The sequence below is a fragment of the Ictidomys tridecemlineatus genome, chromosome 9, assembly GCF_052094955.1.
Source record: "Ictidomys tridecemlineatus isolate mIctTri1 chromosome 9, mIctTri1.hap1, whole genome shotgun sequence".
NCBI classification, from domain to species: Eukaryota; Metazoa; Chordata; class Mammalia; order Rodentia; family Sciuridae; genus Ictidomys; species Ictidomys tridecemlineatus.
In genome coordinates, this window is record NC_135485.1 from 29,414,531 (window position 1) to 29,558,709 (window position 144,179).

The window sequence follows — 144,179 nt, forward strand, 5'->3', positions numbered from 1 at the left end:
GTGTTTTGCAGGCTCCATTCAAGGATTTCTAAGTATAGAAGAGGAGAAAGTTGAACTTAAAGCTAGGAGGACAGAGGTTGGAGGAAATCCTCAGGAAAGTGAAAATCCTTCTAGAAACCAAAACTTGCAGCTTTACGTTTGGATGATGTTATTTTCTGCAGGCAGAAGTCTGGAAGTTTGCCATGTAGGTCTCTTCCCCCTCCTTTCCCCGCCCACCTGACTGTCGCCCCTGCATGCACCATTTGCTACACACACCGCCAACCCTGCCTCCACAGCCTCTCCTCCATCCATCCCTTTTTCCGCTACTCTGATTCCACTGTGACCACTCAACGATTCAGCGACTGTGGCAGCCTCCTGGCACGGTGCCTTGTTTCTTCTCTCCACTCTCCAACCTGCACCTGAATTCTTTCAATAGAGGGCTGAGGTCCTGGCTGCTAGCAGAGCCAGTGCCCAAGGAGACGAGTATAGGTCATAGCTGACATGGGTCAATAAGTCACAGGGAGGGGACCTGGGGTGGGTAAAGTCCGACTTGAACCAGTTGAACAGCAAGACATTTTAAAAGTCAGGGTTAGCAGTGTAGATAGGAAATCATGAACCATGCCAGGCACCAAGGACCATAGGTTCTTTTTTAACTGGGACCAATGGCGGGGGGGGGGGGGGGGGGGCGGAGATGGGATCAGAACTACCAGACAAAAGGACACCCAGGACCAGTGTCCAAGCACCAATCCCAGGGAGAAGTCTTCAAGGTGCCTTCAGCCCAGCCTCCCTGCACTCCCAGGAGAAAGCCCTGACATTGCTCTGACTGCAGCCCTTCCTCGGGCACCTCACCACCTCCTATTCCAATGCCCGCCTCCACACCACAGAGCCCCAAGAGGAAGCAGGGCAGCCAGACAGACCTGGGAGGCCATCACGCAGTAGCCTTGAGACAGTAAGCGAATTGGCGAACTTCCTTCGGCCTCAGCTTTCTCAGGGAGAGTGACACCTGTCTGGAGTTGTCACTGTGAGGAAGAAACAAGAGCATACCTGGTGCACCCCTGGTATGTAGTGGGGGCTCCCTCGAAGGGCTCTTCATCTAGCCAGTGTTGGTAAAGAACCGACTGTGAGCCAAACAGCATCCCAGCTGCCAAGGATGCCAAAGGGGGGGGGGGGACCACTCATGCAACTTCAAGTCCTCAGAGGGAGACGGCATGGATTAGTGACCACAGCATGATTGAAAAAACAGGTAGGAGAAGAGCCATTGGGATGAAATCCTCAGCAGGAGGCCAGCACCTTGTAAATGACACTTACCTCACTCTGTGTGTCTTGTATCTTAGCAGGTGGTGTGCCTGTCCTGTCCCCTCTGCCAGCTCCTAAGCCCTTGGTGGACAGAGAGCTGGCCATCTAGGCCTTTGTGAGATTCCCAGCGTCTATTAAAGTCCCCCGTTTTAATAAATAAGTGAAATTAGCTTCCTGAAAGCTGCCACAACTTAACAGAACTTGAACTTAATTTATGCCTTTTGTAAGCCAAATTCCCACTGATTTCCAAGTCATTTGTCAGAACATAATAGGTGATGTGCCGGGAAACAATAATTTGGCTTTTCAGAAATGGTATAATATCCATACCTCATAGAGTGCGACACCCCTAACTCCTGCCGAAAAAGTCCCAGACCCGAGCTGACTCACCTATTAATTAGGGATGCGAAGACAAGAAAAAGTAAGACTAGCAGCATTCCATTGGCCAAATTTTCAATTTCTAAATTTTACAATTAAAATTTCAGCTTGTGACCTAGCAATAAATAAAAGAAAAAAAGAGAGAGAGAGGCAGGGAGGGAGGGAGAGAGAGACAGAAAAAAAAACAAACAAACAGAAAAACCCCTCTGTGCTGGCACATTCATTCCTATTGAGGCTGTTTGTCTAAGGGAAGAAAAAATATCTTTTCATCTACCCTGGTAAGGTCATAGATGAGGCCCCTGTAACAAAAGATTAATAAGAGAAAAAAAAATACTAATTTGTTTTATTTATATAGTATGAGAGACATCAAAAGGAAATGAGGACCTACAGAATAAGTTAAACCCAAGGGTTTTTTTTTTTTCTAGTTTTGATGAAGAATGGAGAGTAAAATATGATACAGCAGAAATCGTATGCTCGAATGACGATACACTGGGGAACTCTGCCAGGCCTGTCTGTTCACACTCTTCTGTGGCCCGAGTCTTTGGAAACAAGAATGCTCCTTGCTCCCACAGAGGGAGGGCGCCTCTCACACGGGGATCTTGTGATCTGTTTCAGAGGAAGGTCAGAAAAGATTTTATTGTCTGCTTCAGGGAAGAAAGGTGGTAGGGGAAGAGCAGAGTGACCTTCCTCCTTCTGCTGTTTGTTCAAAGTCATTCTATTTAAAATATTCCAGTGCCATATTTTAAGGTAGCATGTCCTTAATATCAATACTAAGGACATAATATCAATAATTACATAATGGTAATTATTATTACCCATCACTTAATATTAAGTCTGACCCTGCAATTAAACTCTGCCCATCTACTCAGATAAGCAATCTTAATCATACGATGATTTCGGAAGATGACATGTAAACTCTAGGAAAATATTTTGGTTGTTTTTCAACATGAAGAGCTGTCCCCTTGCCTATATGTACTTTCTATTATAATTAATAACTGCCATTATTCTTGACATCCAGGAAGGCCGTCACAAATATGAAAGCCACAGAATGACACGAAAAACACTTTGCTATTAAACTTAAATACGCAAGCATTTCATTTAAGTCATTTTATTTTGGTATCCGTGAAATGTTTTTAAAACATTCTAGTGCCAAAAGGAGGCAAGATTAATAAATGCAAACAAATGTATAAGCAAACAGCCCAGGCCCTCCTAAGCAATTTGCCAAATACTAAACAATCTTTGGTATAGGAAAAAAGTCACCCAGTCAGAATCTGCAATGAGAGAAAGGACTTTCATCCTTGACCATTCTTGGTCAAAATTAAAACCTTGGGTCCACTGTAGTGATGGATGAAAATAAGAGTTAAGTGTTCTCCTGTTCTTTCCGTGGGTTTCACCGGAAATGGGTTTTCCATGACTCATGCTGCTTCCTTGAAAACAGGCTCATTCCCTTGATCTCTTGGGTCAGATGAAAGATCTGAGCTACTTCCCATCAAGCAGTCTGATTCCCACAGCTTTCCTATTGTGAGCCTCAGCTGGACCCAAACATTTACCAACCTACTCATTCCCAAAATAAAATTATAAGCATTCTTCAACAGGGTTCAGTCCAATTTGCTCAGGGATTATCTGAAGATTAAAAAAAAAAGGAAAAAAAATGTTATTCACACAAAAAGTTTGTTAAGTATTCCCTAAATTAGAATTGGTAGAAAACTATTTTAAATCATTTATAAGAACACCAGAAAACTTCCTCAAGACAATTTCCACTCCCCTTATGCAATGGAGCCCCCATTCTATCCCCAAGAAGACTGTGTGGGTAGAACTGAAACTTCTGCCCCTGGGACAGAAGAAACCTAGGGTTTCCCGAGCTTCTGCTACCATAGTACCTTGGTCTTTCCCTCTGAATCTATTAAATGAAAATATAAATGTTGGTGCAAGTTTCTTTAAATAACAACATTCCATGATTCTAGTAGAGACAGAAGTTGAGATTAATTCTTTCACCCAACAGATTTTTATGGAAAGTTTAATAAATGTGAGGCATCGTGTCCCCTGAGTGTGGGGTCTCCATTATGCTCTCCTCTGCCCCTGAGAACAACCTATCATATAGCTTGACACTGTTTGTTGGAATTAGAGGTTCCCTACTCTGATTTCTCCACTCACAGCCTTGTTACTTTTGCCAATGAGTAGAAGAATTTTTGACACAGCAGGAAATAAAGAGGCACTTGGTGAACGGCCAAAAAGGAGCTCTCATCTGCAAGACTGAGCAGCCCAGAGCAAGAGGCATCAAGCATCATGTCCCACAATACTTCCTTGACACGTCTTATGGCTATTCTAGATTCTATCTGGGAATTTCTGAGCCAACAGCAGACCCTGACAGCATCAAGACCCAAGCACTAAGCCCTGCCTCTCTTTTGTCCTGAACAGGAGTGCATCCTGGGTACTTGGTGACTGGTTAGACTGTAGAGCTGGCTGTGCAGGGTCCTTTGGTTGTCTCTACAAATCTGCTCTCTACTTACATCCACTCTGCCTGGTACCCCTGAGGCCAGCCTCCATGAACTGTCTGAACCAAGTCCAGTGCCAAATGGCCGCAGTTGAGTGTGGCCAGTGGAGAGTAGGACCCCAGTCCAGCAGAGCAGGAGTATTTAATTCTCTCTCCTGGGCAACCACGGGCTAGAGCATCCTCTGCCAGATCACACTCATTCAGACTGCTCTCCCCACGTTCTGTGTGTGATTGTGTGTCGCTGTCTCTCTGAGCTCCTTGCCCCTTTGGCCTTAAGGACAGTAGTAGCACCTCACTGTCACTAGAGCCAAGGTGCTGACCCCCAACTTGGCCTTCTCATATTCTGATTAACAGGATCAAACTCAATTTGGATATAATACCAGTTTCCTTTTAGGACCTTTACTGACAACAACTCAAGTATTATGAAGAGTATATAACACAGTAAGAAGGAACTCATAAATTCTAGTTTCCCTCCTGTTACGGTTTGGATCTTAAATGTCTCCCAAAGACTGTGTGTTGAAGGCTTGGTTACCAGCCTGTGATGCTACTGGGTTGGGTGGGAGGGGGGCTTTAGGAGGTGGGGCCTAGTGGAAGGAAGTTAGGTCATTGGGGGTGTGCCCTTGAAGAAGACATTAGGACCCCAGTTGTTCCTCCTCCTCCTCCTCCTCCTCTTCCTCCTCCTCCTCCTCCTCTTCCTCCTCCTCCTCCTCTTCCTCCTCCTCCTCCTCCTCCTCTTCTTCCTCCTCCTCCTCTTCTTCCTCCTCCTCCTCTTCCTCCTCCTCCTCCTCCTCCTCCTCTTCTTCTTCTTCTTCTTCTTCTTCTTCTTCTCTCTCTCTCTCTCTCTCTCTCTCTCTCTCTCTCTCTCTCTCTCTCCCCCTCTCCTTCCCTCCCTCCTTATCTCTCTCTTTCCCTCCCTCCTTCTCTCCCTTTCTCCCTCTCTCTCTGCTTCCTGGCCACCATGAGATGGATGAAGAGCTTTGCTCTGCCACATGCTCCCCACCACGATGTTATGTTCTGCCTCACCACAGACCCAAAGCAATGAAGCCAAATGACCAACTGAAACCTCCAAAACCATGAGCCAAAATAAAGCTTTCCTTTTTTAAGTTATTTTCTCCAGTATTTCATCACAGCAATGAAAAGCTGGCTAATACACTCCCTCTTCCTTGTTATATTTTTTTTCTACCACATTGGTTATAGAATGCCTTTAACATAGTAACTACTTAATAAATATTTTTACTTTATAAATATTTGTTGAATGAGGCCAGGTATGGGTGACATATGTCTGTAATCCTAGTGGATCCTGAGGCTGAGACAGGAGGATTGCAAGTTCAAGTTCAGCTTCAGCAACTCAGGGAGGCCCTAACAACTTAATGAGACCTTTTCTCAAAATTTAAAACAAATAAAAGGGCTGGGAATGTAGCTCAGTTGTAAAGTGCTCCTAGGTTAAATCCCCAGTACCCAAAATACATATGTATCTAAAATGTGTACATATATTATGTATATATTATATATTATGTATTGTATATATTATGAATTATATATATTATATATATTTGTTGAATGAATGAAAAAAGTTTCTAAGGCACTTCTGATCACAGTTTTAGATTATAAACATGGAAATCTATGTGCAGTCATCTATATTATCCAATGTTACATTTAAAGAAGTTTCTTATTTCAGTAATTGGAGGGTGGGGATTCTGCTTTGCAAATCTCCTTTTCTTTTTTCTCATGCTGAGACTGGCTTAACTCCAGGAAAAACAGTGCCAAGGGATGAGCTGACATCTCAGGGGCAGACTAAGAGATTAGTTTAATAGACTGCAAGATTAGTTTACTGATCCTTCCTAGATCTTGGAGAAAATAGTGATTTGAGTGCATATCATCTAATTCATACAGACTGACTTTGCAAGATCATCACTTTCTACGTCCTACAACCAGATCGAAACATACTTTAGGTTAAACTGCACCTCCTTAAATCTGTTCGTGTTTATAATGAACAAGCTAAACAGTCGATGAAGCCGAATCATCACTCACCATGTGTATTGATCTCGATGATGAACTGCAGAAGTTGCTTCCAGTTCTGGTATTGGGGGGAGCACTTCCTCTATCTGAGCCAAGGGCAGCCCCGGTGTGGACTCTATTATTTAAGGAGAGCTTATTAGTCTATATTTAGTCAACAGCAATGCAAAAAGAGACACATGTGATTAATGCAGAGAAGATACCTATATTAGATATACTCTAATGTAGGAAATGCAGAAAGAGAATCCTACCCAATATCTAAAGAGGATTTGGTAATTTCCACCACCCACTAAATTTCCTGCCTATAACTCTAACACCTTCAACCGTTTGTCCCAACTCTGTTTCGGTCCTTCATTCTTTCCCTCACCTTCTCACTTCTTTGGCACAAGATGTAAAGCCTAGTTAAGGAGAAGCAGTGCAGAAAAAGCTCTTAGAACACAATGTTAAGTAGCAAGAAAAACCATATTAGTTTGTCCTATCACATTGTTGAAATATGCTCCTATGGAGAATATGAATAATGTCTTCAATTTTAGGGACAATTTTAAGAAGCACAGTTACAAATTAAATGAATTCTAACCTGTCTTCATGCTTTATGACTACGGGACTCTATAAAATTCTTTATTCTTCTAATATTATCTTCAGTTGACTTCAAGTTAGGAAATGAACATCCATGTCCTACATTGTGGCATCTCTTTCATTTTCCTAGGATCTGGGGTCCTGATTCTAGTTTCTATATTCAAACTTGAGTTCTATAGAATACATGTAGGTTTTGCTTGATCGACATATCTACCTTTTATGTGTGTGAGAGAGAGACTGGGGATCAAAATAAGGGGTGCTCCACTACTGAGTTACATTCCCGGCCCTCTTTAATTTTTATTTTACTTTGATACACGGTCTCCCTAAATTGCCTAGTCTGGCCTCAAACTTGAGATCCTCCTGCTTCAGCATCCTTGTTACCTGGGATTACAGGCAGGTCCACCACACCCAGCTGACATCTCTACTTTTGATGCAAAACCCTGAACTTGGGTGGAAATGAGGTAACAATGGTTCAAGAAAAATTAGTGTAGTTGCTTCTTTGATTTCTGAGGAGAAATCAAAAGAGAATTTTCGAGCATTCAAGAGCATGATGCCTCTTGTCCACGGAGATGATTCAACACTGGCACTGGTCACCCAAACAGAAATACTGCAGAATCTTCTCCCAGAAATTTTTCTTTTAACTAGAAAATTTCTTTTAATAATAAAAACTTTATTGGGGGCATTAATTTTCTAAATAAGGAACACATTCCCATGATTCAAAATCTAAAAACTATGAAGAGATATTCAGTAAACTGTCTCCCTCATCTCTAGTCTCCTAGACAATCATTTCTATCCCACCACATAGTTCTTCTTGTCTTCCCTTCATCTGCCACAGGCAAGCAAGTTTGCTAGTATGTGTGTGCATGCATTTGTATAGTAGTATATATATATAGAATATAGAATATACCTACTATATATATATATGTGTGTATGTGTATGTATGTATATATACATACATATATATATATATATATATATATATATATATATATATGTAGGTATACATACAAACACTTAATAATATATCTTGAAAGAGCCAGATGTGATGGTGCACACCTGTAATCCCAGAGACTCTGGAGGCTGAGGCAGGAGGATGATATATATATATATATATATAATATTATATGGATGTTTTATTTCTATTTTGTTTAGGATTTTTGCATAAATTAGATTGTTCAACATTTCATTTTAGAGTCAGTCTTTTTTGAACAATACTATTAATATTAGGAAGCATCCTTTTTTCCTTTGATCTGTGCTTTGGATAAGGTTTGTCCCCAAGGATTCATGTGTCAAAAGCTTGTCCCCAGTGTGGTGATGTTAAGAGGTGGTAGAACTTTTAAGAGGTGGGGTCTAGTGGGAGGTCATTGGGACCCTCAGAAGGGATTAAATAGTTCTCAGGGGACCCTGGTTATTTCTCTCAAGAGGGTTGTTATGAAAGAGGGAGCTTGACCCCTCCCTGGCCTCTTTGACTTCCTGTGTGATGATGTGATCTATTCATCTCATACGTGCGCTTGCCACTGTGGTACCATCAGTCATGAAGTCTTCACCAGAGCCATGCAGAAGCTGGAACCATGCACTTGAAACTTCAAGAACTGTGAGTTCAATAAATGTCTTTTCTTTATAATGTACCTGGCCTCAGATATTTGTTATAGTAACAGAAAACAGGCTGATATAAACACTGCTGGAAACATCTATTTCTTTGAGTTGATAAATGCTCCTGCAAAATGATCTTCCTATTACTTTTTAAGGAGTAATTCACACATTTTCTATTTCCTTTCTTTCTTTTTCTCAATACTGGGGGATTAAACCCAGAGCATCACACATGCTAGGCAAGTGCTCTACCATTGGGCTATATCCCCAGCCCTTTTGATTTTATTTGGAAACAGGGCTCATTAAGTTCCTCAGGTTGGCCTCAAATTTGTGATCCTCCTGCATCTGCCTTCCAAGTAGCTGGGACTACAGGCATGTGCTACCACCCTCAGCTCACTCTTTCTATTCTACGACACTTGATTTGTTCAGATTTTCTATTTCTTCTGGTGTCAGATTTTATAAATTTCCCTAGAAAGTTATGGTTTTTAATGAAAAAATGAATAAAAATCAAGATAGTAACTACTTTTTAGAAGGGGTAGGAATTAATAGAACATTTCTGAGGCCATTTCCAGCAGATAGTCCATGAAAATGATAAAATCACAACTAAAGTTAGAATTTTTTCTTACAGAGCATTTAATTTTCAAAGGAAAAATGACAAAAGTTCCCTAATTAGCAAAAAGGTGAAAAAGGCTCAGTCTTCACATGGCCCAGATCTCCCATTTCCTGTTCTTGTTTCCTCACAGACCCTTTGCACATAAATCCCTTAGCATGCTTCATTTTTATTTTACTGTAAGTACCAATCAGATCTATGAGTCTAGCTCTATGAGCCCAGTCTCACCCTGAAGGTTCCTTCAAGTCTGATTTCTCTTTCTATACCTGAGCTTCAGGAAGAGTGATCCTGGTAGGCAGAATTCTAAGGGCCCCCAAATTCCTACCACCTGCCCTTCATGCTTCCTGTAATCTCCTCTCCTTGAGTGTGGACAGCACTGTGAAAAAAGAATGGGGTTTCTGCTCCTGTGATTAGGTTATATTATAAGGCAAAGATGAAGGGATTTTACAGTTAACTTCTCAAATCAATTGATTTTGAGTTAATAAAATGGGAGACCATTTTGGGTGGGCCTGACTTAAAAAAACAAAAGTCTTTAAAAGAAAGACTTAGCTCTCCCTGAGATCAAGGAAAACTCTCCTGCTGGCTTAAGGATGTAAACTGCCCTGTTCTGAGCTGCCTCCTGGGCAGGAGAACTTCTAGGTGACCCCATGACCTGAAGGCAGTCTCCAGAGGATGCCCAGGAGAAACCCAAGGCCCCCAGCATACATGAGCAAGGAAATGAATACTGCCAGTCACCTGAATGACCTTGGAAGCAGTTCCTCCAAATGAGAACGCAGCTCTGCAGATACATATTAACTTCAGCACTTAGAGACCTTGAACTAAGCCACGCCCAGGTAAGCCACGCCCAGACTTCCAACCAATAGAAATTCATATAATAAATGAGTATTGTTTTAAACTCATAAATTTACGGTTAATTGGTTACACAATAGAAGATACAGGGTCTTGGGTTCTATCCCAGATCTTTTGAATTAGAATCTCCCTTTGTAAAAGCCTGGGATCCTGAATTTTATAGACCTCCAGGTTGATTCTGATGCATGTGACAGTGTCAGAATGAACTTACTGTGCAAATAATTGCTCAGACATTCTTTAACCAAGCATTTTATAACTTCCAGAATTCGAGATTTGGCGATTGTTCTTTTAAAAGTTTATAATAGCAAAAGAGTCTACTCATAAAACTAAATAATTATCAAGGAAAATTAATAGAGCTCTTTCAGTTGGAAAGTGCTCATCGTTTGCTTATTCATTCAGTTGGCTATGTTTTATAGCACCATATAACCATAATTTATTGTAGAAAGCTATTACCTGTCAAAATGATGGTTAGTCTGGAGTAATTCTCCAGTAGTGCATTGTCTTCAGTTTCTCCTAGTATCCAAAGTTATGTAACTTACATGCTAATAGCAAACTTCTAAAAAATTGATCAAAAAGTAGGATACATGTCATTTTAAAACTTTCTTCAGAATAGCTAAAATGGATGGGATCTTTTTCTTGTACTACATTGGGGAAATAGAATTTCTTTCAAATATCATTAATTTACCAACACTAGTTAAGGCAACAGAAGTCATCAAAAATATTTTTAAATTCACAGATGTCTTTTCATGAATTTGTCAAATCTCTGAATCTCTGAACCAAACATTTTTTACATGTTTTTTTTAAAGAACCTCAGAAAAATCTAAGAAATTAAAAAGAACCTCAGTGTGAATTTTGACCTGGCTGAATTCAGCAAACAAAATGGATTTCCATCAGTAGAAACTTTGATAAAAGATAAAACTCTATGTCTTATGTTCTTGAATAAAACCTTCTCACTGTCTATGGCAATGTTCAGGTTGCCCTGCGAGGCTTCTTTTCTTCTTCTTTTTATTTTTTTCAGTATTCCTGTCATTTTTCAAAGGTACTCTATACCTATGACATCTACCATCTAACTTCAATTCAACTTTCCAAAGCTACTGATTCCCACTGCTTAACGGAAACTTACTACATGCTTTCGTCATTTTGTTCCTAATGATCTTCCTCTCAAAGAGGAGGCACATCTCCCACCCTGGGGGCACGTCTAAACCTCTCTCTCAGCCTAGCCAGTCTCTCTTGGCTGCTGAAGAAATTTGCCCATCATTTTTTAACATTCTTATCTCCAAAACTACTTGCTCAGCTATGTCTTACTTGGTTATTAAGTTGGAAAGCCCCAAATAGCTCAAAACAGAACAAGGAGGTGTAAACAGTGTTAAGTGACCATACACGCTATGTCCCCTGTGCCCACTTCCCTAGTAGTGGACTTCCCCAATAGTGGACTTAGCAGATTTTGTTGTAATTGCTCATTTGTCTCCCTCTCTGAGGACAAAAATTATGTGTACTTCATTATTTGAGTTCTCAGAACCTACCTTAGATCATGACACGCAATACGTACTCAATAAGTAGGTGTCGTGTCAAATGACTGAAAGAATGTCCTTTAACTTCTCTGTGCCTTGTTTTTCTCAATCAAAGAGCATAGGTTCAAGCAGAGCAAGGAGTCGATCCTGAGTTAGCACCCAGGAATTTGGGAGTAAGAAAAATAAGATTGTCTTCCAAGAGTTGTCTATAAAATCAATCTATGATCAGAACTCAAGCTTACAAAGTCATCTTCAAAATATTATTCCCAAGCCAAAACCTGCTCAGTATCCAAAGTGCTTTGTTAAATGAAGCAATCAGGCTACCTTAAAGTAGGGAAGAAGGTCTAGAGCTACCTGGCCTGGGGATGCATTTTAAGACCTAGCAAGCAACCCTTGGCTATAATTTGATTTCCCACATGGTTCTGCCAGAGAGACAGCACACAAGTTTGCTGTCACAGAGTCTCTCAATTGTACCACTCTTTGTGAATGAATACACTGGCCTTCAGGTTTTGTAAACCTATTGGTATAAGCTGGATTATTTCAATGGATCCTTATTAATGCACTGTTATCTCAGAAAACTAAACCCAGAAGAAAAGCACTGGACCAAGTATACTCCAAGTACGAGGCACCTGTGTGGGCTTACAAGTGGCAGAGGTCGGTGCTGGAGTGGCCCTGGCCTTGCCCCACACCTTCCATTTGGCAGTGGTGTTGACACCTGCCCTGTGGAGATCACTTCCCTATGACTTTGGAAAAGCTAGGGTGGCTACTTTGAGGCTAAAAGAAAATGAAGGTGAGGATAAAATGAGGTGATACATTTGATTGTACTTTGAAAAGCCACAAAGCACTACCAGTGCCAAGCAATGTTATTCCCCACATTTGTTTAAGCCCTCCCCATGGTTCTGCTCAGAATTCACTAGGACCCACTCAGGGGCTCAGCAGGTGAGAGCTCTGGGTAGCAGACCCTGGAAATGAGGCTCTCAGTTCTTCCCTCCTCCCTGTGTAGTTTGGGAGACTTAGCCATTCTGATTCTTCCAAGAGGAAGTGGCAATTAACATCTCATCTGCTATCCACAGAGCACTTGCTTTCCTCAAAAGTGCTTCTCCAAAAATAAAGAAATGCTGGTTTATCCTCATTGATTACTTTAGTCAAGACAGCTGTGGAACATTTCAGACAGTTGGTGATTGTTATACAGTTCTCTAATTTAGCTTTAAAAAAAACCTTCCAGTCTTAATGACCTCTTACTGCCATAGGAATGCAGAACTTCAATATCTTTCTACATCATTCTGACCTTTTCATCACATACAAATATTGGCACTTCTGTGCAAGCCCAAGATAGCTAGTAGCCTTTTAGGACTAACAGAACCAATTACAGCAGCTTAAAATAGATTTGCATTATTCAAGGCGTCAACTTCCTACTATGGTCAAAGCTCCATCTGTTATTATTAACAGTGATCCTAAAGCTACTCCTCTGCACCCAATCTGGTCAATGTGAGAATCAAATGAGAACAGAAGATAAACGGTTGCAAAATTATCTAGAATTAACACTGGAGAGGGAAAAACAACCCTGCTTGAACTGACAGCTGCCAATATTCAGAGCCATTTACTGAGTTCTTGTACACTTCAAACTGCAGATAGCCTTCCTACTCCAAGAAATGAAACCGAGGAAGAGTTTCACAGTGTTCCTTTCATTGTTCTGAATAGGGTTTGTCAAAAGTTACAATTCGGGATGGGGTGGGGGGTGGTGAGGGAGTTCTGAAAATTCTTTGTAAAATAGTAGCAATGATCTTTTCAGCGCAGTGGATAGAGAGTTGTATTTATTTGGCACATGTTTATTTGGTTTCTACTATGTACAGTACACATGCCCTATGCTGTGAGCTGGGGATGCACTGATGAATATCATCAGATAGTGCCCCTGGCCTCAAGATGCTGACTGATTTATGGAAGAGACATCAATCAAATACCAACAAAAATATAAAATAGCAACAGTGACAATTGCTACGAAGAGGCTGGTGGTGTTTTAAGAGTATGTAATAAAAGCAAGTAAAAATTAGTACAGAAAGTTCCAGAATACTTCCCTGAGAAGGTGCTGGTTTAAGCCCAGATCACAACGGAAGGGTTGGAATTAACTAGACAAAGTCAGGGTGGGCAAATGGGAGGTATGTATGGGCAGCAAGGGAAGCAAGATGGTTCAGGCAGGGACAGTCTGGCAAAGATGGAAGAGATGTTAATGTGCATATGTTTTGTCATCAGTTCTTCCAGACCTGGTATAAATAGCTGTCACATAAAGGTATTCAAGGAATGAACAGAATACATCATCCTATGCTGCCTATAGATTTTTCACACTTAAGAATTTCCTCTTGCAAAGAGAGTTATCCTCTGCATTTTTATCTATTCTGTAACCAAGCAGATGGCTGTAACCTTTCCTGTTTTATGAACTCAAACCTGTATTTTAAGAGTCATAAATATTATAGTTAAGCAAGTAAAAATTAAATTTTCATGTTATCTTGCTTGGTTGCAAAACATCTGGCACCAGTAATTTATCTTCTTTTCCGTGGGAAATTGAAACCTGCTTAGCCTTTATGCACCAGGCATAAACATTGCAAATTATAACTTTACATTGCCATTAGTTTCATTTGGAGGTAATGTAAATGGGGTCATCCACTTAATTTTGACATTTACTAATTCTCTTTCACAATAAAATTCCATTTTCTTTGCTTTGTGTTCCCTGAGAACCCACCCACATTAACAACCAAAAAAAAAAAAAATCAGCCAATGCTGAAATGTTTCTTTGTGGATGACTCACATTGCCACACAAGCTGCTACAACTTTATATAGAGAAAACACTTCATTCTGTTTCCAGTGTTAAACGTAAAAGCAAGAAGAGTTTTGATCTGTGGGTTGCACCAGCAGTTTCTCGGTACACCATTGTCATTAAGTGGTATGCTAGAAAGTGCATCAGTTGGACAGACTGAATTTAAATTCTGACTTTGCTAGGAACTATAAGACAGTTATATAAGCTCTCTTGGTTTCAGTTTTCTGATCAGGAAAAAAAAAAGTGAAATTCCTATGAAACTACATGAAATGACATATGTGGAAGTACAGTGCATATGGAAGGTGTCCCATGAGATATTAGATTCCCTTCTCCTAAGGCAACCAGGGGTAGAATCTCTTTATTCTCCTTGGAAGCCCTGTGAAGGCAGGGATTGTGCCTATGCCATGTGCTTAGTGTAATGGTGGCCTATAGTCTTGGGTTGAATATTTAAAGGTGAAGAATGCCGAGTGTTAAAGTTGTCATCATTTTCCATGGACATAGCACGGAGACCACTTCACAGACTCAAAAGCCAGTGTGAGTGGAAAATCTAATCCCAGAAACTTGTTGCAGATATTCGTGTAGTGGCTATCCAGCACTGGGACATCTAGAGGGTCATCTCAAGTACAGGGAAAGTCAGAAAGGCAGACAGTTTTCCTCCTTGCTTCCTGGCACCTGGTGTACCACTGTGTGGCCTACACTCGGTCCTGTAGGGGCAAGCCATCCTGGGGAGAGATCTCATGATGCACACTGGTTACAGCATAGCCCCAAACCTCAGAGGGAGCACTCATGGTGGTGACAGCAGCAAGACATTCTCACCAGACCATTCCTGGTGTGTGACTTAGGCTGTATTTTGGCTCCCTGCCCTACCCCCCAAATTCCTGTTTATCTGCAAAGCTCGGATTCCCAACCTGCCTTTTGCTTTTATGGCTTACCTACTGGTTTTCCATAAATTTCTTTTCTGCAGTCAGTCAAGTGGGGTTTTTGTGTTTGCATCAATGATTTAGATCCTAGTCTACTCTTCCTGCCCCTGGCCTTGGGTTCTCAACATGGCCAATACATTGAGCACTGTTTTTAGAGATACATTTTCAGGTTATGTGATTTTCAAAATTCCTTCTTGGAGGTGGTTGATGTTTTCCATTATTCTTTGATATCCTTAGCAAGCCTATAAAATGTGCTTTAGGTTCTTCAATGGAGTCGAATTATGTTCTCTCTAATTACTCTTTGTTGCTTCATTTGTTTTCACCTTTCCCAGTGCCTGAGATTCATATCTTGCTCATTTGCTCTTTATCCTCAATACTCATTTCCCCTTAGGGGCTTTGTGAGGTTTCATAGCTTTTATCGTGCATGAACTACGTGCCAAATATTATGCTAGGGATGAGGACACGAAGAGGAATAAGGCAGCATCAGGGCTTGTGTGAATATAATAACTGGATGAATAAGACGTTAGGTAGATTAACGCCAAGACAGGCAATGGAGGTCACCATGCCTCTCAAGCAAGGAGGAAAACAGACACACAAAAGGCTGGGATTTGATTCTACATGACATCTCTTTCTACAGTAGTGAGACTCATTTATTCTGTGATCATTGTGTCTCTAGTATGTACCAGGCGTGGTGCAGTGCCAGCATCCTGGTAATCTCTCCTTATTGCTCTCTTGTCGATGAATGAATGTCTTTTGGAGGGTGTGAGCCTGTCTGTACCTCTGAGTGTAACAAAAGTGACTTTGTAATCCGTGAACAAGTGGCGAGACATTCTGGAACACAGAGCTGGAGTCGAAGGTGGCACAGTCGCTGCTTCTTTGAACTACATTTTTTTTTCTTTCTCATGTTACTGCGGGTTTTCAGAGAACCATACAGATACATTTCCCCCTTACATTCTCACTGCTGCCTATAATCCATCATTACAAAGAGCGGCCTTAAAAACGGCACTCAAGGGAGACATTATTGCCTTTCCATTTCTCTCTCAGAAAGAGCAACTCAGAATAGGGAGAGGGAAAAAAAATGCATTTAGGTTAAAGGAATATAAATAACAAAGAATCTGCTTCTTTCCCTTTTTAAGATGCTGAGCCTCAAAAGGATTCTTGGTTTTAAAAATGGCCATCACCCCTTGGCCTGAACTAAACATTAATATTATATACCTGGTAATAAAGCCACACTTTTAGTGAGAGCTATTAAAGGGAAAGTAGGGCTGAGACAGGTTTCTTGGGTGAAAGAAAATCACAGACTCATAAATACAACTTGTGAGGTTAGTCTTGTAGTTGGCCAGGACTTAAAATTTGTGATTCCCTCGATTATATGGGTTGACAGGGGAGCTATTGACTTTTTCTCAGACAAGACTGCAGTGCTCAAAATTATGACTTAAAAACAGAAATGACCAGGATTCCTAATACAACCAAAAAGCTCAGCCAAACTGGGTTAAACCATTTCTGGTGTACAGGCCTGTGTACTAAATAAGAACCAGGGAATGCTATTTTCTCCTTTTTTAAAAAAAAAAAAAATATTTTTTTCTCAATTAAAAACTTTTTTGAGGGCTGGGGATGTGGCTTAGTGGTCAAATGCACCTGAGTTCAATCCCGAGTACAAAAAAAAAAAGGTTTTATGGCTTTTATTAATAAAATTTACATTGGCTACCTAGAATTTCCATTAACTTATCCCAAATGTAACTGGAGCCAAGTGATTATTTTGCTAATACTTATTATTAGTTACAGCTTAATAATTTGACTGCTAGCATTGAGTTGTGTTTGTTTTTAAATTTTTTTTTGGAACTCTTTGGGTACACCCAGGCTAATCTTTCCCCAGAAGAGGAGTCTGAGATTCTTGTTAATTTCAATAGCAAACAAATGTCTCAGGCAGTGGTCCCCACTGAAATTCTGGGCAGATCTCTAGGTGGCTGCAGATGCAGCTGCAGTGTGAGACAGGGAGTTGTCTGGTCTCCTTTCATTTTTAAAAAGCATTTACACACCCGACTTCAAGCTTCCTTTTCTATCTTCTCAGAGTCAAAGGGGCCAGCTCACTGGCTATGGACAAAGGGTGTTAGTCAGATCACTCATAATTCTGTGGTTTGTCAAAGAGTCCAGGATATTATTTCTCTTTGGTGAAGAGGACTTTGTCCATGTCACATTCTCCCTGTCTCTTTTTTTAATGTGGTTTGACAGCATGAATTCAAAAGGAGCTTCCACAATTAGAAGGAGAAAGAACCACAGCATCTGTGCTAACAGCCCCTTAGCTGCTCTAATTAGGATCCCCTTATTCCATTTCTGTTTCTCAGGAGAGGACAGGGGGCTTTTTAATTGGGGCTATTAGAAGTTCTCTCTACACAATGACACCCTCTGTGAAGTGAAGGCTCCAGCAAAAAGCCATGCCCACTCTGCAATTACTTCTTGCAATTCTGAGGAATAATGGTATCTTGTCTCATTTAAAAATAAATCAGGGGCTTATTCCTTACTGCGTTCTCTCCTCTGCCTACTCACATGAGTTTCTTCTTGCCAATTAAGCAAACTTTCCATTATTTAAGGACGTGTTTTGATCCTAACTGTCCCCTGATAATAAGACATATTAAGCTGAATTTCATTTGCCCACAGCTCCACTCCTTTATTCCCAATCGAAGGCTATTTAAATGAGCTCAGATCTTGAACTTGCTGGGTGAGAGGGTGCAGTGTTGGAATTTCCTGAGCTTTAGTGTTGATGTCACGGAGCTCACCTGAAATAACCCGCACGTTCAATGCTCTCCGTTTCTCAGAATTGCTTCCTCTTAGAAGAACAGATGTACCTTTGTATTTATGACCTATTCCGGGAAAAGAAATTAAATATTTAGATGAGAAACACATTCTTCAGATGTATTTTCTATGCTGGTTTAATGGATTATCAAGGAGAAAGGGCCTTTCCCAACAGGGCCTGGGGTAACCAGACACTGGAACTTTTCCTACTAAATTCAACTATCAAATACAGCTGAGTTCTTTCTCAAACCAGTGACTTCTCTGCCACCATGAACACCATTATATCACATCCTCTAATGAAAAGCACCATCCCTTACATACAAAATATTTTATTATTTGTTACTCTGTACATGGATGATGTACAAAATTCCAAAAGTATGTTTAATATTTAATTATATTTAATGCCATAATTAGTGTGACATTTTTCATTATATTCTTGCATATAACAAAACAAAAATTAAAAGGACTGGGGATGGAACTCAGTGGTAATGTGCCCCTAGGTTCATCCCTAGTACCAAAATAATAATAATAATATAAAATAAATTGAATATATAGTATTGATGATATTACTACCACTACTAATAATAATGTAAAATAAAATAAATTGAATATATAGTATTAATGATATTACTAACTTCTGCTTTAATGGCCATTTTTACAAAGGTATCAGAGACAAGACTTGATATGAGACCAATCTTAAAAATGTCTGTAACAAATATGTAGTCAAAAGAACTAGTAGAACCCTTCCTCAAACCTAGAGGCAACCACTTGCTACCCTATGGAAATGACTAATACAGCTTTCCCCAGTAAAGAACATATGGGTCTTAGAAATAAGCAACCATCACAAAGTTACCATCATTTTCTAAGAACAAGCTATGCACCAGACCCTGGGTTCAGCTTCTTAAGTAATCTATGTATTTCAGCTCTTACCCCAGCACTGTTTGGTAATGGTGAAATGTCCTCATTTGACAAAAGAGGAAAGGCACACTTGGATATAATAACATGCTTAAAGTCACTTAGCTAGTATGCAGTAGAACCAGGATTCTAGTATCAGTCCTTCTGCCCACCAAAGCCTATTCTCATGGTAATAACATTTTATTATCTTTAAGAAACCAACCAGTCATATAATAAACTGTCCATCAGGCCTGATATTTAGCCAGTATATGCCTGGATATACACCAGTAGTGCATCCTAGTAGCTTACAACCCATTTTGATAGATGGGTGTCACACTAATTGTTAAATATTTTTAACATTATCTCCACTGTCCTGATTTCATTTTAGCTCTGTCCCACCCAAAAATCTGCTTATACTCCAAGCTTGTTAAAGATTGATTCTGGACCATATTTTTCACCTACATCTGCTTTGTTCAAGTTCTCTAAGCCTGAAATTTTTTATCACCACTCCCTGTTCCTCTGCCTGTGTGCACTTCCCCTAAGCCTTGCTCAATCTCCAGTTCCATCAACTCCTCCCTATTTGCCTAATCTTTCTTGCCCTACTGTTCATTGCCCCGTAGGAGAAACAGTATGAGTGTTGATGTTATGTCTTCCTTATGCTTGTAAACCTTGGATTATCTAGAATCACTGCTTAGACACAATAGCTACACAATAAACGGTAAATTGAATCAGAAAGAAAGTTAAATCCATTGACAAGATTAGTTCTTTGACACTACATATATTACTCTAAAAACAAACAATTATTTCTCAATACTTACTCTGCCACATCTGTGTTCTCCTGTGGCCTTTAACTATTTTGAAGATAATGAGAATGATAAAAAATATAAAAACTAATAGAATTAAAATATACCAAGTGATCTTCGTGGGACAGGTAACATCTGTAGAGAAAAAAAATTACTATAAACATACAATAGGTCTGGGGTGTAGATCAGTGGTAGAGTATTTGTCCAATGTGTGCAAGGGTCAATCACTAATGTCACACACACACACACACACGCACACACACAGCAATACTCCCCCTCCAAAAGAAAAAAAAAACTTTACTTTTTACGTCCATTTCTAGGTGCAAAGAAATGTGAATACAATTGTTAGGATAGTCCATAATTCTACAAGTGTGATTTGTAGACTTTTCCTTGATTGGATCTTCTTCCACTCTTATTGATTTTCTGGTGTGGTTTTTTAGATGGCAGGTAGTGTTATATTCCCCCATGTGGTCAACTATAGGAGTCGCAGTGAAGTTAAAATGTTGACAAGGTGAATAAAAATCATTTTCTTTCATTTCCATTGATCCTCTCATGATAAGAACTAGAAAGAGATCAAGAAATCATTATTTGAAAATAGTCATACAAAGTAGGAAAACACAATGCAAAACAAAATCTCCTTCCTAGATAAGAAAATAGAAAGAAGTTACCTACACTGACAATAATATTTTCTAAATTTATTTTGTAGTTTTCAGTGGACACAACATCTTATTTTATTTTTATGTGGTGCTGCGGATCAAACCCAGCGCCCCGCACATGCCAAGCAAATGTGTTACCGCTTGAGCCACATCCCCAGCCCCTGACAATAATATTTAAAGTGATTGCATTTTTTAAGATAGTGAAAACCATTCAGGGGTAGGACTGAAGTAGGCTTAGAGAATCTCATAGAAGACATAGGCATTCCTTGAAGACTTGTGAAATAAATGGTATTTTTCAGAATGGACACAGTATTTCCCACATCATGCTTTCTAATGATGCTATAACAAAGCATTGCAAACATCACAGTTCTTGAGAATACAAGTGTAAGATCAAGGTATGGGCAGGGTCGGCTCCTTCTTGGGGTTGTGAGGAGAAATTTGTTTTGTTTTGTTTTGTTTTGTTTTCAGTGGTGGGACTGGGGATTGAACCCAGGGCTTTACACATGCAAGGAAAGCACTCTGAGCTACATCCCCAGCCCCTCTGGCTTGATCTTAACATCACTCTGTGTGCATTTCTCCGTGTCCAATTTCTCCTTTTTAGAAGGACATCACAATTAGATTAGGGCCCATACAGTTGACTTCATCTTAACAAAGTTACATCTACAGTGATTTCACATTATGAGGCATTGGGGGTTAGAACTCCACATATGAAATTTTGGGGAGACAATTCAATCCATAACTTACATGTTATCCTAAAACTTTGCCCCTCCTCCACAAATTAGTAGAAATTTCATTTCTTCCCCCATTTGAACTGGGAGAGCTTATAACTTGTTTTCAATTTATCCAATGCAGAGGAAATGTCACTGTTTGACTAAGCTAGAAAGTGAAACCATCTCCACATTGTTCTTTGGAACACCAACTCTGGAGCTTTGAGTCACTATGTATGAGTCCAACAACTGAAGGCCACCTTGCTGTGAGGAGCCCCCAAAGAGCCCAAGCAGAAAGACAAGAGAGGAATCAATGAACAGAGTGAAAAAGCAGCCCACAGAATGAGAGAAAACGTCTGCAAACCATACACCTGATAGAAGGTTAATACCAAAAATATATAGGGAACTCTTATAGCTATAATAGAAAAAAACCCTGATTTTTAAAAATAACATAAGAATTGAATGAACATTTCTTCCAAGAAGATACACAGATGGCCAATGGGTATTTTAGAAAGTGTTCCATTATCACTAATCATCAGAGAAATGCAAATCAATACCACAACAAGATATCACCTCACATCTGTCAATAAGAATATCATCAAAAATCAAAAGATAACAAGTACTATCAAGAATGTAAAGAAATTGGAGCCCTTGTATAATGCTGGTGGGAATGTACATTGGTCCTGTCACTATGAAAAACTGTATGTAAGTTCCTCAAAATATTAAATATAGAATTACCATATGACTCAGCAATCCCAGTGCCTAGGATTTCCAAAAGCATCCATTCAGAATCTCAAAAAGATACCCACACTTCCGTATTCATGGCAGCATTGTCCACAATACCAAAGATATAGAAGCAACCTATTTGTTCCTTGAAAGATAAATAGATAAAATGGCATGCACACACAAGTGTTTTGTAGTGTTTTGTAGCCTTAGGATAAAAGGAATTCCTATTATTTGTGACAACATGGAAGACATCATGCTGAGTGAATGAAATAAGTCAGTGACAGCACAAATTCCATATGAATCCCCTTATCTGAGAAATCTAAGTACTCAAACTATTAGGATCAGGGGGTAGAGTGGTGGTCATCAGGGGCAAGAGCAGAGGGGAACAGAGTTCCTGTTCAGTGGTTATAAAGACATTGTGTGTTTAGAAATGTTATGTGTTCTCACCACAACAATAAGAAGAAATGATCACATAGAGAAAAACTCTGAGCCCCCAAGAAGAGAGAGATGCCTACCAACCTCTACCTGTTCTGGCTCTGTTTTAGCTACACTCTCCATCTAACTCCAACAGCCAGAAATGACCAGCTAGGCCCCCTCGGAATTCTTGACCCACGAAAGAAAGAAGGAAGGCAGGTAAGAAAAAGGAAGGGGAAGGAAGAGAAAGAGAGAAGATATAATAACATGATTGCTGTTGTTTTTAGCCACTGAGTTTGGAGTCGTTTGTTTTGCAGCAAAGACAGCTGGGACACCTTGCCAAGGCATTGTTCTCATGTGTTAGGGAGGAAGAAAAGCAACATCTGTGAGCCACCAGCTCTTAAAACACTTCCTGGACCTCTATCATCATAGAGGAATTTCCTCAATTTGCTTTCAGACAGATTCAACAGGGAACCTTGGAATGGTTACATACTATTTGAGCAAGAACTTTATCTACAGTCGATGCAAAGAAATCTTGTCTCTGTTCTCAAAGAATAGAAAAAAGTCAGTATCTAGTGATACAGGAGGCAAACTTGCTGAAAAGCTATAAGCAATAATTCTGATGCTTGGGCTCGAAGTCATCAGCATATTTTATGACTTTGAATAAATTAATTTCTCAATTACCCAGTTTGATGCATTGTACCTAAATTATATAGATTGATCTCATAATAAATGCAAGGATCAATTAGGTACTGCAGGTAATGCGTAGTTATTCTCTACTTTGTTCATTGTTTCATTCAGCAAATGTTTGTTGAGGGCCCACTATACATTAGGTCAGGCATTGAGCTCAAAGCTAGAGGTCTGGTGGTGAACAAGGGCAAGGCCCTGCCCTCCAGAGACAATTCTTACTGACCAGGAAGTGTTAGGCAGGAGCACGGACAAATGCACCAAGTGTTCAACGACTCCTTCGAGAAACAAAATTAGCTTTTATTATGAGAAATTTCAGGTTTATCTAGAATTATTGTTTAATCATGTGCTGCCTTGGAAAACAGCAAGCTGAATAACTTAATGTTTGTTTGTTTTTAAGCATCAAATGTATGTGAACTACAGTGGTATTTTGATGTATTTTAAGAACAGACATTTTGTTTTCAATAAGTCAACCAAAAGTGAATAATATCAAAAAACCCTACAAGTCACTCATCAATAGCCACACCACCGAGTGTTCCCCTGTCACTGGATTTTAAAATGGGATCTATTATTAATACTTTTCTCAGCAGGATAAGTCTATTTATACTTGATGAATTTTATTCTCACTGCCATTCTGTATTTACTCGTCTCCCCCGTACTGGGGATTGAACTCAGAGCCTCATGTATACAAGGCGGTTGTTCTAGCACAGAGCAAATTCCCAGCCCCTCTGCGTTTACCTTTTGATGTTTGTTCCTGAGAAATGGAATCCATGTTTCCTTTGGATTCACAAACCAAACATGAGGAGCATGTTTTAAATTCACTTGTGATGTCTTGGCAAATCTTCGTGAAGTTTTGGAAAGTAGAGGAATTTAGAAAGATTCCCATCATAGTCTGAGTTTCCCTTACTGGTTGCAGAAAAGTCACAAAAGAAAAATTTAAGGAGGACAGCGAATAGGTGGAATTAGGCTGCAAACACTCCTCCAGACAGGAAAGCTCCAATGTTCTTCCTATAAAAGAAAACAGAAATACTTTCTTTCCTATGAAATTTTGAAGTTTGGGCATTCAAATAATATATGATTCTACTCATCTGAGAGAAAAGTTAAAAATTCATTCTTCATTTAGGATAGGATACCTGATTTAATTCATACAAATAATCAAAGCTCACTATGTAAAACTTGAGAATTCCCATTTAGTAGTAATGATCAAAAAAGGAATAAGTAGCCTATCTTTCAGAAATTCCCACTCTGACTGTCATTTGTTAGCATGAGAAAATAACAGACAAGGCCAATTCACCAGTTTGTGACTCTTTACCATCTCTTATATAACCACAGGGAACAAAACATATATTTAAGATTTCTTTTTTGGTACCAGGAATTAAACCCAGGGACGCTTAACCACTGAGCAATATTCCCACCCCTTTTTTATATTTTATTAGAGACAGAGTCTCACTGAATTGCTTAGGGCCTTGCTAAGTTTCTGAGGCTGGATTTGAACTCAAGATCCTCCTGCCTCAGCCACCCGAGCTGCTGGGATTATAGGTGTGCACCACCACACCCAGCTATTTTTAAGATTTCTAAACAATGTGGTGTGAAGCACTGGGTTCAATTCTCAGCATGATAGATAGATAGATAGATAGATAGATAGATAGATAGATAGATAGATAGATAGATAGAAAAAATAAAGGTCCATCAACAACTAAAAAAAATATATTTTTAAAAATTACATGGAACACAATAAAAGAATCACTTCATTTTTAAAAATGACTAATTCTAATTAAACATATTGGTTCAAACTTAAAATTTAAAAATCAAGCTAGTTATTGATATTAAGGCAGTTTTTGAATTTGTGGAGTTTGAGCCAGGCACAGAGGCATTTGCTACTCAAGAGACTGAGGAAAGCATATCACAAGTTTGAAGCCAGCCCATGGAACTTATTTAGACTGTCTCAAAATGGAAAAAGAAATGAGGCTGTAACTCAGTGGGGGAGTGCTTTCTCCAGGGCCTGGTTTCAATTCCCAGCACCACAAAAAGAAAAAGAAAAATATTGTAGAGTTTGTATTGTACTTTAATAGTAATTCCACAGGTGCTTAGTTATTAGTAATTTTATTATTATTTAATAAATTAAATACTCGTGTCCTAGCCCTCTATATTTGAAATTGTTTCTCTAATAATTCACATAATTTCCAGCTATAAAAAAGTTCATACTTGAGGGGCTGGGGTAGTGGCTCAGTGGTAGAGCACTAGCCTAGCATGTGTGAGGCCCTGGGTTTGATCCTCAGCACCACATAAAAATAAATTTTTAAAAGGTACAATACCTTTGTGTCCAACTACAACTAAAAAATAAATATTTTTTTAAAAATTCATACTTGAAACTAGATGCAGTGGTACACATGTAATCCCAGCTATTTAGAAGGCTGAGACAGGAAGATGTAAGTTTAAAGTTAGTCTGGGCAACTTAATGAGACTCTGTCTCAAAATAAAAGATAAAAAGGACTGGGGATATAGCTAAGTGGTAGAACACTCCAGTACCAAAAAAAAAAGGAAAGAAAGAAAGAAAAAAAAAAGAAAAGGAAAATTTTTTTTTCATATTTGGAGTGCCATAAGGATTTTTTCAAGGGGGATGAAATTCTATTCAAATATACAATTTTATAATCAAATTTGTAATCAAATTGTAACTGCAACAAAAATATTGCCTTTGGTAGTAATGTCAAAGGAAGGAGATGGAAATGTGCTATCTGATGGAACTCTATAATTTATAGCTTTTTAGATATTACTAAAATACATAAAAAAAACTTATTTCTTGCCACTTTTCCATTTTCCTCACTGTCATTTTCATCATATGAAATTTTCAATTTCTTGAATTTATATTGCTATGATATGACCTAGAAGAGAGATACAGACATTTTTACTGTCAATATTGTGGTCATCTTATCCAATAATTGACAAACTGAGCTTTCTGGAATTGATGATATATTCTTTATATTTGGCTATCAGGTTATTTTGTGATGGTTTTAAACCTCAGTTTTAAATAATTCAATTGGAAAAGAAATAAACAGAGGATACATCCTTCCCTCATATATTTTTAAGAAATAAATAACTCTACCCAATCATTTTTGTTATCAGGTAGACTATATTCTCATCTCCATAAACAAGGATTTATGAATTTAACTACTGCCATTAATATTGCTGGCAGGCAGACATCTAAATTCTCTCTCTGAGACAGAAATGCTTTCCAGAATTATTTCACTGCTAAGACAGCAACCTCTCAGAGGAGGTATACCGAATACTAAATAAAATTAGGAAAACACATGACAACATAGGACAAATGCCCAAGTTAATTACTTTCTCTTTTTAAAGTAAAGCAAATAGTAAGAATAAAAACATACCAACAATCTTAATTTTCTTTTCTATCTTTCATTATAAAATTTTCACACACACACACACACACACACACACACACACACACATACACATACACACATACACAAAGAAAAATGTATTGTGCTAGTTAAAGAATAATGAAAATAAACAAAGGCCATGTACTTGTCACCTAAATCAAAAATAGTATATTACCAACATATTTTCAGGACCTTATCCCTCCTCACCCCTATAGTATTGCATATTTAGAAATAAATATATATGGAATATACTGTATACACTCTCTTATGATTTGTTCTCTCTTTTTTTGCACTTAATATATTTTAGTAATGTTTATGCATACAGCTATAGTTATTTATTTGTGGTATTCTTATGAATGAGTGTACCACAATTTATTTCTTCATCCTTCAGATAGTGAACGTTTATTTCCACTTTTTGCTGTTATGAATAATACGGTTATGAACTGTAACTCCTATACACTGCTGGTGAGGATGTAAAATAGCACAACTACTTTGGAAATGAAACAGGTTTTTATTTCATCATAAGTTACACATATATTTACCATGCAATCCCCAAATTCCACTCCCAGGAATTTACACAAGAGAAATAAAAACATATATCCATACATTAAAATGCTCCTATTTTACATATACATGAATTTTTATGACAGCTGTTTAAATGTATAATAACCAAGAACTAGAAACAATCTAAATTTCCCACAACTAGTGGCTGTATAAGTCCTGACATATCTATATAAAGAAATATCACTCAGCAACAAACTTCTAATAATAAAAAGAAAAACGACCGAGCAGAAAAATAGAGGAACCAGGAAATATACTTCTAAACCATGATGCAATTCTATTTTATTACTGTTTGTTTAGAAGTTTAAAATTTTGAAGGATTCCTTAAATTTTTATCAGCATATTGCCTCACAGTTTGTACCTTGTCTAGTTCATCTTCTTTATTATGATCGTTAAGTTAAAGGAAGGTCTTAGTTTTAATGTAGTGAACTTACCAACAATTTTCTTTATAATTTATACTTTGTGTCTTATTTAAGAAGTCTTTTTCCCTCAAGGTTAAAACAACTTTACCTACATGTTCTTCTAAAAGTTGTGAAGTTCAGCCTTTTACATGAAGTTCTTCATCTACTGGGAATTGTGTACAGTGTGAGGTAGGTGTTTTGGCTTGGATCTAGAATGTGCACCCTTATCCAAAAATATCACATTTTGAAGGCGTGGCCTCCAGGGCAGCAATGTTCAGAGGTGGGACTTTGGAGAAGTGATTGGATCAGGAGGTCTCTGATAGCATCACAGATTAACCCACTGACACCTGAATGGACTACAGGGAGGTAGTGGAGACTGTAGGTCAGGGGCCTGGTGGGAGAAAGAAGGTCATTGGAGACATATCCTGAAGTGGTATTTCTTATTTTCCAATTCTTATATTTCTTTTGTTGTGTTTTTTTTTTTACTTGTTTTATTGCACTGACTAGGACCTCCAATGCAATGTTGAATAGAAAAAAGGTTAGTATATATATTTTCTTGCTCCTGATTTGAAAACAAATACCCATAATGCTTGATCCATGAGGCTATTTCCTATAGCCATTTTTAGATATATATTATCTGTTTAAGAAGTTTTTCTTCTCTTCCTGGCTTGCTAAGAATTTTAATTATGAGGGCATACAAGTATAAACTATCTCAACTTTTAAAATGATTATATGGTCTTTGTTCTTTAAACTGTAAGTGTAGTAAATTACATCATTAGATTTTCTAATGCTAACTAAATATTGAACTCCAGGAACAAATCTAATTTGATTATTCTTCTAATTGCTGCATCTGGACTCTTAATGTTTTGTGTCTATGTTTATAAGTGAGATGGGCTTGTAAATTTTTCTCTTTTATACCATTTTTGTTAAGTTCAAATACCAAGATATACTAACCTTAAAAAATAAATTGGAAAATGGCCCCCCTCTTTGCTATTTTGAAAAGGTTTATATAAAGTTATATTTGGTTTGTTTCTTCAAAGTTCAGTGGAGCTGCAGGTAAGATCTTCCAAACTTTGCATTTCATTCAGTGACTAAGCCACTGACTCAGTTCCTTTAATTGTTGTGTAACTCTTGGGCTTTGCATTTCTCCCCAAATAAGTTTTGGTAAATTGTATTTCTCTAGAAATATATGATTGTGTTTTAAATTTGTTGACATAAATTATTAATAACATTCTATTACATATTTATTTCTGCTATGTCTGTATCTATATCCCATTTTTATTACTAACATCAGTTACTTGTACCTTCTCCCATTTTTTGATTACTCTGTTTTGGCAGGGAGAATAATGGACTCTCAAAGATGCCCATCTCCTAGTTCCTGGAACCTGTGGATATGTTGAATAACATGGCAAAAGGGAAATTAAGGCAGATGATGGGATTAAGGTTGCTGATCAACTGATCCTAAAATAGAGAAATTCTCCTGGATTACCTGAATGGATCCAGTGAAATGACAGATGAGGAAGAGGGTAGCAGAAGAATCAGTGTCAGAGTGTGAAGACTCAGCAGACCATGCTGGTTCTGAGGGTGAGCCCAGGGATTCAGGCAGCTTCCAAAAGCTGAAAAACAGCCAGGAAATGGATTCTCTTCCAGAGCGTCCAAAAGGAATACAGACCTACTGACACCCTGATTGTAGCAAAAGTGATGCCTTTGCTGGACTTCAAACCTACAGATCTATAAGATAGGAAACTTGTGTTGTTTTAAGCCACTGAGTTTGTGGTTGTCTGCTCATAATTCTTATGGGTTCCCACCCCCCACCAATTTTTTCTTCCATGTCTGGCTTTCCTTCTGAGGTTACATTTTTTTCTCCCAGAGTTAATTCTTTAAAAGTTCCTTTGCTGTGGGTCTGCTACTTGTAAACCCTCTCAGTTTTTGTTCATTTTAAAATGTGTATCTCACCAATTCCAGATTGACAATTTTGCCTCTACACTTGCAGACATTATTCCTTTGCCTTCTGATGTTCATTGTTGTTTTCAAGATGTGCGCTGTTGTTCTAATCATTGTTCCTTTAAAGACAACCTGACTCTATCTGGTGGTTTTAAGATCTCTTTATATTCATGTTTTTCAGAATTGCTTTTGTTCATTCTGCTTGGAACATGTTTGGTTTTCTGAATCTGAAGATTTATGTCTTTCATTGATTCTATAAAAATCTTAATATTATCTCTTCAAATATTTCCTTTTCTCTATACTTTGTCTTCCCTCCTATTTCAGCTTTGGTTAGAAATGTCTTCCTTTGTTCTCTATGGCTCTTAACCTGTTTCATATTTTTTATTTCTTTGATCCTTTTTTCTAGGTTCTAGATAATTTCTTCAGATCTATATTTCAGTTCCTTAACTAACTGTTCAGTGGTGTCTAACTTGTTTATTCCTTTCCTTTCATTATTAATATGTTATTATGTATTCACAATTAGAAGTTCTAGTTGATTCTTTTTCAAATCTTCCTGGTTACTTTTTTAAAAAATATATTTTTAATTGTTGATGAACTTTTATTTATTTATTTGTTTGTGGTGCTGAGAATCAAACCCAGTGCCTCACACATGCTAGGCAAGTGTGATATCGCTGAGCCACAACCCCAGCCCTCTTCCTGGTTATTTTTAAGTCTTATTCCTTACTCATATAATTTTTTTTTTTAGGCAGGGTATACTGATTTTACTCACAAATATTTTTTCTTTTAATTTTAGAGCTGGGGAAAAAAAACAGCTCTGTTCTTTCCATAACGTTATCTGTATGTACAGATGGCTGCTATTTCCCCATAGTACCTTGCAACTTATTTCAAACTTTGTAGATTCTTTTTAAACTTTATAGATTTTGAGACCCTTTCCCCCCAGGTTTATTAAGGTCTAATTGACAAGTAAAAAATCATATCTATTTACAGTATACAACATGGTGTTTTGACACATATATACATTGCAAAATGATTAAATCAAGCTAATAACATTCATCTTACTAATCATTTTTTGGTAGTGAGAACATTTACTCTCAGCAATTTTCAAGAATATGATACATTATTATTAACTATAGTCAGCATGCTATAAAAGAGAGCTCCAGAACTTATCCATCCAGACTGAAATTTATCACCTTTGACAACATTAAAGGACAGAGATAGGCTCTGTTTACATTTTTCTGCTCTTACTCATGTTTTTTGATACGATTTTTATTAACCAAAATAAACTAACTATTTATTTTATGTGGCATATCTCATAACTCCAATAACTTAATTCTTCAAAAATCTGATTCTGCTATTTGTTGTTTCTGTTGACTCTTGTCTGTTGAGTCTTTATGTGTTTTATGATTTTTGACAATATCTCAATTTTCTTGGAATTTATTTGGGAAATTATTTGGGGCCTGATTTGAAGACATCTCCTCCAGAAAGGATTAATTGGTTTACCTCTGGTGGGTATCTAATGGCACCATTGATCCCAATTAAATTAATAGATTATGAAATTAATTAAATGCTTAGGTTAGACTTTGAACAGCTCACAGGGTAATGACCTTTAATATTCAAATTATGGAGAAAAATATCTCAAGGCAGGCTTTCTCCTTACTCCATCCATAGCCAAAATGGAGACAAATTTTCTCAGAGTCAGACATTTTTTCCATTGCTTGATAGACAGCAGGAGCTTCAGAAACTACCCTAGGTCAACTGGGCACAGTGACACACACCTATAGTTCCAGCTATTGGGGAGGCTAAGGCAGGGAGATTCCCAAGTTGGAGACCAACCTAGGTAACTTAGAAAAACTCTGTCTCAAAATAAAAGATAAAAAAGGGCTCTTTTTAAAAAAAAAAATCAGTAAAATAAAAATAATAAAAATAAAAAGAGCTAAGAATGTAGCTCATAGTAAAGCAATCCTGGGTTCAATCCCCAGTACTGGGAAAAGAAAAGAAACTACCCTAGGCCAAGTCTTATTTTCTCAACATCTATGCTACTCATCTGTTAACTAGTTTGGGGGGAACTTTAAAAGGAACAGAGATTATTTCAGGCTATATATATTCTAAGTATATTCATAGAATATTCTAAGTATAGTCTAAGGAGAGCTTCAGTATATTCAACGAAAACTTACAGGTAAAATTTTGGCCACTAAAAACAATCACTTTGCAAAAACATTTGGCAGCACCTTATAAAATTAAATATATCCAATGCTTGTGTCTCAATGATTGAATGCTTGTGTCCCCTCAAATCCCCCCTCCCCAATTCATATGTTGAAACACTAATCCAAATATGATGATGTTTGGAGGTGGAGCCTGTAGAAGAAAATTAGGTCATGAGGGTGGTGTCCAAAAGAGCAGGATTACTGCCCTTCTAAGGAGAGGCCAGAGAGCTAGTTAGTACTCTATGTCTCTGCCTCTCTCTCTCTCTCTCTCTCTCTCTCTCTCTCTCTCTCTCTCTTATATACATGTGCCCTCTATCTGTCTTTCTCTCTCTCTTTGCCCTGTGTCTTCAACCCAGAACAGGGTTCTCACCAGAACCCAACCATGCTGGCACCCTGATCTTGAAATTCCACCCTCCAGAACTGTATGAAATAAATTTCTATTTCTAATAAGCAACCAATATACAGTATTTTTTATAGCAATCCAATCTACCTAAGGCAGCTAGCTATTCCACTGGCTAACCAATAAAAATGAAAACATAGGTTCATACAAATAACATATACAATAATGTTTATCATGATGTATTTATAGTAGCTAATAGCTGGAAATAACTCAGTGGATGAATTAATAAATGTATTTATTAATTTATATAATAAATTATTCAGCAATAAAATAAAAGAAAGTAGGGATGTACTCAGTAAAAAGAAAAATCTCAGAAACATTATACTAAAGAAGACAGATCAAAAATAGATACTAACTGACAAGTTCATTTATGTGAAATTTAAGATGGAACAAAACTTATGGTGGCATAAGATAGAATGTAGCCTTGGGGGCTAAGGGGCTATTTAACAGGAAAGGGCGAGTAGAATCTTTGTAGAGATAATGAAAAGCTGTATCTTATATGGAGTAGTAGCTCCATAAATACAAATGTCAAAATCCATGACTCTGAACACTTAAGGCCTTTCCATTTTATTATGTGTAAATCATGCTTTTAAAAAATATAGTCAGGCTGAGGGTATAGCTCAGTGGTAAAGCCCTTGCTTAGCAAGCATGAGGCACTGGGTTCAATCCTCTGTACCACATAAAAAATAAATAAATAAAATAAAGGTATTGTGTCCATCTACAACTAAAAATATTTAAAAATAAGAATTTCTTTAAAAAAAAGTCTGGGCTGGGATTGTAGCTCAGTGGCAGAGCACTTGCTAAGCATGTGTGAGGCACTGGGTTTGATTCTGAGCACCACATATAAATAAATAAATAAAGGTCCATATTGTGTTCTTTCTTTAAAAAATAAGTTAATCAGCAGGTACTGTTATAGTTGGGAGAAAGAAGTCAGGTTCTATTGCACTTAAGGGTGACTATAAAATAACAATAATGTACTATATATTTCAAAAGAAAAGAAAAGAGTTGAATGTTGTAATCATAAAGAAATGATCAATGTTTGAGAAGATAGATATTTACCCTGATCTAACCATTACATAATGTATACATGTATCAAAGTATCACATGATACCCCATAATTTTTTTCCTTGTGAATTTGTTCAAATATTATGTATTAGTTTAAAAGTTTATTAGTTTATTACAGTGTAATAAACACATAGTCAATTGTTTCTAAAGATCTTTCATCATTACTGAATATTCTGTAGTATTATTCAGCAATTCTAAAATATCAGCTGTGAGGATAGGAACCACCTTATGTTTGGCTGCCTTGGTTACACAGCCGTTTGTTAACAGGCTGTTTTCCTTTGTTCAAAAGTCTGCCTGTAACAACTGGCATAAACTCAAAAACTGTCAATTTCAATATGAAGAACTCAGATTGTATTTCCATTTGGGGACCAACAGTTGAAGCCTCTCTGGTAATACTGAGAAAGCTTTCTATATGATACTCATGCTGTGTATAAGTGATATATCCTTGATATTAACCAGATCAGAAGCCAGGGAATCTAGAGAAGATATGGAGTGATTCACAGGATATTTGGGGAAGACCATTAAAAATGTTTGCTGGGGACAGAGGCAAAGCTTTGCACTACTTTTAATTTATTGTAGTAGTATTTGAAAGACAAAGTTTTGGACATAAGAACAAGACAGCTGATTTTACTTGTCAAAACAAGGCAAATAAAATGTACATAATGAAATTACCCATAAACAAAGAAAATGGCAAGAAAATTACTCTGAGCAAAGAGACACCCATCTTTTAAGTAAAATGGTCGCAAATAAATTTCACAGACTGCACAACCTGAGAATTCTAAGTTTGTGATGAGATTTTATCTTTCAAAAAGATAAAATTAGGATAACACCTGGTGGACCTAAATCACAAGATGTTGTGAGGATCGGAAAAGAAATGTTTTCTTCAACAATGATGGGTTTTTAAAAATTTCCTTAATAATATGACTCAGAAAATTTTCTCAGACAACAGATAATCATTGAGTGTCCCCTAATATGATGGGTACTGTCTTAACTGCTTAAAATACATCAGTAAACATAAATAAATAGAAAGATAGATAAATAAACAAAAGCCTCATTTTCATGTAGCTTCTATTCTATTTTGGAGAAGTCAGATGATTAAAAAATACATAATAGGGGCTGAGGTTGTGGCTCAATGGTAGAGCACTTGCCTAGCACTCATGAGGCACTGGGTTTGATTCTTAGCATCACATAAAAATAAAATAAAGGTACTGTGTCCATATATATATATTTTTTTAAAAATATATATTTTTTAAGAATATTTAAATATTTTAAATATATATATATTTAAGAGTGGAAATGTAGTTTAAAAATACATAATAAACTAATAAGTTACACAGGTGATAAAATATAGATGATAAAAGAAATAGAATGGTGTAAGGGGAAGATACGTCACCACATTCATGTTTTACCGAAAGTCATCTTTTCCATTTAAAAAAAAAAAAAGATATATTAAGAGAGTTTTGCCCTCCAAAACAGGAAGACAAGCAGTTAGAAATATCCTGGGGTTGTTGGTATTGCAACTTATAGGTTAGTCAATAAGGCCAGTTCTTGAGAAACAGTAAAAACCGTCATGTTTCATTGCCTTTTTGCCAGGACACATTGTCTACGATATATACATAATCACAGCATATCCACTAGTCGTCGTTTTGAAACTGCAACAAACCCGTCCAGTTTTATTCCTTCTTCCTAAAGTTTTCAGAATATTCTCTTGAGCAGGATGCTTTGCCATGAGCAAGTTAATGTGTGTGTGTGTGTGTGTGTGTGTGTGTGTGTGTGAGAGAGAGAGAGAGAGAGAGAAAACGTGCGCGCACGCAAGCATGTTGGGGATTGAACCCAGAGCTTCACACATCCTAAGGTACCCCTGAGTTCAAATATTTAAAGAATTAAAGTGAGTTACTATTTGCAAGTGTTTGGCATGGTACATAGTACATGGAAATTTTTAAAAATTGTGAGCAGGGCATGGGAACACACCCATGCTTCCAGCACTCAAGAGGCTGAGTGAGGTGTGAAGATCATTGGAGTCCAAGAGTTCAACATCAGCCCAGACTACATAGTGAGACTCCCCTTATTTCTCTCTCTCTCTCTCTCTCTCTCTCTCTCTCTCTCTCTCTCTCTCACACACACACACACACACACACACACACAAAGTAGTTATTCCAAACCTTAGCGGGGTTAACAATTTTTCTGAACCAAATACAATGAAAATACAGTGCCAATTTTGAGATCAAGAATAACACATTAAGGAAATTAATTGTAGTAACCCTTGAAACACTGGTCTTTATAATATGTACATAAATAATGTGAATATATTCCTATGCTTCAGGGTTTATCCTATAATTTGTAAGTAAACTTCCTTTATCCATGGTTTTCTTCAGTTTTACTGTTCATTATGTATCATTTCCAGCAGAAAGTGTGAGATGGAAGGGAATACGAAAGCTAGTAAGCACGGTTTATGAGTTTTGGCTCTTAAAAGTAAGTGAAGAAGTCAAAACAGCTAGATAAAATTAGATTCGAGGTGTTTTCATCTGTGCTATTCTTGTCCTGCATCACCGCAAATCACTGGGAGTATATTTGTATGACTCCCAACCATTTCTGGTTTTAGGAATTTTTGAGATATTGATACTAGAATATTTTACTTAAAAATCAACAATAATCTTTGCTTCTATATGCTTCTGTAAGCAGGTAAGGAGGACTATTAGGTGATCATTGGAATAGTGCCAGTTGTTATTTTCCTTGGCCAAAGGAAATAGAAATGAATATCCTCCCCAAGACAAGCCTGAAAGCTGTGTTCATGTTTCTATAATGCTGTTTTTACAGCCCAATCAGTATTGACTCTGATTTTAGGACTGTCTCTAATTGCCTGCCAGTCTTCCCTCTGGCTGAAACTTCTCAAAGGAAGACTTACCTTTCATTTTTGCAACCCCACATTCCTAACACAGGTAGCCAGTATTGTGATAAGTGAAAGAATAAATAAATGAAAGAGCCTTGGGGTTTACATAGATGTTAAACAAGTCTCTTAAGCACTAAGTCCAATAAAATCATATTGATGAAGTTGTATTTGGGAGCTCCATTTTTCTATAATTGCAAAATATATCCATTCTCATCTGTATTTCCATTATCTCCATGAAATCTAAGTGTGTTAAACTATTACATTAACTGTGGTATCTTAGCTGCCTTTTAAATTAATGGAAAAGTTAAAAATACTGCTATAAAAGAGATTATCTTGCCAGTGCATACCCAATGCAAACTTATTAAAAGACTTAATGTTTAAGAAATTCCCCTTCTTAAATAGCGTACACTGCATAATTATGATAATTGAATATTCCTACTAATGATTCGAAGACTCAGATACATTCTTGATGAAAAATGATCAAACATGGTGCTCTATTTTTAACTTAGGACTTCACAGGGTTTATTATTTTGAAATCAAATCTATTAAACTTCATGAATACATTACTCCTCATTAAGATTCCTTTTGAATTCATTTGACATATTAAAGACAGGGTATCAGTGAATAATTTATAAGTAAAAATCATCTTATGATATTTATTTTAGAAATTAAAGCAAATAGAACATTTTCTATGAAGGAGGAAAAGCGAAACAAGTAACTGGCAAAGTAGGACTAGACAGGAGAATGTCAAGGTTAATTTTCCCACTTCTAGAACACTCTTAGCTTATTATTGAAATAATTTTGCCAAATACTTTATTTGTGAAAGACATTGGTTGACAATTCAATTCATTTTATAGGCCAACTGATATTGTGATTAAAATTAATTTAGTGCCAGGCGGTGGCATGTGCCTGTAATCCCAGTGGCTCAGGAGGCTGAGACAGGAGGATCACGAGTTCAAAGCCAGCCTCAGCAAAATCAAGGTGCTAAGCAAGTCAGTGAGACCCTGTCTCTAAATAAAATACAAAACAGGGCTGGGGATGTGTCTCAGTGGTCAAGTGCCTCTGAGTTCAATCCCTGGTACACCCCACACACACAAAAAAAAAATTAAAAATGCAAACAATTATATTTAAATTTCCTTAATCAACATAGGACTACATTAAATGAGGCTACACGAACATGCTCCTGATGATCCATAACCTTAAAAAAAATAAAGCATTATTATTATTATTACACTATTGCATGGGCAAAACATATTACCTAATAATCAACCGTTTTCTTATAGTGACTTTGCAAAATTCCTTCTACCACCAAAGGGCATCAGGAAAAAAACAGTGGTGTTCAAACATTCTTGTTTGTTGGTCCCAAATAAGGATCCTTTGAAACAAATTTCAATAATTCCATCACCCCAAAGCATTTGAAGAAACTATTATTTTCAGTTTGGGAGAGCAGCATTGGAGCTGAGGAAATTAAGAGAAACATCCCAATCAAAGATAGCTAATTATCATCAAGATGAACTACTGACACATTACTGTTAGGCCAGGGAAGTTTGGCTAAGGTGAATTTTATAAAAGCTCTTTTCTTCTACCCACAAAAACAAGGGCCTCCAGGGGCTCTTCCCTGTGAATTTCTGAGCTGCACTTGACATCTCTCTGTTGCCACTGTCCCAGAAGGCCAAGTGTCACACTCAGAAAGAACTAAAAAAACTGTGCATCTAACCAAAAAAAGAGGAATGTTGGCAGGCTCTTGGAGTCACTAGTTCTCATAAAACACTAACCAATAGTTAGCAAATAGGGCATTATATCTTTTAATTTCCTGGTTTTCATTAAATCCAAATGATTGTTAGGAGGCGATAGGTATCTACCTTATATAACTATTGAATGAGTTTACTCTCAGCCCACAATAGCTTAAAAATAGATTTTCTTTGTTCTAACTATTCTCTGTGTAACACATTTTCACCCAGGGAATTCAAGCATTAAAAATATATGCCCTGATTGCTTAATTTGAACAACATCATGGCGGCAAACAAAAAGAAATTTTAAGAATTCAATCGCTTGCAAAATTGCAGTTGTGGTGTTTATTTAGCAAAAATATTTTTATTCGGCTACTTAGCATCATTTAATATGCAACATTAAATAATCATTGCAATATGGCATCAAATATAATTAGCAAAAGCATTTTTATCAGATGACTTAGCATCACACATATGCAACAATAAATATTCATTGCTGAAAATCATCAAATATAAGTTTTTCACTGATTTAAATAAATTCATATGATTTCTACTTAATGATAGAGTATATTTTTTTCACTTTTTTCCTAGTAAGTGCTAGACAGCACAATTACATCTAAACATTTACATTACTGTGTCTTTAAATCTTTTACATCTATTTTTCTAAAGTTTCAGTGATCAAGTAAGAGTTCTCTGAAGTTTTTACAGAATTAATTTTGTTCCATTTTTCTCTAGTCACAAATACACACACACACACACACACACACACACACACACACACCTGTTTAAATTTGCACCAATCTCATTATATCTAAATACTCTTATTTTTCCAAAAGCAGCAGTAAATTATTTGCACAAAATTGTTGTGATGGGGGGAATTCAAGCATGTTAGCTTAATAAATATTGCTCTCTCTATCAAATAGGTTCAGAATGTAAAAGCATGCTTAAAACTGTTTTGAAGGAAACTTTCAAAGAGTGAAATCATGTGAAAAAATGGTTATAAACTCAAAGTTTGAAATCTAGACTACAGATTTTAAATGTTACATTTCATTATTATGAAGTGTTTCCTTTTATTTTTATGTATGCTACAAGAGCTAAGTACTAAGAATTCACTGTGCTATATAACAGTCAACTAAAATTACAATTTCCTTTTGTTTTACTAGTTTTCAGACACAGCCCATGCAGCATGTGTCCGAAAGGATCTTTTCTGTGACCATTAACTGACAATTTTTCAAATTAAGAAAGAAGAGCTAAAAAAAAAAAAGAAAGAAAGAAGAGCTAAAGTACAATTATACACTCACCTTTTGGTGTCTTGAAGTGTTCTGGCAAAATTAAAATGAACGTGATCACTATTGCCACAAACAATTTAAGGAGAGCTGTTTTTGTCATATCTATTCACATGACACCAGCGTGCTCCATGCGATACATTGATGGTGTGTTGCTTCCTCCTTCAAGTTTCATCTCTGCAGTCCCTTGAGTTAGTACAGTTCACCTCGTACTCACTTCCTTCTGAGTGAGACTTTAGAAAAAAGAGGCCTTGATCTAAGACTTCTTCATTTAGAGTCACTTTCCATTTAGACAACGGTTCTCTAATAAGCAATTTTAAATAATCTTCTAAACAGGAAAGACAAATAAATGACCTAAAGAAGCAAAGGGATCTTGTCCTCATGTAAATTGGATCCTGTCTTCCCACGTTTAATAACCTGTGAGAGTAAATACAAAACCTACAATATACTTTCCAAAAATAAAGCTGAATTTCAGTCATGCCCAGGCTGTATGGACAGCATCCATTCACTTACATATGAAACAATTATTGATCCCTCCCAAGTGTCAGGTGATGTGCTGGATTCTGGTGGTCAGGAAACAGTAGTCTGGAACACAGTAGGTAGTGCAAAATGTAGTGATAAACTAAAGATGCGTGCAAATATTTGGTTCTACTTTACTACCCTGTATATGTGCAGTAGAATGGAACTCATTAATATTAGGCCTTATAACACCATGATTATTGTTACAAATTCCATATTTTCTGCCCATTTAAAAAATAAGAACTTTCATTATAGTAATACCAGTGAAATAAAAGCCTTCATCTTAGAATAGAAATGAAGCATAAAGATACAGGTCAGGCAACAATCCTCAGAGGGATCCTTCATTGTTCCCATCTCCCAAGTTTCACTAAGTGATCCATGAACAATCTACTCCTCATTTGGATCCTGTTTAGATTCCCCCAAACATTCTGACTCTTATTTATGAATACAAACAAATTCTAATCATAATTTTACTGAATTTATGAAATGTATCAAGCAAGTACTTGATATAACACCATTAAGTAAGTAATTTCTTGAACAATTTCTTTTCAAAGCGACTAAACCACTTCTATTTTTTTCCACTTTAATTTGATTTGATTGCAATAATTGTGTTATGTTAATGCCTATTCTTTTTCCGTGTTAATTTTAGAACAGTGCTTTGGTTCATTTATTAATTCTCGTGTCCATATCAAACTTTGTTGGTTGGTGACCTTTCTTTGTGGTAGTAGTTTTTCCAAATCTGTCGGCATGATTGCACATGTGCGCCTCCTCCCCCCCCTACACACACATACACACTAATTCGCATACATGACCCTGCTCCCTACTAATCTGACCTACTAATCTGGCCGGTTGTTATTCTTGGGCACCTGAAAAATATTTTTCTCTTAGCATCTCCATGGGGCCTTTGTCTTGTCTGGGCTTATGTGTTCTATACCTGGTATCTCTGGTGATATCTAGATGCTTGGATAACAGGAGAGTAGTCCAGGGGCCCTAAGTCCCAGGCCACAACCTGACTGCTCTGAGAATATGGTGGATTCAGATCCCACAGACACACTATAATCCACTTGCTGGCCTTGGTGTTTTATCTCTGAATTAGCAAATCTTGAGAAAATTAAGTATGCCCTCAGGTATTTCAGGAATCTTTCATTATTTTCTTATATTGCTAATCCAATTTTATTAATACTTTTAACATTCTGTCTATAGTTATTAAATTATTAGCTGAATGATGGTCAATTACAAGTTCCAAATATTCACTATGCAGTTTGTGTTTTTCAAGATCCAACAGCAAGTGTTAAAAACAAAGGATCAGGGCTGGGGTTGTAGCTCAGTGGCAGAGTGCTTGCCTTGCACATGTGAGGCACTGGGTTCAATCCTCATCAACTCATAAAAATAAATAAATAAATAAAATAAAGGTATTGGGTCCATCTATAACTAAAAAATATTTTTTAAAAAACAAAGGATCAAAACATATTGGTTTTTTTTCCTGTGGATAATTCATCCACTGAAATGTTTTATAACTGAAATTATTGGATCACAAAATAGATAATTAAATATTTCCTTCTGAAACACCAGCAATCTCTAAAACTAAAGAATCAAGCTAAGGTTTTTTTGTAGGCAATTCATCTTAAAATGAACAAACATAGGTGTGCTGACCTTTGATTCTATTTAACTTTTAAAAAGTTATTTTTAAGAGAACAGAAGTAACAGGAAAGTTGGCAACAAACCCAGAATAGACAGCATTGAGTGATACATAAGCAACTTTTTTTTTTTTTTTTTTTTTTTGGTACTGGGTATTGAACCCAAGAGTGCTTAACCACTAAGCCACATCCTCGGCCTTTTAAAAATTGTTTTTAATTTTTTATTTTTGAAGCAGGGTCTTGCTAAATTGTTTACAGCCTCTAGGCTGTTTCTGAGGCTGGCTTTGAACTTTCAATCCAATCCTCTCAGACTCCCAAGGCACTGGATTACAAAACTGTGCCACCATGCCTGGCAAACAATTAAAAAAAAAAAAAAAAAAGATGTTATTTGTGGCTTTAACTTCTACACTATGAAGGTCAGAGTTATAGCAAATGCTAAACCTCTAAGTTTATGAGTCTGGGTCATCATTAGAATTTAATCTGCATATTGACCTTGGGAACTGTGGGAAGCCAAGGGGACTCTTGGAAGGTGAGAGTAGAGAAGGGTGTCCTTGCTGCCTGGCCATTCTCTTGTGATGTCTCCCTTGCATCTGTGCTCCACACTATTATAGCTTCTGTTACCTGTGCCATCACCTCTCGGTCACCCAAACTTGAAAATGCTGCAGTAGTTATTAGTAAGGCCTACATTCAATTTTTTAATGGCCCATGGATGGAAGTTAATTCACTAAACCATACTCTATGTCATTTTAAAAATTTTATATGCAACACCATGGTGGGAAGATTCACATCTATAAAACTTTATGAGTCTGATTATAGAGTAGAATTACTGAGAAGAAGAGTATGAAGATATCTAAAGTTTTTAATTCATCGAACCAATAGTCTCAAGCAAAGTTGTGCTCACATCCACTCTACCAACCACACATGAGAGTGCCCATGGGTCACCAAACTTCATTAGCCATCTTATTCTTCGAGCCTTTGATAATTTGAAAAGACTAAAGTGTTTTTTTGTTGGTTTGCCTTTCTTTAAAGATTTCTCATATTGGCTAGCAATTTTAATTTCTTCTCTTTGTTAATTGCCTATTCATGTCTTTTATTGGAGCATTTGTGTCTTTCTTATTGACTTACAGGCCCATTTCTCTATTGGAACATGTGCCCTTTGTCATATACACTGCAAACATTTTCACAGGTTGTCATTTGCCTTTTCGTTTTGTATGTGGTATTCTTTTTATCCCCTGTGACAGATTGTAAAATATCTTGCATTCTGTACTTAAAAGTTTTTTTCTGAGAAACACAGTTCTCCCTCATTGTATTTATAATATGAAAAATAATTTATAGTTTATCAGATAGTTGTTTCTTCTTAAATACAAACTTTACCTGTAGCCTAATTTTGGCTGCCTGACTACATACCAACAAGAACTGTTGAGGCATGACCATCTCCCTAACACGGGAAACATCTAACCCTGTAATAACTTGTTAGAGTTGATAATAATACCCACATTTTCACAACTATGCTTAACAATTTCCAAAGAACCTTCACAAATATTAGATTATAAAATGAGACTCTAGAATTAGTCAGTGGCCACAAATTGCAATTACTCATCCACTGTGGGCTTCTGCATCTTATTTCAATAAAGGAATAAGAGATTAATAAACTTAAAATACAAGAGGTGGTTGTTATTGCATTAGTGTTTAACTTCCCTGTCTTGTATTTCATGTCTGAGACCTAGTTTCTCAAAATCCTTTAATTTGTCTGTACCAGAAGTCTTAAATAATTTTACTTTGTGTGCTAGATACAAATTTTAAAATGAGAGAAATTTTATTTCAGGGAGTTATTCTACCAGGGAAAGTAATAACAAAATACTTTTAAAAGATAAAAAATAACAGCCTTAAAACAGTTGGTTTAAATGTAACTTTTATATAGTTACCTATTGTTATAGAAATACACACATATATACTTTATATGAGGAATTTTCTATTTCTTTTTCCTAGATGAAACTACCCTCAATTCCTTCATCATATTCTGTGGAAAGATTTTTGGGGGATCAAAAATAACAGCAATAATCATGACATTTATTGAACATCTACTGTGTGCTACTGTACAGAATCAAATGTTTTGAATGGATTATTTTTATTCAAGCCCCTAGCAATTCTCTAAGGGAGTTACTATCACTAAACCAATTTTAAAGACAAAGAACAGGATGTATAGAGAAGTCAAATAACATGCTCAAATCACACAGTTAATGAAGAGTAAAGCTAGACTTCGAACCCTGAGGGTCTGACCAGAGTTAATGATCTCAACTCCATTCTGTGTCATCCTTCCCTCTGGAGGTTTTTGAGAATTTTTGTAGGAAAGGTCATTACTAAATAACAATAGAAAACACAAATGTATCCCTTACTATGTGCCTACTCCATACTAACCCAAGGGTTCTCAATGGTGCACTATTGACATTTTAGACCAGGTATTTCTCTGTCATGAGAACTGTCCTATACACTCACTCTAGGACGTTCAGCAGTAGATGCCAGTAGTAGTCCTCCTGATCCCAGTTTTGACAACAAAAAAAAGCATCTCCAGACATTACCAGAAGTCCCTGGGAGGACAATATTGCTCCCAGCTGAAAACAACCACAGTAAGCAATTCACTTATATGAAGTCATTAAGTCTCCACCACAACCCTATCAAACAGTTACCATCATTATTTCCATTTTACTCACTTCAGGTTAGTTCTATTTTGAGTAATCTAATCATCCAGAAAGTGAATTCAAAAGACAATCCATAATCTGGATCAGCCTAATTACTTCTAATTGTATTACTTGCAGATAACCATCTACTTTGGCTACACAGGAATACTTAGATTAAAACATTTTGTAGGGAAAATAATCTCTTTTTAATGAGATCTGCCTGAGTGTGGAGAGGGTCCTGGGAAATTCTGATCTCCTCATTCATTTTGTGATTCATTCAACAAATACTTACCAAACACATAAAATGTCTGACAGCTTCCTGATCCCTGGAAATCTGGTGGCAAACAGGCAAAATTCTCCCCTCACATTTAAGTAGAAATGAACATTTGAATGAGAAACCATAATCAAATAAATAATGGAAATAATTTGTTTCCGGGTAATATTAAATATTCTAGGGGGGGAAAATCAGGCAAAGTATGTGGGTAAGATGTGCTAGCAGAGAGTGGGGCAGGGTAACCTGTTTGTTTAAAAAGGATGTTGATGCAGGTCGTGTATGATCCCATTTATGACACTGGGGAGAAGGCGGAAACACAGCATCAGAAAATAGATCAGTGGTTGCCAGAGGCTGGAGGTGGAGGGATCGGCTGACAAGGGCACAAGGGAATTTTTAAGATTGTGGAATTGTTCTGTATCTCTTTTTTTTGCTGGTGATTATGTAACTAACAGTGTTAGTCAAAATTCTAGAACCGTGCACAAGAAGGGGTGAATTTTACTATATGTAATTTATAACTCAATAAACTCAATTCATCCTCCCCTCTCCCTCCCCCCACCCTTCCCTCCCTCCCAACATATTCTGTTTGATGTTTTGGGAACAGAGATAATTGAGAAAGGAATTATAGTGATATTTCTGAGTCTGCCCCTCTCCCCAGGCTTAAACTTCACAGAAACTTAAACTTCATAGAAGAGAAAGCAGAACAGACCAGTAGGAGACAACTGAGATACCTAGTTCCCCAAAGAGGTTGTTGCAAAGAAGCCCAGGGCATGAGGCACCCAGGAGGGCACCCCTGCAGCAACCAGGCCTCTCAGAAAACCAGGCAAGGTGCTTGGCCTTGTGCAGACATGGGCTGTGGTTCACTTGGCGTATTTCTTCTCCAGAGAGGAAAGTCTAGTTTGATCTGATCTGCCATCTCTGTGATGAGAATGGCCAGAACCCGCAGAGTCCCCCTCACTCCAGGCCTTCACACACAGGCCTCCTCAGAGGTGGCCCCCTTCCCACACACAGCCCGCTTGTGGCTGCTTTGCCAACGCTGTCCCTACCCTAATCACCTGTGGCTGGAAGGCAGCCTTTTCTACTCTCACACCTGGCTGCACTGAGATAGCAGCCCTTGCAGGAAACAACCTGTTGGAGCCACTCTCCTTAAAGGACTTGAGCCAGACACGTCTATGTTGGAAGACTCCAAGGGAGACAGGAAGGGAAATGGGCCCTGGAATGGATTTCTAGAACCACTATCACACTTCAACCTTTGTCAATAAAGCTTCTGGCAACCAACTTGACATTAAAATACCACTCACACTTTTTTTTTGGGAGGGGGGATACTGGGAATTGAATTCAAGAGCACTTAATCACTGAGCCACATCTCCAGTCCCCTGTTCCCCTTTTTTATTTTTTTTTTTATTTTGAAATGGGATCTTATTAAGTTGCTGAGGCTGGCCTCAAACTTACTATCCTCCTGTCTCAACCTCCCAAGTCCCTGGGATTATAGGTATATGCCCCCTCACCCAACTAAAATACACTATTTTAAAATCACATGCATAAAGAGAATAGAACAATCAAATAGAATAATCAAAGCATTCTTTATGCTGTTAGAATAATATAACAATCTTTGACTCTTCAATGAAGAAAAATCAATTGCTCAAAGTCTGAAATTATCAGATCTAGTAGACGCAGTCTCAGATTTAAAAAAAAAAAAAAAAAAACTGCCATAAGAGAACCTTCTGAATCTAAATAATTCCATTTCTTGATTTTCTTGGGGATGGGGCCGGGGAGAACAAAATGTTTGTTTTCTTCCTTCTTTGTATCACTTGGACTATTGACTCCGAATGAATTCAGATGTGTACAGTGCGTGTCACCTTCTAATCACCTGCTGTTTTTCTCAGGTCAGCTGCTTGTTACACAGCCAGCATCTCTCCCCAAGAATTCTGGGCTAAGTATAGTCACTGAATATAGAAGGCAAGTGTGAACTCAGAGGATGTGTGTTTTTTAAAAGATGAAGAACATGGAGGCAAAGAGGAAGCCTAAAAATTGATAAGAACTTTTCCGTTTATATATCTGTCTGATTTATCACTGTTCGTTCTCCACTCATAGCACTCATAGCAAGTAGCACAGTGTCTTCTATGCTGAAGGCCTCTTCATATTATTTGATAAATGTTGCCAGATGAGTATTCTGTAAGCACAGCAACAAACCCAAATGCTTAAACTTGTATAGTGGCTTTGAACTTGATCTCTGAGAAAATGAAAATAGAAACCAGAGTGAGTGGTTCCTGTCTTAGTGATCAGGAAGTAATTTATCAAGTACTAAAATATATCCTGGAACATTTTTTAACTCATGGGAAGTCAACATACAACTGTCTTGCAACTGTTATTTTTTAAAAAATGTAACAAGGGTATTGAGATGTTGGGATAATTTTTTTAATGCATAGGAATAAACACAAGTATTTTGTGTTCATTTGCTTTCCCTTGTAAGTTTATGGAATCTTAAATTTAAAACCTTCTAAAGTTTCATGAAACTAGTAGTGTAACACTATAAATGAGAGGACTGTTTCTGTCTGTGTTATAGCCCGGGGGGAAAAAAGATGGTCATACTCTAATAAGTTGCTATTTCTCAAGGCATTGTGTGTAAGAGGTGTTTTCATTCATGCATGCATTCATTCAGAAGGTATTTATGAGTGTCCATTGCAGGCACTCTCAGCTATTCAGATAGATAAATAAGCCAACATCCACAGCCTCAGGAGTAGTTGCTACAATAGTCAGGCACCCAGGAGACTAGGAGCACAGAGGAAGAATGCACACGGCCTAGATAATTCTACAGGAGGTGACTTTGGAATTGAGTCTTGAGGACCAGCAGATATTGGACTGGAAGATATTCCAGATGGAAGAAACAGAATTAAAGGCATAATTGCGGGAGAAACATTATGTTCCAGACTCTACAAACAATTCAGAAAGATCACAGAGCTGGAGAGGTAGTCAGAGGGTAAATTATGAGAGACTTAAATCATGCTTAGTTTGCCTTGAAGGCCATAGAGAATCACTATAGCACGTTAAGAAGAATCTGGGGATGAACAGAATTAAACTTGTATTTCATATTTTTATTTTCAATTAGAAAGTGTGGTCTGATTATAGGATATCTACTTGTGGATAGCTGAATGGAAATGTATGTGTAAGAGAATGCATATTCCTTCCCATGTCCCCAGCACTGTAAGGGGCAGTTCTTGTGTAATTGCTCTGGGGACTCCAAGAAGTGGCCTGACAGTGGGCTTGCAATGATCTTCTCTCTTGTGTAAAGAGTGACTCACCAGAAGCGAGCTTATATGCTCTGCCAGTCACCTCAGTCCTGCATTTTGAGTGCCAGAGCAATCTGGCCAGAAGTCAGAATGAAAGGCAAGAAAAAGTGGGACTTCTAGCTTCACCTGTGGTGGGGAACAAGCTAGATGGCTCTCACATGAAAGGCAGATAAATGACTTTATCATGTGCAGAAAGAAAGAGAGCTTGGATGGAAGGGAACCAGGCAGATTGCCTACAAATTTATAACTGCTCTTTGGAGATGAAAATTTCTTCTTAGGAGAATAGGAACTGAAAGAGTAGCTAAACAAAATAATGAAGTTATTGTTGTTTATATTTCCTTGACTATTTCATTTTTATTCTCCCTTAGATTCTGGTAAAGATCATTCTGAAAATTCTAGGTTGGTTGGACATGGTAAAGAGCCAAGGACTTTTTTATTTTGGTTGGGTTTACTTGGCCGCGGTGTTTCTTGACCTAGAGATTCTCCTTCCTGGGGTATGCTCTGGTCATACCTCACATAACTAAATATTTTTTTAATCCCCCCTGAGGTGCTTTAATCAAACAGAGTGGTAGGGAAGTGCTCCATCAATGAACTGCATCCCCAGCCCTAGTTCTGTGTCTTAATGTGACCATTTTGACATGAGGCTATTCTCATCAAAACATGAACAGTAGATTGGGGCTGGGTTTGTGGCTCAGTGGTAGAGCGCTCACCTACCATGTGTGAGGTATTGGGTTTGATCCTCAGTACCACATAAAAAAATAAATAAAGTAAAGGTATTGTATCCATCTATAACAAAAAAAATTTAAAAAGAAACATGTACAGTAGAAATACTGCTAGAATAAATCCTAATCTTCTAAAAGAGATATCTTCCTGGGATCCAGATTTTGAACATATATACAGTATATAATTGCAGTTTAATCTTTCAATCCTTTCACACACTCGGCACTCAGAACGGAAAATGAAAAGTCAACCATTTATTTATTAAGGGCATCTACACATTAGGATCAGTACTGGACTTTACACAGATTCAAACATTAATTATATAAAGGTAGAAAAGGGATGATCCCTTTCCTGGCTAGCCCAAGGGTCATGGCTGGCACCCCCATATCAGGTTAACAAGGAAAAAAAAAAGAATAACAAATTTATTTGACCATGGTTTTTCCTTGACATGGGAGTCTTCAGATTGAGGACCCAAAGGTATAAGGGAAACTCTGATTTTATGGTTAGGTTTGATGGAGCAGGGGCAGTCTCATAGAAATATGGCTGGACCACAATTGTCTGAACTCACAGAAACAGACCAAATGGAGAAACTCAGTAAGGCCTGTTTAGATTCCTCTTGGTCCTCAATTGCAGTAAATTCTTCCTCCCAGAAATGGGGCAGGACCCCTGTAAAATGAGAATCTCATGTCATATAATCAAACAAGCTAGGTCAGAGAATGTCCTTATGTTCATCTCACACAGAAAGGTATATTATTAATGATTTTTTAATGGCTAGCTTTGGGGAAAAGGAGTTCTGGTTTCAATGACCTCAGGGAAGGGAAATTCTAGTTTCTAAGGCTAGCCTTGGAGAAGACTGAAGGGTGAGAGACAGGAGGGCAAAGGGCAGAGAGAAACTGCTTCTGGGGCTGCTTTTGAGGTCTTCGTTTTGGAGTGTTGTTTTCTGAGTTCCAATAATTGTTAACCTTGTGGTCATGGCCATCGTCAATTAAAATTATCTGTGCACTAACACACCATCTGTCAAGTTATCAGTAATAAAATTTAAGGTTCAATTATTCCACTTCTGTTCACTGTTATCTTGCTTTCTCTCAGAGGCAAATATTAAGGCTTGACAACATTTATTTTATTTTTTTAAAATATTTTTTTAATTATACATGGGCACAATATTTTTATTTTTATGTGGTGCTGAGGATCGAACCCGGGTCTCACACATGCAAGGCGAGCGCTCTACCACTGTGCCACAACCCCAGCCTTGACAACATTTATTGATCTATCATTATACTTTGATTCTGTGAATCTATTTATGGGCTACATTGTAAGATCTCAGCATAAGTTCGTAGCTGTAACTGCTTCTTCAAATGCTATTGCTCAGCATTGCCAGAATGAGCGATAAAAACAGCTTTTTCAGATTCTAATTTTAAAAGTAAAACTGGGCTATGTTTTAACTTTATCATCATGTCTAAATCATATGACTCATAAAATCACATGAAAACCTTTGTCCATAACAAAAAGGAATATAAGCTATGACTCCTGCATGGCATCATCATCCATTCAAAAAATATTTGTTCAGTATCTACTATACATCAGAGACAGTAACAGACACTGGAGATGTTAAGAGTGAACTAAACAAAGTTCTGCTGTCATGGAGCTTACATTCCAGTGGGAGTAGAGAATTAAACAGATATGTAGGTGTTGCTAAGAGCTGAGAAGTGAGGAGATGCCGGAGGGAATCAGGAAAGGTGGCATGAAGAAAGAGAGAGCCAGTTGTGTCAATAGCTAAGAGAGAGTCTGCCAGACAGAGGGACTTGCAGAGGCTTCACAGGCAGCGGTTGGAGTAAAGACAGAAGAGGAAGTAGTTCAGCCTGGCAGAGCTGCAAGAGAAAGTGCAAGTGGCGGGAACCTAGGCTAGCAGCAGGAAGCCAGATCACAAGGGATGTTTTGATTGCTTTTACTGGAGTGATGGGACAAATAAGCTGAAAATCCAGATTAACAAATCAAATGGGATAGGATTCAGGATGGAACAAACAATGTTTAACATGAAGAGTGGGGGACTAGAAAAGGGATCTATGGGAATTCCTATATCTTAATTTAAGATTCATTTTTTACTAAATTATAAGCTGATTTGATTGCAATGTTTTTCAGACTTTTCTTATTATAGGCACAAAAGAAAAATATTGAATTCAAATTCCAAAACTGAACAACTAACTGCGAGCAGGAAGAAAAGAAAAACTATAAAAAGAATGTCATTTGCTTTTAATGTGCAAAATATTTTAATGTGCACAAATATTAACACTGAAAAGGCAAATAAGAGCTGAAAGGTTCTACCAAATTCCAGAAATTCGGGCTATGGGTTTACACACTATCTTTTGAGGTTAAAGATAATGTTGCTGAAGTAATTTTTGTCTTGAGTGTAGGTGTCATTGTATAGGGTTGGCTCTGATTAAAAAAAATAATAATAAAAATGTATCCTATGCTTTGTGGTTGGAGCCTGCCTAGATAGAAACAATTTGTGATGTATCTCCTTCTTGATTGTAACAATATTAAATTGCCCCATCTACTTTCCCTTTGAACTAGCAGTTCATGTCAATGCTTTATGATTTTACATTACGTTGCTTTTTCTAACCACTTTCCCAAGAGGGCATGCACAAAACATCCCTACATAGATCTCCCAGGCACCCCAGGCTGCTACCACAATTTGGTTATGTTATTCAATTATCAGTCTTCTGGATCACTTGCTTTGCACTGGGTTTTTATTATGGAGACATACTACAGATCTCTTGAGAAATATCTGGCCATCACAGACAGCATTCAGATGGGCCAGAGTAGCAAACACCAAATATGCAAAAGATGAAAATATAAATTACTTTGAGAACCAAAAGCAGGTAGGCACTTTTTTTTTTTTTAACACATCACTCTGAGAATAATAAAGGAAGCCCTTTCTTTCTTTATCCACTCTGAGCTCCCCAGGGACAAGGACCATAGCTATTTTGTTCAAATCTAATGATGAGGTAATATATAGATAAAGCACTTTAGATAGGTGTTTGACATATAGAAGCTGGATAAATTATTATTGTTCCCAGCACCTAACACGTAGTTCAATATTCGTTTGCTAGAGAACTGAATAAGTAAACCACATCTTCAGATTCTTTGTATCCCACCCCTAGAAACCAATGATGTGGTCACAGTGTTGCGATCATAATTGCAGTGGCACAAATCTACTTCCTAGAGCACAATAATTATAAGATTATTGCAAGGGGAAGAGTTACAGGGGCTGGAAAAGAGACAACTCTTGGTGAGTTCTCTCAATGCTCTGACACAGCACAGGCCGGCTCTCTGATCGCCTTCCAGCCCTGCAGAGGGACCTCTTTCTAAACTTCCACCCCCAGGAATTCCCCTTTCCCGGGTTTCAAGGGACCAGGAACAGCCAGAATCTTTGTTAGGTCCGCCTCCCTCCCACTCCCCCGCCCCCCGCCCGGCGGCCTGCCTTCACTAGAGCCCCGCCCAGCCTGACGTCCTCCCCCTCCCCCCAGCGAGCTCGGGTCGCCGCAGCTGGCGCCCTCCACTCCTCTCCCAGCTCCCCTCCTCCCCCTAACCCGCTCCAGCCGTCAGCCAGCGACCCGCGGGGTAAAAACAAGCCGCCAATCCGCCGGCGACCGCGGCCTTTCCCCGCGCGCAGCCCGGAGAGGGGGCGGGGCTCGGCGGGGGCGGGGCCTGGCGGGCGGGGGCGGGGCGGCAGCCGCCTGCCCCGCGCCGGGACTGACGGGTGAGCGGGTCCGCGACCCCCACCCACTCGCCCGTGCGCCGCCCCCTCCCCGGCCGCCCGAGGAGTTTGGCCCGGCCTGGCGCAGCCTGACGGAGGGGAGTGGCTCTCTCCGGGCCGGCCGGCGCCGGGGGTGAGGGTGCCGGGAAGGGGCTGGGGGCGCGCGCGGGGCCGTGCATCCCTCGGCTCGGCTCGCCGGCCCCCGCCCCCCGCCTGCTCTCCTCCTCGGGCCTGGCCGCCCCGCCCCGCCGTGACCCCCGGCCGCCCCGGGAGCCCGACGCGGTAAGTGCGACTTCTTCCTCGGCGTCGGGGAGGACCGGGCCCGCTCCCCGCCCCATCGCGACCCTAGCGCCGGCCCCGGCGGTCCGCAGCACGCTCCGGGAGGCGGCCGGGAGGCACCGTGGCGCGGAGCGGGTGGGCCAGGCGGCGCCTCCCCGAGCCGCGCGCGGGACTCGAACCCTGGCCCGGCCTCGCCGCCGGTGTCCCGGACCCGCGGCCCGGGCCGCCCTGGAGTTGTTCAAAGTTCTCCAAGCGGCGTTGGTGGCCCGCCGGTGAGGAGCGGACTGCAGTTCCCAACCACTGCTGCTTTCTCGGACAGTTACCACCAATAAAACAAACGAAAACGTTTCAGATTTTCCCCTTCATTGTTACCTGCAGACAGTCACACCTAAGTTTTTTAAGTTTTCCCTTTATGTACTAGCCTCGGGGATGGAGAATGAGAAAGGAACTGTACTCTGATAGGACTCCCTGTGGTTGGTTGGAACTTGCATTTAGGCATTTATTTCAGTGCCTATTCTGGAATTAGAAGCTGGAGGGAAAGTTTATCGTGTCAAAGAGTAAATCTTGACTGTCGTCTTTATTTTCGTTTCGTTTAATCCTGAAAAACATTCTCGAGGGTTGATACAGTCACAAAATCCACAAAGTACAAAAGGGATATTCAAAGCCTCTCTCCCCACTCAAGCTGGGCACCCGCACAATATTTCAGTTTCCTGTATATCCCTTCAGAGATTATGTACTTGGGGATGCCTCTTCTGCTTCCTTTTAAAAGTGGAGTTGCTTTTATGAAATGCCCAGCAGATTTGCTGATGCGCAATAAATGTTAATTTTTCATAGAAAACAGTTTAATAAATCTGCCTTCCGCTCAGGAAACAGTTTAATTAGTCTTTTTTTTTTTTTTAATTAGACTTGCTGGGAAAAAATAATTTTCTTTTGGCTGTAAGCATTTACAGGTTTGACTGCATAGTGAATGTGTGTGTTCTTTTGGTTCATCAGGACTTAGGTGAATACTTTCACATAAAGTCGAATACATTGACATTTTGGGGTAATGGGGCAGTGAAGGAGAAATCAATATATTGTAAGAGAGGTCTTAATATATACAAAATATAGTTCCAAAAATTCTCTGAAACAATTTATGGATAGTACAATAGGGACAAACAAGCTAAATGAGAAAATTGAGGTAGAGAGAGAGAAAAAAAAACAAAATCAAGGGAAAAGATAATACCAAGCACATACTATGAGGACCTGTATTAGAGGTGAGTCAGTTCAGGTTTGGGGCTTGGTAGGAGCCTGGGGTGGTGGGGGAACACAATACAAAGTAAACTTCAGTATGTTTCTAATTGCAGCATTAAACCAGTTCTGCCTAAGCAAAGCATTTGCTAGTAATGAGCAATGAGAGGAGCATTTTCTCATAGGCCCTAATAAAAAAGGAGATGTGATGTAGTTGACAATATCTTTAAAGAAACAGTTTTGCACAAAAATATTTAATATAGGCCAGTAATAGAACTCTAAGGATAAGTTCTCTGAAGGCGTCGTTTGATTTATTCATAACCTTTAGAATGATCTGGACTAGGATTTCCTAAACCATGGTCTAGGGAATGAAAAATTAGTTGACTTCTTGAAATAAAATTCTGAGTTCAAATAAGTTTAAGATAGCTGGGTTAGACAGAGTCAGTTGTTTTTTACAACAGTTTTTTGAAAGGGTTTCAACGCTAGTGTTCAAGTTGACTCTTTAAATAAAGAGGAGTATATTTTATAACCATTTCCAAATTTAATGGATGGATTATCTACTCTTCACACAGTTCTTCATGAGTATTTCCTACAACTCAGATTTGATAAGAAGTGGAGAGCAGAAAGTTTGAAGTTAACCAGTATGATGAGGACACCACCAAAGTGAAGATAATCTAAAAAAAGTCCAGAATTTTAATATATTTTGTATCAAAGAAAAAGGTTACTTTCCCCCTGAATTCTTTCTTCCTTTTTTTTTTTTTAATATTTATTTTTTAGTTTTCGGCAGACACACACATCTTTGTTTGTATGTGGTGCTGAGGATTGAACCCGGGCTGCATGCATGCCAGGCGAGCAGCTACCGCGTGAGCCACATCCCCATATAATCGCCAATCATAATTCTTCGTTGTTCTGCAAGTTGCCTGTTGGGCCAAATTGCCCTCTTAGATGTGTTTCTCTTCTATGCTTGAAAGCACTGTGAATCAAAGCAGGTTTAAGCAAGTAGAAGTCTTTGGGGAATGACTTAGTTATTCTTGGAGGTAAATGTGTGATTGGCATGTTATTTTATCACAAACACTGTTTATACTATTAATTTACTACCAACTTTTAAATTCTGTGATTGTAAAAGACCTTAGAAAGCATGGAACATAGTATAAAGAGAAAAGATTTAGAATCAGAAAATCTTGGATTGTGCTACTAATGTGCAGGATTGTTTTCAGCAAATTTGTGAACCTCTCTGAATTTGTTTCCTTATTTGTAAGACTGGAGTGATTATAGCACACAATTCATTTATGGAATAAATACTGAGAGCCTGCTAGGTACTGGGTAATAGAAAAACAGCTTTAAGAATGCGAATGAAATAATGTGTTATGAATCCCTGTCTAAATTTATTCCAGAGGAGTAGAGATGGCAAGAGTTAGAGCAAAGAATAGCACCTTATCTAAATCTATCTGGTTCTTGAGTTTTAGACCACAAGTACAGAAAGTTGAGGGGATGAGGATTTGTTTTAAAATTTTTATCTGAATCCCTTCATTTTCTGTATTTGGATTATGAGTTTGGGGAATATGGGACAGATCTATACAAAAGTGATTTCTGAATGATATACCGCTATACAAAATGTTACCATTCTGAAAACAAAGAGAGGGCTAGAACTGTTCATTTTCTTCACACCATTTGTGAGAGAGATGTTTGATAAGTATATTGGGCAAGGTATATATTATGCTATAGGAATTAAAGACCCTCATATCCTACCGGTTTGAAACAACACAGGTTTATTTCTGTCATATGTCCAGTGAAGGGCAACACTAGAGCTTTCTGCTCCAGGTAGTCATTTGGAATCCCAGGATGTCAGACTTCATCTCAATAAAATTCTTCCACAGTTGTTAAGGGAAAAGGATGTGGTGAATGATTGTACATTGGCTCCAAAGGCTTCTACTTGAAAGTGAAAGGGTAACATGTCATTTCATTGGCCAGACAAATATATGACTACACCTACCTTCAACAAAGTGGGGAAATGCAATTTTACCATGCGGCCAGGAAGAGGAGAACCAAAATAGTCTATGAACAATTTTAATGAGTGACATAGTTTTACTATGTCATTAAACTATGGGCTATGGGCTTCATAGTTCTAAGAGTTAACACATACCTGTGGGGGCATATCTATAATCCCATCTACTCAGGAATTTGAGGTAGGAGGATTGCTAGTTTGAGGCCAGCCTGGACAACTTAGCAAGACAAATAAAATAACAAATAAAAAGAGCTGGGAATGTACTCAGTGGCAGAGTGCCCCTGGGTTCAGTAGCCAGTGCTGCAAACAACCCAAAACAAGAAGCTGAATAAGTCAAATCCAAATTACATTTTTGTATTCTGTTTTAGAAATAGAAAACAGTATTTCTTTGTGTATGTATGTGTGTGTTTAAACAGAATTATGCTAAGAATTATAAAGAACATCTTTTATAAAATTGAAATGAAATTCTGTTGAAAACTCCACAATTAGATGTACTGTTTTGATCAAGTGAATTTCATTCTTTTTTAATTGTATATCTATTCAGTAATCATTTGTTACATTCATATAAGGCACTGTGTTAGGTCCTGTGAGGATAAAAAGATGAATAGGGAGTTCACAACTCTAATAGAAAATAGCTCTAATTTGAGTTGTCTCTTTCTCTTTAAAGCAACATTAATAGAATTTTTCAGCATGTTAAAATCTGACAGAATCTCTGTGTGTGTGTGTGTGTGTGTGTATTATACTTTGTCCCCCTGCCTTGTTTTGGTCTAAAGATTATTTCCTGACAAGTTACATAAAAAACGACTTAAACTAGCTTAAGCAAAAAGATTGTTGCATTAGAAAAGGGATATAGCTTTCTGTCTTCAAGGCAACTGACGTCAGTAACAGAAAATTAGGAGCTAGAGCTATTTTCTCTTTCTCCAGTTCTATACACTTTCTTGACAGTAAGTCTTTCTTCACATATAATGTCTTTGTTTTATTTCTCCATTCACTAATTTTTCTGTTTTGTTGTTACATGGGTGCTTTAACTAAGAGTTTACTCACTTGAAATTAGAGCCTTTGGCAATCCCAGCAGATCTAAAATTTTTGAAAGTGCCCCATCTTGGTTAGCCCTTAAGTTAACCACTATGAGTGTTTATAAATAATGGAGTTAGCCCTTATGTATAACAAATTAAGTATTTGGCAACTTTATAGAAAAAAGGCAGTTCTAATAGCTTGCAATCAAAGCAATCTGAGATTAAAGAAATTTGAGATACTGTCAAAAGTTTGCACAATTAACATTAGCTTGCAAATTCTAGTGGGACAGACTGATAATGATAGGGTAAGAAGGGAGAACTGAAGCTGCCATATAGCAATTATATTCCCTCCCTAAACACTTGCAAATATCATCTCCACTGTAATCTTTTAATTCCTCTCTTTCTCTCCCAAGGTACAGGTGATAAATAGTGAAAACTTTGCAAGCCACTTGCTTTGATTGATATAGGACTCCCTTGCTTCTCCTCATAGCTAATAATGTAGAAAGAAGGGAGCACTTAATATGCTACTTTGCTCTTTTCTGTCATCCAAACTGATCTCCAAGACACTCTTTATCTGGATATTTTTGCATTTTAACATACTATTACTATCTCTCTTCACCAACTTAATCGTGTTTTTATTCTCAGTAAATTTCCATTCTTATTCTATTAGCTGTGTGTACTTAGCTTCTGTAGCAAAGTTCCCTTGCGTTCTTTACCTATTCGATATCTCCTTTCTTCCCAGTCTGAAAAGTATCCATAGCTTCACCTCAGCAGATGGCTGAAGGGATGAACTATGGGGAGGTGGTATATGATACCTGGAAGAGGGAATGCCCAGAAAAATAACAACAGAGGAAGGTGAGTAAAAGTGTGTATAAAGGGCTGGGGTTGTGGCTCAGTGGTAGAGTGTTCACCTAGCATTTCTGACGCCCTGGGTTCGATCCTCAGAACCACATAAAAATAAATAAATAAATTTAAAAGAAGGTATTGTGTCCAACTACAACTACAATAATTAAATATTTTTTTAAAAATGTGTATGAGATCAAGTGGGATTTGTCAAAGATGTATATTAGCTAAAGGAGCAAAGGGGAAGTGGGTGGGTTCAGACTGTAGTGGTTCTTAAATATCATTTTAAGATGTTCTTATACTATGCAATGTTCTTACTGCTCTGCAGATGAAGGGGTCATCTTAGGTACAACCAAATGTTCAAAGTTAGAAAATGATAGGTTTGTTTACTCAAAAGCCTATCCAGTTGCCAGCAGAGCTATCTCAGTGTTCCTAATTGGTGGGAGGGAACTTCTCAACAGTTCATGCAGGTGTATCACCAACCATCTGGGTAGCATCTCAGAAGAAGCTCATCTTAGGTAGGTGTAGGAGCTGCCTGGGATTAAAAAAAACTCTTGTCTCAATATCATACAACTCAATATCATACAACTCTATAAACTTAGCTTCTATGATCACTGAAAGGATGCTGATTAAAACAGCCATCACAGGGAAGTCAAAGCTATAGTTTTCCTCATGAGGTATTTATAGTTACTGAGTTCCCATGCAAATTTACTGATCAGGGAGATCATTTTTACTATAAGCAATGTTGCCAAGTAATGTATTTAACGTATCTAATTCTGTTACTCTGCTTATATTTGTATTGTCCACAACCCCTTTTGTTTGGGAAGTAGTCAACAGTGTTTATTTTGCTTATTTTGATGTAGTGTGTTTTAACTTTTTATCACAGATAAAGTGTGAAATAGAGTGAGAGGAGAGTAAGGCTTGAAAGTTAGGAAAGGACTATTAGATCATTAAAATCCTGGAATTCTATGCCAAAAAATTTTGGCTTTTATTATCTTGTAGAAGATCAGAAACAAAAGAGTAAAAGTTTTGGGTAGAATAATGTAATCAAGAACTGGGTTTAGTAAGGCACTTTGGCTATGCTGTGGAGAGTGGATAAGACAGGATTTAGACTTAAGGCTGGTTGTTTTATTTCTACTTTGTTTTTCAATATTGCCTTTCTTTGGGCAAGATATTTCTCTGATAAGCAAAAAGAAGTAATACTCAATTCTATGCTCTATAGGATTTTAGAATTGCTGGACAGGTTCTGCATGGTCTTTTGAAAGGGTCTGAACCAGTTTGTCCCTTAATTTATTATCTCCTTTCCCCAACAGAGGTTGAAAGGACTATCCTGAAGGGCATCTTAAGGATGATGGATTTAACCTAACATTAGGAAATTCTAGCCTCCACTGACTTCCACTCATCTCTATTGTACTCACTAGCATGTCCCATTTTCCTTTTTGCTGGAGTTAAATTATGAGAACAGTTTATTGGTGGCTTTTAAAAATTATTTTTTAGGTTTAGTTTAGGGCAAGCCAGGGAGTTTCTTTAAGGGTTAGCTGGTTTAATTAACATCTGTAATCATAAACCATTTCTAATTATAAGCTGTGTGAGAAATAGTTTTCACATTTTCTCCTCTGTATTTCTTATATTGCTCTTTACTGCCCTTTCCTTACCAGGCTTATGCTGTTATAATAAATATATTGTTTATAAAATCTGATTGATCCAGCAGCAGAAACAAGTTGATCTATAATTTGATCATTATGTATTCAAAGACTCCAGGCCACTTTGATTGGTATATTTGTGCCTAGAGAGTACCAATTGATTACCTTTTCCACCTACATCACCATAAAGCTACGTGGAAGACAGAAATACTTCTGGATTTGATTCAGGTCAGTAAGATAAAATTATGGTTATCCAGACTATTTCTTTTTATGTCTTATAAGACAGCCAGGTATCTTAGCATATGCCAAAGATAATGGATCAGGCAAAAATTTGGCATTGTTTTCCCATTGTTTTTTGATATTATCAGTTTCCATCCTTGTGCAACAGCAAATATATATTTATATTCATAAAATCTAAGGAATGGTGGCAAGAAACTTTTCTTTCTTTACCAGTAATCAAACCAAAGGGCTTTTTATTTTTGCTTAAGATTGAACCCAGAAGGCTGGGGTTGTGTCTCAGTGGTAGAGTGCTCACCTACCAGGTGCGAGGCACTGGGTTCAATCCTCAGCACCACCTAAAAATAAGTAAAGTAAAGGTAGTGTCTCTAACTTGAATAAAATATATATATATTAAAAAAAGAAAGAAAAAGATTGAACCCAGGGTTTTGTAAGTACCACACCCTGCCTGGCCAGCCCTATAGGGCTATTTTCAAAAGAAATCATTTTTTATAATCATAGTTATTAAGGTATCAATTCCAACAATGTTTTATAGATGAGCTAAGGGGAAAAGGCTCATTAATTTAGCCAATTTTTAAAAATGTTTCTTGTTTTACTACCAAATACTAGTGTACATATTTGAGGAATGAAAAAAGATACTTCTGATACTATGGTTTAGCACTGTGCTCTATAGGAAATAGTGACAAAAATCAGTATGGAGACAAGTCGGGGGGAAATATGTGAGGCACTTGTATTTGGTGAATAAATGCCACTTGGGCATTAATTTCAACTATGATGAACTGAACAGTATTTTCTGATATAAGAAATGTAAGCCAGTCGTGGTGATGCACACCTGTAATTCCAGCAGCTCTGGAGGCTGAGACAGGAGGATCGCTAGTTCAAAGGCAGCTTCAGCAAAAGAAAGGCACTAAGCAACTCAGTGAGATCCTGTCCCTAAATAAAATACAAAATAAGGCTGGGCATGTGGCTCAGTGGTCAAGTGCCTCTGAGTTCAATACCTGATACATCCCACAAAAAAATTAATTTAAAAATGCAAACAATTATATTTAAATCTCGTTAATCAACATAGGACTACATTAAATGAAGCTGCATGAACATGTTCCTGATGATCCATAATCCTTAATACAAATATAAAACATTATTATTATTACATTATTGCAGGTGCAAAACATGTTACCTAATAATCAACCCTTTTCTTGTAGTGACTCTGTGCAGAATTCCTTCTACCAACAAAGGACATCAGAAAAAGACAGTGGTGTTCAACATTCTTGTTTGTTGGTCCCAAATAGGGATCCTTTGAAACAAGTGACTTGCTTATCGTAATGTAAGCTAGCCAATCACAGAAATTAAAACATTAAATAAGTGGGACCTGTGAGCGCTAGGCAGGACTGGAATTTTCTAGTCAGCAAGCAAATTATAAACAGAAGCTAAAATTGCAGTCAGTTGACCACAGTCCCAGGTTCAAGCAGGTGCTAGACAGTCGCATTCTGAACTTGGGCAGGGGTCGGATGAGAATCAATTTCAAAGTCATGCAGACCTACAAGTGCACTCAAACCCAGGATGTAGCTCATCATGACCACTGCTGCATCCTGAGTAAGGTACAATTTGTGAGGTTCAAAGTACAGAAAAACAATTTTTATAAGAAAACAGCTTTCGTTTCAGATTCTCAAAAACAGTTCTTGTAACAGTTTTTTTTTCTTTTTTCTTTTTTTTAATAGAAGGCAGCAAAATGGAGTCTTAGGCCTGTCTCTGACAGTTCTTGCTTTATAATTGTCTTATCTCACTTATCAAAATCTTATAATATATATTTTTTACTAATCTATAACCTATAACTTACACTCTTATTGATTGTATTTATCAGTTCTTACCACAACATTAACCTTATAGAGAAGATACCAAATAAGTAATTTTAGTAAAATAATTGAGTTATCTGAACAAGTAGTTTGAATGCTGTGATCACATGGTAAGGGAATGTAATTTAAAGGATAAAATTTACTTCACTTGCATTTTTCACCTTGATCGTACAGGTGTGTATTACAGTGCTTTTACTTAGGTTATACAAATAAATAAAATCCCTTTATTAGATGGCTTTTTCCATGAAACCATATGTCAGTTTTCACTATATATTAGAGTTCTTGACTGCTAAAACTTCAGTTTACTATGAGGCTTACAAAGCTTAGTTTATTATAGCTGAATTTAAATTTGATGTGTTTATAATTTTAATTTGCTAATTAAACAAAAATAGTACATAATTATTTTTAACAAGTTGACTTAATATTGGGCTAGAAATCTCCCCCCCCCCCACAGTGCTGGGAATTTGAACTACAGGCCTTGTATGCACTAGACAAGCATTCTACCATTGAGCCACATCTCCAGCCCTGCATTAAAAATCTGAATTTTGGATTTCAAAGTATATTCTAAGTTTTCCTAATTACAAAAAAAAAAAAAAATGGAACTGAGCTTGGGGGCACACACCTGTAATCCCATCTACTTGGAAGACTGAATCAGGAGGATCATAAGTTTGAGGCTTATGATCATAAACTTAGAGCTATAAGTTTGAGGCTTATTGAGACTCTGTCTTAAATATAAATGGCCAAGGATAAAGCACTTGCCTAGTATGTAGGAATCCCTGGGTTCAATCCCCAGTACTGAAGAAAAAAAAAGATGGTGCTAGGTGCCACGTGTTTATGGTAACTCTGAAACTTTGAAAACAGTGCAAAAATAATCAATGTTAACAGCCAGCATTTGTTTGTTCATACTTTTCTGATCTCTGAAATGGATTTATTTTTTAAAATATGAGTTAGATTCTGCTCTAGGCCCCTATTTCTAGTGTTAGATATATCATTAAAGCTAAGTTTGTCCAGAACAGCACGCAGTCTCCCTGAAATTCTATCCTTATTAATTTATTTATGTTATTGTTACTATTCTTCCACACACTCAGGTTTGAACAGATACCATCATCTTCATCATTCTTCCTGTCCATTTGCCACAGGCATACCATAAGTTCTGTCTCTGTAATATTTTTTACATTCATCCCCCTTTCAGATCTTGTTGCTTCTAGGCAAGTTTAAACAGTACCTCTTACATTGTAAAATTTTCCAACTGAAAATCATATTCACCAATGCCAAATTCATCTTCTTAAGTATACCTCTACATCTCCCTTCAGGAGCCTCTTCCTCACCCAAGGAAAGAGTACTTGTCCTTGACAATTCAGTTAGCATTTTATTCAAAACCTTTTTTTTTTTTTTTTAAGAGAGAGAGAGAGAGAATTTTAATATTTATTTTTTAGTTTTCGGCGGACACAACATCTTTGTTTGTATGTGGTGCTGAGGATCAAACCCGGGCTGCACGCAAGCCAGGCGAGCGCGCTACCGCTTGAGCCACATCCTCAGCCCTCAAGACCTTCTTTTGCTTAATTGTAAGATATTTCAAGTCAAGGTCTCTGCCATTAATTTACTCATTTATTTCGTCTTATTTAAATTCAGTAATATGTAAATGTCATGTACTACACAAAGTGTTAGGGATATATAGTAGTCCCTGCCCTGACAGATTTTATAGGCTATTTTCTCATCTTTGTTTTCTGTGTAGAGAATGGCTCTTTGTTGGATTTATATAAATATAGGATTTTTAAAATTTTATAACACTTGTATGAGTTTGAAAAAGAGTACATACAGATTACCTAGTGTATTTCTAGAATTAAAGTCAAGGTTTAAAAAAGCAAATCTCAAATCTTTTCTATCTGGGTAAATAGTTTCTGCCATCATACATTTTTAAGTGTTAGGTGGGATATAGTTGAGAAAAAATTTAGGGAGTGAGTCCTGCCAGGTTAGTATAGTAAAAATAGTTCTGAATGTTTCCTTTTATATTTTTATTTATATTATTTACACTTAAAACTATAGAAATAGATTATTAAAATTGATTACTTTTAGCACTGGGCATGTAGCTTAGTGATAGAGTGCTTGCGGAACATGCATGAAGCCCTGGATCCAGTCCCCAGAACTGGGGAAAAAATGATTACTCTTAAATACTGTTATCTTAAAAACCAAACCAAAACAAAAACCATGTGAAGAGAGATTTGAATAATGATTATTACCTATATAAATTAGCTACTAAATAGCTATGGTTTAAATTATTCAGTGATTTGATAGCTTCTCCCCACCACACTTCTGTGCTGGGGGTAGAACCCAGAGCTTCATGCATGCTAGGCAAGCACTCCACCACTGAGCTACATCCCCAGCCTGACGATTTTTCTCCCCTACCTTAAACAGGTAAAAGAATAAATACATAACATTTATTACATTCCCAAGGCATTGTAATATAGATTCCAAAGCCATAGCTTTAAAAGTCACACAGTTGGAGTGTGCTTATCTGCCCTCTGTCTCAAAGATGTTTCATTGTTTCTACTGTATTACTGAATACTGTGTCATGTTTCAAATTCACAAACTAACATTTGAGCAGATATGAAGCAAAAATTTTAGGTGAGTCCCTTAATTACTTTTTTGAAAATGTGTTCATAATTGACACTTATATGTGAGCATTTGTATCTCAAATTTTACTTGAAGTAAAGCAAAGTTATTAAAACAAAAAGGTACAGAATATAATTTTATAATCAGTTTTAAGAAAGTGTGTGTCAGTTTGAAAAGACAATGCTATTTAGCCATTGGTTTTCAAAGTGATAGAATTTTATATCTTAAGAATGAAATATAAAAAAGAAATTCTTGGAATAACATGATTTTACTCAAGTTGAAAAATTTTAAGAAGATTTTTGTCACCGGAGGTAAATGCTTTCTTTTTCTTCTCTCTACTCCCTGCCCCTCAACACACTGGGAATTGAACCTAGGGGCTCTACCACTGAACTTGCAGTCCTCCTTCTTCAGCCTCCCAAGTAGCTGGGATTTCAGCTGTGTACCATCATGCCTAACTCACTAATAACTTTTGAAATATGTGGTTTTTAACTTATTTTATAATTTAAAAATATACAGGATGTTTATAATACACCAGTTAAACAACAATAAATAAGCTGGGCGCAGTGGCACACACCTGTAAACCCAGCAGCTGCTTGGGTGGCTGAAACAGGAAGATCGTAAGTTCAAAACCAGCCTCAGCAACAGCAAGGTGATAAGCAACTCAGTAAGACCCTGTCTCTAAATAAAATAAAAAATAGGGTTGGGATGTGGCTCAGTGGTCAAGTACCCCTGAGTTCAATTCCTTATACCAAAAAAAAAAAAAACCCATGAAACAGTAAATAAATAAATAAATAACTAGAAGGAGAAGGAGGACCAGTAGAGTAGAGGAAAGGAAATAGGGGAAGGGAGGAGGAAAAGGAAAGTAGAAATATTAGGGACTGAAATGAACCAAATGATATTATATACATATATGAGTATGTCAGAGTCAATCCCAGTATTATGTTTTTTTAAAATTTATTTATTTTAGTTTTTAATGGACCTTTATTTTATTTATTTATATGCAGTGTTGAGGATCAAACCTAGTGCCTCACACATGCTAGGCAAGCACCACTGAGCCACAACCTCAGCCCAACACTATTATGTATTAACTATAATGAACTGATAAAAACATTTTTTAAACAAAGAAGCTTAACTCTGGCAATAAAACAAAAAACCTTGAAATTTTATTAGAAGTATATGTCATTAATGGTAAAATTCACCATGATGTGAATATTAAATCTTTATATTAATAATTTAAGTTTTACATTAAAATAATCTTCATGAATAATATTTATAATAGTAATAATTAATCTTTACATTAATAAATCAGGCATGCTTTAAAAATACATGGTATAGCTACTTACATTTTGTTATTTTTCTTAAATTTATTGGATTCATTCATTATTGGAGAACCACTTATGGAGCATGTATTTGCCAGGTACTATTCTAAGTGCTAAAATTACAGTGATGAACCCAAACAAAGTTGTACTGCAGTTTACTCTGTAATGAGTTTAAAGAAAGTAAGCAAATAAATATTCCGGCTAGTAGTAAGTGCTATGAAAGATTTAAGAGGGTCAGGAGGACAGAGAATGATAAGGGCCCTAAATTATATAGACAAGTTAGTGAAGATCATATATTTTACGAAACAATGTAATGATTTTCTATATATATATATATATATTGATCTTCTATAAATAATTGTCCTAGTCAGGAATACTGGTGCATGCCTCTTTGAGGCAAGAGGATTGCAAATTCAAGGCCAGCCTTAGCAACTTAACAAGAGTGTAAACTTAGCAAGATCCTGTTTCAAAATTAAAAAATAAAATAAAAGAACTGGGGATGTGCCTCAGTGGTAAAATGCCCCTAGGTTCAATCCCCAATACCTAAATAAATAAATAAATAGTTCAAGAAAGTACTTATCAGAGCTGGATTAATATTTGGTTGAACAATTTTATATCTTTTTGGCAAAAGTTTGATGGGACAGAAGAAAAGTATTATTTAAATAATAACTTCATGCCATAAAACATTAATTCTTAAGTTTACTACATATTTTTCATAAAGAGAATATCAGAAATATTTTTACAAATCAAGAAAATAGTAGGAAAAAAAGTAAGAGACCTAAACATCCACTTCGTAGAGGACATACAAATAACCAATAAACATGAAAAAAATTACTCAACTTCATCATAATCAAGGAAAAATAAAAGAAAACTAAAAGGAATACCACCACTCACCCAACAGAATGATTAAAATTAAAGAGCTCAATAGTACCAGTGTGACCTGGAATTCTCTTGTGCTGCTTGTAGAAGTGTAAATTGTTGACAATAGTCGAGTATAACATATGTATACTTTATGTTCCAGCAGTTTACTTCTATACACACACACATAAATGCATATATACATGCAACAGACAACATATATAAGAATATTTATATAGCAACATTATTTGCAAAAGCTTAAAACTATGAATACTCAAATGATTGTTAGCAACAGAATGGATTTTGATGATTGTGTATTTATACAGTGGAATACTATATAACCATAAAAATTAATCATCAGCTGCTACAGACAACAGATTGTGTGTGTGTGTGTGTGTGTGTGTGTGTGTGTGTGTGTGTGTTGTGCTTAGAATTGAACCCAGAGCTTCACACATGCTAGGCAAGTACTCTATTATTGGGATATACCTTCAGCTGCAGACAACAAATTAATTACAAAACAGTGGTGAACAAAATAGTACACGAGTGAATTTCAAAAACAGATAAAATTAATTTATGATAAGCATGTTGGTTACCTTTGGGGAGGGGCATGAAAAAGCCTTTTTGAGTGCTGGTAATCTTTTCTAAGCCTGGATGATTATATGACTGACTCATAATTCTTTAAGCCTCCAGTTATAATTCACATACTATTCTATTATGTATCAAACTTCTAATTTTAAAATATTTTGAAAGGTACAGGCACTAGTTAATATTCATTTGGAGAACAAATTATTTTCAAAATACAAAACTACAGAGTGACTATCTCTAATACACAGAAAGCTTCTACTTGGTTCTAAAGAAAAGTTGAATAGACCAAGAGAAAGACAGGCAAAAAAAAATATAAGTAGATAGCTCAGAAATGGCCAGTAAACCTATAAAAATATGCTCTAATTCAGCAATCACCTGGAATTAAAAGAATTATAATACTCATTGTTAATTGTCAGGCCTATGAAAATAGATGAGAAGGGTGCGCTCACTTTATGTTTGAAATGTGAATTTTAGGGAAGGTAAACTAACTATTCAAATTTAAAATATACATACCTCAATCCAGCAGTCATACTTCTGGGAATAAATTTCATCAGTACAAAAGCTTCACAAGGGTGTTTATTTCAATGTTACTGTAATAGCTAGCAATCAAACAAACACTTGAAATCAACCCAAATGGCTATAGCAAGAGATAGTTCAATGAATTGTTCTAAAATTATGAAATATCATACTACTATTAAAGAGGTTATTAAATTACATTTCTGTGTATATATAAAATTAGGTGAGAAAAGCAAAATGCCAAAATGATATATATAGTAGGAGCTCTCTTATACCAATAATCAAAATCATATAAAGGAATATGTAGGTTTTATATTTTATAAACATGAAGAGAGCTGTGAAAGTTTGCATACTAATCTGTCTACATTGATTACTGGGAATAATTAGTGGAGGAGGATTGATAAATAAAGGTAGAACTGAACAAGCATACAATGAGTCCACTCATGTAAATGGCTTTGTGTGTGTGTGTGTGTGTGTGTGTGTGTGTGTGATGTATACAGCTAAACCCATGATCATGACAGCAGTGTTAAATGCTATGTAGCCTTTCCCAACTCAGGATCCTGATATCTCTTTAAAATCAGGGACCCTATTTCATTGGTTGCTATCCCACTGCAGTCTACTCAGAACATCTACTACATTAAAGAGTTATATATTTAATGTATATCTGAAAACTTGACGAAAAAAGTATATTTGGACCCTCTTGAGAATGGGGACATGGTTTAACATTATAGCATTTATGTCTAAATTTTTTCTAATAGAGAGTTATGTTGAGAAATGTCTCACATTTCAAGTTAAGGTTTCAGTGAGTCAACCAACCAACCAGTTAAAATCACTCTAGCTATTAGAATTAGCACTTATTGTAATTAGAATCTCTCACACTGATAATGTGCTCTCATATTGATTGATTAAATCCAATTTAAAATTTATTTATAAAACCTCATGCCGCATGCCTGTAATCCCAGCTACTTGGGAGGCTGAGACAGGAGGATCACAAGTTCAAGGTCCTAGCAACTTAGTGAGGCCTTTCTGAAAATAAAAAATAAAAAGGGCTATGGATGTAGCTCAGTCATAAAGCACCCCTGGTTTCAATCCCTGGTACCAAAAAACAAAACAAACAAAAACACCATATATTAAAATGAATTTTTTAAAAATAGACAATTATCCTTTGTTAGAGTGTAAGTTTTAAACTTGCTAAAAGCAGGATATGTTAGTGATTCATTTGTCTCTCTTGGTGCCTCATAGGTATAAATACATGGCAAATACTTATTCGAATGACTAAGGTAAAGATGACAAGATCATTATGTGCTATTACAGTGAGAGTTGTTCTTTGTATCAGTCTATACCATGCATTGCAATGCCCACTCAATGCCTGTAGTACTCTGCATTCACTCATCTAAAACCTACCCTTCCCCCAGTTTCCAGAAGCCTTTGTCGTGGGAGGGAGTGGTGCTACCATTGTTGAGAATGAAAGGCTAGAATGTTTGAAGATGTGTTTATAAGGGTGGTAGTGACTGAGCTATACCTTGAAGGATAAGGAGGATTTTAAAACCAGAGAAACTGGGAACAAACAGCGTTGTTAAAGAGGGAGTAACATAATGTAGACTGACTGATGAAGTGGTGGACAATAGTGGACAATAGCCTGTGTTGGACAATAGTTAGAAAGAAAGAGTGGAGTGAGAAATAAAGGTACAGTGGAGTTTTAAGGGTTTTGATAGGAAGGAGCCTGCCTGGTGAGAAGAGAAAACTGTCATTTCACTCCCTCATGCATCCTGCATACTACCACCAAGTTAATTTTCTAAAATATAGCCCTGTTCAACAGACCACTTAATAACACCTTTACTTTATGCCCAAGGCTTTTTATCGCATCAGATTCATTAAGTTTATCTCCTATACGTAAAATTAATTAGGTATGGCTGACTGGCTGATCAAACTGATATTTCCCCTCCTTCCTCGTCAACATGCTCATTTCATGCTTTTATTAATCTCTCTCTTACTTTATATAAATCTGTCCTTCTGCCTAATGATACTGGCTTGTGCCACTCCACACCATCCTGATATCTACTTTCTCTTATAATTTTTATATTTTTTCTTGTAGTATTTAGTACAGAATCATAAATGGCTTTTCATGCTTCTCATTCTTGTTTTTCTGAATAATTTTTATTCTCCTAAGGTCAAGTTATATGCCTCACAATATTCTTGTAAGCCTCGAAGATAGCTTTTTGTTTTGATTTTTGGTCAGTTGATATAGATATTGTCTTTTGTATGAAATTATTCGATATAGAAGTAAATATTAAGTACTTTAAAAACTGGAATTCTGCATTTATAGATCATAAAATTTATTACTGCTGCATTATAATGTTTCATATTTTAATTTGTCAAATACTTTTTGTTTTAATAAAAAGATTTTTTTATTTGAGGTTTAGAAACCAACCGTTTCCCTTATAATGCCTTGTACAATGCATTGCTCACAATTAGTACTCTATATCTTAAAAACTTGATGGTTTTTTAATTTGCTTTATCAGTTTTCCTTAACTGTACCCGTGTTCACACCATTGCTTTGTTTTGCCAACAACAGAGGGCACCATTAGGATACTTGTACACCAAGGAATAGCCCTTTCCCAGTCCTTCGTTGCTTTGTAGGGTGACACTTTCTTTTCCTAAGCAGTATCATATAAATTTGAATATTATGCTAAATGGAAGTAGTTCTATCATGATTATAGGAAAATATTGGCTTCAGGTTATTTATTTGAAAAAGAGTAAGTACTGTCAAATTTTGATCCTTTGTGGTTTTCAAACTTTTTCTCCTAATTCTTTTCATTATTCTTTAAGTGAAATCTTCCAAGATCTTACTACATTAATTAGCTATCCTCCCTTTTGAAGGGAGGAAGGTAACAATCTAGAACTCAATCTTTGCACTGTTTCCTTCTTACCCCTTATCCATAGAGCAGTTTGAAAATCACCGCAACTCATCTAATTAAAAATGCTTTTTAAAAAACTTATTTTGTGATGTCTTACCTAGGAACTTGGTTTAAAAATAGAAACATTTTGGTTGTATAGTGATTTTTTTTTTTAAGTACAAAGAAAAACGCTCTGGAATACATTTCTTGTTTCAGCAATAAAAGAGTTAATATACTAAGCAGTAAAGACTGAGATACTGCACTGGGATAGTGCTTTCTGTCTCTGTCATTTGTGGTTTAAGAAAAGGGGGTGGTGTTCTGCATTTGAAAGGACTTTAATGAATGCTGTCAGTGTTTGTGAGAGCTAATGGCCAGTATGGGAAGGGAGAGCAGGGAAAGTGGTCTTGCTGCTTCAGGATAGGCGGATGAGAGTTTGCTCTGATTGAACGGAATGTTCCACCGGGTTTCATCTTTATGCATTATCCTTTGTTCTTTATAATCTGATATATTGGCATAAAAGTAAATGTAGATATATATATATATATGCATGTAATTTATATTCTCTTAAATCTGTTTGTTGTGTACAGCAGGGCATATACTTCTCTTATCTTGGTTGGATGCACAAATCTGTGTGCAGTGCTTTTTGCCCGTTGCCTAGACGATCACTTGGTTTCTCTGAGGATGTCTGGTTCTCGTAAAGAGTTTGATGTGAAACAGATTTTGAAAATCAGATGGAGGTGGTTTGGCCATCAAGCATCATCTCCTAATTCTACAGTTGACAGCCAGCAGGGAGAATTTTGGAATCGAGGACAGACTGGAGCAAACGGTGGGAGAAAGTTTTTAGATCCATGTAGCCTACAATTGCCTTTGGCTTCAATTGGTTACCGAAGGTCCAGCCAACTGGATTTTCAGAATTCACCTTCTTGGCCAATGGCATCCACCTCCGAAGTCCCTGCATTTGAGTTTACAACAGAAGATTGTGGCGGTGCACATTGGCTGGATAGACCAGAAGTGGATGATGGCACTAGTGAAGAAGAAAATGAATCTGATTCCAGTTCATGCAGGTTGATTATTTTCTTACTGTTAGAAATGGGGTGTGGGGGTATATTCTCTATAATGTTTTAAAATAATTTAGCATTTTTATTTTAAAACTTGATTATTTGTATATCCTCATACATATATAGTATATTGGTATGAACATGTACTTTTTGCTAGGATTTAAAACAATGTTTTAACAATTTTGTAAAATTATAAAGATAAACATATAACATTCATTTTGAAATATCTTGTGTTCTATATATAGATCTGGCTCTGCTTTGAAAATACAGTACCAGTTTTATGCATCATTGACAGGCGGTTTGTTCCTTCATTTACCTTCTATATTCATAGCAAAACTAGAGAAGACATTTCTATTGTATAAAATTTTGTGACATTTTAGTTTATAATAGGTTGTAGAGTCAAATTTGAGTTTAATGAAAATGAAAGGTTTTACAAAGAGATACACTTATAATTGCCTATTTTTGACACCATTTTAATTGTCAATACTATTTTTCTATGGTTATTTCTCTTTGTCCTATCTATGTTGCAGCTCTCAGACTAATACAGAGAATACTAAGTAACATGTCTCTTTCTAAGATGACAGCTACTAATTCCGGTTATCTTCACTTTGACTGACATTTGTGTTTTTAGGGAAATGAAGGACATCTTTTCAGGAGAGTTTAAGGGAACATAGAGGGGCCAGATGTGGTCAGCTGGTAAAAAGGGGTCAAAAAGAAGGGGAATAAGTTGGAAGAAAAATAAATAAATAAAAATTGATAATTTCATAATGACTTTATGCATCTTCATCCTTGGAATTTGGCTTTATCTTTGAAATAGATTTTCTTATTAATCAGTTTAAACCACTATAACAGATCATATAACAAGTTAGAGCATGAAAGTCATCTTTCTGATTCACCTTCACTCAAAAATATTCCTAAATATTAAAAGGTACTGATGTTTGTGATTTAGCTGGTTTAATTCTTTATTTTTTCTTTTAAAATTTCTTTGCATGTTTTGACTATACTTAAAATTCGCTTGTTAGTTATGATTAATGTAAGCATCATAAGGGATTGAGATAAAATGAATCAGATATTCAGGTATCTCTTATTTGGGGATATTCACCACCTTTTCCTCTTCTAACCTTCAGAACATGGAATTTTGAACTGTGGTGTTAAAGTGATGAAAGATATAGACAGTCATCTGTAATCATTTGAGTAATGGAGGGGAGGGATAGCTTTACACTGGTAAATAATGTATCTGATTCACAATGTTTTAAATTAATTTGTAAATTTTCATTATCTTAAAGGAATAGGAGCCACTAATATTTTTAATATGGAGATCAGTTGAGCTAATGTGATTTCATTGTTTTGTATTATCTTTGGAGACTTGTTGCCCTAAAGAGAATAACTTATATAATAAAAGGTTCATGGTTTTTCATTTTTGTGGGAAGCTAAAGATTAATCACCATTTCATTTGAAAATCAATATGTCAAGAATATTTAAACAAAATTAGAAAATATGAAGCATTCACCTCTTTGCCAGCATAGATTGTAAAACTCTTAACATGTATTTCCTAGCTGGATAAATTATAATGTGAAAAAAAAACTCATATTCATGTATAATCTTGGAAAGATTGTACACACATTAGTTGCTATTGTTTACTTCCTTACAACAAAGGTAGTTTGCATATCGAATGATTACTAAAATTTAATCTTTCTTTGGTATGCATACTGAAATATCTTGGTGAGCTGTTCATTATGAAAGAAAAAAAACTAAGAGATTGCTATGAGCATTCTTCAAGAATTTAAAATTGATATTTTTATTTACAAGAGCTATAAAATAAAGTGGCATTTAAAAAAGTCTAAAACATTTATTTTTTATTTTTTAAAGTATTGTCCTTTCATCTTTTTTTTAATATCTTCATTTTATTTTTGTGTAGTGCTAAGGATCGAACCAAGTGCCTCACGCATGCCAGGCAAGCGAGCTACCACTTGAGCCACATCCCCAGCCCTCTAAAACACTTATTTAAAAAATGGTAATCAAGAAAATTGATCCGAGTAAGATGAGAGTAGACAGTTCACGTCTTCAGAGACCAAATTTTTCCTAAAATATTATTTCAAAAATAAAATGAACTGAAAGCATCTTTGGTTTCTAGATATAAGGGGAATATGTCAAAGCAATTTTATATACCTGATGGTTTGAAATTTCACTCTTAACATCTTATTGCAAAACAGGAAAAATTTTATATTTTAGAATGTCTTTTGTGTGTATACATGCACCTCTTTCTCTCTCTCTCTTTTTTTTCCCTAGATTAAATACATATAATTCTTATATCTTCCCTCAGTCCTCTAGCTCTAAGTCTTTGACCTTTACATAAAGATACATTTATTTGTCCTCAGCTTTTTGATTAAGTGAGCAGTCAGACTTCTCTAAGTGATTTTCCTTCTACTGTAAACAAGTCAAAGGCTGTCACTGTTAACAGCAAAAGAAGTTTCAATGGCATTCATCAAATTTTTGTATATAACTTGGAAATAATTTTTTTAAATATTTGTAAATAGTGAAATGTATTAAAACATTTGACCATATTATAGATTGACATCTTAAAATATTAAAGCTATAATGGGAAATACATTTGATTTTCTAATTTCTTCTTTTAGCAGTCATAATGTTTACATAGCTCCCAGAACTTAAACTGAAATTTTGAGTAATTAGAGAAAAGGAAAGTAGCTGAGTGATTTTACATACCCAGAATCACAATTCCCTCAGTGGATCTGGACCATTTAAGGCAGGAATTAAGAGGCATCATAGGAGGTAATATGTTTTGTCAGCTATATTCTAGCCACAATGAATATCTGTCTGAGCATTAGACTTCTGGTACTCTGCTGCCATCCATCTGAGTGGTTTAAAATATTCTCACATTTTTAAACTTTGATCTTGGGTCTGTAACCTAGCCATCACTTCTCCATGGGAGCATCTAAGTCATTACTTTGTTATTTAAATATAAATCTTGTTTTTTTATATCACGAGAAATTTTAGATTCTAAATAACAGAACCACTTTTTTTTTTTTGAACAATAGGTTCCTAAGACCATAATTCCAGACAAATTCTTTCCAGAGATAGGAAGATTTTTATGGTGGCCCACCACATGACCATATATAAAGACAGTTTGCACGTTACTTAATTTACTCACATTAAAATTATGTAATTTTTGACATCTTTTAAATTGGGGAAATTTCATTATTTCACATTTTGCTTATGAAGTTATTATGAATTTTGGGCTACTTTTAGTGTGCATAAAATGTTATTGCCCTTTAAGAATATTCAGAAGTAATCAAAGCTAATACTGTGTGCTTCCTGTGAGGCACATAGGAAGTTCAGGGCACTTTAATATATTAACACAATTTTTAGTTGTTACTGCTCTCAACCTAATTCTGATTTTACAGATGAGACAGTTAAGGCACAGAAAGGCTAAGTAACTTGCTCAAGGTTAGTAAGTAAAATGGCTGTATTTTTAAAAATAAAGTATTTTTAGAACAGTTTAAGATTTATAGAAAATTTGCAAACATAGTACAGTGAGTTTCTATATACCCAAACCCACTTTTCCTTATTTTTTATATCTTACATTAATATGGTATATCAGTTTCTATTATTTAGTCAATGTTGATATATTTATTATTTAACTAAAGTCCCATAGATTTCCTTAGTTTCCTACCTAGTGCCCTTTTTCTGTTCCAGGATCTTTTCCCAAATACTACCAATATATTAAGTCACAATGTCTCCTTTGGCTCCTATTAGTTGTGATAGTTTGGCAGACTTTCCTTGTTTTTGATGACTGTGGCAGTTTTGGGAGTTCTGGTCAGGTGTTTTGTAGAATGTCTTACTCAATTGGGATTTGTCTGATGGTTTTCTCATGATTAGACTGGGCTTATGGGTTCTGGCTAAGACTACTAGAGAAATAAAGTAACTTGATTTATCACTGTAGATCCTGACCTTGATCACTTGGGAATAGATTCTTTTCTGTATTTTTTAACCGAATGCTCTGTTACTTACATACAAACAAGTCATTTCTGTGTGACTGTTGTTCACTAATCATAGAGTTCAAATTGGATTAACATATACCTCATTATTCATTCTAACCATTTTCACCTTCTTTCCCCAGCTAATTCTTCATCTGCCTCTTGAGAATGTGAAGCCTGGCTGGGTTACAGGTACAGTCTTTTGACCCAGCCACAACTCTGAATCCACACCCTTTGACCCATCTTACATATTGCTTTCCTGTCTTTCAACTCTAGATATCTGGAACTCTTCTATTCCTTGGTCAACCGATTTGCTTCTCGTGGCCTTATCTTGAAGGCACTTAGGTGTCCTCTTTTCCCAACAGGGTTATGTTCATAATGTCACATTTCTTAAAAGGCTGCTTTTTTTCTTGGCCTCTTTTATGTTGACTCTGGATCTCATTGTTTGATCCAGTCTATTAATTTTGTTCAGTCTTAAATTTATATTCTTTACATTTTCATGTGAAAATTAAATTTGTTTCCAGAAATAGCAAAGTTCAACTATAATAGTTCTTGTATCTGGGAAGAATATATTGCCTTGTCTCCCTTCTCACATATGTGCCCCCCATCAAACCGTGGACTCTCATGAGAATCTGATGTAAGCTCTTCCCCAAAAATATTCTGTGTGTCTTAAATGTTGGTACATAGTTCATGGACCCCCTGAAGCCTATCTCTATGTCATATCAATCATAGTTCTTGGTTTTAAGTAACTGAAATTGATTGGATGATTTAAAAGCAATAGAATTTCTAGGAAAGCTGAAGATTCAGCTTCAGAAAAGGATAGGCACTACAATCACATAATTGGCCTTAGAAAGGCCGTTTTGTTTTTGTTTTTGTTTTTTTTGTACCAGGTATTGAACCCTTAACTATTGAGCCACATCCCCAGCCCTTTTTATATTTTTAGATAAGAGTCTTGCTAACTTGCTGAGGCTGGCTTTGAACTGGTAGTCCTCCTGCTTCAGCCTCCAGAAACCTGAATTATAGGCATGTGTCACCACGCCTAACTCTAACTCTAAATTTTTAAAGCAGAAGAACCTGTCCATGCCACTTATTGTTCACATATTGTTTTCTTTTGCTCCATTTGGAGCTAGGCATGAAAACAATGGTACACCTGTGCACGTTATTTAACTTGAGGAAGTATATGAGCAGGGCATAGGCTAAGGTGATGTATTAGAGATTCAGAAACACAGAGACTTAAATAAAATGTAAGTTCATTTCTGTCTCCTGACAGATGGGCAGGTGGCCCAGGGCAGATAATAGCTGTGCCTCATAAATTAAGAGATGCATATTCCTTCCATTTTTTTTCTCTATCATAGGGTGTTATCCTTTCTGCACGGTCAAAGCTTATCTAGCCCCCTTGTCTGCATTTCAGCCTCAAAGAGAGAAACGGGAGAATATTAAACAAGTGATACAGGCTGCATATATTAGTACTAATTGCATTTCAATGATGAAAACTTAGATGATCACAGCTAGTTACAAGGTAAGCCCCAAAATGTAGTCCTGCCAGGATAACCATGTGACCAGCTAAAACTCATTATTATGGTAGAAATAAAGAATGGATTTGAGATTATAATCAGCAATATGCAAGAAGTAAAAATAAATAGAATTCTTCACACTTCTTTTGGATCTCATTTTCTAAGTGATTTTCCCCATAAAACATAATATAGTTTTATCAAAAATTCATGGGAAGGGGCTGGGGATAGATCTTACTTGGTAGAGTGCTTGTCTCACGTGCACAAGGCTCTGGGTTCAATCCCCAGCATAACAAACAAAACAAAACAAAACAAAACAAAAAAGTCATGGGAATAGGAAAGAGAAGAGTGATCAGATATAACTTTCCTATTATTCATATAAGAATATATGATCAGTGTAATTCCATATCAGGTACAACCACAAGAATGGGAAATTACATTCTACTGCCATCTATAACTTAAAAGAACAATTTTTTAAAAGAAAAATTAAAAAAAAAACTCATCAGAAAATAGAGATAAGTAAAAATGGAAAAATAAAGATCAGTTATTATCCAGTTATCCCAAAATAATAACTGTTAATTTAGGAAAGTATCCTTTTAGTATATTTTTATACATGTATAGTAATAATCTGAATTTTAAAAATAAAAATCTCAATTTTATTGTACATGTAGATCTATTACTTCTTTACCTTAGTGTAGATTTTTGTCTTATAACTATTTTGATCACAAAAAGCAAACCCAAATCAAATAAGCAAAAGCTGGAGGTTTTTTGTTCACATAAGTAAATAAAAATCCAAGGACAGAGCCTACCTAGACATAGCTGGATTCAGATACTTAAATAACACCAGTAATCTATTTTTCTCCCTCTGTAGATTCTGTTTTTCTTTGTCATGGCATTATCTTAGGTAGACTGTCAGCATGGTAGCAAAAATAAATAAATAAATAAAAATTTTAAAAAAATTAGTAGCTCTTAAATTTGCTTTTTATCAACTTAGAACTTCAATGAAAAGAGAAAACTCTTTACAAGTGTGCCATCCAGTCATGAAATGACTCAGACTAGCCCTGTTTAGATCCTGTGCCCACCAGAACCAATCATTATTGCCAAGAGGTATGATGTTATTGGCCAGGCCTGGGTTGCTGGGTCATCTCTTCCCAAGCCATGTGAACTGAGGTGGGGAATGTGTGGTTTCTCAGAAGGTACATACAGGTGAGTTCTGTTACCAAAAGAAGGAATCCAGGATAGGCAGAAACAATTTTGTCACTCAAAACATCTTTCCACCTGATTAAATAACGTATATCCTTGTAAATGACTGCACCATTCTTTCGAGTATTGGTGTGTCATTTGTTCAATCAGTGTTTAGATTGTTCCAATATTTTCCTCTTAGAAAAACCTGTGGTAAATCTTCCCTATTGCTAGATCTTGTACATATAGGTAATTATTTTCTCTGGACAGAGTCCCAGGGGTATGCATGTTTTTTAGGATTCTCAATTTGTATTTTCAAGTCCTTTTAGGAAGATTATACTGTTTTAGTTCTCACCAGCATTGTAGGAAAGTACTCATTGTACCTCCTACAAAGTGATTATCACCTAAGAAAATTTGATTCTTGGAAACATTTAACTCTTCCCCATAGATATCCCGGTCATGGTGCCAGCAAGGAAGAAAACAAACAAACAAACAAACCTTAAATTCCTGAATCCAAACATGTTTATCTTGAGAGGAAGGGATAATCATATTCTTTTTAAGCGAATGCTAGGGATCAAACCCATGTCCTTGTGCATGCTCAGCACTTATTCTAGCTCTGAACTACATCTCCAAACCTTGATGATACTGTTTTTGTCATTTTTCTATGCAATTGGCTTGTCTTTTCCTTGGAGGGGACCACTTTCTTAAAGAGGACAACCCCAATTGCTCTTCTACACTTTCTCACCCATCTAAACTCTAAGACATATTGCAGATTTTACTGCTATTTGTTGTCTTTCCAAATACTGATCCATGTAGATCTTTCCCTGCTGTGTAGTCCTGTAGCAATTACACTCTTGGGGATAAGATGATCAATTAGAGTAATAGTTAGAACTTCTATTTGTATTTAATCTCTTAAATTATTTTTATCTGTATTTAATAATATAAATAGTAATTGAAAAGTGGTATCTACTTCTTTTATAAATAAGTAAATATATTTGAGCACAAGCTTAAAGTATATTTCAAAGGGTATGCATCAAAAAATTTAGAGACTGATAGCCCGTATTGAGTAATTTATATTTTCATTTTATATTTATGGTTTTAAAAAAGACGCAAAAAATTTTGTGATACGGTAATTGCACCTTCACAAAGACATAAATTCTAATTGCCATAAGCTAAGATGCAGGAGTAAATCACTTACCTAGGGAGTAAGCCAAACAGACCATTTGGAGTTTCAGTGTACCTTTTTTACTACTCAGAATTATATGTAATATAATGCTTGTGAAGTAATTGTTAAAACTTCATTAGAAAAATTACTCCATTAAGAAATCCTTGCCGGCCCTGGTAGCACACACCTGTAATCTCAACAGCTCAGGAGGCTGAGACAGGAGGATCCATCCTCGGCGATGGTGAGGCACTTAGCAACTCAGTGAGACCCTGTCAATAAAAAAAATACAAAATAAAGCTAGGGATGTGGCTCAGTGGTTGAGTGTCCCTGGGTTCAATCCCCAGTACGAACGAACGAAAGAAAGAGAGAAAGAGAGAAAGAAATCCTAATGCAAATTCTTATGATAGAATCAAAAAACCTAGTATAACAGAAAAAAAAAAGGTGGGGGGCGGGGGGGGGTGTGGGAGGGAAGAGCCAGTCCTGGTGGTGTATATACCTTTTTAACTCCAGCCACTTGTGAGGCAAGAGGATCGAAAGCTTGAGACCAGCCTGGGCAATTTAGCAAGATCCTGTCTCAAAAAATAAAAAATTGGGGGCAGGGGGCTGGGGGATATAGCCCAGTGAAAGAACACTTTCCTGGCATGCACAGGCCCTGAGCTGAATCAAAAGTACAGATTCAGGGGGTGGGGAGGCGGGGACCTGATAATACTAAGGATCATTTATTTTTTCCTTTCTTTCTTTGTTTTTGGTATTGAGGGAAGAACCAAGGGTCACTCAACCACTGAGCTACATCCCCAGCCCCTTTTAAAACTTCGTTTTGAAACAAGTTCTCATTAAGTTGTCCAGGCAAGTCTCAAACTTTTGATCCTCCTGCCTCAGCCTCTCAAATAGCTGGGATGATAGGCATACACCACTGTGCCCAGGTCTGGGGATCAGTTTTTTAAAAAGCCAACAAAACAAATAATATCATATAAAGATAAAAGTCTGAAATCATAGACCTTTCCACTGAAAAGCAAGGATCTTCTAACAGTAGCTTACTTTGTGTACTTACTCTGTGCTAGAGCCATGCATGAATTATTTCATTTTATAGATCTCTCATGAAGGATTCCCTAAAAGAAAATACTATGCATTACTTATCCCCATTCTGTTGAAGAAGGTAAGCATTTAACTTCTCTAAAGAAGTTAAATAACTTGTCCACGGTGATACATAATGAGTGATAGAGTGAGAGGCGAACCTAGATCTGTAAGACTAGGGCAGCATTGTGCAGAACTTTATGTATTGATGGGAATGTTCCATGTATTTGTCATCCAGTTTGGTAGCCTCTAGTGTCATGGGACTTTTGAGCATTTAAAACATGACTAGTCTAAGTAAAGAACTGAATTTTTAATTTTATTAGACTAGTATTTGCTAATAATTAAAATAGATCCATGGGCTAGTAACTGCTGTATTACATAACACTGCTCTAGAACCTTCCTAAAATGCTCTTAATTACTTGCCAACACCTATCCAATTCAATCCTCCAAACTAAAGCACATAGAACAAAAAAGAGTAAGGAAGTATTCACATTGTCAGCTACACAGAACCAGAGAATTAAAAGCAATTTGATTAGCCAGGGTTAGGGATGTGATCTGTCATGGAAACCTGAGATTCTTTGCTCTCTTATTCCTAGCCAAGAAGCAGTCACAGGATGATGAACTTTGGTCTAAAATCCTTAATTCCAATGTCTTTTTTTCCCCTTTTGAATTACCATTCATATAAAATCATTCTCCTTTTACACCCTTAGTCCTTGTGCCCACTGCCTTAGTATAAAGGTAAACAGGAATTCCCATTCCTTTGTTTGCACTTTAACCACCCACAATACTTCCTGACCCTAGCTTTGTAACCTGCTCCTGATGTTTTCGTGGTCAGTCACTTTGGCCATTTGAGGCCTCAAATTTTCTCATCTGCAAAATAAGAAAGTTGGATTAAATGAGTAGGTTTCTTCTAGTTGTAAAAATTCTGTATGCAGTTGCTTCAATGACTGTAGCTTAATGTCCTATAGTTGTATGGATGTGTAGTCAATTTTTTTAAAGTAAATTCTCGTGTTGTTAAAATTCTATGTGCAAAGTCCCAAATGTCTTTAAAAAAAAAAAAAAAAACTACTGCTAGAAAGCTCTATAGCTCTTCAAGTCTACTGAATAGCTCTGTTTCATTCTCCTTTATGCTCATTTTGTAAACAATGGCTTTACTTTTCAGTAGCTACAAATCAGAAGCCTGCACTTCTTTGGGGCCTCATTTGAAGCCTTGGAAGTGATTACTATATTCAAAAACCTTAGTGAATTGATTGTCACATTTAAATAACAAGTTCATTAAACATGTGATGGCGGTTGAAGACTCAACAGCAAATAAAGAAGTTTGAAATGTTGTTTTGGAAGCATAGATTTTTTTTTTGTTAATGTTTATGTATATTAACAGTTACGATATTTTACCTATATGTTCATTTGGAAAAGAACAAATACTCCAATAAATTCTACTAATTCATTTAAAATATTTTACTCAAGCAATTTCAGTTTGCATATGTTTGAAGTAAAGTATCCATTATGTAAATCAATAAGTTGAACTGCAGGTTCATCACATACTAATTTTTGTAACAGCCATTTCTTGACTAAATTGTACACCAGTGAAATTTGGCCTTTAATAGATGTTAGGGTCACCTGTGGGGATCTTGAAAAATGCAGTGTTCAAGTCTCATCTCAAACCTTGTGACAGTCTCAGAGAGGAAGGGATTGAATGTGAATGTTTCCCAGATTGTCCTAATTTTTTTCAGGTTCTATACAAAACACTCTGAAAATTCTTGGCAAGAAAGAATTGTTCTCTTTTATTGATTGGGCTTATACCAACATCAGATTTAGCCTGTAATAACTTAGTATAGTATTATGAAGTTTTTTCAGTCTTTCAAAATTTAGCATTAATTAGTGTTTGTATTTGGTTGATCACAATTCACTCAGAAAACATTTACCCAATTGAATGCTTAGTCATTACTGATAACATGAAATATAAGAAATGTAAAATATAGGAACCGTAAGAAACAAGTACCTGATTTATTTACTTGACTGGGTGATTAAAATAATTTATGACTTACAAAAATTTAAAATTGTAATTTTGTCTCATTCTCAGATTATTAATACTCTTATAGTTATTTATTGGTGCTTTCTCAATATAAAACTTCATTTTACTAATAAAGCATTTTAAATCTTCAAATTATTATTATCAAACCACCATTATTTATTTTTCCCTAGGTTTTAAAAATATTTCTAATCTGCATTTATATAAATAACTTGTAATTCTACATTCTTCATTCCAAATTTAAAATGATGATGTTCTTAAGTGGAAGTTTGAGTACGTACTTTACTGGATCATACCAATAACATTCATAGTATATAACACATATCTTCTAGATCATATGTATTATCCTCTAATGGTCTGCACTCATGTGTGTTGGAGATCAAATCCAGGGCCTCACACATGCTAAGCACATGTTCTACCACTGAGCTACAACCCCAATCTCCCAAGAGTATTTTTTAGTGCCTGTATTTACAGGCACTAAAAACTGCATTGCACTGGGAGGATTTAGGCAGCAATGTTTATTATAGAGTACTGTAAACTTCAGAAATAGATAAATCTCAGTCCAGTGTTTTTGTGAGTATAATCTGAATGTTCTTGCTTGAGTACCCTTTTGTTTATTTGACCTCTTCTTTTACCTAAGTCCTCAGTCTTCTCCATTCAACCCATGGATAGGGAAAGTACAGGAAAACCATACCTGCTCTCAACCACTTTAGCTAAGGTGAACTATATGAAGTAATAGTTTATTTCTATCATAAAGCCACCTTTTCTCCAAAAGAGGCTGAAAAATGTCATGTAGCCGTATTCCCAGGAAAAAAGGAAAAAAGATTTCAGTAAACACAGCAAAGGCTCTGCAACGTCCTTGTCTCTGCCATGAAAAACTCTATTACTTTTGACAAGGCACTCAATTTCCTTCAATTCTCTTTACTTTAGAAAGTAAGAGATCCAATGACTTTCTCTTTTTTTTTGATAACATTATTAGATGCTTTTATTAAGAAAATTCTCTTAAAATATGGTGAGGCTTGATTCAATAAAACATTCATCAGAATCACAAGTTTCTTTTAAGATCTGATCAGAAATGAGAATTAAATTATGGCACAGTCAGTGACTTTTAGTGAATTGCATAACCAACAGATATTGATGACTTGATTTAAATGATGTTGGAGAGTGGATGGGGGTAGAGCATGTGGATTCAGATTTCCTTCCTAGTCCTGAACAGTTCACTACCCATCAGTAAATCAGATAAAAACTTAGAACTCATACCTCTTCGAACTATAATTTGGAAATTTCAAATCATTTTTTGGACATCTGGAATCAGGCCTTCAGGTTATTTTAATCTAATTCAACTTACTTAATATACATTTATAGGTTACCTGGGCTTTTAAGGACTGGTCAGAGAATCAAAGGAATTATTTATAACTTTTATGACAGTGTGTTTTATAAATTAACTGTGGCTTATAACTCCTTTTTAAAGAAAAGATGACTTGGACTTTTATTTCCAAAATAGTTTAATTGCTTTCTTGCCTTCAAAGATAGGAAGAGTGAACAGTTACATCTTTAAATATAATGTTAGGAACCCAGCTGTCAATATGAATATAGCTTGGCTCTTCCTAAGCAGAGATGTTAGGTTTTTAAAAATGAGACCTCATAAATAGGTACTACAAAGAGTATGTGTAGCTATTAATTAACAGATGTCATATTCACTCATAGTAACTTGAGCTATCATTGATTTTAAAAAATAATAGATTAAAATTGAAAGCATTGATTTGTTTTATTACATTTGAAGTATTTAAAAGGATATAATAGGAAAGATCTTTTTAAGTGATAGTGATATTTTAAAATGTGCATTTTCTTTCTTTTCAGGACTTCTAATAGTAGTCAGACATTATCATCCTGCCATACTATGGAGCCATGTTCATCAGATGAATTTTTTCAAGCCCTTAATCATGCTGAGCAAACATTTAAAAAAATGGAAAACTATTTGAGACATAAACAGTTATGTGATGTAATTTTAGTTGCTGGTGATCGCAGAATTCCAGCTCACAGGTAATTGTTTTCTAAAGTTGTATGTGTGAAATATTTCCTAGGTAATTTTGTTATGTATGGCGAGGTAACATAATGCATTTGACCATTATGCTTTTGAAAAGGGGTAGATCTCAGGGGACTTCCACAAAGAAAACAGTGCATATAGAAATTATTATACATTGAATGATCCTAAAAGGCTCATTTTCCCTTTTTAGAAGTATACACACACAAAACAAAACAAAATAAAAAAAAAAAAAAAAAACACAGTGGCCTTAGACAAGTCAATATTGTCCGGTATAGATTTCAGCTACTACAAACAACTTTCTTCCACAGTTATTAAATACTTTCAGTAAATTCAGGGGAAATTAGAGTTTATGGGTATTTAGGAAAAAGAAAAACTGGTAGAATAGAGTTGCTAGAAGTGTTAATAATTGTTAAGTTTTTTTGTTTGTTTTTGGTGGTATGGGTTGAACCCAGGGCCTTATGCATGCTAACCATGTGCCATACCACTGAGCTACACACCTGTATCCCTAACAGTTTTTTAAAAACTACATGTATCCTAACTTCTATTTGCTGATCTCTTAAGAAATATGAAAAGTAGTACTGGGGGCGGGGGGCAGGAGCCTTTAACAAATGATAAATCATTTCATTTTCTTCTGATAATTTCATATTCATTCAATTATTCATTGTTGATCATCACTGTGATCCCAAATGATTTTTTATGCCTTTCAAAACTAATTAACAAACACTCTGTTCCAAAGAGTTTTTTAAAAAAAATCTTCCAAAATAGAAGTAAAACAAGAATGGGCTTTGTCTTATAGTTGTCAATTTTGTGTACATTTACTGAGCTAATACTATTTACTAATGACAGAGCATCCTATTAAGAGCATGAGTTTATGCTCATATTAAAGATATTTCAATCTGATTTCCTGGAGATATCTCAAAGTTTGTAGTATTTCCTGAACTGAACACATTACCAGATTACCTGACATACTCATGTTAGCCATCTCACTTACAGGAGCCTCCTAACTGGTATCTCTGCTTAACACCTTTACCCTACATTGTTTTCAACACAGCCATTTGAGTGATCCTCTAAAATGGAACTCGGATCCAGTCACTCTGACCAAACCTCTCAATGATTTATGTTACTGAGTATGAAAGCCAAAGTACATTTAGTGACCTGTGTGACCCAGCCTGCCATTTCCTAAGGTTCTGTGCCACTGTTCTCCTTGCTTACTCTGCAAGAACCACACTAATAGCTCTATAATTTCTTATATGTGCCAGTAATGACACTTCTGTCTTTGGACTTTTGTATTGGCTGCACCTTCTGCCCAAATGCTGTTCATAGATACTGTGACTAAGTAGCTTATTAGGTTATTTTTAAAAATGATAAACAGAAAATAACTTTCTCAAAGTCTTTGCCAAATATCACCTTCCAGTGAGAGCAACTGTTAAACTCACCATATATTCTCCATTTGTCTTTGCGCTACTTTCCCCCCATAGTACTTATCACCTTTTTGTTTACTATCACATAAGGTGCTACTCTTCATTGTTTCTCTCCTTTACTTCTAAAATGTAAGACTACATAAAGAAAAGTCTTTTTTTCTGTCTGGTGTACTGCTGTATCTCAAGTATCTAGAAGAGCACTCATTAATTGTTAGGTGCACATCAATATTTGTTCAGCAAATGACTGAATGAATAGGTAATTCTATGAAGAAGGAATCTGAATGGCTAGTAAATATTTGAAAATATCTGCACCAATTATTAGGGGAATGAAAATTAAAACAGCAAGATTGTATATTTAAAATTGTGCAGATGACCAAAAATTTTAACATCTGACAATATTATGGAGAAACATTAGCTCTTATATAATACTAGTCGGGGTCTAAATTGGTACAGTATCTTAAAAGAGTCATTTGACAAACCTTATAACTCAGTTCAGTTCTAAGGAAGCAGAAGAATGGAATTAGAGAGGGACACAAATAATTTGTATTATTATTTTTACTTCTTTAAAAAATGGGTAAAGGGCCAGGTACAGGGGTGCATAACTATAATCCCAGTGGCTCAGGAGATAAGGCAGGAGAATGGCGAGTTCAAAGGCAGCCTCAGCAACTAGTCAAGACCCTAAGCAACTTAGCAAGACCCTGATTCAAAATAAAATATAAGGCCTGAGGTTGTGGCTCAGTGGTAGAGTGCTCGTCTAGCACATGCGAGGCCCTGGGTTCAATCCTCAGCACCACATAAAAATAAATAAAGAAAGATATTGTGTCCAACTACAACTAAAAAATAAAATATATTTTTTAAATAAAATATATAAAAAAGAGTGGGGATATAACTCAATGGTTAAGCACCCATGGGTTCAACACCTAATACCAAAAATAAAAAAGAATAAAGGGACTAGAGATGTGGCTCTGAGGTAAAGAGCTTGCCTCCCCAGTGCAAAGCTCTAGGTTTGGTCCCCAGCATTGCAAAAAACAAAATAAATAAATATAATGTAAATCTGTGTAAGCATGCTCACATAAAAATATCTTCAAGACATATAATCAAGTGAAAAAAATGCATGTTTCAAAAATACATATATTTGTAACTACTTTTATTTTTATTGACTGTCAAAAATCTTGCTGAGTCACAGCTACTCAGGAGGCTAAGGTAGAATTGCCAATTCAAGACAAGCCTGGGCAACTTGGCAAGACACTGTCCCAAAATAAAATTTAACAATGGCACTTGCCTAGCATGTGAAAGACTCTGGTTTCAATCCCCAGAACCACCCTCCCCCCCCAAAAAAAAAAAATCCACAGAAACAGGCCATATGTTATTATGTTTTATAACAAAATATTATAGTTTCATAGTACTAATAACATAAGTATTACAATAATATAGGTACAATGTACTATGATTATAAAAGTGTTATAAAAGTTAAAAGTAACTTGCTAAAACCATTTTTAACTGTTTCCTATATATTCATTCCTTCTACCATAATTTTTTTTAAAAGATAGCTTAGATTATTTTAAAAAAATGATAAAAAGTAACATTTTTTCTTTTATATATGTAGTTGATTTAATGCTATGGGCTTGTGGCTTGTTTTCTGGATGTTATAAAGTTGTATTTGAGTGGTAAGCAGGTAAATCATTTACCTCAGCAGAAAATTTTCATAATGGTAATTTGTTATTCAAAGGAAGGAAGTAGAGCATAAAGCAATTTGTCAAACTTAAAATGCATTTCCCAGTACCATGTACTTTCTATGGGTAACAAATTTTTTGAAAAAGATGAAGCATTTATTAAAGAACATCAGATTTAATACGCTCATTGATTTTTTTTTTCCTAATCCTCAGATTGGTGCTCTCCTCTGTCTCTGATTATTTTGCTGCCATGTTTACTAATGATGTCAGAGAAGCAAGACAAGAAGAAATAAAAATGGAAGGTGTAGAACCAAACTCGTTGTGGTCCTTGATTCAGTATGCATATACAGGTAATAAGTCTGAAAATGTAAATAAAACCCCTTAATTTTGTGTTATATTATTAGATTCCAGATTTCCAGACTCATTAAAATATGTCTGGCTAACCGTTAATTCTGCTATTGTCATTACCATCTTGATAATACCTCACATAGGTTAAAAATCTCCATGTTAAACCTTTAAAGTACATCATAATGAAGCTTTTGAATGGTATTTTAAAATATTAATATAATAATTAGATAGATTATGTAATTAGTGAAAATTTTGCACTTAAAATTGGAGAGTTATATAGAACTGATGTTACAAATATGTCATTTTAGAAATTCTGAAAATAAGACATTAGTTTTTCTTTTTATTTTTTAATAGAGATCACAAAGAGCTAATAATTTTCCCCCACATTCATTACTTTTTATCTTATTTTTTAATGTCTTATATTTTGTAGGTTTGTAATACATGTAATGAGCTCTTATTTCAAAATATTACTACTAACATCAATTATTTTATAAAATAAGATTCATGTATTTCCCTAGTTAATGGAATTTCTTTTTATCATTAAGGCCGCCTTGAATTAAAAGAAGATAATATTGAATGCCTGTTATCTACAGCTTGCCTTCTTCAGCTTTCACAGGTTGTGGAAGCATGCTGTAAGTTTTTAATGAAACAGCTTCACCCGTCCAACTGTCTTGGAATCCGTTCTTTTGCTGATGCCCAGGGTTGTACAGATTTGCATAAAGTGGCTCACAATTACACTATGGTATGTATTTGAAGAGGAGGCAGGCATATCCTCTTTGCCTTATTCCTTATTGTTGAAGGCTAATTTACATATTGGCTTTGTCATGAGTCTTGAGGTTCAGGTTCATGGTCTAGCATGTCATATTTTCATTGAATTTTGAGGAGAAAACACAAAGTAATATTTTTGGATGGAGGAGCCAGGCCCTAAGTTAATATAGTCACTAAGAAGCAGAGTGGTGTCCTAGTTCAATATTTTCAGACCTGCTGCTTTTTAAATCCAGACTTTCACAAATATTTTACTTTATAGCACATGGATGCATTTCAGAATTGTCCACATATTCACTGCCAGAAATCAGTGATAGTGGTTATAATGTATTGGGACAGTACTAATATAAATGATGAGAAGATGAATAGGACACTTTTTAAGAATGAATCTGATTACTTACAAGAAGTGTTTTTGTTTATTTGTTTGTTTATTTGCTTTTAAACAAACAAATAAACAAAAACACTTCTGGTACTCAGAATTGAACCCACAGTTGCTCTACCACTGAGCTACATTCCTAAGTTCTCACTAAGTTGCTTAGAGTCTCATTAAGTTGCTGAGGCTGGCTTGAACTTTCAATCCTCCTGCCTCAACCTCCCAAGCCTTAGGAATTACGGGCATACACCACTGCACCCAACTAACAAGAACTGTTTATAGACTTGATTTAAATGCTTCAGTTAGAGCAATTGACTTCTAAGAGAAGAAATAATGTGAATATTCACATACATGTAAGCAGCTATCCACATTACTAATTTTATCAGCATTTAGGAAATGCCATTTTGTCTACCCTCTCCTCCATCCTTCATGCTTCCATTGAGTTGTTTGTTTTATGTAGAGATTGGCATTGCTTTAGGAAGCTTCCATTAGAGATACAGAGATTTGGAGAAATAAGAATAGGGTATTTTTAACCTATTGGGAAGATTCAGTCTACCTATTTCATAAGCTTGATGTGAAAAAGCATTAAATGTTAATAAAAGTTTAACACTCAAAACTAGCAATTGGCCCATCATCTCCCCAGTCAGAAAAAGATGCCATCATCACATGGTCATCATCATCATTTAGGTTTACTCGTTCAACACAGTAGGGGTTTATGTGAGGAAACAAAAGCTTTCATAGAAAACCACAGTGTTTATGATTGGTTTTTCTCCCTGTGGTTGTAATCACTTCTCAGGAATGTTTCTTGTTTATGATCGTCACAGGGCCTCAAGTAAAAAAAATAAGAGATTGCACAATAGGACAATAATATACAGACTTAGCATGGTGGTAGGCTAATGTTTTTTAAATTAAGTCCTTTGAAAAATTTCCTGCTCAGTTTTTATCCTTCTTTGTAGATTTCTCATTTTAACCTTACACCTGCAGGTTCAAGTAACTTTTATGACAAGATTAATATAAATAAATGAAATACAGCTGGATTTTTTTCTTCCTAATAAGTTTATAATTTAATATCTCTTTCCTAGGAGAGTTTTATTCAGATGAAAACATTTGTATGCATTTAGGTCACTTTTTTTGTTTACATTAGAGATGTGATTGCTGCTTTAAGGCTTAGACATAAATTAAATTTGAATTACCTGGGTGTTTTTAAATTTTTCGTAGCCAGTTACTTGTGGTAAATTGTTTTCTCAAGATCATTATTTAACATTACTTAGTTTCAGCAGAGACATGAAATGGAATTCTAATAACAATAAGTAACTTAGAGGCAGATTGTCTGATTTGAATTGTTGCTATGGGAACTGAATAAAAATGTATAGCAAAATTCAATCTTCAATTTAAATAAATCCCTCAGTAATTTTATTTGCTTAAAAACTATTCCAAAGGGGAAAGAGCATAATGCTAGCAAGTGTTTGGTAGTGTGATATTTGTTTCATAAAATGGATTTAAAATATGAAGTAAGCATAATGTATGCTAGTGAAGTCAGCCAGTAATTCATAGGTGGACTGGACATGTTCCCTAGTGTTGCACAGGTACAAGGAGAAAAGGATAAGCACCTCCTTCTCAGAATCTGGGGCCTGGAAACTTTTGTTCTACTTCTGACTGCCATTAAACAGGACCTGGAGCAGACCATTTAATGTCTAGAAGAAGTTTGACTAGTTATTTCATTACAACTATTTAATATCATTATTTATTTGGAAAAACAAATGTAAATATTTAATTTAAAAATATTAAATTTTGTTTATCTACAAAATTATAAAAACATTGAATTCTGCAAACAAAAAGAGCTGCTTTAAAACAAAATTTATACTTTTGAAAAGCACTTTGTGTTTAAAATTGAGTTCAGTAGTATTTCATAATTTGTTGAAAAACTCAGGTTTTCACTTGATATAAATTATTCAAAAATGCTGTCTTTCCGCCACCTTTTTGTGCCACCATAATGGTGCACATGAATGTCCTGGCTGATGCTCTCAAGAACATCAGTAATGCCGAAAAGAGAGGCAAACGCCAGGTGCTTGTTAGGCTGAGCTTCAAAGTCATCATCTGGTTTCTACATGGTTACATTGGTGAATTTGAAATCATTGATGATCACAGAGCTGGGAAAATTGTTGTCAGTCTCACAGGCAGGTTAAACAAGTGTGGAGTGATCAGCCCCAGATTTGATGTGCAGCTCAAAGACCTAGAAAAATGTCAGAATAATCTGCTCCCATCCTGTCAGTTTGGTTTCATTGTATTGACAATCTCAGGTGGCATCATGGACCACGAAGAAGCAAGATGAAAACACACAGGAGGAAAAATCCTGGAATTCTTTTCTAAGTATATAAAACATACACAATAAAATGCCTCAGTGGAAAGAAATAAATAATATAAGAATGGAATTGGCAGCGTTCTGAAATATATGCATAAACAATTTATCAAAACCTTATATAATGGTCGTTTTCTCACTAATGAAAGGCAATTAATGCTATTTGTAAGTAGCAATAGTTACACTAATGTTATATAAATATGTTGATTATACTATACACCATAGCTTTAAACAAATGGAAATGCATATTATTCTGATATCTTCAGAAATTCACATGATATTATGTAATTAATATTTTTACAGGTAGCTATGTTATCTTTTTATATATATATATTTTTTCCAGTCATTGATGGACCTTTATTTAATTTAGTGATTTGTACGTGGTACTGAGAATTGAACCCAGGGCCTCACACATACCAGGCAAGTGCTCTACCACTGAGCCACCACCCCAGCCCCGCTATGTTATCTTTGCCCTTGAAATTTTTATTCCCATTTAGGCTATTTCCTACATTTTACTATTATCAGTAATAAAATAAAGAATCAATGTTATTGATTCATCTTTGTTTTACACTTACACAGTATTTATTAAGAATTAAACTGCAGGGCTGGGGTTGTGGCTCAGTGGTAGAGAGCTTGCCTAGCAAGCACTGGGTTCAATTCTCGGCACCACATATAAATAAAATAAAGGTCCACTGACAAAAAAAAAAAATATATATATATATATATATATATATATATATATAAGTATATGTATATGTATATGTAGAGAGAATTAAACCACAAGTGGAATAACTAGGTTGAGAATTTTAGCATTCTTGCTGTGTTATAAAATTATTTTACAATGTCAGTATACAGTTGAGTAAGTACAGTTTGCTTGAAGCAATTCCAGCAATGAGATTATATTAAAAGCTATTTCTGAAAATGATAATCAATCATTTAAAGTAGATTAATTTGGGTATGTTTTAACAAATCATGATGAATTGGGGCAACTGAATTTAATTAATTATTCATAAATGGTTTTCCTCTTAAGAATTTCTGCTGAAAGGGATATCAACCCAAGATGTATTTTAGATAAGTACCTCAGTCATATTATCACAGGCTAAATAGAAAATGAGTCTCATTCTTATATAGAAGATAGCTATTGATAGACCTTATCTGTAGCTCTAATTTAAACGGCCTTAGTAATTTTACTAAAACTCTGCATGCTGAGTCAGGGATAACACATTAAGAAGTATAAGAAAAACATTAAAGGACATATGTCTAACATTTGCATTTATATTTTTTCCTTTTTTTGCATTTATATTTGATGATATCTTATAACCTTTCAAATAGGTGAGTAAGTTTTCCTTCTCTCCAGATTATTTAGCACAATAACCTATAAAGGTTATCTCAAACCTAAATGCATTTCTAGCTCCCATTTCAAATTCTAGCCAGGATTGAATCACTTTCAGTCTAAGGTCCTTGTCCTACTACATTCTAGGTTAGCACTTTTGCTTTGGTTCTTTTTCCTATGAACCAAAATAACTTTACATAAATCATATTAGATAAAATAAAAATTTTTGAAACAGATCTAAAACTCTGGATGATCTTAGAAATAACATTAAAACAATCTTAATGGCTAATTTGGTTTTAGAATAAACTTGAGGACAAATACTCTTTAATCTAGAACAGTCCTGGGAAATCTGGCCAGCCTGGGCGGCATTTTTGAATAAGAGAAGTAACATCATGCTCACCCAGGTTAATTTGGCTTTACTATTACCTAAATTCTTCAGCAATCACAAATCCAAACTAATTCCTGATGATAGAGTATCATGCAGATCAATGTCTAATACCAGGTTTGTTTATTTGTTTCCTATTTTCCTTCAAAAAACTTGCAGATACTATTCCCTAACTTGGACAAAGCAATACCTAAGTGTCACAAGTTCATTTTAAAAATGCTGTAAATGATATAAACCATAATTTTTAAAATTTATGTTTAGCAACATAATGGTGACTTTTATTTGTTTGGCTTGGTTGTTTTGTTTTGCTTTGTTTGCAGTACTAGAGATTGATCCCAAGGGTACTCTACCAGCTACCTCAACATGCCCAACACTTTTTATTTATTTGTTTATTTTTTGAGGCAGGGTCTTGCTAAATTGTGGAGGCTGGCCTCAGACTGCCTGAGTCCCCCAAGTTGATGGGATTACATAGACATTCACTATTGCACCCAGCTCGTAATTTCAGTTTAAAAGTTTCTTTCTATTGTTTCTTTTTATAGTAAGTGGTGACACATTGTAAGGTCTAAAGTATAAATCATGTTTGGGTACCTAATACAAAAACTTGTAGTTTCTTTTAAATAAACTGTGATGGCCAGAGGAACCATATTACTTATTTGCTGTTTTTCTGTTTAGGAACATTTCATGGAAGTAATCAGAAACCAGGAATTTGTATTACTGCCAGCCAGTGAAATTGCAAAGCTCTTGGCCAGTGATGATATGAACATTCCAAATGAGGAGACAATATTGAATGCACTTCTTACTTGGGTCCGTCATGATTTGGAACAGAGACGGAAAGACCTCAGTAAACTTTTGGCTTATATTAGGCTACCTCTTCTTGCACCACAGGTAATTAATAAATACTTCTTTATAGGTTTTTTCTTTGCTTGTTCTATCAAATTTTTACATATATTCCTATAAAACATATAGGTGAAAAGATAATAAGCTAATAAGATTCTTCTTACCTAACTTGCATCAATTAAAATTCTTGATTTTGAATTTATAATTTTGACTCAGCTACAAACCTATGTTACCAGTTGGAGGAGAATTAGTAACAAAAGAAACACTGGACTCTAAAAACCAGAAAATTTAGATTAGTTCATTTGCCTCACATTTATTAAGTATCCACTAAATACCTAAATTCTATCTATATGCAGATTAATTGAATTAATCTAAGATTAATAAGATATGATGATAGTTCCACCTGTGACATTTTAAAATTCTGTGACTTGGCATATTCTCACACTACAGTTTCTTTGTCAAGTGGAGATAACATCCTTTCTGACCATCTCACAGGATTATTATGAGGGTCAGAAATGTGTTCTGTGAAATAGCATGTGCTATAAATAAGATTACCTTACTTGTATTAATCTTGAAAATGTATTCCTGTTATTGTGAGTGAAAGTTACTCTTTATAACTACCTTACAGAGACAAAAATCAATGCTGATGCTTTATAAGAAAGACTTTCATCTTTTTAAGTGGGATATTGTATGAACATACAGTCATGAGACTACATGAATTGATGGTAATTCAGGAAAAATAACAATAAAAATATTTCTTATGAAATCAGATTTAAAGAAAGTAGGGGTTTTTTTTTTTTGCTTCTACCTAGTAGAATTTCTTTTCTAGATGAAATAAAATCTGAAAAAAAATCCCATTATATTTTGAAAAGAATCTGTGCAATTAAGTGAGACCTTTAGAATATCTATTATCCTGGATACTGCTGGCAGTCATGTCCATAAGTTGTTAAGAGTTGAAAGCACTTACAAGATCATTTAGTCCAACATCTGTGGTACAAATGAAGTAATAAACCAAAAAAGTAAGACTCTGTGTTCAAAATCACAAAGTGATTTCTGCCCTTCTGCACTGTGGTTTTATTTGTCTTTGCTCCTTGGCTATCATCACAGAGCTAATGAGAGGTAGAGGTGGGAGTCAAATCCAAATAAAGTTCTATGCCACTGAACAATTCTGCCTCTTGAATGCACCATGTGTAAAATTGCTGGGTGGAGGAAAGGATATCAGGTGGTGTAATAAATAGGTCCAAACTAAATCAAATTATAACATATATATATCATATATATATATGATTATAATATATATTATATATATGGAGAGAGAGATAAAGATTGTGATAAATGGATGGAACATGAAAATAATAGGAGTAGCCCACCACAAGTGATGGTGGAGAAACAGGGGATCTCTTTCCTAAAGTGAGCCACATAATCTGTACCATGAGTTAGCTACCAAAAGAGGGGCACAATACCCAGGGGGGATAGGAGATTGTACCTTGTTATGGAGTCATGAATGAATATATTATGTTCTGGAATCTGAAGCTAGTTCACATGGCTAGAGTATAGAAATAAAGTGAGGTCGTGTCAAAATATGAGGTGGGAGAGGGATATGGACCAGATCATGAAGACCCTCTAGTCATGCCAAGGAATTTTAATTTTGTCCTAAAAGCAATGATGAAGCACTAAAGAAAATGACATAACTGATTTTACTTTGGAAAGATTGCTGCAAACACATTGCAGAGAGTGGATCCAGGGGGTCAAAACTAGAAACCCATTAGCAGGGTTTTTGGAGTTCAGCCAAGTGAAATAGGCACTCTGGCAGAGGAAGTAGAGAGTTACCAGACTCAAGAGCTGTCTAGAAGGTCAAGTTGACACATCTTAATGACTCAATGGTAGAAATTAAGGAGGGCCCAAGATGATTCTGATTGGTGCAGTAGGTTAGTAAAGGTGCTGTCATTTGAATCAAGAAATACAGGATGAAGAGCTAATTTGGGTTATGGAGTGGGGAAGGAAGTGGGAAAATCATATTCCCAAAGCTTCTAAGTGCCTTTAATCCTCTTAGAGTCTAAGGGGAAAAAAAATTGAAAACTACTTACTTAGGTTGTTGAAGCCAAAGCCAAGAGAACAACACAGGCCAAGAAGAACACAAGAGTGCTAGGGATGGAACCTGAGGAAGCACTGTTTTACTTGGCTAAGTAACTATAGAGTGCTATTAAAAACTGATTCCAAGTTCAAGAAGGAAATGTTAACATCAGAGAAGACAAAATAGGAGGAGAAATCCCCTGTCTTGCTTCAGTGGTTCTCCAGGTGATCCCCAGCAGAAGGGAGTTGACTCAGAACCTCCTGGGGACTTGTTTAGAAAGCAAATTATTAGGTCTCACCCCAAAACTAGTGAATATGAATCTCTGTGGGTGGGGCCAAGCAAACTGCCTAAGAAGCCTCTGTGGCTTTGATGCATCTTCAAGTTTGAATACCAGTGAGGTGGAAGGAGTGAAGACATTGTGGGCATGATGCCTTGTATACTCTAAACTGTTACTTTACCTTTTTGTGCAACATTTTTTTGCTGAGGGGCTTGCCCTTCCAGCATTGACTATGGGGAGCTTGAGAGCGCAGTGAAACCCCTCCAGAGATCGTTTCAGAGAACTGGGTCTGCTTTATTGAGCAGCAAAAATAGCGTTTTACAGTGGGTATGTGCCACTTTAAATATAACAGTCATGATAGGCCAGAGGTGATACACAACTTATCATATTATGGGAGTTCAGACACCAAGAGTTCAGGAACTGCCACATAGGCTCACCTTATACCAATAGGGGAATAACTTCTTGTCAAAGGAGCAAGGAAATGGTGCTTACCACTGTTCTGGCAGCACTTTGTCCCAAAACACAGCGTTCTATGTTAGGACTTCCCTGATGCACAATGAGCAAGATAAGCATTCCCCCCTGAGGGTCCAGAGTCAGGCCCACCAACAGTTTTTCTTTTCTACAGTGATAATACTAAATATGTTACAGTATTGTGACACTTAGAAATACTGGCAGTGGTTTATTTCCCTTGATAAAAGTGAAGAGCAAGGCTGCAGAATTATTAAGTAGTAAAGTTTTGAGGTAGAAACTAAAATCAATCATGCAAAAATGTTGAATTGTGTTGTGTTTTATTTTTAAAGGTAGGAAAATATGAGAGTTGCTAAAATTATTTAAATAATAAATGACTGATATTTCTAAAATTTAGATTAGGTTTAGTAACCTAGAAAATTTTACTTTGAAATAGTTTTTTACTCATGATACCAACTAAATGAGGTTTTACTATACTACATTAATATGAAGCAGTATTTGACCTAATGAAAGTGTTCTATTTACATTTAGTGTCTCCAACAGTAGATCTTTAAAATGATGTAGGAAATAATTTGTATAACTGTAATCCTCTATCAAATGATCATTTTAGTGTGGCTTTAAAAAGCCACAATAATCGAAAAGACAAGTGTTTACCGTCAGTTTATTTTACTTTTGCCTGGAGTGTTATTAAAAATGGATTCCAAGTTCAAGAAGTAGGGACTGTGCATGTTGTCAGATGCGACAAAAACATTAGGAGATATATCTCCTCAGTATATATAGATACATTGATACATTATTTAAAAGATCTTAACATTGGAATTGTTAAATGTTCCCAGTGGTAGCCTGAATTATAAGTATGTTGGTCTCTACTGTTCTGTTCTCAGTTTTCATTATGTTTTTTACTTAAAGTCAGAAATTTAAAATGAATTAGTATTATATTCACAAGTTTTAGAAACCAAAACAATTTTTAAAAGTCTTCAGAATTCATAACTCATTCACATTCTATTTGTGTTGACAGTTTTAGAGAAATTCCATATGGTAATGTGGCAAGCAAGTGTGAGAGTGAAGATAAAAATTTACAAAATGATAATGTTTCTCTTCTATTCCAAATGCTTTCATCTTAATAATTTGCCATTCTCTCATGGCAGAGAAGCCACTTAGAAGAGTATGTGAGAATCTGTATTTTATAATTCTGTCTTAGTGCCTTTTTTAGATACTGGGGATTGAACATTGGGGTGCTCTGCTGTTAAGCTACATACACAGCCCTTTTGTTTTTTTATTTTGAGACAGAGTCTCACTAAGTTGCTGAAGTGGACCTTGAATTAGCAATCCTCCTGTCTCAGCCTAAGAAACAAGTCTCATGGACTGGAACTGTGGCTTAGTGGTAGAATGCTTGCCTAGCACATATGAGGCCCTCGGTTTTATCCTCAGTACCACATAAAAATAAATAAATAAAATAAAGTATATTTTTAAAAAAAAGAAAGAAGTCTCATGACCTACCCTAGAGTGTAAATTCTGATATTAATTATTCCATGATTCTTCTGTGCAAACAAAACAGTTATGCTAGCCACAGAAGACATTAGTGAATATATGTTAGGTTGGCTCATTTAGATTAATCTCACTGTTCATATTACTTCTGTTCTAATTATTTTTACTCCTTTTAAAGATTGAGTAGATTTTGTAATAATTGGGATTCAAAGTAAAATATATTTTTTAGCATGTTGACAGGCTATATAATTTATTAATAGATGGAATTAACCATATTTGAGTAAAAAGATTAGAAAAAATAGAAAAAAATAAAGCCATGAATATAAGAATCAAATGGAAAATAATAGATATTATTCAAAAAATTATTCAGAAAGCAATAAAGAAGCCTGGTGTGGTAGCACATTCCTATAATCCCATCGATACAGGAAGCTGAAGCAGGAGGATTGTAAGTTTGAGGCCAGCCTGGGCTACTTGGCAAGACCCTGTCCCAAAAGAAAAATTAAAAGGCTGGGGTTATAGCTCAGGGGTAAAGTACCTCTGGGTTCAATTCCCAGGACCACACACACACACACACACACACACACACACACACATACACACATACACAAACACACAAACACAAAGTTAAGAATAAAAATACCATATGACCCAGAAATTCTACACATAGATTATCTACCTAAGAGAAATGACTTGCAAATAAACTTTCTTAGCATTATTGATAATAGCTCCAAACTAGAAACAACCTAAGTGTCCATCAACTGATGAATGAATAGATGAAAAGAGATGTAGCCATATTCAACAATAAAATACTGATAAATGCTACAACATGGACAAACATCAAAAACAAATTAAGTGAAAGAAACAAGACACAAAGACCACATATTGTAAAATTTTATTGATATGAAATATCCAGAAAAGCGGATGTATAAAATATCGAGGTGATGAAAATGTCCCCAAACCATTTTGTGGTAATGGTTTTACAACTAGGTAGATTCACTAAAAACCATTGACCTGTTTGCTTGAAATGAATTAATTATGATAATTCAAATATGCTTTAATTGTAAAATTATAAAGAAATATATTGTCAAATACAAGCTGGCAGTGTATCAAAATGATAATACACTATGTCCAGGGAGACCTTTTTCCAGGGATGATTTTTTTTCATTAATACACCAAAATATTTTATTATCAAACATCTTTTTTAAAGTTTTCATAACTTTATAAGTTATTATAATGAAGATGTATTGTGTACTTGAAATTTGCTACGAGAGTAAATCTTAAGTGTTCTCACTACACACGAAACAAGGTAACCATATAGGGTGACAGATCTGTTCATTAGCTTATTGTGATAATCACTGCACAATGTATACCTGCATCCTGTTGTATACCTTAAATAAATGCAATTTTTGTTTGTCAATTATTACTCAGTAAAGCTGAGGGAGAGAAAAAAGAACAAATCCATGAGTAGATATAATTTCTGGATATAGAGAAATGCTAACAAGCACAAAGAGAAATCATCAGGAAGGATGCTATTTTTCCCTGCTACCTAGAAGAGAACAAGGAAGATATCAAGTGGTTGCTGAAGTCTGCCTAGTAAAGGCTGGAGCCAGGACATTGTAGAACTGAGATGAGTCCTAGACAATGAATTGCACTACAGAGCTCTATGTGCTAAAGATTGGAGCTAACATGACTTGGGGATTTTAGTGCTGATAAACTTGAAGTGACACCACTATTTCTATTTTTTTTCTCTTCCACATTTTACAATGCATCATTCATTCTGATAGTTCATTCACGTTGCTAATAGCCCTATACAAAGTGCAGGTATTGCCAATGAAGGGCCAGTGCAGCGTGTGAGCCATCACTGTCTAATCAAAGAAGACACACATGGCATTAAATCTAAATAGCTACATAAAAAAGAAAAGAAATAGCTGAAACTAATTTTCATGTCATTTAACCCTGTATGTTCAAAATATTATCATTTTGATATGTGATCAATAGAAAAATTAACAAGATATTCTTTGTATTTCATAACGTATTGTCTGGCATAGTTGGTACTAAGTGTTAGCTCTTTTGTGTGTGTGTGTGTGTGTGTTAGCTCTTTCTATCATCAGATTTAAGCTTAATCACATCCTCATCTGCAAAGCACTCATTACATCAATAACTTTGAAAGAGAAAGTAATATAATTGATAACAGGTATTTGGAAAAAATTTTGCAACCAGTCTTAATTTGAAACTCTAAATCAGGAAGAGGAGACAAACTTAATAAAGATGGATTGCCTGACACTATATCACTGATTATCCTAACTAATAAAACAATAACACATGTCAGTTAAGACCAGGAATGGGGATGCTCCATTTTACTCTATTTATTTAAACATTGCTTTGAAGGTTTTTACAAAGTAATAATAAAATAACTGGTGTTCACATAGAAAAAGATGTTAAACTCTTCCTCTTTGATGATAGTTATGATTGTATACATAATAATAGAGGGTAATCAGGGAATGTGGTAAAGTAGCAGGTTAAAATACAAGTGTAAAATAATCAGAAGGCTGACTTTCTTCCAGCAAAATATAAACATGAAAATTTTAAGATATATACCCAATAGCAAAAAGAAAATAAAATATTTAGGAATGTATTTAATAAAAGTAGGGCATAAGACTCATGTGAAGAAAGCTATACAACAAATGGAAAGACTTCTTAAACAGAACACATTAATATCAAAATATAAACTCAAAATTAATAAAGAAATTTAGTGCAGTTCACAACAGAATACCAAAAGAATCCAGATGATGAGAAGGAATTGGATAAAACCATCTTAGGTTATATGGAAAACAAGGACTCCAAAATAGCCAAGCAAACTGTGAAAATTAACAGTGAGGGGAGACTTATATCAAATAATAGAATATGCTATAAAGACTCTGCATAAAAACACAATATTAGAATAGAAGTAGGCAAATAGATCAATAGAACAAAGAATCAAAAAAGATATGAGGGGATGGGGCTCAGTGGCAGAGCACTTGCCTAGCACATGTGAGGCACTGGCTTCAATCCTAAGCACCACATAAAAAATAAAATAAAGACATGCTGTCCATCTACAACTACACATACACACACACATTTTTTTTTTTTTAAGATACGAGATCTGCTTTTGAGGCTGTAATATATGACCAAGGTTCAATTCATTTGGAAATGGAGTGGATTTTTTAATAAATGGTATAGGTGCAAAACTGTCTTTATCTGGAAAAAAATAAAAATATTCCTCCACTTGTTCTATGTCACATGAACCAATGGCCTCAGTGAAAGAGATAAAGCAATGAAATTTTGCCAGATAATCTAGGAGGCTACATGTGCAAAGTGAAATAAAAGCACTCTCTAACTAGACTGGAAATTCTGAAACTAAGAAAAAATGACACATATTTGACCTAAAAATAAAGATTGTTTATAGGCCAAAGTATTATGAAACAACCTTAGTAGACAATGCAAAATCTAGAAAAATACAGATGTTTATATGTGTGTGTGTGTATGTGTGTGTGTGTGTGCGCGCGTGCGCAAGCATGTATAAGGGAGAGAGAAAGAACTCTTCAAAATTTCTCATCAAATTAAAAGCAATGGAAAAAAAAAAAGAGGCAAAGGGAGAAATAAAATTTACAAGTGGCCAAAATATAAAAAGATGTGCATGAGAGGGAAATGTGCTACCATTGGCAAAATGAAAAGAACTAACACTACTTCCTGGCAGGAATGTTGTGCTCATAGCTGGTGCAAAGATGAATTAGTACAGCCTCTTTGGAAAGTATTCTGATGTTTACACATCTTTTATATTTATATACACCTTTTGAACTGCCCGAGGGCATCAGCACTTGTATATGTTAAGGTGTATGTACACACACTGGAAAAAAAACAATGTTCATAATAATAAGATGGCTATAAAATTTTAGTATACCTGTTAGTTATTTATAAGAATACATCTGAACAGTATTTCTTTAGGAAGACTTGAAGAATATTTCATGAGATATTGTTAAATAAAAATGATAAGATGCAGCAAAGCATATAATAAAACAAATAGCAAAAGAGAAACCACATGCCACACACACGTATGAGAATTATGTCAGCAGAGGACTGTTAAGTAGGAGAAAGAAATGAAAAGATGCACATAGGTTGTTGGTCGGGCAGTGAGGAGTTGCACAATAGGGAGGCATGATGGAGAGCCCAGCACAAAAGGAAAATAGTCATTTTTAAAAGACAGGTTATAACAGTTTTTGTGCATTTACATAAAATAAGATTCAGTCAAGCACGAGGATGGTTAATTTTTCTTTTAGAGTAATCACAGTTCTTTGTCCTTTGAGAAATCGGTAAGTTGTTTTTTGGTGGTAGTATTTGTACATCATTTAAAGAAGTCTGGTAAGTGCAGAATAATTAGTCAACACCCACTTAGTATTTCTCAGTTAAAGTTATTTCCAATTATAATTGTAATGTGATTTATGTTGGAAAATCTGGAAATTATAGAAAAATAATAAAAAGATTAATTAATATATGTATATAATAAATAGACTTTTCATTGTTCTTTAATAAAAAAATTTGGTTAAAAAAATTACTTATAAAGTACCAGCATTCCCACTACCCAAGAATAAGTGCTATTAGGTTCTTAGCTGGGTACAGTGAAGCATGTCTGTAATCCCAGCAGCTTGGGAGGCTGAGGCAGGAGGATTTCGAGTCCAAAGCAGCCTCAGCAAAAGCAAGGCACTAAGCAACTCAGTTGAGACCCTGTCTCTAAATGAACTATGAAATAGGGCTGGGGATGTGGTTCAGTGGTTGAGTGCCCCTGAGTTCAGTCTGCACTACCCTCCCCCCCAAAAAAAGGATCTTAGAGTACATCACATATGCTCTTCAATTTTTGCCTTTCAATGACATTTAAAATGAAAATCTTGCAAATGTTACATGTTTTAGTTTCAAATGTGTTCAAATTTGAATTTTTGTTTTCAAAAAACAGGATAATTTCCATTCAAAAGCGAGTATCATTTATTCTTTCAACCTTACTGTTTTCTTGGTCATTCAGTATATATATATATATATATATATGTCATTCATTTCTAGTTCCTGGCAGACATGGAAAATAATGCACTTTTTCGGGATGATATAGAATGTCAGAAACTCATTATGGAAGCAATGAAGTATCATTTATTACCAGAGAGACGACCCATGTTACAAAGTCCTCGGACAAAACCTAGGAAGTCAACTGTTGGTACATTATTTGCAGTTGGAGGAATGGATTCAACAAAAGGTATTTATTTGGAAGAACAGAAAAAGAGAAATTTTAATAAGTAATAATTATGACCAAAGAGCTCTTTGGAGAAATGGCTGGTTGCAGGACAAGGGCAAAAAAGAATTACAAGATAAGCCTGTAACATAACTCTAGTGCCAGAAAGAAAGTGCTCAAAGAATGATGGAAACAGGTCAGTACTCACAGCAAGCAGTTTATAGGGGCTACCACTGTCTAAATCTGGGGTAATTTGGGTATCAAATAATAGACTTAAGAGACTGAGGGAGGAGGATCACAAGTTCAAGGCAAGCGTCAGCATATTTGCGAAGCCTTCAGCAACTTAGCAAGATCCTCTCTTGAAATAAAAAATAAAAAGGACTAGGGATGTAGCTCAGTGGTATAGTTCCCTGGGTTTTATGCCCAGTACAAAAATAATGATAATAGTAAAGGAGTATAACTAAATACATTGGTAAATGTCTGAATCCATGCTGATAAAGAAGGGAGAGGAAAGTTTTTTCTTTATAGTAGAAGTGCCAACTGTTAGGTGCAAAAGGAAAGATAGGATTTAAAATGTTGCCATTTAGCAGCCATCAAAATCCAAATTATGAAATGTTCCAAAATCAAAACTTTTCAAGTGTCATGTTGGTTCTCCAAATGATGGAGGTGCTCTTCATCTCATATTTTCAGATTGAGGACGCTCAACCAGTAAAGTCAATCAGTCAATCAATCAGAAACACTCAAATCAGAAACACTTCTGGTCCCAAGTATTTTATGTATCAGTCAAGAATCCTCAGTGTAAGCCAGGCATGGTAATGCATGCCTGTAATCCAACTAGTAGGGAGGCTGAGGCAGAAGGATCACAAGTTCAAGGCCAGCCTCAGTCTCAAAATAAAAATAAATAAAATTAAAAAGGGTTAGGGATGTAGCTCATTGGTAGAGTATCCCTGAGTCCAGTCCCTAGTACTGCAAGAAATGAAAGGAAAAAGGAATTATCAGTGCATGGTAAGACTGATGGGTAAAAAATTTGAGAAAAGGATATTTAGACTCAAAGTACCTCCTAGCCACATACTTATTAGATACAAAGGGTAAAATAGTATCTTTACAATGGAGAGCACTGGCACACATCCACTTAATCATCCACTTAATCAAAGATAATGTTGCCAGTAATGAGAATGAGCGGCAGCATGTGCCTCTTATAGGATGCACTGTGAAAAACTCAGCAGCACACCTGTGGTATTCTTGTGAAAAGTCTATAACCTGAATTCAATCATGAGGAAAAAACAAATCTAAGTTGAGAGACAGTCTACAAAATAACTTGTCTATCTGTAGTTTTCAAAAATGTCAGTGTTGTGAAATACAAAGTAAAAAATAAAAAGATTCAGACATTGTCCTTGACTGTTTTTCCTACAAGGGGTTTTTCATTAAACATTAACAATTTACATTCCACAGCTGAATCATTGCATTTAGAGCAAACAGGTTTATTCTTTAGAAGTAGTTGCATTAATTGGGAAAGTCATGTTTTTTCCTTCATACTTAATGGTCATATGAGAAGTCGCAACTATACTTATTAAAGGAATACAAAGACAAACCAGCCCATTCCCAGAAATATACTGTGCTCCTCCAGAGGATGGACACCTTGCGCCATCCACCTTAGTAGGGCCTTGCCATTGCCTGAGTCAGGGGAGGGGCGAAGCATTTTTCCTATCTCTGGTTGTATACAAAGTATATTCACACCAATTTGTGTCTTCATACATGTACTTTGGGTAATAATGATCATCACATTCCACCATCATTTCTAACCCCATGCCCCCTCTTCCCTTCCCACCCCTCCGCCCTATTGTCTATTCCTTCCATGCTCCCTCTCCCTACCCCCCTATGAATCAGCCTCCTTATATATGGGAAAACATTCAGCATTTGGTTTTGGGGGATTGGCTAACTTTACTTAGCATTATCCATCCATTTACCTGCAAGTGCCATGATTTTATTCTCTTTTATTGCTGAGTAATATTCCATTGTGTATATATATATGCCACATTTTTTTTTTTATCCATTCGTCTATTGAAGGACATCTAGGTTGTTTAGGGCATCTTAGTTTAGCTATTGTGAATTGTGCTGCTATAAACATTGGATGTGGCTGTGTCCCTGTAGTATGCTGTTTTTAAGTCCTTTGGGTATAAACCAAGGAGTGGGATAGCTGGGTCAAATGGTGGTTTCATTCCCAATTTTCCAAAAGATCTCCATACTGCTTTCCATATTGGCTGCACCAATTTGCAGTCCCACCAGCAGTTATGAGTGTATACCCCACATCCTCGCCAACACTTATTGTTGTTTGTATTCATAATAGCTGCCATTCTGACTAAGGTGAGATCATTTTTGAAGTGATAAATTACATAAACTCTTACATGAAATAATCTAAGCATATGAATAGAATTTCATTATTGTGAAAAAGTTATAAAGAAAGATCACTCACATTCAAAAGTATTTTTGAACAGCTACTATTAGAAAGGATTCTGTTTGGTGCTGTGAAGAAAACAGATGGAAAGAGACTTGTGAAGAAAACAGATGGAAAGTCTTCTTCACATCGTCAGTGGCCTCCATGTAGCTGAGTCCAGTAATACCTTTTAGTCTTTGTCTTAACTTGCTTCTCTCAAGAGCATTGATGATGTTAGCCAGCCTCCCTGCTACCAGCGTTTTACCTTTGCCTTGCATGACACTAACCTCCTCTGCTTTTCCTCCCACTTCTGGCCATAGTTTCTCAGTCTCCTTTGACAGCTAATCCTTGCCCACTTTACCTTTTAATTCTGGGCCTGGCGTATGCCCTGGAGAATGGTAGGAGATGAGGTCATGGATGTAGGAGGACCCCGATATTGCAGGGGCTTCATGGGATACAAAGTATTGTTCTCAATGCTAATAAAAATTATTCTTTTGTATGCATAATTTTATAAAATAGTCAATCATAGAGGCATTTTCATTCACATAATTTCTGCATATTACTGTTAAGGAGCAACAAGCATTGAAAAATATGATCTGCGTACAAATACATGGACTCCTGTGGCAAATATGAATGGGCGGAGGCTACAGTTCGGTGTTGCAGTGTTAGATGACAAACTGTACGTGGTTGGAGGGAGAGATGGACTGAAGACTTTGAATACTGTAGAATGCTACAACCCCAAAACAAAAACTTGGAGTGTGATGCCTCCAATGTCCACACATAGGCATGGCCTTGGTAAGTATAGCTGCAAATTCACTATACTGTCATACATCTGCTGCCATGGTATTTTATATTCTATACCAGGTAGAAGACAACCAACATAGCAGCTGAGTTGGTAGTAATCAACCACCAAGCAATTGTTCTCATACTCCTGTTATCTGAGAAGCAGAAGCAGAGAAAACAAGCACATACACAAGTATGACAGCAGCCAGTGCAGGTAAAACCATATCTGAGGGGTTTAGGGTAGCAGCATGGTCGAAGCCACCTTTTCACAGAAGTGTTCTATGTTTGCAGTTAGTTTTACCTAACCTCATTTAAATGCTTATTTTAAAATATTAGCATTATTATTTTTTATATTTATGTAACCCCTGGTTTTTAAACAGAAATGGAATAAAAACCCAGAAGAATTTTCAGGTGGCACAGAAAATGTAGTAAGAAAGATTTTAATTTTATCACTCAGTAATTTACTGAACATGATTAGCATATACTGTTTGCCCTGCTCTTTCTTCTATGTGTTACACAGATGAAGACACTGTCTTCACCCTCAAGGAACTGAGGGTTCGTTCTAAGATGCATGGAAGAGAAGTTAGGGACCTCGTTTTTCTCAGTGAAATAGGATAACAAGTTGTTTTATGAGAATGAAGGAGGTAGAATTAAAACTAGATGGGACTTAAAAGGTGTGTGCATATCACCCAGCTTTTACTGCATAACAAACCAGTCCAAAATGGAGAAGCTTAAGGCAACAACCATTTATTTGGCTCATAGGTCAAAAGAACAGTTTTTCTGGGTTAGGCTGCCTTGGATGATCTCTACCAGGTTTTCATAAATGTGTGGTGGGCTGGCAGGTTGACTAAATGATCTGAGATTGCCTTATTCACATGTCTGGTAGTTTTAGGCAGGTTGTTGACCTGGCCAATAGCAGCAACTGCCCATATGACTCTAATCCTTCAGCACATTAGCCCTGTGTTCCTTCACATGGTGGCATCACAGGCTTTTGAAAGCAGCAGGAGAATGTAAGCCACAGTGCTCAAAATTTCAGGCCTCTACTTGCATTATATTTGCTAATGCCTCACTGACTAAGACAAGTCCCATGGGCAAGCCTAGGTTTAAAAAGTAGAGAAATAGATTCCTGTTCTTCATGAAAAGACCTACAGTCACATTGCAAAAAGATGTAAATTCAGAGAATGAAGAATCAGTGGCTTTATAGTCAGTTTATCAGATTAGAAAAGGTTTATAATAGTTGGAATAAAGAATTTTATAGGTCACTATAAAAGATGGATGCATAGTAATGAAAGCACAGTTGAATTTAGCTAGCATGGTATATACTCAATTTATTAAATTAATACTAGGCACCAGTGTAGATAAAGGCTGCTCAAAAAAGCCAATAGCCACTAATAAATGCTATCTAGGAATAAAGACTGATGTGGGTACAGGAACAAGAAAACAGCAAAGGGACAAGGAATTCTACTAGTTAGTAATTAGGTTTCAGTGAAAGATAATATATTAAGTTTCAGTACAGGAGTAAAAGCCAAAGAGTTGGGCTAAGGGACACTGAAAGGGGGAGTTTAAAATTAATTATATGAAATGTAACAAAGAAAACTGTAAAACAGTACTCTGAAGTCCATAAGATCAGCTAATTCATAGGCACAGAATAGGAACATGTATCTTAAGAACAAATCAGATTTATTCATTTTTGTTTTGTTTTGTTTGTGCTGCTGGAGATCAAACCCTTGGCCCTGTAAATTCTGAGCTACACCTCTAGTCTCTGAATGAGACTTATAAATTTGGATTTACTATAAACAAGGGTTGATAGTTTAATTCAACTACATACTTCTTCTACCATGTAGAGAGAAATCTAATTCTAATTTAAGGTAAATATAGTACATAGAATATAATGATTCATGATTTGTACCAACTGGATTGTGCATGAAATGCTATCATGAGTTCCAGGTGCCATATGAAAGACATTGTGAACCATAGCAAGTTAGAGGATGATAGTCAATAGTTTAAATGTCTTCTTTAAGTCCTAATTCAAAATTTTTGTTTCATTTATTCAAAACAACCTTGGTTTTACCTTAATAATAAGTAAATTTTATAAATTTGAACTCACTTTATTTAAGAAACACTCCCTTTATCTCTTCATATGTGAAAATTACATGAAGAGTTCATTTGAAAAAAAGCTTCTACAACTAAAATTTCTTTCTCAAAGCTATTGTTTAAGAGGTTGGACTAGGAGGACTCTTTTTCCTTTACACATTGATTAATTATATATTACATGTTTTCATAGTACATCTAAAATTGGATATGTTATATAAAATTGGCAATATATAAATATTATAAATATATACCCATACACATATATATGTAATCTCCAGTAGTCAGCACTGTGGGGCACAAAACATGATATAAAAAATGAGTGAAATAAAATGTTACTTTGGGTTACGCATGAAAAACAAATATTTTAATCTTATCTAACCATGATCTCACAAATTAAAATATATTTGTATTATAAAAAGTTTTTTGCCCTCGAGTTTTTTACCTCACCTGGCCATAATCATGTCCTACCTCTTTTCAAAACCCTCTATTGGCTCTTCTTCTCATTAAGAGTAAAATCCAAAGTCCTCAAACGAGGTCAGTGTACTTATTTCTGACTGCCCTGTGTGATGTGACTCTGCACTCTTCCTCCTCACCTACACTCACCCCCTCAGTCTCCCTGCCCCGCCAAACTGGCCACGCGCTGTACCTCACACACACCGAGCATTGCTCTGGGCCTTTGCTTACGCTGTTCCTTCTACTTCATCTTCTCTTCCCAAAGATAACTCCATGTCTGATCTCCTAACTTCATTCACTCATGAGCTCAAATGTCACCTTATCAGAAAAGTCTCCCTTGGCGCTCTCTACCCTTTTATTTTGCTCCTTATCGTGCCTGTGTCTTAAAAATATAAGGTCCAAATGGGTCTTACATTTTCAGGAGACACAAAACAGATATTTTTTACAACATCTGACAAGTTCTATTAAATGTCTGGCACTTAGTAGAAACCCAATAGATAATTGTTGAATCCAACTTGACTCCCTGGCAGTGAATCAATCAATTGGCTTATAACAAATCTAACTATAGTAAAGTATTATTAATTTGAATTAATAGGGGGAAAAGAATAAATTTTTTTTCAAATATGTCTTAAATCCAGAATTTAAAAAAAATATTTTTGGCACTGTATCTGATATAGTTTTAAATTAACTTTCCACTGTCATGCCTGGAAATAATAGTTTCTAAAAGCTTTAAGAGCAGAACTACAGTGCTATTTTATCCCTACCCACCTACCCACTAAGAGGAGCAATGAGGAAGGCAAATATCTAAAGTACAGATTTTTGATTGGTTACATTTATATGTCTAAGGTGTATTGTCCTTGGAGTTCAGCTTACATGTGATGTTGGCAGCAAATATTCTTGGCAGTCATCACCTCTCCCTGTCTGTCTGTAGGTGTGGCTGTGTTGGAAGGTCCCATGTATGCAGTAGGCGGGCACGACGGCTGGAGCTATCTGAACACAGTAGAAAGATGGGACCCTCAGGCTCGTCAGTGGAACTTTGTTGCCACCATGTCCACCCCCAGGAGCACAGTTGGTGTGGCAGTACTAAGTGGCAAGTAAGGAAGTGCTTAAAATTCATTAAAACATGATACCTGAAATTTATTAAGCAGTTACCATTTCCAGTTTAAAGAAATGCATAAATACTTCCAAGTGATTTAAAGAAACTTTTTAAACAATGACTCTTTTTATATTTTTAAAAACAAATGAAAGCCCATCATTGGGCTTTCATTCTAATGTGCAAATGCTGTCCATTTTTAATCATCATTTAGAGTGAAGAGATTGTTATGTAAATAATCCATATTAAAGTTTAAACCAAAAGGTCAAAACTAAGGGAAGACTTGAGTTGTTTTTTGTTTTTTTTTTTCTCTTTTTTCATATTTTCAGATTCTTTGGCTGACTCATCTACCAAGTAGCTATTAAAAATGTAAATAATACTGTAAAAATCTGATGATTTATATATATACCTTTAAAAGTATATGGTCTTTTAAAAGTAGGGCAGTCTGTTTCTATGTTTCTCTAAAACTTTCTTCTGTCTTCTCTACTGACTTGTCTTTAATTTGGCTCCTCATCTTTCAAAACTTGGTAAACTGGCAAAACCAGAATGGATTTGGAAGGAGGCTCTCTCTTGCCTCTCATCTGCTATAAATAAACTGATTTAGATAGACCTTCACCCATATTTCCTGGTTATTCAAAAACTAAATGTGTAACTTTTTCACTCCTTTCATCTGTAAAATGAAGCCCTCCATGAATGTTAAATAGAAATTTTTGTTGCATTCATTTTGTATTATTATTTCCTGAAAGAGAAGAAATTAGAAAATAGAAACCTAGAATTGTTAGTAGAATTGTATTTTAAGAAAATACACACATCTGCTCTCCTTACCTCTCCCTTCCTTTATTTTAGCTAAAGAAATAACTTACAAATGTGTCACTATGTATCTTTACTAACTTTGATACAAACATCAACCATTGCAAATCTGAAAATAAGAAAGAAGAAGAAAATTAAAACAGTCCCTTGTTTGTTTAGACCTTTTTTTTTTGAAAGAGAGAGAATTTTTAATATTTATTTTTTAGTTTTCGGCGGACACAACATCTTTGTTTGTATGTGGTGCTGAGGATCAAACCCAGGCCGCACACATGCCAGGCAAGTGTGCTACCGCTTGAGCCGCATCCCCTTGTTTAGACCTTTTGGTTAAACTTCAGGGATTAGTTTGTTGGGTGAATTTTTGTTCAATGTCAAGTTTCTGAGCTCTTATTTCTAATAGAGGACAAAGAAACAACCACCTTCTTTCTTTAAAACCTGATTTCCAGAAATAAAAATAACTTACTTCCTTACCTTTCTTTGTCCCCTAATGATAAGTCAATATTTCACATTTTACCTGCTGGAAATTTAATTAATTGAATATAATTGATACAGCCTTGAATAACTTCCTCTTTTTACTATCTTACCTTATTTTATAATGTTCAATGGAACAAATGTAGTTGTGTTTATGTTTTATGCGATACATTCTATATCTTAAAAGTTTCCAGAATATTGAATTTTTCCTTTCTATGGTATTTGACAGAAAGAAGCTTTACTTAGACTTTCTTCTCTCATCAGGCTACCTCTAAATTGTTGTTAAGATATTTTTAACAGTAATATCTTAACTTTATTTTAAGTTCAAGTTTAAATTTTATAAAAATGATATAGAAGAATAACTCAGTTTTCAAGAACATCCTGCTTAGTTCTGTTTTCTTTTGGTTATCTAGTAGTATGAGAAAATCCTGATTCACAGATAAAAGGTTGAAATGGCAATAGTTATTTTAATTACTAATTTAATTGGAGTCTCAGGAGACTCTTCCATTAGATTGCTCAAATAATTTGAAAGTAGTAGGAAAATTTTTGTTCTAAGTTGAATATCAAACAGTATCAGCCAACTACTTGCATTCTTGATCATAAATTTAAAAGTCTGTGAAGATCTAAATCTTATTCTAAAATACATAGTTCAATATTATCACAAGTTGATGGGCTGGGGTTGTAGCTCTGTGGTAGAGTACTTGCCTAGCACATATGAGGGCACTAGGTTCAATCCTCAGCATCACATAAAATAAATAAATAAACAAGTTGACATAATTTCCTGTTTTTATTGTAGTAGATACTGTCATGTGAGAAGAGAAATGAGTTCTAAATCTTGCATGGAATTTAATTGAGTCAGCTGATATTTTTGAAAATTAAAAATTCTATCAAAAACTTTAATTTCAAATGAACCATTTTGGGAATACCCCTGCCCCATTCATCTATAAAATCTATTCTTAGAAGACAACTTTAAAACCATTGCTTGAGATAATGATTCTTCATGAAATGTTAACAACACATTTAATTCTTAATATTAACTCAGTATAAATGTTGTTTGTACAATTTTAAGATCTGCTAAAAATGCTGTTTTCTAAAAGAACACAAATAGAGACAATTTTTCTTTAAATACTTATACCATGCTTACTACATGCTAAGCACTGTAATTATTAATAATACTGTGATATCATGCTTATAGATGATGAAATTGAGGCACATAGAAATTAAATAAATTGTCCACAATCACAAGGAGTAAGTGAAGAAACTATCATTCAAATCCAGATAGTCTGGTTCAAGAATTCATGCTCTTTATCACTGGACTATATCATTTTTACAGGGAAGACCCATGGTAGAGGGCCCCAAAGCCTTCTCCATGTGTGTGTTTTATCTATTCTAAGACACATTTTTTTAACATCTCTAAAATTACAATGCCTGTTGCAGTCAATGGTGACTTATCAAAGAGATGGCAGCTATTAAATAGTTGTCACTGCTTTCATGTGCAGTTATGTTTTCTTTTTCATGTATACAGGGTGATATATAACATATACAAGTGTCATTTAATTGTTAGATGTCTTATTTCTTAATGGCACATAAATTGACAGTGTCTCTGACAACTGGGCATCTTAATTCAATGAAATACCATAAGAATAGCAATTCTGTCTTAAGGAGAGCAACAGCACTATTTCTTATTTATCATTTCTTGTGTTCTTTTTACAGACTTTATGCAGTTGGTGGTCGTGATGGAAGTTCTTGTCTCAAATCAGTAGAATGCTTTGATCCTCATACTAATAAATGGACACTGTGTGCACAGATGTCAAAAAGGAGAGGCGGCGTAGGAGTAACAACCTGGAATGGATTGCTGTATGCTATTGGAGGACACGATGCTCCTGCATCCAACTTGACTTCCAGACTCTCTGACTGTGTGGAGAGGTAATTTTCTGAGAAGGAAAACTAGGGGGAAAAATCAAATATAAGACTCTAGTACCTCCAGGAAAATTGATAACTCTACTGAATATCCGTCATATGCAGAATGGTTCTTTGGGAGTTCTGTAGGCATGGATTGTCTCCTCTAGCCATCTCTTCTTCTGTCTGCCAGCAGCCTACTCAGATTCTTTTCTCATCATGTTACTGCTACTTACTTAAACTTTACCTTAGAATTGATTACATAAATTATTAATTAAAGCATATGGCAAACATTTATTTTGTGCCTGTTTTGTACTGGATACTATACCTACTAAGAAAAGGAGTTTAATGAAGTTCAGAGAGAATGAGCTAGAGGCTGGAACCTAAATAAAAAGTTAAAAGGATAGAGACATTTCTGACATATTTGTATACAAAATGAAATAATATAAAATTTTAAAAGGCTAATAATATCTCTCTCTTTTTTTTTTTTATGTGTGTGGTCCTGAAGATCAAACACAGGGCCTCACACATGCTAGGCAAGGACTCTTCCATGGAGTTATATCCCCAGCCCTCTGCAGCCCTTTTTAGTTTTTATTCTGAGACAAGGTCTCACTCAGTTGTCCAGGCTGACTTCAAATTTGTACTTCCCCTGACTCAATCTCCTGAGTCACTGGAATTACAGGTGTGCACCACTGCACCCAGCAGAGGCTAGTAACAGATCTTAAAAAGCTTAATCAAGTCATTCAAACTGTTTACACAAAGCTCAACTTTGGGGCCAGAGAGCCTAATACTGGGAGATTTGGATGGTACATGAGGTACCATGTCATACATTCATTCTAGTCTAGGAATGAAGAGTATTGAATGCATTTTAGAGGTAGAATCAACAGAAGCATGTATGAACTCTCTAAAGCAGAAAATAATGTGGCTCATACAGGAAACTGAAAGGCAGCCATTGTGGCCAGAGAGCAAAGAACAATGGAGATAGCGACAGGAAAGAGTTGGAGTGGATGGGGACAGATTATATAGGGTCTTGAGACATTATAAAGGATTTTGATTTTAAAGAGGAATTGGAAGTTAATGAGTGCCCAAGAAACAAGGACTTGATCATATTTTTTAAAGATGAGGGTGATTTATTAAATAAGTTGTGACTAGAAGGATAAAAAGAAAAATCAATGTTTCTTGATAATAATGAGCACTCTGTAGAATAATAAGACTTAGTTCTTTCTTGAGAAAGCAGTCAAGTTACACCTTGGTCTTCATCTGTATGGGGATAAAACATGCTTGTCACATGTTATAATTCAGGAAGGGAATGTGGAAGACTTTATACACTTTACCCCATAAATTATGGGCTTACTATAGTACTATATCCAGCAAAATTATGGTCATTGATAGAAGAGGTATCAAAAGAAAAATAGGTCATCTTAGCCAGAAGCATCTGTTCATCGAGAGACCACTTTGGGTGTCTAGTTAAGGTGCTTCATGAAAGGGACAAGAAGATCTAAAATGGGCAGCTACAAGATTGAGGGTATAAGTCATCATACATATAGCTTAATGTATTTAATTTTTCTACATTTTCAATAAATAGTTTAAGGCCTTGACTTAGTTTTTAGTATTTATTTATGTTAGCTCCTTTTAAGTGTTACACATATGCTAAATTAATCTATAATACTATAATTTAAAATATTTAAGAAAATACTGATCTTTTCTCTAAAACATGTTGAAATGATTTTTTTAGTTACAAAGCAGACAAGAAGACAGACTTAAAGGACAAAACTATTTTTACATATAATATTTTGAGAACAATGTCAGCTCCAGTTCTAAAAATTTTCTTTCAGATATGATCCCAAAACAGATATGTGGACTGCAGTGGCGTCTATGAGCATCAGCAGAGATGCGGTGGGGGTCTGTTTACTTGGCGATAAATTGTATGCTGTTGGAGGATATGATGGACAGACATACCTTAACACGGTGGAGGCTTATGATCCCCAGACAAATGAGTGGACCCAGGTATAGCCTTTTCATTTTCATTATCATACTCTCTTTTTGTGAAAATAATTTTTGGTAAAGAACCACTCAACTTTGTCCAATATTGAAATGTATTAGATGGATATGATAAGGTCACCTCTTGATTAAATAAGAAAAAACAAGAGACAATATTTAATTTTAAAATATAATTAAAATCCAAAATTACCTTCAAAGTATAAGTTAATACTCAAAAGAAATTATTCATTGATCCCATCACTTTCTTGGTGAAATGTTCTGGCACTGATAGAGCTAATAGGGCCACAGGAGGGCTATCACAGAAGGAGGAAAAAGGATGAAAAATAAGAAGCAAGAACAGAATCAGAGAAATTTGAATAATTTGCCCAATATACGAGCAATACTTTTTGAATACAGAAGCATTGATATTTGAGAGCTGATTAAATTAAATAACAACCTGATAAGATGGCAACCCTATAAATTACATTAATGAATAAGAAACTGGGCATGGCGAGCTTTAAACAGAAAGAATTCCATATCTGTTTCTGCGGGAGCTAAACACACATAAGAATCATCATCACCAAGACTAGAATCAGGACTTTGTGCTTATAAACACCCAGTTCAGTATTTGGCACATAAAAGACAATAACTGAGTCAAGGTTTTCTTATATGCAGGGAGCAATGGTAAGTATATCCCCAAAAAAACTTCTGAGAATCTGATTGTCAAAGAACTGACTTAGGTAGGTGAGAGATATGTGTGCAAAGGAAGAACCTACAGTATGAGAGAGGGGATATTAAGTATATCTTCAGACAAAAGAAGTGATTGTTGGGATGGCTTTAGTGAGGAAAAAGTGGGATTTTTTAAACTAAGCATCAATCTGAAGTGATCCAATTCAAAAGGTTAGAAATAAAGGAGAAATTGTGTGAGAAAACATGGAAGAAATGTCACTGACACAGAAATACACAAGACATATTGAGGGAAAATGGCTGGTTATAAACATGTATGCTAGAGAGGAGGAGCTTTTTTAAAAATATTTTTCAAAACATTTATTTTATTTACTTATTTTTTATGGGGTGATGAGGATCAAACCCAAGGCCTCACATTTGCTAGGCGAGCACTCTACCGCTGAGCCACAACCCCAGCCCGAGGAGGAATTATTAATGGAGAAGAGGTTGGGTCAGAGTGGAGCCCTATAAAGGCCAAGCTAATTAGTTTGGTAATCAGCAACCAGCAGAGGATTTTACCAAAGAGAGTAATACTGTTGGGCTCAGTGTAAGTTGGGTTAGGGCAGGGCAGCAGAGATACTGGATAAAAGGAAAACATTTAGAAGATTGCTTCCATTGCAAGGCTACAAGTGTTAAATATAGATGAAGTCAAGAGATATTACCATCCCCGCCAACCAGTCCTTACAGACCCATGCTTATTGGGTTGGACTGGGAGTGTGGCCTCTGAAAAAAGCAACAAAGGAATGATCAGAGAGAGTCTTAGGGCTAGTGGAATAAGATAGTCACAGGAAGGAGAGCATTTCAACTACATAAAGAAGAATGGAAATTCATCATTCATGATGTTGTGGGGCCCTCTGAGAATGTGACATAAGCAGAAGCCACCACACAATTTAAAAAGTGTGGGAGCTAAAATAAATTGACATTTATTGTGCACATTATATGTATCATGCTGTAAGCACTTCACATTAAAAAATGTACTTAATCCTCTCAACAACCCTGGAAGGTGTAAGTGATCTTATTTCTACTGTATAGGATAAGGAACCTGAGACACAGAAAGGTTAAATAGCTAACCCAAGATCACATAGCAAATAAATGGTAGGATTAGAATTTGAGCCAAGGACTTTTTTTCACAGTAGAGATGACAGCAAGAGGGTGAGAGAGATTCTGGTAGAAAAAAACTTTTGAGCATCTTCTTGAAAGAAGGATGGGAAACAGAATTAAGAGTAAAGACTGGTCATCCAGACTAGAGGGATAATATTACTTCCCGTGGCTTGAGGAAAAGATGAGAATATGAATATAATGGTACAAGGAGTTTTTAAGTGAAGAGAAAGGTAAGAAAAAGACTCTGATGCTACCTCCTTAATTTTATTTCTTAAGTAAATGATATCTCTTGGAGAAAGATAAAAGGGATAAGATTGAGTGTTTGAATTAGAGCTGCAGGATTTCCTTAGAAATTACATGATTATTAAATACAGATACAATTTAAAAGGCTTACAAAACATTAACTGTATTTGTGTTTAATGGCACTGGCCTGTCCTCAGGTTGGCAAACAACTGCTCATGAGCTCAGTATAGCCTTATACATGCTTTTATAAATAAAGTTTTATTAGAACAACAACATCGAAAATAAATTACATAATTACCTGATATCAGCCTCCCATGATGGCAGAAGTAGTTGTGAATGACTATGAAGAAGTCCAAAACGAGGTAGAAACTCTCTTTTTCTGAGAAGTACTTGATTTAAGCCCTTATATCAGTTATAAGAAACTCTGTTAGCCAATATTTGATACTTGTTATAACAGATAATTAATACTTTTTGCTAAAAATCAGCTAGTACCAAAATCAGTAATCTGGATCACATAGCTATTTTGCTTACATTCCACCACTAATTCTCTTTAAGGCACCTAAAAACGTGAACTTATACCCATAGAATCTGAGAATAAATGTTTTTCTCTCAATGTTTAACATATGGACAAGAGGTAATTTATATAGGGACTGAAATGAGATTGCAAAGTCTCAAGCCACCACCTACCCCACTACCAGCCTTGACTCAAAGCACAAGGTGACTGCAATGTATTCCCGAAGTCTAAAAGCTAAGCTTTCTAGTTGGTTGTCATGACAATATCACCTATTGACAGTGTGGAGGCTTAATATCATGGGAAAAATATATTGAGAAAAGCTGCTAAATACAAACTGACATTTGGTTTAAATGATTTAGAGGTTATAGCTTCTATAATACTATAATAGATATGATTTTAAAATAGGTTAATTGATTTTTTTCAAGGAGAAACAGTAATCAAAACTGATTCAGATGGAAAACGACTGAGAATTCTCTTACAATTAAAGTCTGGTCATTCTCAAATCTTCATGAGGGTGATGGTAGGGGTGGCAGAATAGGCAAACTAATTAGGAAGTCATCTTGCTATTAAAGATTTGACAGAAAACACTTTCTTATACCCTTATACGAATAATAACAAAGCAAATTTGCTTAGTATTTTGCTTTAGTCACCCCAACCCCAAATGCTAACATTTTAACACACCTGCATAGATTCTTACTGTGTTCAGAATGCTGTTCAGCTTTAATTGTTGAACAAGTAATCTTTAATCTTGTCCAAACCTTAATTTCAGCTATGAGTTGCCTAGTGTCTTGGGTATTTTTAAGAAAAAAAGAGGACAATAAGTGAAAGATGTAAGAATTGTTCCTTATCTATAAATTAAGATTATTGCTTAGATTCATTCAACAGGTTTGTTTCCACTCCTGCTAGAGGGTTGTATGGGTAGTATTTGTTTGGTGACAGCGTTACTTAAAGTGTTCAACATTTTTTTTTCACATCCATATTGTTCAACATTTTAGCCAAATATAATGTTTCATATAACTAATTCCTGAGTCATCTGAAAAAAAATCACCTTTAAAAAGAATGAGTACCACTAATCTGGTAATATGCCCAAAACAATTTAGGCTGAAAATTTGACATCAAGAGGGGAGGTCACAGTAGGGCTGAAGAAGCAGGTCTTTACCAACAAATAAACTATGTCACTATTTCAATGGGAGTAATATCCTCCAAATCCAAATATATCTCTTTTTGTTTCTTTTTTAGGTTGCTCCACTGTGCCTAGGAAGAGCTGGAGCTTGTGTTGTGACTGTAAAATTATAATTTAGTGCTTTGTTTTCTAAATGAAAATATCTTCTTCCTTTATTAATTTACTACAATTATTCTACTATCAGTGGATATGTTTTTAGTAAATGTGCAATATTCCTGGGCACAGAGTGCCTCATCCCAAGCTGAAATGTGGAGGAAAAAAAAAAAAAAAAAGCAAGGAATGGATGGACCAGGATTAAAACTTTCATTTCTTAGTAAATCAAAACTACAGCTGGTGGATTGTGAACATATGTTCCTGACATGAAACATAAAGAAAAAAAGTGCTACTCCAAAACAATCCAGTGTTAACCAGAAATTTCATTTATTCATAGTTTATCCCATTTTACTTACATTATCCAGATTGATTTTATAACAGCACAAACATCATTAAAAACTTCTAAAATATTATTTTGTAAGTTCATCATACATGAATTGCAGTAATTTTTGTTTAATCATAATCTCTACTTCTGACATACTGAAGACTATACTATCTAGTTTTTTCACCTACGCTATATATGCTTTGGTTGTGGATTTTACCTCTAAAATTGGCGTAGTCCAATGGCGGGGGGACGCTAAAGCATTAGAACAACAATGACCAAATAAAACAATATGATCTTTGGGGTCTGTTTAAATTTTCATTCCATTATATTTAGATTCATCAAGTATTACATGTATGATGTTCTTTAATTGAAATTTAAACATATGACAGTTTACATTAAATATATGCAAACTTATGTAGAGAAAATAAATATTATATGCCCTTTACTGTTCTTTAACTAACTAGTATTTAATTACATGAATTTGTTTTGTTTCCTTTTCTATTACAAAAAAAATTGTTTGATTTGTCTTTTGATATTGACAGAACAGGATGTTATTATGTTCAAGTTTTGTGTCTTCTGACCTGTCTCTTACGTTTTGTCACAGTTAGTAATCCATCATGCATTTTTGTAATCAAGCAGTTTGGAGGGATCGGGCTAATTCAATATTTGAAAAATAAGTCTAACGTGTTTGTTACCCAAAGTTTTGTACATTTGTAAACTCTAATTACATCTGTGAATGTTAATACTCTCCCTGAATTGTGTATTGTTTGCAAAAAAATGCTCGGGGCAGTAACGTTTTTTTATATTTCCTACTAGGCATAAGTCATTAATGAATCTTTATATAAAATGAGTCTAAATTCTCATCTTTCAAAATTCATTAAAAGTTGGAGCAAAATCTCTTTTTAAAAAAATGAATTGATTTTGAATGCACATGAAATGTTTCTGTCTAGGAACCCAAGAAAGGAAGTGCTTCTATTTTCAAATCAAATCCAACAGTCATTTTACTAATGTAGTCACTAAGAAAATAATGGTGATAGTGATTTGTCATCTATTAATATTTTACATGTTCATTTTGAGTGTGAGTTCATTGTTTTCCTGGCAAAAGATTAGTTATGAAGTATATTTATGTATATTATGAAGTATATTTAAGGGAAGGGAGGTGAAGAGCAAAAAATCTAAGAAACAAAACAAAAATTTTAGTAACAGAATCCTCATTACATCCTCACCTCCTTGAGGAAGCTGAAATCTTATGATCGTTTCTTGGAACACTCATTATCTGCTCTAGTTCCCTGTCCCCACAGAAGACTCATGTTAAAGTAAAGGAACTAATTCTCCCCTCCCAGGACTTGCTTTCCTTTATGGAATTTCCTACTCTAATTCAGGGCCTCTCTAGTGCAGTTTTGTAGGCAGTAGCACCTGCTTCCTGGGAATCATTAGACCCATTTCTTTTCAAGGGATGGGGAATTTACCAAGACTTTCATTTAGCTTCTAGTTCCCATCCTATAATTTTAGAGAAAAGCATGGCTCTTTCTTGTGTCCACATTGCTGCCTTGGCTTTTATTATTAGCCTGTCCATTAAGATGTATGTCTAGGTACTGTTTATTTTAACTCCAATTAATGACCACTTTATGAAAAATAATACTAATAATAATTTAATGCTTGTTAAGAACAGAAATCAAATTTTTTTGTATGCATTAATTTTCTTAATCTTCACAACAACTACATGAGGTAGATTCTGTTATTATTTCCTTTCTTACAATTAAGGAAACAGGCAGAGAGTTAATCCCAAGAGTATATGTAGCAAGTAAGTGGCAGAGCAAGGGTTCACACACACACACACACAGTCTGACTCGGAGTCTTCACTCCTACCATTCTTGCCTTTGAGTAGAAAAAGAGAGGCTTGTTTTATGTGAGAAATCATTTGTTTTGGTAAAAAGAAAAACTAAAGGAGTTTATGCTCTTTAGCAATAAAATTTACACCAGTCACACCCCATCATAAAATTATGGTTCCTTAGTATTTAGGGAAATTTTTGTTTAACTCATAAAATTCTATACATATTTTTCTTGAGAAAAATAAATGTAATAAAATATGGCATACATTTAAGTTCCATAAATATTAGATAAATTGCATAGTAGCTTGAGTAACTAAACTATAAATGAATTTATTTGTCAAAAGTCTTATTGCCAATGGATTAGAAAACCTAGATAAAATGGACAAATTTCCAGAAACATACAAATTATCAAAACTGACTTAAGAAGAAAATTTTTTAAAAAACCAAAGAGACATGACAAGAGGCTGAATTGGTAATCAAAAACTTCCAACAAAAAAGTACAGGACTACACAGGTTCACTGGTGAACTCTGCCAAACATATAAAAAACAATTGACACCAATCCTTAAACCCTTCCCAAAAATGGAAGAGGAGGGAACAATTTGTAACTCGTTCTGTACAGCCAGCATTACCTTGATACCAAAACCAATACAAGAAAACTATAGACTAACATCCCTATGAATATAGATGCAAAACTCAACAAAATACTGTCTAAATCCAACAGGCCTTTAAAAGGATTATACACCACAACCAAAGTAAGATTTGTCATAGGAATACAAGGATGGTTTAATGTACAAAATCAATGTAATACACCACATAGTAAAATGAACAGAAAAAAAATAATTCCATTGATATGAAAAAACACTTTGCAAAATTCAATACCCTCTCATGGTAAAAGTGTGGGGGGGAAGCAAAAATGTGAAGAGAAGAGGATTTACGTAATCTGATAAAAGAGACTCTTAAGCAAACCCAACTTTACTGCTAAAGAGCATAAACTCCTGTAGTGCCAAGACTATTTAATGTCTTCAACAAATGGAGCTGAGACAACTAGATACTCACAAACAACAACAAAAATGGAGTCAGGCCCTTACTTCACACCCTGTACAAAGATCGATGCAAAATTGATCAAAGGTCTAAATACAAGAGTTACAACCTAAAACTCTGAGAACAGGCATAAATCTTCATCATGTTAGATTTAGCAGTAGTTTCTTACATATAATAGCTAAACCTCAAGCTGCAGAATACATAAATTAGACTTCATCACAATTGAAAGCTTCAGTGTATCAAAGGACACTATCATAAAAAATGAAAAGCTAACTCACCAAATAGGAGAAAATATTTGTAAGTCACATAGCTGGTAAGGGACTAGTACCCAGAATATAAAAGGAACTCCTACATTTAACAACAAAAAGACAACCCAATTTTAAAATGGGCAAAGGACTTAAACATTCCTCCAGTGAAGATATACAAAGGGCCAACAAGCACATGAAAAGATGCTCGCATCATTAGACATGGTGAAAATCAACACCACAATGAGAGATCACTTCATACCAACTGAAATGACTATAATTTTAAAAACATAAGTGGTGGAAAGGAAGTGGAGAAATTGGAACTTTGATTCATTGCTGGCAGGGATGTGAAATGGTGCAGCTGCTGTAGAGAACAGTTTGGCAGTAACTCAATAAGTTAAACAGAATTACCATATGACCCAGCAGTTCCACTCCTGGCTGTGTAGCAAAATGAAGTGAAAATGTGTTCAAATGAAAACTTGCACACAAGTTTAGTAACACTAGGCAAAATAGCCAAAAGTTAAGAACAGACCAATGTGCATGAGCTCATGAATTGGTAAGCAAATGATGCATACACACAATGGAATTTATTCAGCCATAAAGTGGAAAGAAGTACTAATACATGCTGTGACAAGGAGAAGCCGTGAACAAGTTATGCTAAGTGAAAGAAACCAGATACAAAAGGCCTCATGTGCAATGATCCCTTTTATATGAAATATCCAAAATAAGCAAGTCCATACGGAAAACAAATTAGTGGTTGTCAAAGAGGAAGGGGGAATGGGAAGTGACCACTGAATGAATAAGGAGTTTGGGGATGATGGGAATGTTCCCAGAACTAGTTATTGTGATGGTTTCACACAACATGGCGAAGAGTACTATATGTCACTAATGGTAATTTTTATGTTTATTTTACCATAATTTTTTTTAAAACTTTTATTAGATACATTACAAATTATTTTTTAAACATAATGATAAGCATCCTATACACATCACTAGAATTAAAACTCTGGATTTATATGCATCCTAAAGAGGATTTTTTTTTCAGTGTAATTTATGAATAAACACATTTTTTTTTAATCTGACAGACTAAGTGAGAGACGGTGACAAACGTAAGAGGGAAGTTGGAGTGGGAGCTCTTCCTCAGTGCAAAGGCACATGATGGGCTTTTCAGAACTGTTTCTAAAAGAAGGAAATCATTCCACAAACTGTATATTATTTGAAGTTATTAAGACAACTCTTACTCAGAAACAAATATGCAATAAAATAATAATTTTATCATGCCTGGGTTATACATTTCTTTGTGATATTTTTATTATATTTCATTTTGTAACTGGAGTACAAAATATATATACCATGAAGAATTAAAGCCTATTTTGGGTATTTTCATTCTTCTGGCTCTTTGATAACGTCTGTAGATTTATAAAAATGCAACAAGTCCTCCAACATAGCCTCTGTCCTCACTCCTAAGACCCATGAAAGTGCTGTTTGTGTCATTCCTGGGCCTGAACTACTCTGATATCCTGTGAATCCCAAAGACATTCAGTACTGATTGATTTGGGCATTAGCATCAAGACTATACCCTACTGCCACCCTCACATCCACCCTGAGCAAGGGTTTCCTCTGGCTGCCTAGTGAGGAGGGATCTCAACAGCAAAACCAGGGAAGCTTGGGAATCAGACTGCTTTTTTCCCCCATGATGCTGGGATTGAACCAGAGCGCCTGGCTTGCTAGGCAAGCAAGTGCTCTTCCACTGAGTTGTATCCCCAGGCCCAGGAAAGAAACTTAATGCCCTGGATCTATGCCCAGGCTGAAGTTGGTTCCTTTTGATTATTCACAGTGCTTTGTGGATAATAATTGCATTTGAGGCATTTTAAAATAATTTTATATTGTTGAAATAATATTACTTATATAATAATAGGCTTGTAAAATTAGGTTGGGCAGGCAAATGATGATTCAGTGACCATTCAGTTATGACAGTAAGTGGCAACATACTTAAAGTATTAAGGTTATCCACCCAACACCAGGTTTAAAAACTTGTCAGATTGTTTAATATGTATTTTTCTGAATAAATTCTGCACAGTAAAGTTCTCTTGCCACTTTTTAAGATAATAAAAACAGTTGGGTGCCACAGTGCATGCCTATGATACTGCTGGTTACCGGTGACAAGTCCTGCTCTGTCACATTTTGAAGTATAACATTAGAGAAGCACGCTGAGGCAAGCGTATAAACAGGGTTTATTTAAAGGGGGATAACATAAACTTCTCCCAGGAGGGAGAAGGAGGCCATAGCTGGTATCCTGGTATCCCAAGAAATGAGGGTATTCTGCCTTTTTTATATGTCCTGGGCCTCTTGTTCTGCTCTCTTCCCCTTATCTCTCTCCTTCCTGCTTATGTGACGAGGCCCAGGCGATGCTCAGGTAAGATGGCTAAAAAGTGAGAAGCAGGTGGGCTGGAGGAGCCAAGGTGGAGTGATCTGTGCAAAAAGGGGTGTAATTAACAACTTTTATAACTCCCAGTAGGGAGGGACAATTCCTGGGTTAAGTAAGTTACCTTAGCAACAGGTTGGAGTAGGGGCAGGGTATCTTGATAAAGGTGGAGGAAGGACTCTGAAGGCATTTCATTCCCTCAGAAGGTAGTCTCCAAATTCTTGGACTCAAATTGGCCTCCTTGATCTAACTGACCCAATTTACCTTTCTATACTGACTATCTATCTTTAATTCTGGCTTCACCTGTAATCCCAGCAACTTGGGAGGCTGAGGCAAGGATCCCAAGTTCAAGGTCTGCCTGGACAATTTAGTGAGACCTTTTTGAAAATCAAAAAATTAAAAAGGATTGGGGATGTAGCTCAGTGGTAAAACACCCCTGGATTCAATCCTCAGTACCACCCCCGCCCCACCAAAGTAAAAGCATTCTACTTGAGATTAAAAACTTAACTAAATTTTAAAGATGATTTTCTCTAAAATCATGCAACTTTATAAATCTATGCTATTTGACAAACAGTTCAAGAAATATGGAGTAAATTTTGTGGAAGGAAGAAGCCCTTGTCTTGTGGTAGGTAGTTGGAGCAGTGAGGTTAGGGAGAAGCTGTCATTCAAAGAGCTGTCTGTGCCTGGACAGGAATAGCTGTGCTGTGTGAGAATGTCAAAGAAGAAAATGCTGGGTAATAAGTTTGGCAAAAGCTGACCTACTTATTTGTCAGATTCCGGATTCTTTATCAGAAACAGTAGCAAAGCTTCAGAAAAGGACTGGGGAAGTGAGTTAATTCAGCAGCGAGCTCCTTTATCTCAGAAATGTCCTGATCAATGAAGCATTGAGCAAAACAGTAGGGAGACTGTGATCCATACATGAGTAGGTGATAAAGCAAAGGAGGAAAGAATGTGAGTTCCTTAAGAGTATATACCAGGGTACATTTTAGCCTTTTATCTGCCAATAGACCTTCACATAATAAACACTCACTAATTATTTGTTGAACATAAATATGGAGGTAGACTTGCTTTGAGGTGAGTCACTTCTAATTTGGTGGAATGTGGGTAAATGATATCACAGATTCTGAAACACAGTACAAAAAGAACTTACAAGGTGTCCTTGTTTGGGTGATAGGGGTGGAGGTAGGTTTGGAAAGAGGTGGAAAAAATGAGCCTGGAGGCAGGACCCCAGGAAGGAGCACCCCAGGATGACTGCACATTTGAGCATACACAAAAGAATGGTGAGAACTGCCAGCCAATTCGTTATTTTGCCGATTTTTAAAATAAACTTTATAACCTATCGTTTCAAATTAAGGATGCCAATCATTCCTCCTGTCTGTACATTGACTCCAAAATACACGGAGACACTGGGAGACGGTCATTATGTCTGCTGGAGATGCGGTGCGCCAGCAGGCTCGCCTTCACTCGGACCACCTGCTCTTCCCTTTTTGGCCGTATTGAAACAGCCATTTAGATCACTTGCAGCTAAAATATATTTTTAAAATAATTTTATTTCCTCCCAGCAATAATACAACAGATTTTCAAATGTATTGGCATTTTACTTAATATTTGGGTTGTGGGGAAATCAACTTCTCTGTGTTATGTAAAGAATAAGGAATAGTCACAGTAAAAAAAAAAAAAAAAAAAATATATATATATATATATATATATATAGGCTTTACAGAGATTGTACTAGATGACTGATCAGATCCCTTCCAGGCTACAGTACTGCAGAATGTAGGTTGTTTCTTGTGAGCCCGACCCACCAGCAATGACAGCTTTGGATACCAGACCCAGCCAGACCCAAATGCTACCGGAGTTCTCACCATATTGCTTGAACTACCTAGTTCAGTGATTCTCAACCATTGTGTCCAGAGTTACTGGATGTGTTCTGAAATACCTAGATGCCTGGACTCTACTCCAGACATGACATCTTGGAGTGTGAATCCCAGGCAGAACCCAGGTGACTCTAACGTGCAGTCACAATTAAGAATCATAACATCACCCGCCCCAAACATGGAAGTTTATGCTCCTCTCAGACTCTCTCACTAGCTTGCCACTTCTTCAAATTAAGGCCCTCTGTGTTATTCCAAAAGCAAACCTTCCAAGCATCCTCAAGCACTTTACAGCAGGTACAGGGACACTGGAGCCTGGAAAGGACTAAAGCCATCACTTAGTACAAACTTTAGAAAGACTATTTATTACCATGGTTATTTCTTATTCTTTATGTAACGCAGAGAAATTAATTTCCCCACTACCCAAACATTGAGTAAAATGTCAATACATTTGAAAATCTGTTGTAATATTGCTGAGAGAACGGTTTGTTCACATAATTATGAGATTGCAAATCATTATTATGTGCTTAAGTTCCCTGAGGGCCAGTACTGGGAACTTGATTAGTTTCATTAAACATGTGCAAGAAATATAACTGAGTTTATTTTAAAACATCATATGATTTAGAGGCTTCTACTAATTTAGATGTGTTTTCCCCAAGTTATACCAAATCAGTGAGGCTGAAAAATAATAGTAATTTGTAAAACAAATAGTTTACTTTGTTATCAAAGATACTTACGAGGATATTTGTAATAGTCTAAAATGAAACATGAATTACTCTGAGCAGGAATTGGTTTTCAGATAAGATGTTTGAATAATTATTCAGATGAATCATCCTACTTGAACCAAAATTCTGAATAAAATATAAAATATTATTTCTTATAAGTATTGAATAACAGAGTGTTCAGGATGATATGGACAAAAATCTAAACGAAAATAGACAAACACTTGGAAAAATGCCCAGAGCACTGAAGCTCTGTTGCGCAAGAGCATTTGCCAAACAAGCTTCCCTTTTGATTTGTTCCCAGAACAGGGATAAAAAGTCAAAACCTAGGACATGCCCAAGGTGGAAGTGCTGCAGTCTGGCTGGGCACAATTCAGGAGCCATTTGTCAAGCAGAAATTTATTTTTAGAACATACAGGAGCCACCACAGGAGCTCTTCAGGAATTCCTCAGAGTCCAACTGCCACCACCCAGCTTCCAGCAAGCCCCTCAACCCCCACCCTCCCACTCTTGAGGCCAATTGGCTGGGTCACATGGGCGGAGCCAAAAGAGCCCCCCAATGAGCAGCTCCATGGTCTGAAAGGGCGGGCAAACAGCCCAATGAGCATCACTGCTGAGGAGCCAATCAGCTGGAAGTTTGCTGGGCCGCTGTGAACCAATCAGCTGGAAGTTTGCTCGGGCCACTTCGCCTGTGGCTCTCAAAAGGAAGGACTTCACTTCTGGGAAGCTCAGACCTGTAAGTGCTTCAGCTTCCAGAGTAAGGAAAACCAAGGGAACATCTCCTAACTCCTCGTTGTCAGAAGATGCGCACACACACACCTTGGACACACTCCGTGAGCACACATGCCAGCCACCCATAAAGTCACAGCCAGTGTTTGCAATTTTCATAATTGTCTACATGCATATTTATAATCTGTGCCTGTAGAATCACAGGGAGTGAGGTGTAACTATTAAATGAAGTATGTGACAAATATTATTAGAATAAGTAATATGATTAAAATTGGGGCTGAGCTGTGGCTCAGTGGAAGAACACTTGCCTCACAAGTGTGAGGGATGGTTCCATCCTCAAGCACTACATAAAAATAAAAAAATAAAATAAAGGTATTGTGTCCATCCACAACTAGATTTTTTTTTTAAATGTTTAAAATTAAGATTTTTACATTGTAGCAAGGCAAGGTTCCCCAAATAAGTACATATTTGAATGAGTCCCTTTTTGAAGGCCAAAGTTAAAGAAAAATACCTAGTACAAAATTATACCTGAGCACTCTAGGTCAAAAAAATAATAACTAAAGTCAGAGCTACTGCTGTATGGAGGGAGTTTAAGCTGTCTTGATTATATAGGATGATGTATACTCCGTGCCAAAGTCAGCACATCAGCACTCCATTTTAAGTATTTCCTTTTCGTGAGAAGTGACAGGCTATATAGTTTTGCCTGTTGTGTATGTGAATGAATGCGCGCACACACACACACACACACACACACACACACACGGAGCACTTAATAAGTTCCTTTCTATGGTGGAAGGACAAAAGAAGGGCACTTTTTAAAGGATGACATATTTAATGACCTGGTTTCAAGGAAGGATTGTTGCTATCAATAGAACAAAGAGCAGAGCTGTTAAGAAAGCAATAATGAATGGAAATGGCAGAAAGAGCCATTAGTAGTAAGTCAGAAATCTATTATCATAAGTTTAATGTAATTTGAGAGAGGCAAGTGCTTCAAAATTCTAAGGAAAATGTATAGTTAAGTGAGAGAGATAATTATGCTGCTGTAACTAATCATCAGGAACCAATCAGGAAACAAAAAACACATAGTAATCTGAAGAGTGGAGACTTAATAAAAGAATTTTGTACTAAAACAGAGAAGTAGACTCACAAGAGATTGGCTGGATAACAGAGTCTAAGATTTATTTTCCTCTTCTTAAGTTAATAAATTAGACTGTTATTATTTAATGGATGACATCCATGGGTTAGAGACAAAGAATTTTTATCACCTATGGCCCAGAAAGCAATAGAGGTATCATGTTCAGGTCAATTCTCCTAGCATCTTAAGTCTCACAGGAACAATACAGAGAACTCCACCTAGGTGGGAATCCACTGAGTCAGGAAATCTACTTCTTTGTAATCAGCAGTAGGTAAACCTGCTCTTTGTTCTCTGGGTTTCTTACTACAAACACAACCCTGGGAAATGAGCCAGGTAAATTTGTAGTGGACCTGTGGCAAATTGCCTCAGTCCTTCCTCCTGCAATTCCTCCAGCACCATCTATTGACCATACATTGTGCTAGCTTCGAAGGAGAAAAGGACCCATATCCATTTTCATGGAGCAGGTGATAAAGGTTGGATACAGAGCTGAGAAGCAATAAATTGAGAACTGGCAGATATGATTATCAGTAATACAAGGCACAACTGAGTTAAGATATTGTCTGAGAATATAGAATAAAAAGGAAGAGTGATTCAATTCATTTTAACAAGGGTGTGTGTGTGTGCCACACACACACAGCTGCTATATTCTGAGAGTTAAGGTAACTAAAAGACACGGTCCCTAACTCTAAGAGACCTTAAGGAGCTCACAGCCTAGGGCACAGAAAACTAACCATAAAATAATGTCTCAGGTAGTCTTTTTTTTTTTTTAAGAGAGAGTGAGAGAGGAGAGAGAGAGAGAGAGAGAATTTTTAATATTTATTTTTTAGTTCTCGGCGGACACAACATCTTTGTTGGTATGTGGTGCTGAGGATCAAACCTGGGCCGCACGCATGCCAGGCGAGCGCGCTACCGCTTGAGCCACATCCCCAGCCCTCAGGTAGTCTTTTTTTACATCAATGATTTCCTTTCATAAAAAAAGAGGTAAAGAAGGGAAACACTTTAGTAAAAAAGAAATGTGCCGTGGACAATTGCCCTACAAGAAGATGAGTAATAAGTCAGATTATGAGGCCTTAGAAGAATTCAGAGGAAGAAGTAAGATAACTAAGATTTTTAAAATATGACTCTCTTCAACAATCATTGAACCCCATAATATATTAAGATTTATTACATAAACTTAAACTTATATGGGTAGCAAATATTTTCATAAATTAGTTCAGTTGGACTGAGGCTGTAGCTCAGTGGTAGAGCTCTTGCCTAGCACTTGTGAGGCACTGGGTTTCAATCCTCAGCCCCACATAAAAATAAATAAATAAATAAAGCTATTTTTAAAAAGAAATCAGTTCAGTTAAGGTTAGTAAACATTTATTGAAGACCTAGAAAATAACAATTAAAGAATGCAATAAATTTTGTTAAATGACTAACAAATTTATAATCCTTTTCTCCTACATTTTCTGTTGCTTACTTATTGATCACCTCTTCATATGGCAGCAGATTTCTAATATTTTCCACAGAGAGAACGGGAAGGTAATTTACTTTCTTCTAGCAAGGTTGATCATAATTTATTATCAACAATTTCAGCTTCACAACTTGCTATTGATAATGTCTTGTCAATTTTAGAACTATTAGCAAATTGGGGGGAAAACATATTCCTTTCACATGTGGGCGCTGTTTCTCCTCTATTTTCCCATACTGCTCTGCTTTCCTTACTTTTAAGACATATTGCTTTCAGGATAACGACCCCTGGCCCTGCACCTTCATCCCATTACCTAAGTCAGTTCAATAGCAATAACTTCATTGTACATGAAAGTAAGGTACTGACAAGGGACCACTGATTTTTTTCAACAGGCAGTTTCTACAAAGCAGAAACTATTGTCTTGGTAAATGCTTGACGGCTGACTCTGTGGGGATAAAAATAATCTAGGATTTTTACTATCTGCTAATTTTAATGGTATAAATACTCCCCCCAATACTAGGTCCAATTTCCAGCTATTAACATGATATCACTAAATACAAAGTTGGGAGGTGACAGGCACAATTGGGGGTCGTGAGCCAGCACTCCTGGGTTCCAGCCCACCAGGGAGTAGGAGGATCAGCACACCATTGCTCTGCACTGAGGACAATGCGGAACAAGTAACAGGAGTGATTTCTCCAGGAAAAAAAAAAAAAATGAATCTAAGTTCTGATGAAACTGTAATTTTATTGATCCTCACACATACACACAATAACTTCAGCTTTCTTTTTCTTTTTTATTTATTCTTTTTTAGATATACATGACAGTAGAGTATATTTTGACATATTATAAATACATGGAGTGAAACTTATTCTAATTAGGATCCCCTTCTTGTGGTTGTACATGATGTGGAGTTTCACAACTTACTTATTTTTAAAGCATTTGAAAAGCAGCTAAGTTTTTTCCCCTGTTAAGTCATGAGTCATGCATGTTGTCAACAAAGCAAAAAGAATTTAAATGCTAAAAAATTGTTTTATCCTTTGAAACACGAAGCAGTCTTCTGAGAGTCACAAAACCTGTGAAAAAAAACATGCTGGGTTTGATAATTTCCCTTACATTTCCAGAGAGTGCTAGTAGTTTCTGCCCCACTTTGATATTCGTCTAACCAAGTTGACACCTCACTGCATCAGGGAGGGAGTGAACTAATGCTGATGCCCATCCCCAGGGCATAAGAAAGCACCCTCCTCATGATTTACATGCAGTAACCCAATTTAAAAGTGGCAGAGACTTGAAACCAACTAACAAAAAGGAATATCAAAATAGCCAATATAAATATGCAAAAGGAGCTAAAAATCATTAATCAGTAGGTAAATGCAAGTTAAATCTGTGACAGCACCAAACATCACACTAAAATAGATAAAAATTTTAAAAGATTGGTAATACCAAGTATTGGTGAGAATAGAGCAACTAAAACTCTTAAGCATTAGGTTGGGAAATTAAATCAACATAATCACTTTGTTTTTAAAAAAAAATGCTTTCCAGAACCTACTGATAATTTACTCTAGATATAAGCCCAATGGAAATAAGTGCCCATCAAAAGACATGAACAAAAATGTTCATAGCAAGCCTGGCTCAGTGGCGCATGCCTGTAATCCCAATGGCTTGGGAGGCTGAGACAGGAGAATCGTGAGTTCAAAGCCAGCCTCAGCAATTTAGTGAAGCACTAAGTAATTCAGTGAGACCCTGTATTCTAAATAAAATACAAAATAGAGCTGGGGATATAGCTCAGTGATCAATTGCCCTGAGTTCAATCCTTGGTACAAAAAAAAAAAAAAATGTTCTTAGCAGTTTAAAGTAGAAATAAACCCAATGTCTGTCAACAGAAAAATGAATAAATAAACTGTGGTCCTTCCCCACCCCCAGTACTGGAGATTGAAACCCAGGACTTCATGCATAGTAGGCAAACACTCTACCACTAATCTACATCCCCAGCTCTTTCTATTTTATTTTGAGACAGTGTCTTACTAAGTTGCCCAGTCTGGCCTTGAACTTTAATTCCTCCTGCCTCAGCCTCTCAAGTAACTCCCAAAGAAATATAGGCCTGTGCCACCACACCAGGATCTTAACTGTGGCATGTTGATACAAAAATGAATAACTACTTATGCATAAAAAAGAACCAACTGCTAATTTGTACCAAAATATGATGACTCTCAAAGATATAATGCTCGATGAAAAAAAACACACACACAAAAGAGTATATGCTTATATGTTTTTTAATGCTTCCATGGATATAAAATTCAACAAGAAGCAAAACTGACTTTTACTGTTGGAGAAGGGTGTGTGGATGTGGATATGAAAGGGAAAAAACTAAAATGTGGTATTGAATTGGAATTAGTATAAACTCATGACTTTCAAAATAGATAGATAGATAATAGAGAAATAAGTGTGTGTGTGTGTGTGTGTGTGTGTGGAGAGAGAGAGAGAGAGAGAGAGAGAGAGAGAGAGAGATACAGATATATGATAGACAAGCAGATATCCCTAGGTCTATCTAGTGAAAGCCTGGTAACGACAATACTCACACCTTATGTTAAGGTATTGTCTTCTAAATATCATTTTCTACCAAAAGGAATGAAAGATCTTGGCAAAATGGCTGATTTCAGAGCTGGAGTAGGGAAAATGAAAAGCAAACACGTAACAACCAACTATGCCAAAAAAATGAAATTGTGCTCAAAGAATGATAAAGGTAGGTCAGAAGGTCACAGAATCCACTTGGATGGGGCTTCCACAGGCCAAATTGGAGATAAATTGAGAAATTGCTGTGACACCATTTTTGAGAAACCAGCCTCCACCTCAGAGCAAAGCCTGTCCAAGGAAGGGGGTGTGACCCTTGTCCTCAGAAAAACCCACAGAGCACTCCTAGGCACATACCCACCCTGCTGAGTTGTTTGTCTACAAAGAAGCCAGGTGACCCTGACTCAGTAGGCTAGGTGAGGACCCATAGCAACCCCCTAGCAACCTCCAATCAGCATGAGACAGGGAAAATTCCTGGGATGCCAAATGACCCACCAGTAGTTTATGGTGGTTGATAACATGTTAGGAAACCATGTAGTTCAGCAGTACACCCCTCGTGGCCTAAACCAATCAGGACATTTATTGTCCTATAAGTGTTTGAAAATATTGTTTTAATGATTCTTCGTGCCAAAGTATGTTATAAAATATTATTTTCATAATATTTCAAATACTTTTTTTTAAATACTGTGGCCTAAACCACAGTCCCAGCCCTCTTGTACTAACCAATCACCCCTACCCAACTTGTTCCCACCAGTGAATGTGCTAGTCAATGTTTAGAGTTGTTGTTTGACTTTCCCGTGATGTGAAATGATTTGCTGTGTGATGTTGTGACGCATAGACTATCCCCAAAAAAAGCCTATAAAATCTCACTGAACAAAGGGCCAGGACTCACTCCCTGGGACCACTGTGTTGGAAACGATTGTGAGTCCAGGCTTGAGCTTGCAATAAAGGCTCTTGTGTGATTGCATCGGATTCGGCTCCTGGAGGTTAATTGGGGTCCCATGAATCTGGCATTACAATCTCAGTAGAGAAATTAGAGTAATAAATTATAACCATTTGAATAAAATAGGAATTTATACAGATTAAAAGTTTTTCTGTGGACCAAGATGTTTATACATCTCCCCTTCAAATATTTCTTTATTCCAAAGGTCAAAGAGCAACTCTATTATTGACAAGACTAGCAGACACCTCTTTAATCAAGTGATCAAAGTGAATTCATCACTTTGTAAGTGAATAAATAAAAATCTTATGTCTAAACCACAGAGACAGTAAAAAGATATCATTTCCCTAAGTACACGTATAAAGAAATGAATGGTGTGAATATACTTTGTATACAATCAGAGATATGAAAAAATGTGCTCTATATGTGTAATATGAATTGTAATGCATTCTACTCTTATATATAACAAGTTAGAATTTAAAAAATAAAAATATATTTGAATGCCAGGAGTTGGGGGTTGGGAGGGATAAACAGGTGGAACACAAGGGATTTTTAAGGCAGTGAAACTATTCTGCATATTATAATACAGAATATATTATATAAAATATTAAAATATAATATTATAAAGGTAGATATAGTTTTTTTGTTTTGTTTTTAACACGTGTCCAAACCCACAGAATGTACCACACTAAGAGGAAACTCTAATGTAAAGTATGGACGGACTTCTGATGAACTTGTTGTCAATGTAGATTCATCAATGGTAACAAATATACCACTGTGGCCAGGGATGTGGTAATGAGGGATTTGTGAGCATGGAAGGCATTATAGAAACTTTAATTTAAAACCTTTTGCTCAAATTTCCTGTCATCTCTAAAAAAGTATCTATAGTATCTATTTTTTTAAAATCTAATCCACATGATAGGATGAATGAGAATGCAACAACATTTTCATGATATTCCTGCCAAATATGCATCATCTGAATCTAATCATGAGAAAAATCAGACAAATTAAAATGGAGGGTCATCCTAAAAACCAACTAACTTGAGATTTTCAAATGTGCAAAGGCATGTGAGTTGAGGAAAGATTGAATAACCTCACCACACTGAAGGCACAAGAAACATCCCAACTTTAACGTATTGAATCTTTTGGATGGAACGCAAGGCCTCATGCATGCTCAGCAAGTTCTCCTCCACTGAACTACATGCCTGGCCCATGGAACAAATGCTTTGCCTTCCTCAAGATGCCGAAGGAACATTAGTGTGGCTGAAAATCACCAAAAAAGAGTTAACCACTGAAAACTGCACATCTAGTCTCAGACTTGCCAATGTCAGCTTCTCTGCATATTACCCCTCAAATCTTCATCACAGGAACAGGAGATATGAGCTTATGAAAATGATCCATATTTGAGATATTGCAAATGAAGCAGACAAAAGTCTAGTCTCCATTTTTTCCCTTTGGGAAATTCTTAGAAGAAAATTGATACCCTTCCATGGGGAAGAGATAAGCCAAGGTGAGCACATGGAAAAAAGGGTTAGATGTGCAAAATTACCATTTTTATGAGTTTGAGGAGATGTTTGCATTAAAATATCTTGCTAGTGATGAGACAAATGAAGAGAAAGCTTATTTTTCATATAGTTATGGTTTCCAGGGCAGAGGAAATGTTAAAAGGAGTTGGGGTCAAAAGAGGTGTGAAGATACACAGAATTTTTTAAAGTTAAAACTTGAAAAAAAATCAAGAGACCAAGAAGAAGTTAATTTATGCTGAATATTCTATTTCCCTAGCCTACCGTCTACCTTTTCCCACTTAAATAAGTCTCTATCCCTGACCTGTATTAAATATTCTGTCCTTGGCATCATTTCTTAGCCTTTAGAGCATGTTGATGCTGGGAGCAGCCATATCTGCCTACATGAAGTCTCACATGAGAGAGCAATTTACATCTTATTTAGAATTTTGTGGGCAAAAAATTCCACATTTATTGTCCTGTGAGTCTTTGAAAATATTGTTTTAATGATTCTTTGTGCCAAAGTATGTTATAAAATATTATTTTCATAAAATTTCAAATATTATTTTTAAAATATTTGAAACACTAACTACTCAACAACCATCTCCACTGTTCTGTTTAGAAACCTTAGGTTCACAAGTCAAAGAGAAGTAGCTACTTTCTGACAACATCAAGATCATTACAGAGGGGCTGGGAATGTGGCTCAGGCGGTAGCGCGCTCGCCTGGCATGCGTGCGGCCCGGGTTCGATCCTCAGCACCACATACCAACAAAGATGTTGTGTCCGCCGAGAACTAAAAAATAAATATTAAAAATTCTCTCTCTCCACTCTCTCTTTAAAAAAAAAAAAAGATCATTACAGAGCAATTAGAGAAACAAAATATCTGAATACAGAATTTCAAATCTACATATAAATTTTTTTCTTAGTTGTTGATAGATCTTTATTTTATTTATTTATATGTGGTCCTGAGAATCAAACCCAATACCTCACACATGCCAGGTAAGTGTGTTTGCTACTGCTGAACCACAGTCCCAGCCCTCAAATCTACATTTTAAGAAAAGAATCTTTCCTTTTCCCTTTCCCTTAAAATGTTTATTTATTCACAGAAACATGGGCAGCTTCTTGGAGAGATTCAATATTTCTGAAAGGGAATATTTTCTTCTCTCAAAATCCTGTTCACACCATGGAAAATGATTTGATTGTTCCTTTCAAGCCTAAAAATGGATCACGATCCAGCGATGGCACTCTTGGTGTTACTCATAGTGTCCCAGAGAAATGAAGATTTATTTTCACACAGGAACTTGTACATAAATGTTCACAACAACTTTATGGCCCAACACTGGAAATGACCTAAATTCCTGCAATTGGTGAACAATTAAATAAATTGTGATACATCCATACCAGGGAATACTACCCAGCAATAAAAAGGGACCAAGTCTTGATACATGTAACAACCTGGATGAACCTCAAGGAAATTATGCTGAGTTAAAAAAAAAAAAAAGCCAATCCCAAAAGGATACATATGACATGGTTCTATTTATGTAACCTCCAAAAAAATAACATAATTATAGAGGTGAAGAATAGATCTGTGACTACCAGAGGTTAGAGATGGTGGGGAGGGGAAATATGGGTATAAAGGGATGATGACAGAGTAGAGGACCTTGATTGGGGTCGGAGTCACACAAGGTTTTGTACGTGATAAAATTGCATCAAGCTACCCATATGTGCATGTGCAAATAAACAGTATAAACAGTATAAACAGTACGGATTATATCAGTGTCAATCCCTACCGCTATGATATTTTCTTACAGTTATAAGTTGTTACTAGTAAGATGTTAATGTTATAGGAGGCTGGGGGAAAGTGCATTTCTTTGCAACACTCTATTTATCTCTAATTATTTCAAAATTAAGAGCAACTCCCCCCAAAAAAAAGCCATTGTACAAACATTAAATCTTTCAGTTTAATGTGGTTTCTTAGAAATACAAAACCAGCAGGAGAGCAGGAAGAGGACTGCTAGCTGGGAAGTGTGGTCATGCACTCCCTATGTTCACTATGGCAACATGGTAGCACTTCCTATGTGTAACTTATTAATGTAACACATTAACCAGTATTATACAATGTGTTCTGTATTTAGGTCTAGGCTTGGGTGTGTTAGGGCCTCAACTGTGGTTCATACCTGCCATCTTCCTAAGGCTATTAGGATAACTTGAACTCTAGGGACAGGTCTTGGGACTTCTGACCACTTGGTCCCTGTGAGCCTGTGTGTTTATGACAGAATGCTGTCATTTATCAGTTCTGCTACTTACTTACTATTTTCACTCTTTCAGAAGATGTCCCTCAAAACAGTAACAACTTTATCCTAGGTTCCAAATATATCTCATTATTTGGCATTTTTCAATAACATAAAAGCATCATTATACTTTTTTAAAAGAAAAAAATTAAGTTTAATTCATTGTTATATATGCATACATGCACACAATGTAACTATATAATTTGGTCACTATCATTTCCCAGTATTTCTCCTAAATACTCATGACAGTTTGCCTATCTTTCAACACTGACTTTTTTCCCTGTTCTTATTTATTTTTTTCTACTCCCTTTGGCATGCTTATCCTCTGCACTTTTCAAGAGAGGAGTATCTTTAATTCTTTTTAGGCTTAGAGGACAGAGTCAGAGGTTTTAAAATTATCAACACAAATTACTGGGACAAGGGATAGCATTTGGTCCCTGTGTGTTTTCTAGAGAAGGCAAGAGAGTTTTTTTTTTTAATCAATTTTCAGATAAAGTATGTTCTTAGGTGTAAGCAAAAATAACCAAAACAGGTTTTGGCAACACAATGAAATCATAAATAACCAGGACAGGAGCAGACTTCATAGATCAGCAGTGCTTTTACTCAGCAGCAGAGTCAGGCATCAGAGGGGCTTGCTTTCTGGGTACAAAAAGGCTCCTGGTTGCAGAAGGAGTCTTGGTTTTCATAGGTTACATTGAGAGGTGACTTAATTATTGACATAACGTGTCAGTTTGGGCACTCAGGGAATAGATTGTGAGAATCTGAAACTTGATTTTACTGGGCAAGGATGAAAGGTCCAGAAGTCAGCATTCAGTGCTTATATTTTCCCTTGGGCGTCTATTGTCACTGGGAAAGAATTTACTGAGAAAGGATTAATATTTGTCCTGTTCCCAGGGACTGTCATTTTAGGATTTATGTTCACCTCCTTCCCAGGGATTGTCTTGTCACGGGGAAGGATTTATTGGGGAAGGATCAATGTTTTGCCTTCTTCTTCCCTCCCTCATCCTGGGTCATTCTACTGTCTTTGGAGGTTGTCATTTTCCATATCCTTCATTAGGTGTATTCAGAACACAGGTAAGTCAGAAATTCTTCCTAAGGCTATTTATGAAACAAAGAAAAAACTATGATCACATAAATAAGTAGATGCAGGGCTGGGGATGTGGCTCAAGCGGTAGCGCGCTCGCCTGGCATGCGTGCGGCCCAGGTTCGATCCTCAGCACCACATACCAACAAAGATGTTGTGTCCGCCAAGAACTAAAAAATAAATATTAAAAATTCTCTCTCTCTCTCTCTCTCTCTCTCTCTCTCTCCTCTCTCACTCTCTTTAAAAAAAAATAAGTAGATGCAATCATGGTTTTATGGTAATTTTTAATCAAATTTTCTGAAATGTTAGTTTAATCAAGAAAATTGCACTAAATGTAAAAGTGAATGTGCATAGGTTTATTGTTAATTGAGGCAAAATTCATATAACATAAAGTTAACTACTTTAAAGTGAACAATTCAGTATTATTTAGTACTAATAATGTGTAACCACCTCCTCTATCTCATCATCTGGTTCCAAAACATTTTCATCAACCACAAAGAAACATATCCACACCCAGTAAGCAGTTACTCCCCATCCCTCCCACCCTACCCCAGCTCCTAGAAATTGCCATTCTACTTTCCATTTCTATAGATTTCCCTATTCCAAATATTTCCTATAAATGGATCTTTAGACTTCTTAGCATGTTTTCCAGATTCATCTGTTATAACATGTATAAAGAATGAAGTAAATTTTTGTGGCTAAATAATATTCCATTGTACATATATAACACAATTTATCCATCCAGGGTCATTGGAGTTGCTTCCTTTTGGCTATTGTCAAGAGTGCTGCTATTGTATTCTGAAATGAGTACCTGTTCTCAATTCTTTGGAGTCTATATACATGAATAGAATTGCTTGGTCATATGTTACTTCTATGCATTTTTTTTAAGAACCCACCAGACTGGTTTCCAAGAAACAGAGCTGTTTTACATTTCCATGCATGGGCTTTTAAAGAAAAGTATGAATCTTTTAAAATGAAACATGTTTCCTATATGCTTCCTTGGGTTTGGCATCCTCTAGAATAAGTCAGTAGTTCTTGACTCTGGACCTACTGCACAAAAAGTGTAAAACAAGAAGAACAAGAGAAGGAAGATGATGGGGGAGAAACAGGAGGAAAAGGAGAAGACAGCAGAGGTAATTGGTGACCATTGCCAGGCTCCAATTCTAGAAATTCTATTTATATCTAACAAATGTGGGTTAAGCCCAACACACCTCAAGTGACCATCAAGTAATTCTAATGGCAACCAGGACTGAAAACTATAGCTATTCTATATGACCTCAGAATTAGTAATGCAAAGTTTCCCCCTAGAGAATAGGAACTATTAAATTTTCATGAGACCCAAACTAATTTCAATTGCCCAATTTCCTTGGTTCTTGAATCATAGCCATGTAATTGAAGCTAGAATCTTGATTGGCACATAACTGGGCAAAAAAACTGGCTGATGTTGAATACCCAATTTTATTTAAAGCTTAAAATCAATCAGCATATCGCCAGGCAGTGGCACACACCTGTAATCCTAGTGGCTTGGGAGGCTGAGGCAGGAGGATCTTGAGTTCCAAGCCAGTCTCAGCAACTTAGTGAGGCACTAAGCAACTCAGCAGACCTTGTCTCTAAATAAAATGCAAAAAAAAAAGGACTGGGGATGTGGCTCAGTGGTTAAGTGTCCCTGAATTCGATCCCCAGTACCAATAAATAAATAAATAATCAATATAACAGCAATTAATAATTCTTAAACGATATCAATAATTTTAGTCACCGATATTAAATAGGAAACCAGAGGAGAAAATGGAAATCTCATGATCAGATAATATTTTTAACATACTGTCTTTCTTTTGTTAATAATAGCTATGTTTATTAGACTTTTTGTATAATATTGGGAGACAATTATTTTTCAAATAGCTATCACTTTAACATATGCAAGCCTAAATAATAAGTTGAAGGCAAAAATATAAGATGATCAAACAATATTGGCGTTCACTAGAATTGTAGTTGTTAGACCACGACGCAAGAAAAGACCACTGACTCCAATTAAAATCAAATTTAAGCAAGCTTATTATTTCAACCGGCTGGGCTGCCTCTCCCAACAAAATCGTGGGAGCCAAGGACAGCCCTGCAGCTTTCTTGTAGCCCAGGTTTATAGCCCAAAAAAAGTCACACAGAGGGGGGTTACAGATAACAAAACTCTGACAAGCCTAACACAAGTGCTAGTTTACATTTTGCCTGCCCAGACATCAGAATTTATGAAGGTCATTAGAGCCTCAGAGAGAGTCGTTATCCGCCAGGGAAGGCCAGGATTTATGAGGCGTCACTAAGGTTTAGGAAAGGGTTGTTATCTGGTCAGGGAAAACCGGGCAAGGGTGAGTTCAGGGCTCGGGCAGGCATTCCAAGCAGCTTTACAACATCAACGTATGGCCAGGCTATACAGACATCCTAATATTTTTACAGAAAACAGAAATGAATGCTTCATAACTTGTGACAAGCTGGCTTCTGATCTAAAGAGAGAATTAGGCTAGGTATATCATAGTGTACAACAAAAAAGTTTTCTGCATTTACATTCATTTATTTTTAAAATGTTAATTCTATCTAAATTTTCCAGTTTTGCATTTAGTTTTAAATGTCATTATTCCATCCCCAATTTTACACCATTCTCTTTTTTCTTCAACCTTGGAAATTCTCCTTTCTCTCTCTCTCCTCATTTTTTTCCTGACTTGCAGCAAACTGTTTTTAATGTTTCAGTATCTTTCTGTTGAACTTCATGCAGTTCTTACCAGTTTTATAGCAGGTTCTGGCAAATACTTCTTCATGATGTCATCCTTTTTCAATTCACTCTGAGAATTGCTACCACAGATATTTATTTATAGGTAAAATAAGCAATTTTAACTTATTTAACTTACAAAAATAAAAGCTCTGGGTTCTATAGAATTACTTCCCACCCCACGTGTTAAGAGCCGCTCTGGAAATACAGGCCCTTAAGTCCTGAGCAAGAGATACTGAACAATTATTGCGCCCTACAATAACTTGGGCTTTACCTACTAGGATAATGAGGAATGGCTCCAGGAGTAGGCATCACCCGGTGGGGTTGAGTTACACTCACCTGTTCCTTTGTAATCCTACCCCTTGCCCTTTTTCAGATAGAATGGTCTAAGAAACAATGTCCCCCAATAAAAGCCAGCTCCAGCACCCCCCCTCTCTCATCAGCCTCTCATGACTTTTTCTTGCCCCTCTTGTGGGAGCTGGGGAAGCTGTCATGAAGCTCATAAAAAAAGGTATTCTGTGTTGCGTGGTATTTTATGTCACCCCAAATTCACACGAGTGACTTTGGTTCAGTTGCCCGCACTAGAGAGGGGTACACCCATGCACATGCACATGCAGGTTGTATAATACCTTGACTAACTCTTCGGTGACTACATTGACTATCTCTCAAGTAAGTGGACACCAGATCCTTTCCTAGTCGGACAGGCTTCATCGTGTACCTGGCTCTCAAGTTTTAGAAAGGGAAGCTGGATTTCCCTTCTTTCCCCCAAATTATAATTACAAAAAGTGATATTGGTAAGACTAAAGCATTTCCCAAAGAGCATCATAAATAAAAATATCTTTACTAAAAAGTTTCAAATTAAATTTTTTCACATAATTAAAATCTTCTTAAATTAAAAAAGAAAATAGGGGCTGGGGCTGTGGCTTAGTGGTAACACACTTGCCTGGTAAGTGTGAGGCACTGGGTTCGATTCTCAGCACCACGTATAAATAAATCAAAATAAAGATCTATCAACAACTAAAAAATATTTAAAAAAAATAACTGGCCAAAATCTGAAGAGATTTTCTGCAGTTAAAAACAAAAAGCTACATATATTCATTTGTTAGAGAATCTAAAACATGATTCAACAAAGACTGGATCATCAAGAAATACTAGTGTCTAGTGTTTTATTACAGGGAGAATGTGAAAGGAAAAGAGGAAGAAATGATGTTAGATCCAGATTATTCAAATCTTTAGCTTAATTTCACAGGGTTGAGGCCACATTTGCTGAAGTAAAGATTCTGTCCATTGAATTTCAGTGGCTTCTTCCCATTTTCCTTTACATAATAAAGGTAACATACCCTCAGTGGCTCAGGAGGCTACAGTAGGAGAATTGCAAGTTCAAAGTCAGCCTCAGCAATTTAGTAAGACCCTGAGCAACTTAAACGATATCAGTAATTTTAGTCACCAATATAATAAACATAACTACTTAAGAATTCTAGCAGTTTAAGAGTGGATCTTGATGACCTCATCAAGGTTACCTGTATCTTGATGCCTCAGTTGTTAAATAGTGGGTATTATTTGCCAAACAAACAAGGAATATGAATGAATGAATAAATGACCCTAATGTCTCATTCTAGGACTGCCCAGCAATGGTGGCACATGTAGACCACAGGTAGCCTGTAAGGGTTTAGCATCAGGTGCTAAACAGATTTCTCAAATGCAAGATTAATGGGGACAATGATCAGCGTCTAGTTGGGTGGTTCTTCTTCCTGCCAAGGAGGGTGTAAGCCACCTGAAAACTTAAAGTCTAAAATAATTAGTGACGAACAAAAGAGCCAGAAATATATTTACAAAACAAGAGTCTCTGATAGATCCAGTCCACCCTAGAGCTGAAACTAGACAAAGAAAAGATGGCTCCGGTGGTTGATTTAAGGGGTTACATCAAAGGCAGTGATGTCTTGCAGTCAGCAGGTTGATTGGCAACTTGGCAGGTCACACCCATCTCAGGTGTTATGTGGGACATGGCAGAGTGGGACAGAAATTCACAATGTCTCTGGGCAATTGACCAGGAAAATTGACCACTGGTCATTCCCAGACACCAGATGTTTCTATCCACTAGGGCTTGATCAGCAGTGACCTACACACAACTCTTAGACGGCTCCTGACAGAATATGGCAGGGCAGGGGGGTGACAAGACACTGGCATCTCCCCAGATCATGGATCTGGGTGGAAGTGGTGATGCTGGCCCTGACTGTGCCACAGGCTGGGGGAGCATCAGATATGGTACTCACGGTGATGGGAAGGAAAGCAGACTCTTGGGGTGTCAGACTGGACTCTAGAATTAGAATACTTGTATTGGAAATTTGTTTTCTGAAACTTAGCAAAAATGGACAGAACCTAGATATTGATAATAACTACCCACTGATTATCAGACAGTGGGAGAAAAGTACAGGAATGCACCCCATATCCCTAGTCTCTGAACTGACCACTCAGGGCTTTGGGCATGCAGAACCAAGAGGCTCAGATTTCCATCTTGAATAAGGAAAGGAAGAAAATGTAGACAGCACAGCACCAGGCACTAGGAATATTCCTCAAAAACACTTAGTCATATATCAGGAATAGAAAGGAACCTAAATCACTTAATCCAGCTCCCTCTGTATGAGTTAGGATTTGTTTAACTAATAGTGATTTAACAAGATATTGGTTTATTTTTATCTATATCAAATGAGCTCATATAAATAAATGGCTCTAGAAAATAGCCATAATAACAATAAATTGATATGATTACAAAAAGATAAGGGCAGCAGCACAAAGAATCAAACTCAGCACTGAAACAAGCAGGGGAAGCTACTGAATCCATGACACAATGGTCCAAAGTTCGGAGAGCTGAATAGTTCTTTATTCTAATCCTTTTTTAAATATTTAGTTTTTAG

At 36.2% G+C, this 144,179-nt stretch overlaps 2 protein-coding genes and 1 pseudogene across 9 annotated transcripts; 2 read left to right on the forward strand and 1 right to left on the reverse strand.

The window, feature by feature from the left end:
• Window positions 1-2,761: 2,761 nt before the first annotated feature.
• On the reverse strand, window positions 2,762-38,831 carry Tmem156 (transmembrane protein 156). Of its 2 annotated transcripts, XM_005320040.5 has the most exons (7): window positions 38,603-38,825; window positions 23,447-23,716; window positions 19,820-20,080; window positions 19,534-19,653; window positions 17,806-17,889; window positions 6,176-6,278; window positions 2,762-3,273 (listed from the first exon to the last, which is right to left on the reverse strand). In XM_005320040.5, coding segments are annotated over exons 1-7 (927 nt in total). In that variant the 5' UTR covers window positions 38,691-38,825; the 3' UTR covers window positions 2,762-3,272. The 2 variants fall into 2 exon arrangements, with proteins under 2 accessions (XP_005320097.3, XP_077877322.1); XM_078021196.1 differs by lacking the exon at window positions 2,762-3,273 and having other exon boundaries at window positions 6,172-6,278; window positions 38,603-38,831.
• A 12,580-nt stretch (window positions 38,832-51,411) lies between these two features.
• Klhl5 (kelch like family member 5) lies at window positions 51,412-119,411 on the forward strand. 7 transcript variants are annotated; one of them, XM_078021197.1, is made up of 13 exons: window positions 51,412-51,741; window positions 56,729-56,841; window positions 69,938-70,414; window positions 83,228-83,410; window positions 86,722-86,858; window positions 87,402-87,598; window positions 92,744-92,956; window positions 102,307-102,493; window positions 105,474-105,698; window positions 109,165-109,327; window positions 112,318-112,530; window positions 114,339-114,510; window positions 118,307-119,411. In XM_078021197.1, exons 2-13 carry the CDS (start codon window positions 56,780-56,782, stop codon window positions 118,361-118,363), a joined length of 2,286 nt encoding a protein of 761 aa, XP_077877323.1. In that variant the 5' UTR covers window positions 51,412-51,741; window positions 56,729-56,779; the 3' UTR covers window positions 118,364-119,411. The 7 variants fall into 7 exon arrangements, with proteins under 7 accessions (XP_077877323.1, XP_077877324.1, XP_077877325.1 ...); XM_005319914.4 differs by lacking the exon at window positions 51,412-51,741 and adding an exon at window positions 58,488-58,700; XM_013356255.4 differs by lacking the exon at window positions 51,412-51,741 and adding an exon at window positions 58,488-58,700 and having other exon boundaries at window positions 69,941-70,414.
• Window positions 89,032-91,054, forward strand: LOC120892383 (small ribosomal subunit protein uS8 pseudogene; annotated as a pseudogene).
• Window positions 119,412-144,179: the final 24,768 nt, after the last annotated feature.

What these genes read in the sequence shown, in the direction of transcription:
- Klhl5 (XM_078021197.1), top strand. Translation starts at nt 56,780, where the DNA reads ATGGGGAGGTGGTATATGATACCTGGAAGAGGGAATGCCCAGAAAAAT. An exon ending in CACACATAGGCATGGCCTTG is followed by an intron (nt 105,699 to 109,164) that starts GTAAGTATAGCT and finishes GTCTGTCTGTAG; the next exon opens with GTGTGGCTGTGTTGGAAGGT. An exon ending in GTGGCAGTACTAAGTGGCAA is followed by an intron (nt 109,328 to 112,317) that starts GTAAGGAAGTGC and finishes TTCTTTTTACAG; the next exon opens with ACTTTATGCAGTTGGTGGTC.
- Tmem156 (XM_078021196.1), bottom strand. Translation starts at nt 38,690, where the DNA reads ATGACAAAAACAGCTCTCCTTAAATTGTTTGTGGCAATAGTGATCACG. An exon ending in CCTAGAAATGGACGTAAAAA is followed by an intron (nt 19,654 to 19,819) that starts GTAAAGTTTTTT and finishes TTTTCTCTACAG; the next exon opens with ATGTTACCTGTCCCACGAAG. An exon ending in GAACGTGCGGGTTATTTCAG is followed by an intron (nt 6,279 to 17,805) that starts GTGAGCTCCGTG and finishes CTTAAATAATAG; the next exon opens with AGTCCACACCGGGGCTGCCC.